At 43.3% G+C, this 144,179-nt stretch overlaps 3 protein-coding genes across 3 annotated transcripts; all 3 read left to right on the forward strand.

Moving 5' to 3' along the window:
- The first annotated feature begins 35,661 nt into the window (after positions 1-35,661).
- On the forward strand, positions 35,662-100,293 carry LOC121540470 (short transient receptor potential channel 3). The gene is made up of 12 exons (XM_041849370.1): positions 35,662-36,676; positions 37,117-37,167; positions 39,550-39,735; positions 52,438-52,602; positions 55,515-55,731; positions 70,970-71,203; positions 71,937-72,201; positions 73,328-73,523; positions 74,451-74,660; positions 98,735-98,818; positions 98,933-99,008; positions 99,348-100,293. The coding sequence occupies exons 1-12, from the start codon at positions 35,834-35,836 to the stop codon at positions 99,494-99,496; spliced, it is 2,676 nt and encodes an 891-aa protein (XP_041705304.1). The 5' UTR covers positions 35,662-35,833; the 3' UTR covers positions 99,497-100,293.
- Positions 100,294-111,723: 11,430 nt separating this feature from the next.
- On the forward strand, positions 111,724-116,692 carry LOC121540478 (glutathione S-transferase P). The gene is made up of 7 exons (XM_041849383.1): positions 111,724-111,804; positions 113,236-113,271; positions 114,319-114,425; positions 114,738-114,825; positions 115,256-115,359; positions 115,993-116,094; positions 116,298-116,692. Coding segments are annotated over exons 1-7 (627 nt in total). The 5' UTR covers positions 111,724-111,803; the 3' UTR covers positions 116,487-116,692.
- Positions 116,693-119,604: 2,912 nt separating this feature from the next.
- Positions 119,605-135,392, forward strand: LOC121546033 (protein farnesyltransferase/geranylgeranyltransferase type-1 subunit alpha-like). The gene is made up of 9 exons (XM_041857023.2): positions 119,605-119,803; positions 120,620-120,705; positions 120,897-121,011; positions 121,171-121,275; positions 121,602-121,728; positions 123,509-123,657; positions 125,316-125,378; positions 126,364-126,535; positions 134,657-135,392. The coding sequence occupies exons 1-9, from the start codon at positions 119,679-119,681 to the stop codon at positions 134,834-134,836; spliced, it is 1,122 nt and encodes a 373-aa protein (XP_041712957.1). The 5' UTR covers positions 119,605-119,678; the 3' UTR covers positions 134,837-135,392.
- The last annotated feature ends 8,787 nt before the right edge of the window (positions 135,393-144,179 follow it).

Below are 144,179 nucleotides of genomic sequence, written 5' to 3' on the forward strand. Positions count from 1 at the left end.
AGAGGTCTGCGCCCTTGCATTGATTACCGGGCACTTAATCAAACTACCATTCACTATAGTTACCCTCTACCCCTCATCTCCTCTGTTATCGAATCAATGCATGGGGTGCACTTCTTCACGAAATTTGATCTCAGGAGTGTGTACAACCTGGTGCGTGTACAGAAAGGGGTCGAGTGGAAGACAGCCTTTAGCACAACCACGGGGCATTATGAATACCTGGTGATGCCGTATGGGTTGATGAATGCTCCACCAGTCTTCCAGTCCTTTGTGAAAGAGATGTTTCGGGACATGCTTGGTCGCAGTGTGGTGATCTACATTGATGACATTCTGGTGTATTCCGCTATGCGCGCCGAGCATGTGTCCCTGGTTCGCAGAGTGCTGGGCCAACTGTTGGAGCAGGATCTAAATGCCAAGGCAGAAAAGTGTCTGTTCTTCAAACAGTCCATCTCCTTCCTCGGATACCACATCATCACCTCAGGTGTGGAGATGGAGGGAGACCGCATTTCAGCCGTGCGTAAATGTCCGACTCCAACCACGGTGAAGGAGGTGCAGCACTTCACTGGCTTTTCCAATTACTATCTGAGGTTTATCCGGGGCTTTGGCAAGGTCACAGTACCCATCACCTCTCTGTTGAAGGGTGGGCCATCCCGGCTCCGCTGGTCTGCTGAGGCTGACATGGCTTTCAGTAACCTGAGGGCTCTGTTCACCTCAAGCCCCGGTACTGGCCCATCCCGATCCATCATTGATGTTCGTAGTGGAGGTGGACACGTTCGAGGTAGGGGTAGGTGCTGTCCTATCCCAACACTCAGGTACACCACCCAAGCTCCGCCCCTGTGCCTTCTTCTCTAAGAAGCTCAGCCAGGCGGAGCAGAACTATGACGTTGGTGATCGGGAGCTGTTGGCTGTTGTCAGAGCCCTGACCGCATGGAGGCACTGGCTCGAGGGGGCGAAACACTCTTTCCTCATCTGGACTGACCACCGTAACCTGGAGTACATCCGGGCAGTGAGTAGGTTGAACCCTCGCCAGGCCAGGTGGGCCTTGTTCTTCACCCTGTTTGATTTCACACTGTCCTACATGCCAGGCACAAAGAACGTGAAGGCAGACACACTGTCACGGCTGTACGACACAGAGGAAAGGCCCATAGACAACACCCCCATACTCCCGGCTTCCTGCATTGTGGCGCCGGTATAGACGCGGACATAGAGCGGGCGTTACGCACAGAGCCATCTCCACCTCAGTGCTGCCCACGTCCACCTCTAGCGCACCGTGCGTCACCAGAAGGCCAACGCTGACCACCACTGCAGTGAGGCCCCGGTCTTTGTACCGGGTGATTGGGTCTGGCTCTTGACCCGGAACCTGCCCCTCCGCCTGCCCTGCCGGAAGCTGAGCCTGCGGTTTGTGGGGCCGTTCAAAGTCCTGAGGAGAGTAAACAAGGTTACGTATAGGTTACTACTCCCTCCTGATTACCGTATTAACCCCTCGTTTCACGTGTCTCTCCTCAGGCCGGTGGTGGCTGGTCCGCTCCAGGAGTCTGAGGTGCAGGAGGTCCCTCCGCCCTCTCTGGACATCGTGGGGGCCCCGGCGTCCTCCGTCCATACCTTGTGGAGTGGGAGGGGTACGGTCCGGAGGAGCGGTGCTGGGTCCTGGTGAGGGATGTCCTCGATCCCTCCCTGTTGCGGGATTTCCACCGTCGCCATCTGGCTCACCCTGCTCCGCGTCCTCCTGGCCGTCCCTGAGGCCGGTGTCGGCACGCTGCTGGAGCTGTGTGTCAAGGGGGGGGTACTGTCACGACTTCCTCCGAAGCTGCCTCCTCTCCTTGTTTGGGCAGGCTTCAGCGTTTGTCGTCACCCACCTTCTAGCCACTGCCACATGTCATCTCATCATTCCATTTGTATTGTCTTGTTTTTACACACACCTGGTTCATATCCCCTCATCAGTACCTGTATAAGTATTCCCTCTGCCCCCCATGTATTTGTGTGTGATTGTTTTTCATGTGGAGGTGACGATAGCTCGGTGGAGCTTTATGTATTGTATCGCCGGGATATTCACCAGTGTGCTTTGTCTTCTCCAGTGCGCCGTTATACCGCACTGTAGAGTTTTACGCTTGCTGCATACCGCTGTATTTGCCGAATAAACCGTTTATTCTGTGATTTACCCTCCTGCGCCTGACTCCGTCCAAATCAGCCACTACAATGACTGGGAATACATATATGCATCTGTTGGTCACAGATAACGTAAAATAAATTGGCCTCACAATGGGCCTCAGATACTCGTCACTGTATTTCTGTGCATTCAAATTGCCATCGATAAAATGCAATTGTGTTCGTTGTCCGTAGCTTATGAGGGAGCGTGCAATTGGCATGCTGACTACAGGAATGTCCACCAGAGATGTTGCCAGAGAATAGAATTTTCAGTTCTCTACCAAAAGCTGCCTCCAACGTAGTTTTAGAGAATTTAGCAGTATTTCCAACCGGCCTCACAACCGCAGACCACGTTTATGGCATTGTGTGGGCGAGCGGTTTGCTGATGTCAACGTTGTGAACAGAGTGCCCCATGGTGGCGGTGGTGTTAAGGAATGGGCAGGCATAAGCTACGGACAAGGAACACAATTGGATTTTATCAATGGCAATTTGAATGCACAAAAATACTGTGACGAGATCCTGAGGCCCATTTATTTTAAGGTATCTGTGACCAACAGATGCATATATATATTCCCAGTCATGTGAAATCCATAGATTAGGGCCTAATTAATTGATTTCAATTGACTGATTTCCTCATATGAACTATAACTCAGTAAGATCTTTGAAATTAAAAAATTTTGTTCAGTATAATTAGTGACCTTAATTAATCAATCAAGTACAAGGGAGAAGCGAAAACCCACAGGCACTCGGCCCTCCGTGGAATGAGTTTGACACCTGTGCTGTACACAATCACCCTCTCAGCTGCCATCAAAACAGCACTGTGTCACGCCCTGGCTCTGGGACTCTGTTATGTTGAGCCAGGGTGTGTTGTTTCTATGTGTTTTTGTGTGCTAGGTTGATTATCTAGTATTTTGTTTCTTTGTTGGCCGGTGTGGTTCTCAAGCAGAGGCAACGTGAATCAGCTGTTGCTTGTTGTCTCTGATTGGGAACCATACTTAGGCAGGGGTGGTGTGTTCATTAGGGCGATATGGGCGACGCACTGCCAAGCGGGAAAAGGAAGGGATTTTTTTTCTAATCAATTATATCACGGCAACAGTAGTTATCAGTGTTCTAATCTAGACGTCTGATCTGCCACTAAATGTCCAATCAGGCTAAAGTCAGGTTGAAAATCGCCCAGGAGTCTCTCATAGACTCTCATGTAAAATCTTTTTTATTTCAAATATCAGAGCTTTCAATACAATCTCTATGGGTTCCGGGAGGGCTTGCACTTACGCGCTTTCGTCATACGTAACATAAGTAACCATGAACATAACTAAGAAAAGAGCGGGTAGCAGCATCAATCAATTCACGTACTACTGTCAAGATGGCTAGCTTTGCGAGGCAAAGATTAAACTGAGGGCTCCACCAACCCTGGTATTTTTCTTGGACTTGTCAACTTTGTGGCACAATTAGATGAGGTGTTTGATGACCATCTTAAAAATGCTAAAGTTTTCAAGGGCACATCAAAGACCATTCAAAACGAGCTACTGGAGTGTATGCTAGCGGTCATGAGGGAACATATTGTGGAGGAGGTGAAGTCGGCGAACTTCGTAGCTATCCAAGCTGACGAGACCACGGACGTTTCTACACAGACACAGCTGGTGCTTGTGCTGAGGTACATAGATAGCAACCACAAAGTGCAGGAGCGCTTTTTTGAGTTCCTTCCCATCTCGGAATCAACCTCAGTCTCAATCGCCAGTGTGCTTTTGGAGAGACTGAACGGTCTTTTTGCCGACGACGAGAAAGTCAAACTCATTGCGCAAGCTTACGATGGAGCCAGTGTGATGAGGGGAGAGAAGGCTGGTGTGCAGCAAAAGGTGCATGAGCATTTCAAGAATGCCCATTACGTGCATTGCTATGCGCATCAGCTGAATTTGATCATGCAGCAAGCTAGAACAGTTTCAGTACAAGTAATGTAGCCTCTCTCTCTCTTTGTCCCTCCCTGTCTGTCTCTTTAACACACACGCCCAAATTAGTTCACAGTTGATGTTGTTTAAAATAGTTATTTTTCATTTTAATTTTTACAAATCTATACAATTGGCCAGAATATGGTTGTTCATATTTACAAATCTATACAATTGGCCAGAATATGGTTGTTCATTTTTACAAAGCCATACAGATAGCTGTGTTTACCTTTTCTAGAAATTATTTTCAAATTCTGTTTTCAGGCAAAATGTCTATCACTGTTCATTTTCACAAATCTATACAAGAGGGCAGAATATGGAAGTCTATAAAAATTTCTTATTACCAATAACTTGCATCAATGTTTTCAGTAGCCTCTATCAAAAGCTCCTGCTTGCTTGTTGTGAATTATGCTCAGGTGCACATATTTCCAATTCAACCATGAGGCCTTTTTGAAGCAAGTAATGTGTATATCAGTATTGACTTATATGCTGCCCCTGTCTTCATGTTGTTGCTGGACATATCTTTTTAAAAATGTGTGTAGGTCACCTAAATCATCAGAAAAATTGCCCCCCCTGAGAATTTTTTCAGGAGCCGCCACTGTACTTAGGTAGCCTGTTTTGCCACAGTGTTTGTGGGATCTTGTTCCGTTTGGTTTGTGTAACCGTAGGACTTCACGTTTCGTATAGTTGTTGTTTTGTTCGTGTGATCATTCAAATTAAAAGTATGTTCGCATTCCACGCTGCGCCTTGGTCCTCTGTGTATGACGATCGTGACAGAAGATCCCACCACAACTGGACCAAGCAGCGTGTCCAGGAGCCAACGCCAGAGAGGGCTCTAGCGGATATCCACCTCGACTGGGTCAAGCCGCGGGAGGAGGAGAGAGGCTGGACTTGGGAGCAGAGGAGCGAGAGTCTGGCGAAAGCCATGGAGGCCTGGCCCACGGGGAGGAGAGACGCTCAGAAATGTTTTAGGGGGGGGGGGCTCACGCCGTGGATGACGGGGCAGCAGGAGGCCGCCAGGTTACGGGAGTCACTGGTCACCAGGGAAAAGGAGGATGTAGAGGCACGGCGAAAGGTACTGGGGTGTGTTGCTAGTCCGGTCCGGCCCGTTCCTGATCCCCGCGTAGGGCCAGTGGTGTGTGTCCCCAGTACGGTCCGGCTTGTTCCTGTCCCTCGCACCGAGCCTGTGGTGCGCGTCGCCAGCCCGGTCCGGCATGTTCCTGCCCCTCGCACCAAGCCAATGGTGCGCGTCGTCAGCCCGGTCCGGCCTATTCCTGCTCCCCGCACCAAGCCAGTGGTGCGCTTCGTCAGCCCGGTTTGGCCCGTCCCTGCTCCCCGCACCAAGCCAATGGTGCGCGTCGTCAGCCCAGTCCGGCCCGTCCCTGCACCAAGCCTGTGGTGCGCGTCGTCAGCCCGGTTCGGCCCGTCCCTGCTCCCCGCACCAAGCCTGTGGTGCGCGTCGTCAGTCCGGCACAGCCCGTGCCTGGTCCGGCACCGGTCAGCTGCTCCACTCCGGAGCTAGAGCAATCCGCTCCACCAGTGTTCAGTCCAGCTCCGGCCAGCAGGGCCAGACCGGACCAGGGGCGCTTTGGGGGATTAGAGAGGGAGTGGGGGTCATGCCCGGAGCCGGAACCGCCTCCGAGGAGGAATGCCCACCCGGCCCTCCCCTGTTCGGTTTATGTTTGGCGCGGTCGCAGTCCGCGCCTTTGGGGGGTACTGTCACGCCCTGGCTCTGGGACTCTGTTATGTTGAGCCAGGGTGTGTTGTTTCTATGTGTTTTTGTGTGCTAGGTTGATTATCTAGTATTTTGTTTCTATGTTGGCCGGTGTGGTTCTCAATCAGAGGCAACGTGAATCAGCTGTTGCTTGTTGTCTCTGATTGGGAACCATACTTAGGTAGCCTGTTTTGCCACAGTGTTTGTGGGATCTTGTTCCGTTTGGTTTGTGTAACCGTAGGACTTCACATTTCGTATAGTTTGTTGTTTTGTTCGTGTGATCATTCAAATTAAAAGTATGTTCGCATTCCACGCTGCGCCTTGGTCCTCTGTGTATGACGATCGTGACACACTGTTTCTGTGTACTTCAATGTTTGCAACATTTCCTTCATTCTAAATGTAGCCCATGTTTCTATCCTCCTGGATTTGTGTTTTTCCAAAATGTATATCTAGTCCCTCTTGTGAATGCAGTTGAATGAACACAAGTAATAAGAAATGAGATAGCAAATGATAAAGAACATTTACATACACCATGTTGTGCTGTTGATGCCTTATTTGCATATTTCCCAGTGTGCCTTTGAATTTAATATCAGAGCTTACCTCCCATGACAGAGTTGGTTGTTGTAGTCTTCCTTTTACAAAATATTATTGATTTCTCTGGTAGTTCCAAAAGTCTTATCAAGACTAGGAATGTAACATCTATAAGATTATATTAATCTAACCTTTTGATACAAGGTGAAAATGTGAAGGTAGGAACGGGAGCTACTAAGACAAATACCAAGAAAAGCAGCATGGGGCTGGAATGGGCTTGAGAAGACTACCCAGAGCAGAATGCGATGGAGAGTCGTCGTCAGTGGCTTATGCTTCCTCAGTAGCGATGGGCATAACTTAAAGTAATTTGAAGATATTACATGTAAACATACAGCAGCACCAGGTCTTTCTATCCTGCAGCATTAGACCCTTTTGAAGAACAACATGTCTTAGTTAGTAGCCAAAACCAAGCAACCGGGTGATGCCTTGATAAAAGTCTTTAAGCAAGAGATATGCTCGTCTTTTTGTATATTCTTATGATTTCTTTCTCTTGGCTCATGTTTTGACCTATCATCTTCATGATTTGGAGGATTTATAGTTGTTTTTGCCCTCACTGAATAAGAACCCCCACATCTGAGACAAAACAAACATTTCATCCACACTGTCTGTCTTGTGTCACATGCTATGCTAATATGATTATGGCCAGCAATTCTGCGTCTGTTTTGGCTTTGAAGTATGACGCCGGCAGCTTCTGAAGATCAAAAGAGAGTGAGGGGGCTTTTATTGAAGCCAGACTGCTTTGATTCCCTGGCAAAACAATGGGTCAGTAAAAACTGATAAAAGTGGACAGGTGAACAAGGAGGTATTGTGATAGTATCACCTAGTTTACAGTGGGGGAAAAAAGTATTTAGTCAGCCACCAATTGTGCAAGTTCTCCCACTTAAAAAGATGAGAGAGGCCTGTAATTTTCATCATAGGTACACGTCAACTATGACAGACATATTGAGAAAAAAAAATCCAGAAAATCACATTGTAGGATTTGTAATGAATTTATTTGCAAATTATGGTGGAAAATAAGTATTTGGTCACCTACAAACAAGCAAGATTTCTGGCTCTCACAAACCTGTAACTTCTTCTTTAAGAGGCTCCTCTGTCCTCCACTCGTTACCTGTATTAATGGCACCTGTTTGAACTTGTTATCAGTATAAAAGACACCTGTCCACAACCTCAAACAGTCACACTCCAAACTACACTATGGCCAAGACCAAAGAGCTGTCAAAGGACACCAGAAACAAAATTGTAGACCTGCACCAGGCTGGGAAGACTGAATCTGCAATAGGTAAGCAGCTTGGTTTGAATAAATCAACTGTGGGAGCAATTATTAGGAAATGGAAGACATACAAGACCACTGATAATCTCCCTCGATCTGGGGCTCCACGCAAGATCTCACCCCGTGGGGTCAAGATGATCACAAGAACGGTGAGCAAAAATCCCAGAACCACACGGGGGGACCTAGTGAATGACCTGCAGAGAGCTGGGACCAAAGTAACAAAGCCTACCATCAGTAACACATTACGTCGCCAGGGACTCAAATCCTGCAGTGCCAGACGTGTCCCCCTGCTTAAGCCAGTACATGTCCAGGCCCGTCTGAAGTTTGCTAGAGTGCATTTGGATGATCCAGAAGAGGATTGGGAGAATGTCATATGGTCAGATGAAACCAAAATATAACTTTTTGGTAAAAACTCAACTCATCGTGTTTGGAGGACAAAGAATGCTGAGTTGCATCCAAAGAACACCATACCTACTGTGAAGCATGGGGGTGGAAACATCATGCTTTGGGGCTGTTTTTCTGCAAAGGGACCAGGACGACTGATCCGTGTAAAGGAAAGAATGAATGGGGCCATGTATCGTGAGATTTTGAGTGAAAACCTCCTTCCATCAGCAAGGGCATTGAAGATGAAACATGGCTGGGTCTTTCAGCATGACAATGATCCCAAACACACCGCCCGGGCAACGAAGGAGTGGCTTCGTATGAAGCATTTCAAGGTCCTGGAGTGGCCTAGCCAGTCTCCAGATCTCAACCCCATAGAAAATCTTTGGAGGGAGTTGAAAGTCTGTGTTGCCCAGCAACAGCCCCAAAACATCACTGCTCTAGAGGAGATCTGCATGGAGAAATGGGCCAAAATACCAGCAACAGTGTGTGAAAACCTTGTGAAGACTTACAGAAAACGTTTGACCTGTGTATTTGCCAACAAAGCGTATATAACAAAGTATTGAGAAACTTTTGTTATTGACCAAATACTTATTTTCCACTTATTTTCCATTAAGTGGGAGAACTTGCACAATTGGTGGCTGACTAAATACTTTTTTTCCCCACTGTATATTCACAGAGCTTAGAGGTAGCCACAGGCTTATCAGAGTATCCTCTGAAGTTCACATTTTAAATAAAGATACATTTACATAGACGGTAGGGGGCTTGCTCCCAAGTCTGTTTTAAGACCAACCCAAGCACGATCACATAAAATCTAGCTGGCATTGTGGAGGTACAGTCAATCAAGATCTATTCTTTGTTTGAAAGGATTGACTTTAGATGCAGTATAATGTTAGCTAGCTAGCTAAGATTAAGGGGAGACCACAGGATTTTAGCTAGCTAATATTAGCATTGCTAGCTATTTTTGACAAACTTTGCTAGCTAATGACAACATTGTCATCTGTCTAAAATAAATTTGACGACATGATAATGTTTCCTACTAAATATTTGACTACTTTAGCAATGTCATCGTATTTCCAGGCACTATAGTGTAATTTAGACGAAACAGTAGTTAGCCTCCGTCCAGAAAGACTGGGCTTATAACCACTTTAGGGCACCACTATGGCGCAGCCGGTAGAGGGCGGCTTGAGAACGTTCATAATAATGGCATGACGCGACCGAGTGACGGAGGTGCAACCTATAAATAGGCAGCAGTCTAAAGTTACCAAGGTAATTCAAGGCAGGATGGTGGCCGGTAAGTGGATTGCGAGTTACAGGCTGAACGTCTCTGTGTGTCATCGCAGCTTGTGTCTCCTGTGTCCTCTGGGCGTTTTCCAGTGGCAATGACAGAAGCTGAATGATATTATGATCAACATCTCCCCTCCCTCCTACCCCACCCTGCTTCCTGGTCAACATCTCCCCTCCCTCCTACCCCACCCTGCTTCCTGGTCAACATCTCCCCTCCCTTTTACCCCTCCCTGCTTCCTGGCTGCCTGACTATGACTAACTGTGGAGAAACTCTCAACATCTATTTCACCTTAAGTAAAAGAAGGTTCAGGAGGGTAGCTTAATTCCCTTCATTGATGTTTATTGCTGACACGTTTCGGAGCAAGCTCCTTTTGTCAAAGCACTTTTGCAACAGTGTCAGACTGCTTCACTCTTGCTCTCTTCACATTTCTCTCATAACCTCCTCAACATTCACATTCTTTTGAAAACCAGTTCTCTTGAGTTTCAGAGATAGGAATTATAGTAATGGATTGCATCTGTAAACGATTGTCAGATTGTATCAGTGAAGGGTGGACACACAGAAAAGTAATGATTGCCAATGGCAGCTGCAAATACCGAAGTCCAGAGTTTATACCGTTTACATAAATCAAACGCCCAAAGCGTCAAACTAAACTATTACAGAAAACATCCACCTTGCCATAAACACAGTGAATAGTAGCTCAACCGAGCTACACATTCTCTCACAACAAACAATCACTCACAAAGACAAGGGGAACAGAGGGAACACTTATACACATACTAATTAGGGGAATGAGCACCAGGTGTGTGTGATTGACAAGACATGACAAGTGGAGTGATGAGAATGGGATCGGCAGTAGCTAGTACTCCGGTGACAACGGACGCCGAAGCCTGCCCGAACCGGGGGGGGGGGCAGCCTCGGTGGAAGTCGTGACAGCAGCAAATCATTTGTAGCATATCACTACACAAGTTCGTAATACACTTATTTAGGGTTCAATGGACAGAGATAAAGCGCATTCGGAAAGTATTCAGACCCCTTGACTTTTTACAGCTATTTTCAGGTCTCTCCAGAGATGTTCGATCAGGTTCAAGTCCGGGCTCTGGCTGGGCCACTCAAGGACATTCAGAGACTTGTCCCGAAGCCACTCCTGCGTTGTCTTGGCTGTGTGCGTTGTTCTATTGGAAGGTGAACCTTTGCCCCAGTCTGAGGTCCTGAGCGCTCTGGAGCAGGTTTTCATCAAGGAGCTCTCTGTACTTTGCTCCGTTCATCTTTCACTCGATCCTGACTAGCCTCCCAGTCCCTGCCACTGAAAAACATCCCCACAGCATGATGCTGCCACCACCATGCTTCACCGTAGGGATGGTGCCAGGTTTCCTCCAGATGTGACGCTTGGCATTCAGGCCAAAGAGTTCAATCTTGGTTTCATCAGACCAGAGAATGGTTTTAGGTGCCTTTTGGCAAACTCCAAGCGGGCTGTCATGTGCCTTTTTACTGAGGAGTGGCTTCCGTCTGGCCATCCTCTGCAGAGATGGTTGTCCTTCTCCCATCTTCACAGAGGAACTCTGGAGCTCTGTCAGAGTGACCATCGGGTTCATGGTCACCTCCCTGACCAAGGCCCTTCTCCGCCGATTGCTCAGTTTGGTTGGGCGGCCAGCTCTAGGAAGAATCTTGGTGGTTCCAAACTTCTTCCATTTAAGAATGATGGCGACCACAGTGTTCTTGGGGACCTTCAATGCTGCAGAAATATTTTGGTACCCTTCCCAGATCTGTGCCTCGACACAGTCCTGTCTCGGAGCTCTACGGACAATTCCTTTGACCTCATGGCTTGGTTTTTGCTCTGACATGCACTGTCAACTGTGGGACCTTATATAGACAGGTGTGTGCCTTTTCATGTCCAATCAATTGAATTTACCACAGGTGGACTCCAATCAAGTTGTAGAAACATCTCAAGGATGAGCAATGGAAACAGGATGCATCTGAGCTCAATTTCGAGTCTCATAGCAAAGGGTCTGAATATTTATGTAAATCGGGTATTTCTGTTTTTGTAATATATTTTCAAAAATGTATAAAAACCTGTTTTCACTTTGTCATTATGGGGTATTGTGTGTAGATTGATGAGGAAAACAATTAATTTAATCCATTTTAGAATAAGGCTGTAACGTAACAAAATGTGGTAAAAGTATAGGGGTCTGAATACTTTCCGAATGCTGCGTTTATAACCAAGTGAGAAGGTGATACTTACCAGTTGTGAAGTCGTAAATACGAGTTGGGTGCATTCAACTGGGAAATACCATCCAACATGGAGGTCATTAGAAGGCTTTTGATTGTTTTGTTATTTTTTGCCCATTAAAAGTATATCCAGATCTGCTTTCACTTTCTAAATCAAAAGGAAGATGAACAGAATACATTTTGTATCAACAATTTTCTATTTTCTTCTTACCATAAACAACAACTGCTGAAGATGCTGCCATGCTTGCTGTCTTTTTTGTTGACAAGCGACATCAGAGAGGAGAAAGTGGGAAACAAGGAGCTCAGGGTGATAAAGGAGTTTCCCCACTAGTAATTACCAGTTAGACGGGAGTTCAAGTGGATTTTTCCCAGTCGAATGCGGTGTATACGAAATTACGAGATGTTGTGAACACCCCATCCTCTTGAGAACCAGACCCAACCTCTAGAGAACCAAATCCAACCGTTTGAAACCCACAGACCCAAACAAGGCATCTTCTCCATAAGCTAGGAGAAGGTTCTGTTGATCAGTGAAAAAAAGTCCTTAGTTCATTCAAAATCCCAGGCTCTGAGATAACAAGTGAAAACAGTTTTCCTTGATTTAGTTTACTTACTATGATATAAACAGACACCCGCTGCCTGTTAAAAGAACTGAAAACAACACACCAAATACATTTGATTGACAACTATGGTCCATTTGGTGGCCTGGGCTGGTCTGGGCTGGTCTGAACTGGTTTGGGCTGGTGCCTCTAGCACACCTCTCTGCCAGGTCTGTCCCCACCAGGTCTGTCCTTTCCTGTCACTCTCCACTGTGTCTGTCCAATTAAAAGAAAAACAAGATGTGGTCCCTTTGGGATACCTTTATCATTCTCACCATCATTTACTCCCAGTGTTTCCTCTCAGAAGTCAAAGGGAAATGAATCCATCCTCCACTAGACTACTGTGTTGCTAGGTAAGGATAGCATTAATAATTACCTTTGTGCCAGCCTTTTGATGAGACCAGGAACAAGAAGCTGGCACAAAGCTGCTTTAAAGCTGAGAAACGAACATCAGTATTCTTCCGCGGATACTGCATTCACCTCATTCACTGGAGTGAGACCCGGAGTGTGATCCAGGGTTTTGTGTTTCGAGACAGAGCCCCGGCGCATGCTTTACAAACTCCCAACTCCATTGATAAACCCTTCACAGTTCTCCACAGTAATCCACCAGTTCAGTTCAGAGGTCACTCATCCATTGTACTGTACACATTATGCTTTACAGAAGCTGCTTTACGCTAAAGAAGGGAGTATAAGCTGAGGCGTGCACAGTCTGGTGACCTCTGCATTCAATGATATCTGCTCCCAATTTTGATGATAGATATTGGTCATTCTCTAGAGACCTGAGAATATGTAATACCTTTGTTGAACCCTTTTCACACTATTTTGCCAACCCAAACCATACTGCGTATCCAGCCAGCACAGCACAACTTGTTTTGGCTCAGCTCTGTAGTGTTGAAAAGGTTTCTGTAAAGCACTGTAACATAACATAAACTCCTAGTGGAATGTTTTTGGTCAAACCTTTGCTAGGTGTTGACATTTCACAACATTGTCCAGCTGTCCAGTTAAGAGATGTGCCATGGGACACATTAGCATTGTCCAGCAGCATTGTTTATGAAAGCAATGAACATATTGACCCAACCGACTAATCTATTAACGTCCTCTGCAATGTTATTCACTCCAAAACCAGCCTTCCTCGGGCAACCACTTGAGACAAATTCACATTAGAGTTTCAGATAGATACACCCATCACCCAACACCAAGAGAGTGAATGCATGGAGAGAGAGGGTGAGGTTTGGAATCTTCCCCAACTTCCATCCAATAATCACTGAACAGAAATATAAACACAACATGTAAAGTGTTGGTCCCATGTTTCATGAGCTGAAATAAAATAGCCCCCAAATTTTCCATACGCACAAAAAGCTTATTTCTCTCAAATTGTGTGCACAAATTTGTTTACCAGATATTTTATTTCAGCTCATGAAACATGGGACCAACACTTTACACGTTGAATTGATATTTTTGTTCAGTGTAGTAAGGAACTCCCCACACCTGGTTGTCTAGGTCTTAATTGAAAGGAAGAACCAAAAACTTGCAGACACTAGGCCCTCCATGGAATGAGTTTGACACCCCTGGTGTACAGTGTGCTGTTTCAGGAATTTTTAGAGAAATACGCCACACACAGTTTCAAGTCACACACTGCCAGACCTGGGTTCAAATACTATTTAAAAAAACATACATTTTAAATACTTTATCTGTGCTTGATTGAGCTTGCTTGTCTTAAAGGACCAATACAATAGTCCCACAACCTCAAACCCCGCCTATCTGGATTTCCAGGCAGGCTGGAGCAAACGCTCAATGTAGTTGAACGATTTCAAATAGTAATTGAACCCAGGTCTTCACCCTGCCTCGCTCACCAAACAGCAGCGAACATACCACAGAGTTTTTTATCCCGTTGATATGAGCACAATTCAGCGTACAGTAAACAAACGACTCACTCTTCAAAATGGCCTCCTCAAGAGGTAGTCGATAACTAATTTACCTGGGCCATCTTTCCCTCAGAGTATGGAGAGAGCTACTCAATCAAGCTCATTACAAAGACAGCTTTCCTGACTGGGGACTTATAAAGCGAAAGGTGTTACTAATGTCAGTCCTTTTTAATTATGCTTCCTAATTCAATCTTAGAGGTTCCATGTAGAAGACTACATGCTGTTGAGCTGACTCGGCATATTGGAGGATTTCACTAAGGCAAGACAGGTTGAGAGCTTTTATTGAGGGCACGCCAGCACAACAACTTCCCTTTAGCCCACACTGACAGCATGCTAATTTACGCTAATGCCTACATCTACTTCATCATGATGGACTCTTTCAGACTGCTGAATGTTTTGAGCCACTACAAACAAACTGACCAACATGTTTTCTCGAAGCAATGCGTAACATTCTTCAACATTCTCATTTTAACATGACTTCCAATTAGGTTACAGTAGTTTGGGTGACATACTGTATGAGTACAATGTTTTTTTGATTGATTATTGGGTAAACAATTTGTACAGTTAACTATTTAAAAGTACATAGCTCCCTAGAGGATGACACATTAAAGCGATAGAAACTCGTATTTCCGATGTGGTCCTTCTAATAAGACCATGTTGATTCTAGAGCCTCCACCTTGACCTTACCTATCAACCTATCATATTGACCTTACCTATCAACCCATCATATTGACCTTACCTATCAACATATTATATTGACCTTACTTATCCACCTATCATATTGACCTTACCTATCAACATATTATATTGACCTTACCTATCAACATATCATATTGATCTTACCTATCAACCCATCATATTACCCGCTCGGTCTCTGGACAGGTACATTTCATACATGTGGCTAAAGCAGTGTTAGACAGATCAGCCAGGAGTAATGATCCTTTTAGCATTTCCCCAGCAGAATGGTCTCCAGAGGATGTCCACAGTAATTGAACTGGCCTTCAGTCTCATTAAAATAACCTTCTCTTTGGCAGGATGAATAAAAAATCAGAACGGTGGTGTGAGTGAAGACCATCAAAGAATGTTTATGGTGTTATTTACCTCTGGCATGTAGCTATCTAATCTAACCATAATTTCTGCATTTACAGTTATGGTGAGAGTGACAGAGGTCCTGCACCCGACTCAATTCAGATGGCAGAGAATTACCTCAAACTATGCTGCCTTCACTTGCTCATCGGAACTGGGAAATGTTTCAGCTATGAAGTCGTCCAACATGATTGTGTTCAAGCAGGCACATGCACAAATAGGGCTCTACCTGTGCAGAACACATGCCCCTTTGCCCTTCCAGTCTCTAAAGTGCCCTTTTGTTTTGGGTAAAAAAAAGGTATACCGTTTTTGTCGTTGTTGTTCTGAACCCACGGCCAACAAGTTCTCGTTAAATGTGGCCATCTAGTGCTTTTATGGAACTAATTCATCAAAGTCATAATTGCTCAACGGGTCTGTGACCGCGGTTGTGTTTTTCTTTTTTTCATTTGAGCACCTGCCCCTCAAAAGTTCTGTGCACGGCCCTGTGTTCAAGTGCTTTTGAAGTCAGAACGATTCTTCAACCAATTAGATTTTAGCTAGCTAGATACGTAGCTAAAACATTGCTTGCTAATAATGAAGTTAGCGAGCTTGCTTAACATTGACAATATGGTCAAACTAGCTACATTATCTGCATTGATACATTTGACGATGTCGACATTGATTTTGCTTAATCATCTTTTGCTTGAAAAGGTGAAAGGTCAGTGATGAAATGTCACAATTCAGAAACTGTGGTATCATCTCCAAATCTGACCTGGGAGGGTCGTTCAACTGGTTATTTAGTTGTGTCCTTGTATTTCCTACTTACGAGGAGCATTTCAAGGCACCATAAGACCTGAGTATTACAATAGGACGAGGCAACAGGTTTGTGTGTCGTGAAATGTTCCAAAGCTTTGTGGGAATATAAATTGTATATTATTTATGTCCTTACCAAACAATCCACTTTGCATTCAGGCCACATCCTGAACTCTTTCACTGCATCGATATCTTGAGATTAGCAGTAGCCTATGTATGCAATGCTGTACACAATGCTGTACACTGTACAGAACCCATAGGGTTCTAGTCAAAAGTAGTGCACCATTTAGGGAACATGGTGCCATTTAGGATGCTGTTTCAGATTTGAAAATGCATGAGTCATAGACAGTGAGGAACAAACCGTTGGAGACATGGGGCGGATGTAGATTAACTAGCTGTTTTCCTTTTGTTTCTTTGTTTGGTTGTTTATATACTGCTATGAGGAATTTCCAATTATGGTCCAGACAAAGTTCTGTTTCATGTGGGACAATACTAGCGCTGCCTGAAATATCATGAAATATTGAATTATTATTGAAAGACATTAACAGTGTATGTCCTTGCAGCATTTATGTTAAAGTCACAAAGAATGAACCTCTAGCTTCACATGTTCTTTTTAGCACAGCACAACATACTTGTTTCTAGGGGCAGGTGATTCAGTGCTCTGCTGTTTCTATCCCTAAAGAACACAGCACAACGTTTATTTAATGGTCAGTTTGACAGCTTTGAAACATACATCTACTTACAGTGCTGGTTCTAGCCTGCAGGCTCAGACTCAGAATAGGAATGTTTATTGAAGGACCATACAGCGACAGAAGTATTTATTTAGAAATCTTCTGAACCATTATTATTATGCATGGTGTCCATTCAAGTTATTGAGTGACTTACTGATTGACTTGTTGTACTAACTGAAATCATTTAGATTTGCGATAGTTAATAAGGTAATTACTTAAAGCTGGACTCAACAAAGAAGTTACTGCAATCAACTAACACAGTTTTCTTTCCCTCAGACATCATTGCACGCGCGATAGAAGAGCACAATATGTACTGCACTTTTTTTTTTACCATGTTGCGTGATGCTCCTCAGCTCAGCAGCAAAAACTATAACAGTGGTGGTGGTGCGGCCAGTGGTGCCGTTTCCCCCTACTGCAGATTCCATCTTTAAGCAATATATATATTTTTGTTTGTATAGATTTTGTGAATATTTCTGTATTATTTATTTTTGCTCTGGAAGTGTAGAGAACTGTAGGTTGTATAGATAATTAAATAAAATTGTAAATCCTAAATTGTAGGCGGCTGAACACCTCATATAGACAAAGCAATATAATAATAATAATATGCCTTATCTGCCACCCCAGTCCTTGAGAAAGATGTCTGTGTCTCCTCCACCTTGCTCTGTTGTAAATGCTGCTCTGCTGCTTTCCTCTCCTCTCCTGCATCTATCTGCATCAGTGTAGCGTCTGTCATGGCTGACAAAGAGACAAAACTGATTGTACACCCAACCAGCCGGGGCTGCCAGGGCTGATGTGCGATAAGACCATCAAGGCACGAGGCAGCCAGCCAGGCACATAGCCCACAAGCTCTCCCCAGGTCGACAATCGCAATTCAGCACTTTTGTACTCAGCTATAGGGGCCTAGCAGTGATTCCCAAACTGTTCTTACATAACAGTGTACAGCAACCCCTAATAAGCCTTATACTCACTGGGGTGGGAATAGTGAAAAAAGTTTGTTTGTTTAAGCCCCACTACATCCTTGGCAGTTTCTACTAACTCTCCCTGTACTTGAATTCATGTATCATTATCGTGGGGTGTTGTCTACCAACAAAGGGCTTTGGTGAGACTTCCTGTTGGCAGGAAATATATATGGTACCTCATAAGAGAGGTGCACTAGTGATGGTAGCTTTGCCTCCAGGCCATTATCCATACATGCAAAGTCAAGTTCATACAAAGCTATTTTGCATTGTTGTCACGAATGGCACCTCTAAACCTCTTGTTTCTACCAAGGCTAGGTAGGGGGCTCCTTGTTTCTACCAAGGCTATGTAGGGTGCTCCTTGTTTCTACCAAGGCTAGGTAGGGGGCTCCTTGTTTCTACCAAGGCTATGTAGGGGGCTCCTTGTTTCTACCAAGGCTATGTAGGGTGCTCCTTGTTTCTACCAAGGCTATGTATGGGGCTAATCTGTCAAACATACGGCCAGCAAAGGAGAACCAGGACTTTCACTCGCTCCTCACTGACAGACACACACTGTCACACACTGTACACTACAATTAATAACATTCACAAAGTTGAATTTAACTGTACACACCCATGGGTTTAAGATTCCATCATTACTGCATGAGCCCACTAGAGGGAGCCATATAATTTAACTTTGCAGCTTGATTGATTAATTTCAGACCAGGGACCTTAATGCCACAATCCTTAATTCATTTTTCAGCAAAACGGCAGCCACGTCAAGCGGTTCGCTATGAAGCTGAAGGATGGTGTAGGAGAATTGTTACCACTCTCCAATCATAGATGGAGAAACTGTATGTTAAAGTAACACATGCTTTGATTACATACATTGAGTTTACAAAATATTAGGAACACCTGCTTCCACGACATAGACTGACCAGGTGAAAGCTATTATCCCTTATTGATGTCACCTGTTAAATCCACTTCAATCAGTGTAAATGAAGGGGAGGAGACAGGTTAAAGAGGGATTTTTAAGCCTTGAGACAATTAAGACATGGATTGTGCATGTGTGCCATTCCAAAGGGCAATGGGAAAGACATACGATTTAAGTGCCTTTGAACAGGGTATGGTAGTAGGTGCCAGGCACACCGGTTTGTGTCAAGAACTGCAACACTGCTGGGGGTTTTCATGCTCAACAGTTTCCCGTGTGTATCAAGAATGGTCCACCACCCAGAGGACATCCTGCCAACTTGACAACTGTGGGAAGCATTGGAGTAAACTTGGGCCAGCATCCCTGTGGAACTCTTTCGACACCTTGTAGAGTCCATGCCCTGATGAATTGAGGCTGTTCTGAGGGCAAAAGAGGGTGAAACTTAATATTAGGAAGGTGTTCTTAATGTTTTGGACCTGTATGTTGAAGCTATCTATACATGGTTTGATTACAAAGATGTTGTTTACTAACACTGGCATGAAACACCCTTATCCTATAGCTTGGGTTATGATGGAGGTAAGACAGTAGTACTAAGCTAAGGAAGCATTTATAAGTGATTTTCCTCAAGAATCAATACATCATTCTTTTTAAATGACAAAAATGGCTGTTAATATCACAGATTGTACCTTCAAGGGTCAATGTCTGATATACAGTGGCTGTATGAGGGTTATTCTGTCAGATTTAGATTTCTTCATTTAAAGCAATCTTGGAGTTTGCAATCCTTTTAACTAGCCTTTAGGCAGCATAAACAATCATTCGTCAGCTCATGCATCATACATAATGGTATAGATAAGTGCATGTACAGGTAATTGCCAAAATAAAGGAAACTCGTGGGCCATTATTTTAGCTACCATGGCTATGCCCCCATAGGATGACAATACCCCCATCCACAGTGGTCACTGAATGGTTTGATGAGCATGAAAAAGATATAAACCAAATGCCATTGCTGTCTGCCACCAGATTCCAACCCAATTGAACACTAATGGGATATTCTGGAGTGGCGCCTGATACAGCATTTTCCACCACCATCAACACAACACCAAATGATGGAATTTCACGTGGAAGAATGGTGTCACATCCCTCCAATAGAGTTTCAGACACTTGTAGAATCTATGCCAAGGTGCATTGAAGCTGTTCTGGCTCGTGGTGGCCCAACACCCTATTAAGACACTTTATGTTGGTGTTTCCTTTATTTTGGCAGTTACCTGCATGCAGTGGTAGAATTCCCTGCTCTCAAGAACTTAACATGTTTATGGTATTACTACGTTATGATATCAAAGGTCTTGCGTTGGACAATTTGCATAATTTAATTGAGATTTGTGTCAGAACAGCCCCTTAGCTTTCAGGCTTATTAAATCTGTGATTGGGTATCTTTGCATCTGTAATGAGGTAGCCACACACACACACACACACACATACACACACACTTTCAAAAATACAGGGCTTCAAACATCTGAGACTGCCCATCTCCCTGTCTAACTATCAGCTCTGATTCAGCCAGATGGAGGGATCCAACTTATCAAACTTGACAACACACACTCTAAACAATCAGAGAAGATAAAGTATGGGCCTAGACCCAGGAATATCATTATCTGAAAGTAAAAGTACCATTACCCAGGCAAATGGAAGTCTGGGGAACCTATTTGCGTGTGTGTGTCCAGAAAGAGTTTGCTGGAGCTCTGTGTGTGTGTGTCTGTGTGTCCGTGTGTGAGGTCTTGTATGTGTGTGTTTCTCCAGAACTGGTTAGCTGGATCCCTCTGTTCTGTTCTGTTCATGGACTATGCATGATGATTAACTATCCATCCCTGTGCCCTCATCAGTACCCAGTGTGTGAATTATGCTGTGACATTCAGGGGGTCTCTATTTTTTTCACAGGACTTCCTATTTTTTATGGGCCTAATAGTAAAGACATGTATTTTAATGGTAAACATGTATTACCTTTTAATGTGGCCTGAACACAACCAGTCAAAAGTAGGCTACCTGCGTACTTTCGTCCACTCAAATAATTCCAGCAACCACACAGTGCACTGTGCACCTGACATTTTATGAAGGGAAAGAGACATCTGTTACAAAACACCAAAAAGTGGAACGACATTCGGCGATTGTCATTAGGCCTACACTCTTGTAGCCTGAATTAATTGATGTCTTGCTGACAAATTGACCTTTTTTGTTCAGGAAACCTGAAAAGGGGCTTAAATACGGGATGGAAACAGCCTACAGCTGTGTCTGTCCCAAGCTCAGCAGTCTGTCCCAAGCTCAGCAGTCTGTCCCAAGCTCAGCAGTCTGTCCCAAGCTCAGCAGCGCCGGAAACTGTGAGGTGGGCTGGAGCTAGTTGATACAATGTTGCAAGTTTGCTAGCAAAATTGCTCAAGACAGACAGAGAGAGCGAGGCAGACAGGCGTAGTAGAAAAATGAATGTGGTTGAAAGAACCTGAACCAACTGTCACTGGTTGGAATAAGCTTTTATTTTCCTATGTACCACTTTTGCAGGACAAAATTGAATTTTAAACAAATAGGAGAATGGTTAAATTGGAGACCCCCCCCCCAAAGTTAGATTTTTGTTGGATTTAGGGGAGCTCATGTCTCATTCAGGGGGACTGAGCCCCCCCTGGCCCCCTGTTATTCGCACCCTGAATACTACTCATGTCATGTGTACTTGGGTTGGCTGGCATTTGTCTGAATCAGTCGGGTCAGACATATGGAATGGAACAACTTACTCAAGTGTTCTGATTCAGGGAAATTCTGGGGTTTTGCTGTTCAAACGTCTTACAGTCATCACTTTATTACTAAACTCACCACAAACAAACTATAGTAACCATAGAGTATAGCTCAGTAACACAAATACTTGAAAATTGAGTAGGCTAAATGCTAGTCATACCGGTAGATAACCAACTTCATGGTGTATAGCAGGCTGGAGCCAACTCCAATCGAAATTCACTTCCAGAATTGAAAATAGCCCATTATGTTCTGTGAAGATAATATAAATTCACTTCCTGAAGATGACCAAATTGAAAAAAGGAATTGTCCCTGGTGTTAAGCTTAGTCACGTCAGAGCCAATGTGTTGCTTCGCTGACCACATTGCTATCATTGTATAATATAAGCACTAACCATAGAGTATTGCTCCCAGAGCCTTGGAAGACAGGACTGCAGTAGACAGAGGCCAAGCCATTAATAAACCCATTTACATGAATAACACAGCCCACATGGTAGAATCTACAGCTGCGGTCTGAGGCTTTGGCTGCGTACCAAATGGCACCCCTTTCCCCTTTATAGTGCACAACTTTTGATCAGAGCCCTGTGTGTGTGTGTGTGTGTGTGTGAACAATGTAAAATGCCCACAAGCAGTTACACTGACACTTTTCTGATAGCTAGAGGGAGACCTTGAGAAGTCAATACCATAAATATGTACCAGTTAATAGTTACACGCATTTTCCATTCTCTCCATTCACAGAAAACATAAATGGTATCATGTGCTTGTCATAACTCACTGTACAGAGACGGGGGGGTGAGACGGCGGTACCGACTTCAGACAAGTCTCGTGGGGCTTGTGGGTTTGTAGGCTAAACCGTACAGATGTTTTCGTGAGAAGACCGATTTTCGGGATGTCTCCTGGTCTGACAAACAGAGCTCTAGCTCTGCCTCTTTCCACCTCAGATGCGGAAGGCCGACATCAGTGGATGTAGTGGATTGAGACGCAGCCCATGCAAAAAAAAGATATCTCTTTCTGTCAATCGACTCTAGGGGGTTAAAATCTTTGTCTTTCTAATGTCTAATTCTCTTTTTGTCCTTAGAAGAGTTGTTTTTATTTAAAGCAGCAATCAGCAGTTGAAACAATAACAAAGCCTATCCCCGCCCCTGTTTCGGTAAAAAGCTGAGGGATGGGGCTGGAGAAATGTAACCGCTTTCAAATTCATAGAAAGAGCTATGGATGCAAGGACTGACCATCCATGATATCAAAATTAGTTTTAACCATGTTTTGAGGCTATAGTGCTTGTTTAAACTTACAAACATTGGAGTAAAACAAGCTTATATTTTGGGTTCTGATGGTTTATGACAGTTGAACTAAGCACATTCTTTGAGAATAAATGCGTACACATAATTAATTTATAAGTCCTTTAACTAGGTAGTCCCAGTTGAGGTCAGAAGACCTCTTTCCCAAGGGAGAATGACCGACCACATGAAGAGTGAGAGATCTGGTTAATAAAACGGTATAGACACTCAGACACCCAAGTGTACAGTACTATTAGCATGACCTATATTTACGTCTTGAGCTCACAGCTGCTAGTCCATAGAGAGGCTGTCTTCTTCTAACACTGTCAAACCCTGTCTGGATCATAAGAATACGAATAAATGCTATTAAATGTACTGATATAAATTGAATGCTAAATGCTAAAAGCTAATATTGCAAAAATTTGATTTCCATGGTTTTCTGTGTCAATTGTTTCCTAAATGATCATGTTAGATATTTAGACAGTCCTGAACGAGGTCAATTGATTGCCTTTTTCCCCAACATGTGATAACAATTTAGGCCTATACAACATTCGGCATGCAACACATTTCTCAATGTACTAATTTGGTATATATATATCATAACAGCTTTTCAGATGAAAAATCTAATTATCTGTCTCCATCTCCCAAACAGAATTACAAATATGATTGGTGTACCTACAGTAGAGGTTATCTGGAGGTCAGCACCACATGCAGCTAATGGGCCATTTTTAAAACTCAGCTAGCTACAAGACAACTGGAGAAATCTAATTCCAGCTAGAGAGTCAGGTTATGCTTCACTCTCCCCAGTCCCATATGTGTAACACATCTCAGAGTAGGAAAGGGCCGAGAGGAGAGAAAATGTATTCCCACTTTTACGGGTAAGAATACAAGTTATGCCTAAAAATTATTAAGCCCTTTAGTCCTTTCAATAAACCATTAGGAAGACCTTATTAAGAGCTGTCCTAACCTGTTAGAAGCTACCAGGTGCAAGCAGATGCCTTGCGTGAATCTGCCTGTGCCATGCCATAGAGTGGATAATGATTTGGAAACGATCAAGTTGTATCGACCAATCGCATCGCCCGTCTGTGTAACAGAGGTGGTTGTGAGCAAAAATACAAATGTGCCTTCTCTGCAAGATAATGGAAAGTATTCTTCTACTTGTTTTTCTTATTTTTTTGTGAACCACGCTCGTTTTATGATTGACCTTGCTTGAGACCTGAAGACTTGCATTAGCTACGCAAGCTAACGCCTAGGCTTTAGCTCAGCGGGCTAACACAGTATTGTGGTACATAGGAGACCAGGGTTAGAAACCCAGTGGGTCACACTGGCAGTATAAACTCTCATCAAGCAATTCCAGTCAATGGCGAAATAGGCACTCCGTTAACTCATCTGAATGGAGGGAGTTGACACTTGATTTAGGAATTGGCAGTCTCATTCAAGCTCATTTTGATATCACTAACCACCTTTGAACTTCCTGCTACAAATTTGACTCCTGCTTTGCACCAGTCTCTTTGATCTAAGACTTCCAAGATGCAACATAATGCTGGTACAAGTCCGTAACCCAACAGGCTGATCAAGCCTCTTTCTAATACAAAACACTTGTCAAAACACTACAGTTCACCTGTTCTCAATGAGAACTTGTTTTGAGGCAATCAAAACTCCACCAACTCTGTCATATCGAGCACAAGTCTTCAATGGTTGAAGACCAAGCACTCCCACCACGTCTTGGAGCCCCAAAAACAGATTGTTCTTTCTGACCGAGACGTCTTCCGCACTTCAATCACAGATGCACAGAGCTTCTTGTTCCAAGTGGGCCACACACAGCGATGGGTATTGATAGAGTAGCTGCACCATTCAATCCCTCTAGTGAACTCCTCCATTGCCTCGGCACATCACTCAATAGAGGTCTGGTTATGCTGCAGGCGGTCTCTCTGTTTATTGGCTAACAGCCCCTATTGTTAGAGGGAGCACAGAGGGATATGTGCTAATCATGTTAATGGAAACTAAAACCCAAAGGACAGCCTGGTAACTGGTTGGTTGGTTCTAGTGTTCACATGGTCTGGACAAACCTTGAGTTATCACACACACTGGGGACCTATGGAGCATACATGACTGTACATGTGAGAAGTTATATTTTGATTTAGGCTACTATAGCTCATATGATTGATAGATAATTATTGCTGGTACATTTTTACCAGCCACCCCACAGGAAATGAAAGCTGAGGGTAGGACAGCAAATACTTTCCATTAACTGCAGTGAGCTAAGTGATGCCGTACAACATCGTCATCTGTCTGAACCTATAGCTAGTCTCCAGTCTTCCGGTACCCATAGCACCTTCTGATACATCCTTTCATATTGTCCACAAACTTCAATCCAGTTGGCAGCATTGTGCCAAATGTGTGCCTACAGTGAGTCCTCTGCTTGTGCTGATGTACAAGGTGCCATGAATACCCTAAATCCTCTCTGCCAGGGAGGACAGGATGTCGAACTTCCTCTTCCTGCCCTAAAATGCCCTGGACTCCTCCGGTGCCCCGCTGTGTTCTTTGTCCTCATCAGAAGACACAACATAGAGGTTGATCTGGGAGTGGCAGCTCTCCATTGCCACATTCTCTTCTGCTACTCCTTCTTCTAAGCAACCTTCTAATGCATTATGACTACTGCTGTCCACCATCAAAATATGAACTGATTACCTGGCATTGGTATATTAGTGAGGCATGCGGTTGCATATTAATTCAAACCCAGTACTTTGATTTGAATCCCCTACATCTTTTAGCAGTCTGCACTATGCTGCTAAACTGGAAAAGTTGATGCAAGTGAATATCTCCTCTAACCCCTTGGGGTTTAATTGGAGTAAAGGAAATAGCTACGGTCGCTTTGTACCATATGGTCTGAATGGGCAGACAAATGCTGCTTAGATGAACAGGTGTGCTGAGTGAGCAATGCTGCAGTGCTGTTGTTGGTGAGCATGCTGTTGTAGTGAGCAGAATGTTCTGAAATGACCAGATGTGATTAAAGGAGCTGTCCATGGATCTGAAATGACCAGATGTGATGAACGCAGCTGTCCAGGGTCCTGAAATGACCAGATGTGGCGAGCGGAGCTGTCCAGGGTCCTGAAATGACCAGATGTGGTGAGCGGAGCTGTCCAGGGTTCTGAAATGACCAGTTGTGGTGAACGGAGCTGTCCAGGGTTATGAAATGACCAGTTGTGGTGAACGGAGCTGTCCAGGGTTCTAAATGACCAGTTGTGGTGAGGGGAGCTGTCCAAGGTTCTGAAATGACCAGTTGTGGTGAACAGAGCTGTCCAGGGTTATGAAATGACCAGTTGTGGTGAACGGCAGTAATTGGGTCTTACATCTAGTGTTTACTGTGTGCATATTTCATGAACAGTATGCCAAATGGTTAATTCATGTAACAGTACCTTGGGGGATATATGGTGTCGCCTCATTTTTGGGAATTCTGTATTCACAACTGCATGGACATTTTGATGTGTTGTAGCACATTTTAGCCATTATACAGTATGTAGCTAGGAATAGCCTAATGGGTTTAAATGCATTCATACTTTCATAAGCAATTCAAACCACTCTAGAAGTTATACAAGCAGATAAGATTGCTGTAAGAGTGCTGCACTAGTATTCAATCAGGTGGCTCTGTGATTTATAATCCAAATAAAGCAATAATGGAAAGCAAGCAAACATCTTTCCGTTCCAAGGTTTGGGTGATTTACTCAAGGCAAGCACTTCACCTGTTATGTATCCTAGTGGTGGTGGTGGCAGTGGTAATTATGAAGACGGTTCTTGATGAGCTTTCATTTGACTAGAATGGGCGGTCCACTACAACACCCCTTTTAGTTCACTTATGCAAACTAGCCCACTGTTGTACACCAGCCCGGGGAAATAACCGATGGTAGGCTACCTGCGGAGAACGCAAGCGTGCGTCCGGCTCCATTCCTAAACCTGAACAGACGTGCTGACTTCGAAGCTTTGCCGCAAAAAAGGAGACAGCAGAAAAAAGAGTGACTACTGGCCATATGTCAACGAAGGGCAGAAAGTATCACGAGAGAGTATCGTTCTCCGAAGAGGAGGATGAACAGTGTTGGAAAGAGGAAAACGGCTGTGTGGATGTACATTACCTAAAATCCGTCCAAACAGTCCGGGATTCGTCTGGATATTATGCTTATAATATGTGAGTAGACAAACCTATTTTCGGCGCCACTTAGGCTGTAGAACTCATTGGAGGCTAAATAAAGTGGGCAGGTGAATTTAGATATGCTACTGAATCTTTGTGTGAGTTAAAAACTTTCCATAAAACTGTTGATATTGAATGCATCATTATTTTAAGACACATGCTACTTTAAAGGGGCAGTTTTTTTTCTGCCTTTGGTGCAATGAAAAATCATAATTTCTCATGTATTTTTTGAAAATAACGTTTATTCAAATCTGTTGCACTGACATGTCATATAAAGTCCTCCAATACGAAGCCTTCAACTGGTAGCCTAGCTCAATTATGTTGTTTTGGGCCAAACCAAAATGTGAATTTTATTCATATCAAATGTAGCTGCATCTTTGGAGATTGGCAGCGTTTGTGACAATACTTGCGCCACCTTGTGGATATTTCAGTTCATGGTCAGAGTGAGAGAGTAGACAAGAGAGCATGATGCTGCTGTTCATTCTTTTTGATTGATAATGCATGAGCCGACAGGTAGCCTACATGTCTCCTACTTTTTGTATCATGTTGAGACTCACTCGGCGATGCAAAAATGCTGAAACAGCAGACATTCTATTTAATCTCATGTTCCCATGCAGCCTACTAAATAACTCGCATGATTCAGGTTGTATTATGTGCCTTTCCTGTTTTTAAACCCCTCTGTAATCATTTTACATTGTTTTTGATGAAAAAATATCCACTTACTTATTAATCCATTCCACACATAGATCACATTTGAGAAGGTACAACAACTCTGAGACAGCATGATTTCTTAGGCCTCAGTATCTATTGTCAACACTGATGATATCCACGGTTCTCTCATTTGCAGGCATCACTCATTTGCAGGCACTAGCTCCCTACTATATTTTGCTATGGCCAGACATCAGAGATGATCATCTAGACAGGAGTATGTCAATCTAATACACTCTGCTATGTTCATGTGTCTATAAATCCACTCCAGTCTTCAAAGGTTCTCCATATCTTACCCATTAATTAACATGTTATCATGTGTCACATGTGGTGACGTAAAGTGGCCTAATATGAGTGATTGCTCTTCTTTATACTATCTTATCCTGGTGATACTTGCTTTGGGCTAATATATTAAATGTAGCAGAGGGCTTATGGTAAGTAGTGCAGTGTTTAACATCATCCTAACTATGGACCAACACTCACTGTTTTGGGTGTTTTTTTATGATTAGCAGGCTGGTGCCACATTACATTGTCAGACTAAGCTGAAATGTATATTTAAAATTCTGTTTGAAAAGTCAGTAGAAATACTTTAAAATGAACCTGTCAAACAGTAGGCAGTCCCACAACCCTGCTGTGTTGGGGGTAGTAATAGCTCAGTTCTCGTGCGATGCCATTTGAATATTTACTTAGATATTCCTTAGGTGTACGTTGAGTTTGTGAATATAGGAAAAGTGGATATCTTGCATTTAAAATACCAATGCCATTTTATGCCTTTCCAATGGTATGCCTTGCCAACATGTGATTTGCTCTCTAGGTGTAGCAACCATAGACTGGTCCCAGATCTGTTTGTGCTCTTACCAACTCCATTGCTCATTGTCAAAGCAAATATGTTTGGCATGATAATGAGTGACAAGGAATTGGCATGATAGCACAAACAGACTGGCACTCAGGCTATGGAGACCACATAGAATTAGAATGAGTAGAATATATATATATATATTTCTTCAGTCCATGGATTGTTTTAGTGGTCCACCCATTATGGCAACACAATAGTGCCTTGCATGTGTAGAATAGTTGGAGAGGCACAGAATCCTAACAGTATTTTCAGCAGAAGATTCCCAATGACAGAGCATAAAAAAGTATTGTTCCACCTCGACCACCCAGGAATTAAAGGTCATGAATTCCTCCAGGCAGTGAAATTCGTCCTCTCAGAAGAAAATCTTTGCCCTTCCAAGAGCTGCCTTTATCGTATGTTCTTTAAGAAAGACAAAAACAAAACCTGAAGACCATGTCCTACTGCAAATGTTTTTACACATTGGATTGGGGTTCTAATTACGGTGCAAAGCAACTGTATTGTCAAACCAAATTATTTTGGTAGTTTGTTCCAGCGCCTTTCCTGCCAAAATGGTCAAAATTCTGACCTGGCATACTCTTTCTTTTGAAGGTATGTCAGACAAGCTACGGGATCAGTGATTTGCTAATGAATGTAATTAACAGACCTGAGAAAAATTAGTTATTTGAGTCCTGATCATGTGACCGAATATCACTCGAAGTCCCATTGCAGATTATCACAAAGTACTCTGCACTGTTAATTGTTTTTATGACACTTGTACCTGTCTTACCTGTACCAACATCCTCTGGAGTGGCATAGAAATAGTGTAGGGCAGGCCTACAATAGTAATTAGTACAATAATAAAGACCTGCGATAGACTACCAGCAGGAGCCAGGACATTGTCATGTTGTTGGATGGCGCTTTCTCTTGGTGTCCTGGATCAGTTGAAATGCCCCCGTCATCCTGTCATCTTGGCAGTATCAGAAGCAGAATGGGTAGAATTCAGACTTTTACCTCTTGACTGTGTGCTGCAGCTACTAGCTGACCACTCTGGCTGTTTTCTTCTGATTTGATGGTGCACCTGGAGTGCAGCCTGTAACTGAGTGTGGGGGAAATCCATAAAGTCATGAAAAATGTCTGCAGCCACAGTTAGGGCTGAGGTGTATGAGGAGGATGATGTATGGTGGTTAGAGATAGGGCTGAGGAGGATGATGTATGGTGGTGGCTGAGGAGGATGATGTATGGTGGTAGATGAGGAGGATGATGTGTGGTGGTGGATGAGGAGGATGATGTATGGTGGTGGATGAGGAGGATGATGTATGGTGGTTAGAGTTAGGGCTGAGGAGGATGATGTGTGGTGGTGGATGAGGAGGATGATGTATGGTGGTGGATGAGGAGGATGATGTGTGGTGGTTAGAGTTAGGGCTGAGGAGGATGATGTGTGGTGGTGGATGAGGAGGATGATGTGTGTTGGTGGAGGAGGAGGATGATGCATGGTGGTGGATGAGGAGGATGATGTATGGTGGTTAGAGTTAGGGCTGTGGAGGATGATGTGTGGTGGTGGATGAAGAGGAGGATGATGTGCTGGTGAATGAAGAGGATGATGTGTGCTGGTGGATGAGGAGGATGATGTATGGTGGTGGATGAGGAGGATGATGTATGGTGGTTAGAGTTAGGGCTGAGGAGGAGGATGTGTGGTGGTGGATGAGGAGGATGATGTATGGTGGTGGATGAGGAGGATGGTGTATGGTGGTGGATGAATAGGATGATGTATGGTGGTGGATGAGGAGGATGATGTATGGTGGTGTTAGAGTAGCTTGTGAAACTCAGCTATGGTACATAATGGAGTTTTTGTTTGATAGAAGTGTGAATTTGGTATTTCCTGTGGTTTTATTGACCAAATAGTACGGTGAAGGGAAGAAAGGCGACATAGGAGGAGTGTGAGTTAGAAGGGCAAGAAGGAGAAATATTGCTGAGGAGGAGTATGCATGGCTTGTAAAGATCAAGGCCTGTATTCACAACACGTCTCAGAGTAGAAGTAATGATCTAGGATGAAGTCCTCCCTGTCCATCCATATCATCTTATTCATTAAGATCTAAATGGCAACACTGATCCTACAGTAGATCAGCACACCTACTCTGAGACTATTTTTGAGTACAGGCCCATCTATAGTATAGAATGGTTATGAGAAGGAGAAGAAGTATTGGTATTATCCCCACAGTGCTGTTCCTAACAGCTTAGGTTTACTCACAGTCACAGCCCACAGATGTGGTTGTTATATATGGCCTGTCATTAACCTGTTGAATGGGAAAGTGTGGTCCTGGGATGAGTGGGCAGAGAGTTTGTGAGGAAGAGGCTTTGGTTGGACAGAGTTTAGAGGTATCATCCATCATTAGACCGAGGTTCCAATTCCACATTGGGAGAGTCTATTGATTCAACCAGGATAAAAGGGGTTCCTGTCAGTTCATGGTTGTTTTGTGTGGCCTCTCTAAGTGTGTAGGTTCCAGCACATTTGATTGTAACGTTGTCCAATCAATACTTTGCATGGAGACGGTGGCATGTTTTGAAGTAGTGAACTGGATAAGAGGTTTGGTGACTAGCTCCTTTCCTTTTTGAGGAAATGAAACATTGAGCCGTTCTCAGTAACTCTAGCTAAATGAGGAGTGAACAGTATTGACTGGTGCTCAGGAGCTATTGATAATTAGACATTTCATTTTTCATTTTATTTAAGGCCCATTGCAGTCCAAATTCAGTTTGATGGAACTATTACAGTAAGGTACTTCATTATTATCCATAAAGGATTTGATATTGAATAAAAATAGCTGCATTTTGCCTTTTTAATAAAAAAAAAATTCCAGTTTGGGCTTGAAATTCATTTTGGAAAGTGAATTTTGTGCAGCTAACCAGGCAGGCCAAGAGTCTTTGTGTTGAGAAAATGGATTTAATTTAGATAGCATCTGACTGGCTACTCACTAGCTTGTGATGAATAGGGCTGGTCAGTCCTTCCCCAAACCCACACTACAGCTTGCGAGCAACCTGAATTAAAAATACATCAAAATGTTCTGATTTGGTGTAGGATAAAGGAGAATGCATTTGCTTGCCTTATAGCACTACCCTCAGACCAAACTGACACATACCTCTTGGGTGAGCTACTGTCTGCCTTACCCCTTGGCATGCCTGCCAAATTTCGGGTCAAGGGTTGTGAACATATGTCCAATACGGCACCACCATTATAGCTAATGGACAGATAACCACCATTAGGCCCCATTATGGACCCTATTCGCATAGGACTTTTGGACTTACACCCTCACCCTGTTTAGAGTCCATTTTTGCTGCCACTTAGCCTCCGCCTCAAATGGATGCAATGGGAATGCAGTCCACACTATGATGTCCTGTCTAGTACTAGATCCTTCTCCTCCTCTATTTTGTTAACCTAAAGTGTGGTGTGCTACATGAATACAGTACATTGCTAGGGTAATGTCTATAAGAGTTAGCCATAAGGATAATGTCTATAAGAGTTAGCCATAAGGGTCATGTCTATAAGAGTTATCCATAAGGGTAATGTCTATAAGAATTAGCCATAACGGTAATGTCTATAAGAATTAGCCATAACGGTAACGTCTATAAGAATTAGCCATAACGCTAATGTCTATAAGAGTTAGCCATAAGGGTAATGTCTATAAGAGTTAGCCATAAGGGTAATGTCTATAAGAGTTAGCCATAAGGGTAATGCCTATAATAATTAGCCATAAGGGTAATTATGTGTAAAATTGTAACACAATTATCCTTAATGTTACACTATCGGTCAAAGGTTTTAGAACACCTACTCATTCAAGGGTTTTTCTTTATTTGTACTATTTTCTACATTGTAGAATAATAGTGAAGACATCAAAACTATGAAATAACACATATGGAATGATGTAGTAACCAAAAAAGTGTTAAACAAATTTTAGATTTTAGATTTTAGAATCTTCAAATAGCCACCCTTTGCCTTGATGACAGCTTTGCACACTCTTGGCATTCTCTCAACCAGCTTAATGAGGTAGTCACCTGGAATGCATTTCAATTAACAGGTGTGCCTTCTTAAAAGTTAATTTGTGGAATGTCTTTTCTTCTTAATGAGTTTGAGCCAATCATTTGTGTTGTGACAAGGTAGGGGGGTATACAGAAGATAACCCTATTTGTTAAAAGACCAAGTCCATATTATGGAAAGAACAGCTCAAATAAGCAAAGAGTAATGACTGTCCATCATTATTTTAAGACATGAAGGACGGTCAATATGGAACATTTCAAGAGGTGTTATGGTGTGGGGGTGCTTTGCTGGTGACACTGTCTGTGATATATCTAGAATTCAAGGCATACTTAACCATTATGGCTACCACAGCATTCTATAGCGATACGCCATCCCATCTGGTTTGGGCTTAGTGGGACTATCATTTGTTTTTCAACAGGACAATGACCCAATACACCTCCAGGCTGTGTAAGGGTGATTTGACCAAGAAGGAGAGTGATGGAGTGCTGCATCAGATGACCTGGCCTCCACAATCCCCCACCTCAACCAAATTGAGATGGTTTGAGATGAGTTGGACCGCAGAGTGAAGGAAAAGCAGCCAACAAGTGCTTAGCATATGTGGGAGCTCCTTCAAGACTGTTGGAAAAGCATTCCAGGTGAAGCTGGTTGAGAGAATGCCAAGAGTGTGCAAAGCTGTCATCAATGCAAAGGGTGGCTATTTGAAGAATCTCAAATATAAAATATATTTTGATTTGTTTAACACTTTTTTGGTTACTACATGATTCCATATGTGTTATTTCATTGTTTTAATGTCTTCACTATTATTCTACAATGTAGAAAATAGTCAAAATAAAGAAAAATCCTTGAATGAGTAGGTGTTCTAAAACTTTTGACCGGTAGTGAATATTCTCCGGAAATGTATTCAAATGTAAGAAATGTCCCTTGGGAGAAAGGAACTTTATTATAATATTTGAATGTGTAAGTAAGCCTTGTCCTAGGCTCCTGCCCTATGGGCCGTTCTGGCTATCTCCTGTTTCCGTAGCGTGAGGTAGCTTGATGTACAAGACAAATAGTGGTGCTTATATTTGTCCTGTTTCACTGCATGTACAAGTGGGTAATCTGTACAAGTGTGAGGTGTGAAATGGAAATGTGTTTTTTGTATATCCCACTTCCCCTGAGACACCCTCGGAGAGTGGGTTCACAGCCAGGGGATCAGACATTATTGACCGCGACCCCGGAGCAATTAGGGTTAAGTGCCTTGCTCAAGCGCAGATCGACAGATCTGGGATTCAAACTAGCAACCTTTTTGTTACTGGCCCAACACTCTAACCACTAGGCAACCTGCCGCCCAAGTACAACCCCTGGACAGGCTGCTTGTCTATCGCAGGGCTTTATTTGAATGTATGATCCTCCGATATTCTCCAATGTGGAAGAAAACCAATATCAGAGTGCAAATGTAACCCTATTCTTACTCTAATTAAGATGCTAAATTAGCTTATTAACCCAATCAATTTCTGGCAGCTGTTGTTCTATCAAGGCAAAGGGGAAATAGTATTTTTAATTCTAGGTGATCCCCTGGGTGTCCGAAGCATTTGGCTATATATAGAGGATGCAGTGTCCCCGCAAGCCTGCCAGCAAGTCATTGGGGTAGCAAGTCCTAAGAGTCTTCAGCTGTTCATGCCTGTAAAATGAATTTCCTGCTCAAGTGCAAATCTCAAGGACCATTAAGGGAGGAGAAATGTTACTCAGAGTGAGATCCCGAAGTGATGTTATTTAATTTACCATTTTTATTTTATTTTTGGAATAGAATAGTCAACCAAGGAGTACATTTTTGTTCACAGTACATTCCTATTGGTAGCCTATTTTACAAGCTGGGTCCATTTCTCTCTTTAATTTACTCCTACTTACATTTTTTCTCCTTTGATGAATTATCCTTGCCTGGCATTACTCAACAAACAAATATGAACAAATGAGCCTGAGCGGTTTGATATGGGAAGCGAGGCATTGCATTGATTGCTTTTTCATGGCTATTGACAAAGGTCACCAATGCAGGGTTAATTGAATTCCCATCACTTGTTTCTCTCTATTGAATTACGCTTTGTTTGCCCATGCATTGTACAGTATGCTGGCGCTTCATTTGGTTATTGTCTAGCTTAATTTGACGCCGGTTTGATTATAATGGATAGAACACCCAAATTACAAATGAACTTCCTTTCATGGATAATTATCAAGATGGACAAGCTATAGATCCTGCGTGTCAGCAAACCCACAGTAGCATACTCCAAATTAGCATGCCCCCCCACATTAAGGTGACACACTTCTTCAAGGAAAGTAAAATAAAAGTGTAACAGGTCTCTTGTGGAGACCACGCTCAAATAAGATGCCCTGCTTGAGTAGGATTCTGATGAAGATTAAATAGTTTATACAATGTTTGACATTTCCTTTCTGTTTTTAGAGGAGAAATGGTGGAAATGAGTTTCAGTACTATTCTTTCCATAGAGGTATGGAGAGGGGGAGATAGGGAGCCTACCTTGTGTGCCAAACTGACTAGCATTACCCATCTGCCAACCAAGGACAGTGGAATGACAGCCTGTCTGGATAGTTCTCTTATCTCTAGAGAAGTAGCAACAGCAGCTGTAATTGACTTGAAATTGGGTTTGATGTTTTTAATCAGAACTGGACTTGAGTTGAATTGAACTGGTCGGCTATAAAGGGAGAGGGAATGGAAAACGCATTTAATTAGTGGAATTGACTATTAATTGGTTACTAATTATACATTATTTGGTCCATTGAGGTGGGCAAGTTAAATAATAAATGCCATGTTCATTCCAATTTTATGGGCCAACTACTATTACTCAATTACTAATTGTGTACAAATACTTCCCAAATATCCTGGGTATTATTAAGCCACTATCAAAAACAAGTAATCCAACATGTGCTTTATGTCTATGGCTCTCATCTCTGGCAGGAGCAGTTGCTTGGTTTGAAACCTGGCACAGAAACCCATGATATGTTAGTGCAACCTGTAGTTGTATCACCCAGGCATCTGTTGTGTTTCATTAAAATGCTATTAACGCCAGAAGGATTTCTTCCACAGTCTGTGGGGCACCTTTCACTGAGACTGCTGGGGTGACTTGGTGCTGAGCTCTAATGAATACACTGCTGCCTCTCTCCACTCTGTTGTGAACGTAAGGGCATGGGGTGGTGGGATGACGTGGCTATGGGTCAACAAACTGTGCAGACACCAAACATGATGCCCTAGATAAGCCCTTATGCCAGAACGCAACATAATTCACAATGCAAGCATGCCTTGCAATCACTGGTCTCTTTGAATGGTGAAGGGTGGTTTTTAGACTTTGTAAAACAGGCCTACAACTGAAGTTGAATCTATTTATAGTTGAAGGACAAACCGTTTTGACTAGTAGAGTGTCTTTATTATCCCAGATGGGTAATGTTCTTTATAGCTGTTAGTCAATAAAACTTGGTGGTAAGTATGTTTGCAAAAGTCAGAGCTCTTCACAGAGGAAGTAACCATGATGTCGTTTTCTCCATCTCTGCAAGGAAAGCGGTGGCAGAACTCGAGCTCCCCACCCACCGGCGGATGACGGCGGCGCGGGAGAAGGGTCGTCGACCGGCGATGCGCGGGCCGGCCTTCATGTTCAACGACCGCACCACCAGCATGACCGCCGAGGAAGAGCGCTTTCTGGACGCCGCAGAGTACGGCAACATCCCTGTGGTCCGCAAGATGCTTGAGGACTCCACCACGCTCAATGTCAACTGCGTGGACTACATGGGCCAGAACGCATTGCAGCTGGCGGTGGGCAACGAGCACCTGGAGGTGACGGAACTGCTCCTGCGGAGGGATAACCTGGCGCGCATCGGTGACGCCCTACTCCTGGCTATCTCGAAAGGCTACGTCAGGATCGTGGAAGCCATCTTGGCCCATCCGTCCTTCCAGGCCAGCGAGCGGCTGACACGGAGTCCGTGCGAGCTGCAGGACGATGACTTCTACTCGTACGATGAAGACGGCACGCGCTTCTCGCCCGACATCACCCCCATCATTCTGTCTGCGCACTGCCAGAAGTACGAGGTGGTGCACATGCTGCTGCTGAAGGGCGCGCGCATCGAGCGGCCGCACGACTACTTCTGCAAGTGCGCAGAATGTGCCGAGAAACAGGGCAAAGACTCTTTCAGCCACTCGCGCTCGCGCATCAATGCCTACCGGGGCCTGGCTAGCCCGGCTTACCTGTCGCTGTCTAGCGAGGACCCGGTGCTCACCGCACTGGAGCTCAGCAACGAACTGACCAAGTTGGCCAACATCGAGAAGGAGTTCAAGGTAGGACACTTATGAGCTACTCCACTCAGGGTTGCAAACTTTCTGAAATGTTCCCAAATGCGTAGGTTTTTCAGAAATCTATTTCTAAGAACTTCTCTGAATTCTTAGGTTTTACAGAAATCCTAGGAATTTGGGGAAATTTCACAGAATTTTGCAAACCTTCTCCTACTCTGAAGCTAATGCTCACTCACTGTTGGTTTGTTCTGCATTTAGTTTGAAGGCGTGACCATGTTTGATCATTTTGAATGCTTTGGAATTCTGACATGGCATAGTACTAACTAAATTGATGATTGTTATCAGGCAAAGTCATGTACAATAGCAATGTGTTGATTCTGCTTAATTAACAATTTCAGCCTCATGTTTTCATTTAAAACCAATGTTGTGTCATGTAATGAATGAATCTTCAACCTGTATTTGTGTTATGCTGCTGTCCCCACCAGGATAAAAAGAGCCATAAAAAAGAAACCACGCAGCACAATTGCTTCTCCCTGGTAAATATGTTTAACTACATAAATTCATTTACGTTGATTAAAAAAGTGCCTAACCTCACACTGGCTAATTACTTGTTGTTACTTCAAGGGTAGTCTGTCTTTTAGCATTTCTGGCTGACTGTCAGATTGTGCATTAAGTTGCTGTTTAGACACAGCCGGCAGATAAACTTTGTGACAGAGATGTGAATTCCCAGAGCTGTTAATGGGAGAGAGGGAAACCAGTGGTGTTTCAAAAAACATACCTGCCCTCTCCTTTAAGAATTACTGCTTAGATTTTTTAATTATTTATTTCATTTGTATTGATTGTAAAAATGAGTTCACTGAACCATATTGCCACAAAAGCTTGTTATTAAGTTACCCACATTTACTAGAGCGTTTCATGCTGTTAAACCATTTTGAGCTTGGTATGATGCAACAAGCTACACTGAATGTGTTTTTAAATGAACATTTTAGGAGAGGACGCTTGTTTGATCCTGTCTCGTAAATAAAAACTTTTTCAGGTTTGTCTGATACAACACTGAACACAGAAGAAACCAAAAAGCTATTTCCGTAGAGAACACATTAAATTGCTCTCAATATGGGCCCTCATACAGGGCTTATTATGTTTTGTCCTGATACCTGTTTTCTTCAATCTATTCTCTGAGTTGTCCTTTTGCATCTCTCTGTGAGAGATGCAGTGAGATGATGGAAGTATATCGGGACATGTTCTAGTGAATCAAAGGCAGTACATTTTTCACTGCCTCTTACCACATGGTGCAATGCTTCACTTGAGAGTTTGGACACAATGTTCAGTTATGAGTAACTGAAAATGTAGGGTTTGGGCTTGTCAAACACAGTATTTAAAAGTGTCTTTGAACAGATGGTTTATGACAATCCATCACAATTAGAAAGAATGAAGCACTAGACATGAACAAAGTGGCAGATGCATGCTGAGCAACGTTGTTCCTTGGAAATTAAATCCAGACTAAATACTCTCAGTATAAGGACAAACAATCACATTTAAAAGCAAAAGACAAGACTTTAGCTCAATGCATCTTTAATTGTGTTCTTAGAGCAAGGTTTAAACAACAATGTGATTGATTTTATTTCACTCCAAGCTAAATTTGTTCTATATTATTTCCATTTCAATAATGAATGTACTTTGCTAAACTTAAGTAAAAGTGGTGATTCTGGAGTTATTCAATATATACTGTAAGTATGACCATAGGTAAAATGGACAGGCTACAGCTTTTCAGTGTGCTATAAGGACAACGTCAGCTGTACCAAAAGCATTCAAGACTACTGTTTCTTCATGCGACTGCATGCATTTGAAATGTGTTGTCAATACTTATTACTGTTTATGTATAATTTGTGTAAACATTATACAAGTTGTGTCCCCTCATTAGCAAGACTGCTTCTTCTTGATATTAGAATTATACCAATTCAACATGCATGGCTTCTTCCTCCCTTGTAGCTTGAGTATATATTACATTTATGTTGGATTGCTTTCCAACAAGTAGAGTGATCTAAACTAGGGATGGTTGACCAGAAGTTCAATTAACAGCTTAAATATGATACCAAGTAATACTGAGGTCAGTATCGTGAATATCGACTGTATACTTACTGTAAATTTGGAGAAAATTGTATTAAATACTTTTATAATACTGTGCTGAATACAGTCAATCTTGTCACCTGGCAAGTACAGTCATTTTATCAAAACACTGAGATGCCTTTTCACAAAGGACTATAGTATTAGAGGGCCCACAGGTTTGTTGGAGTTAATGTATGCCTTTTTGAGGAATGCTGAAATTACCAACATAACTGCATCCACAGGAATAAAATTGCAGATGCGCTCAGATAACAATTACATTACCTTACCTCCCCCTACAGTGACAGTAATCCTGTGAAAATAGGGCTTGGGTTAAAATACATTTCACATTGTAGGATTAACACCACATTTATATGAACATTTTAGTTTTGGGGGATTCATTTCCAAGCTATTGTAATCTTTATTATTATCCTGCCCAGTATTAAGATGTAAATGTATTTCAGATTTTCCTACTTAAGTAATAATACAATTGTATGTAATGTGGATATACAACACCGCTCTTGAGTTCAGCTGATGTCGAGGTCATTACACACAGATATCCCCATTGGGTCATCACTATTGAACCCATCACTTACTCAGAAATGCTAAAAGTGTTTTCAGAGAAAAATACGTTGTTTTTTCACTAATACTATATATATTTTATAACAGAATGTTTGCTGAAGAAATATCACTAAGTTTATATTCTGTTCGTGTCACGTTACCTTTGTAAATGAGATTTACGCCGACGAGCTTGCCCTTCCCTGTCTACGGTAGCTGACTTGACACTAACCTGTGTTTTCTCTCTCTCTGTCCAGAATGACTATCGCAAGCTGTCTATGCAGTGTAAGGACTTTGTAGTGGGAGTGCTGGACCTCTGTCGGGACACAGAGGAAGTGGAAGCCATTTTGAATGGAGATGTTACTGCCGAGAAGGAGGCGGGACAGGGCCTTCGCTCTCTCCTGAGCAGGGTCAAACTGGCCATCAAGTACGAGGTGAAAAAGGTTAGTAGCTAACAGTTTCCTTTATCTATCCTCAGGCCTGGACCTGTCGTTGACTTCTCAATACTTCAACAGGGATGAACTCTTCCCATGTAAACTCTCTCTGACTGGTGATCTCTTATTGATTGAATGGTGAACATATCCAGGGTGTCCTGTAGAAGTGAAGCGAACAAAAAACTAGCCATTTGCTTGGAATCACATCACACCGCAACACCTTTATAGGGCTTCATTTTCTAGCTGCAAAACAGCACTGCAATTCTTTCTTATCTCTCTGATCTCTCAATCTTGTAAGTTATTTCTAGTATCTAGAATATACAGTAATTCATTCAAAACGATTCCCAGAACATGCCTCTTTACATCAAAGTGCCTCCATTGCTACGTGCCTGTGTACCAGACCTGCATCCCTCTTCTACCCATCTCCACCTGCCCTGCCTACAATATTCACCTGCCAAACATTCATCCTAGCAAAAAACAATCACCCCTTCCAACTCAACACGGCTTCTTTTGTGACACTATCTACAGTATCCATCCATTTTGTGTCAACATTTTGGCACTACACTTTTTGTAACAGTCAGACATTTTCATTGCTTCAATTCTGGGTGCTTTTGTTTTTTGCCAGAACTACAATATGTTGTAGTGTAAACCACTGTGCTGTACCTCAAGGTTAAACTAATGACTAAACATAACCTTCCTGTTCAGAGTGTCTAGAAGTAACACAGCAATATGTCAACCAAGCTAAAATCAACATATTGAATGTATATGATTATAGTAGCAAGTAAATCCAGTGTATGACAGCACCGATTATCCAAAAGATACAATAAAAAATAAGTAATAAAGAACCAACGAAAAACACATGTAAAGTACCAGACAGCCAGCCAGTCACATGTATGTTATGTGTCAGCCAGACAGCCAGTCACATGTATGTTATGTGTCAGCCAGACAGCCAGTCACATGTATGTTATGTGTCAGCCAGACAGCCAGCCAGTCACATGTATGTTATGTGCCAGTCAGACAGCCAGCCAGTCACATGTATGTTATGTGTCAGCCAGACAGCCAGCCAGTCACATGTATGTTATGTGTCAGCCAGACAGCCAGTCACATGTATGTTATGTGTCAGCCAGACAGCCAGTCACATGTATGTTATGTGTCAGCCAGACAGCCAGTCACATGTATGTTATGTGTCAGCCAGACAGCCAGTCACATGTATGTTATGTGTCAGCCAGACAGCCAGCCAGTCACATGTATGTTATGTGCCAGTCAGCCAGCCAGCCAGTCACATGTATGTTATGTGTCAGCCAGCCATCCAGTCACATGTATGTTATGTGCCAGTCAGACAGCCAGCCAGTCACATGTATGTTATGTGTCAGCCAGCCAGCTTTCACATGTATGTTATGTGCCAGTCAGACAGTCAGTCAGTCACATGTATGTTATGTGTCAGCCAGACAGCCAGACAGTCACATGTATGTTATGTGCCAGTCAGCCAGCCAGCCAGTCACATGTATGTTATGTGCCAGTCAGACAGCCAGCCAGTCACATGTATGTTATGTGCCAGTCAGACAGCCAGCCAGTCACATGTATGTTATGTGCCAGTCAGCCAGCCAGCCAGTCACATGTATGTTATGTGTCAACCAGCCAGCCAGCCAGTCACATGTATGTTATGTGCCAGTCAGACAGCCAGTCACATGTATGTTATGTGTCAGCCAGACAGCCAGTCACATGTATGTTATGTGTCAGCCAGACAGCCAGCCAGTCAACTTCTTAGTACAGTATTATTAATCATAGGACTGGGTGAGCTTTGCCTACTCGGTGGGATTTCCTGCGCTCAAGGTCGTCCGGTGATGTGATGTTAATCAAGTTAACAGTTACAGGGCATGGATAAAAGTGCAGTGCTCCCTGCATAAAGGGGCCATCATACACTGCAATTTTAAAAGATTAGATTTTGACAATAATTAAAACCTCACTAAAGCCTTCTTCTTGCCATAATGTGTGAGGTTCATTGAGGTGTAAATGCCTGATGGAATTGAAACCGACATTAATGTGATTGATTAATTGGCAGCTGTGGCCACAATGGTAAAGGATGTTGTCTCCTCCTCCACCATGGTAAAGGAGGTTGTCTCCTCCTCCACCATGGTAAAGGATGTTGTCTCCTCCTCCATGGTAAAGGTTGTTGTCTCCTCCTCCTCCATGGTAAAGGATGTTGACTCCTCCTCCACGATGGTAAAGGATTTTGTCTCCTCCACCATGGTAAAGGAGATTGTCTCCTCCTTCATGTTAAAGGAGGTTGTCTCCTCCTCCTCCATGGTAAAGGATTTTGTCTCCACCATGGTAAAGGATGTTGTTTCCTCCTCCACCATGGCAAAGGAGATTGTCTCCTCCTCCACCATGGTAAAGGATGTTGTTTCCTCCTCCACCATGGCAAAGGAGATTGTCTCCTCCTCCACCATGGTAAAGGATGTTGTTTCCTCCTCCACCATGGCAAAGGAGATTGTCTCCTCCTCCACCATGGTAAAGGATGTTGTTTCCTCCTCCACCATGGTAAGGGAGGTTGTCTCCTCCTCCTCCATGGTAAAGGATGTTGTCTCCTCCTCCTCCATGGTAAAGGAGTTTGTCTCATCCTCCTCCATGGTAAAGGAGATTGTCTCCTCCTTCATGTTAAAGGAGGTTGTCTCCTCCATGTTAAAGGAGGTTGTCTCCTCCTCCTCCTCCATGGGAAAGGATGTTGTCTCCTCCTCCACCATGGTAAAGGATGTTGTCTCCTCCTCCACCATGGTAAAGGATGTCGTCTCCTTGCCACCAAGTGGTGGTTCAGATATCATGGTATGAAACTCAGAGGAGGCCTCAATCTGATTTGGCCCTGTACTGTTATTATAAAAAAAAGAAAAGGATAATAAAACATTAATACGGTTGAGTTTTTTTGTTGATATTATTGTTTTGTATCCTTTATTATACCAGGGAAGTCCCAATGAGATTTACATGTACTTTTCAAGTAAGCCTAGGGCCATATGTATCAAGTGTCTCAGAGTAAGAGTGCTGATCTGGGATCAGGACCCCATGTCCATGTAATCTTATTCAAAACTGACACTGAATCAGCACTCCTACTCTGAGAGGCTTGATACTTAAGGGCCCCGGCCAAGAAAGCATAATTTATTAAAGACATGCTCCAGAACTTTGGCGACTACTAAGTATTTTTTAAACCTCCCACTTTGGTCAATGTGTAGTTCATACATGCATAATCTATGAGCAGAATTAATGTCTTCCCTCAATTAACCACAAAATTCCTAGTTTAAAAACGACTGATTTTCTGGAAGCTGTGTTAAGCCATTTTCCCTACATTTCCCCCCACGTGGGCCAGCCCTGTAGCAATTCGAGTTCTAGCCAAGGAGCTTCAGCCCCTTACCATTTGAGTGACAGCTAGCAAGATGCACACACAGCCGAGCGAGTGAGCGCAATAACGTGGTGCACATATCTGCACATACACTACATGACCGAAAGTATGTAGACACCCGCTCGTCGAACATCTCATTCCAAAATTATGGGCATTAATATGGAGTCGGGCCCCCCTTTGCTGCTATAACAGCCTACACTCTTCTGGGAAGGCTTTCCACTAGATGTTGGAACATTGCTGCGGGGACTTGCTTCCATTCAGCCACAAGAGCATTAGTGAGGTCGGGCACTGATGTTGGGCGATTAGGCCTGGCTCGCAGTCGGCGTTCCAATTCATCCCAAAGGTGTTCGATGTGGTTGAGGTTAGTGCTCTGTACAGGCCAGTCAAGTTCTTCCACACCGATCTCGACAAACCATTTCTGGATGGACCTCGCTTTGTGCACGGGGGCATTGGCATGCTGAAACAGCAAAGGGCCTTCCCCAAACTGTTGCCACAAAGTTGGAAGTATAAAATCGTCTAGAATGTCATTCTATGCTGGCGCGTTAAGATTTATCTTCACTGGAACTAAGCGGCCGAGCCCGAACCATGAAAAACAGCCTCAGACCATTATTCCTCCTCCACCAAACTTTACAGTTGGCACTATGCATTGGGACAGGTAGCGTTCTCCTGGCGTCCGCCAAACCCAGATTCATCCATTGGACTGCCAGATGGTGAAGCGTGATTCATCACTCCAGAGAACGCGTTTCCACTGCTGCAGAGTCCAATGGCAATGAGCTTTACAATACTCCAGCCGACGCTTGGCATTGCGCATGGTGGTCTTAGGCTTGTGTGCGGCTGCTCGGCCATGGAAACCCATTTCATGAAGCTCCCGATGAACACTTTTTGTGTTGACATTGCATCCAGAGGCAGTTTGGAACTCGGTAGTGAGCGTTGCAACCCGAGAACAGACGATTTTTACACGGTACGCACTTCAGCACTAGATTGGCCCATTCTGTGAGCTTGTGTGGTCTACCACTTCGCGGCTGAGCCGTTGTTGCTCCTAGACGTTTCCACTTCACAATAACAGCACTTACAGTTGACCGGGGCAGCTCTAACAGGGCAGAAATCTGATGAACTGACTTGTTGGAAAGGTGGCAACCTATGACAGCGCCACGTTGAAAGTCACTGAGCTCTTCAGTAAGGCCATTCTACTGCCAATGTTTGTCTATGGAGATTGCATGGCTGTGTGCTCGATTTTATACACCTGTCAGCAATGGGTGTGGCTGAAATAGCCGAATCCACTAATTTGAAAGGGTTTCCATTAACTTTTGTATAGTGTATGTGATTTTCGGGGACCACTTTTGGCTCATGAGCGCTACTTTCCAGAACTACTGGCTAAAAAGCATACAAAAGTACCAGAGAATCTCTTTAAGCTACTGAGTGGAATTCCTATTTGGTGCTTAACACCAAATCAGAATGATAAGGAGGCATTTGAGGTAGTGCCAAATCCCATAATCAGTGTTGTGCATTTACAGTGTATCTCAGCCTCAGGCTGCCACTTGAGAAATACATTTTTGAGCAACACCCTCTCTCCCTATTGTCAATGGATCCAGCCTGAGGGAGAGCTTTGCTATTTCGCAAACCCCCAAATGACATTTTCCTCATCTGCAGCAGAGATGCGAACTGGAGCTGGTGCTCTTCACACTCTGAGGGGTAACACATGGAGTGGAATCCTGATTGTTTGTGCCACCTTTCCCCTCAGGAACATTGAGTCATCTGGATCCACCTCCCCAGGATGTGACCTAGCTGTGCCATGACCACAGATAGAATGCCCTGATTGACCTCTCCATGATGTGACCTAGCTGTGCCATGACATTTACATTTACATTTTAGTCATTTAGCAGACGCTCTTAACCAGAGCGACTTACAGGAGCAATTAGGGTTAAGTGCCTTGCTCAAGGGCACATTTACGTCATTTAGCAGGCGCTCTTATCCAGAGCGACTCACAAATTGGTGCATTTACCCTATAGCCAGTGGGATAACCACTTTACAATTTTTTTTGGGGGGGTAGAAGGATTACTTTATCCTATCCCAGGTATTCCTTAAAGAGGTGGGGTTTCAAATGTCTCCGGAAGGTGGTGAGTGACTCCGCTGTCCTGGCGTCGTGAGGGAGCTTGTTCCACCAGCGAACAGTTTTGACTGGGCTGAGCGGGAACTATGCTTCCGCAGAGGAAGGGGAGCTAGCAGGCCAGAGGTAGATGAACGCAATGCTCTCGTTTGGGTGTAGGGACTGATCAGAGCCCGAAGGTACAGAGGTGCCGTTCCCCTCGCTGCTCCATAGGCAAGCACCATGGTCTTGTAACGGATGCGAGCTTCAACTGGAAGCCAGTGGAGTGTGCGGAGGAGGGGGGGTGACGTGAGAGAACTTGGGAAGGTTGAACACCAGACGGGCTGCGGCATTCTGGATGAGTTGTAGGGGTTTAATGGCACAGGCAGGAGGCCAGCCAACAGCGAGTTGCAGTAATCCAGACGGGAGATGACAAGTGCCTGGATTAGGACCTGTGCCGCTTCCTGTGTAAGGCAGGGTCGTACTCTCCGAATGTTGTAGAGCATGAACCTGCAGGAGCGGGTCACCGCCTTGATGTTAGCGGAGAACGACAGGGTGTTGTCCAGGGTCACGCCAAGGCTCTTCGCACTCTGGGAGGAGGACACAACGGAGTTGTCAACCGTGATGGCGAGATCATGGAACGGGCAGTCCTTCCCCGGGAGGAAGAGCAGCTCCGTCTTGCCAGGGTTCAGCTTGAGGTGGTGATCCGTCATCCATACTGATATGTCTGCCAGACATGCAGAGATGCGATTCGCCACCTGGTTATCAGAAGGGGGAAATGACCACAGATAGAATGCCCTGATTGACCTCCCCAGGATGTGACCTAGCTGTGCCATGACCACAGATAGAATGCCCTGATTGACCTCTCCAGGATGTGACCCAGCTGTGCCATGACCACAGATATAATGCCCTGATTGACATCCCCAGGATGTGACCTAGCTTTGCCATGACCACAGATAGAATGCCCTGATTGACCTCTCCATGATGTGACCTAGCTGTGCCATGACCACAGATAGAATGCCCTGATTGACCTCTCCATTATGTGACCTAGCTGTGCCATGACCACAGATAGAATGCCCTGATTGACCTCTCCGGGATGTGACCTAGCTGTGCCATGACCACAGATAGAATGCCCTGATTGACCTCTCCATGGTGTGACCTAGCTGTGCCATGACCACAGATAGAATGCCCTGATTGACCTCTCCAGGATGTGACCTAGCTGTGCCATGACCACAGATAGAATGCCCTGATTGACATCCCCAGGATGTGACCTAGCTTTGCCATGACCACAGATAGAATGCCCTGATTGACCTCTCCAGGATGTGACCTAGCTGTGCCATGACCACAGATAGAATGCCCTGATTGACATCTCCAGGATGTGACCTAGCTGTGCCATGACCACAGATAGAATGCCCTGATTGACCTCTCCAGGATGTGACCTAGCTGTGCCATGACCACAGATAGAATGCCCTGATTGACCTCTTCAGGATGTGACCTAGCTGTGCCATGACCACAGATAGAATGCCCTGATTGACCTCTCCAGGATGTGACCTAGCTGTGCCATGACCACAGATAGAATGCCCTGATTGACATCTCCAGGATGTGACCTAGCTGTGCCATGACCACAGATAGAATGCCCTGATTGACCTCTCCATGATGTGACCTAGCTGTGCCACATGACCACAGATAGAATGCCCTGATTGACCTCCCCAGGATGTGACCTAGCTGTGCCATGACCACATATAGAATGCCCTGATTGACCTCTCCAGGATGTGACCTAGCTGTGCCATGACCACATATAGAATGCCCCGATTGACCTCTCCAGGATGTGACCTAGCTGTGCCATGACCGCAGATATAATGCTCTGATTTACCTCCCCAGGATTGAACACATACAGTGAGGGGAAAAAAGTATTTGATCCCCTGCTGATTTTGTACGTTTGCCCACGGACAAAGAAATGATCAGTCTATAATTTTAATGGTAGGTTTATTTGAACAGTGAGAGACAGAATAACAACAAAAAGATCCAGAAAAACGCATGTCAAAAATGTTATAAATTGATTTGCATTTTAGTGAGGGAAATAAGTATTTGACCCCCTCTCAATCAGAAAGATTTCTGGCTCCTAGGTGTCTTTTATACAGGTAACGAGCTGGGATTAGGAGTACACTCTTAAATGGAGCGCTCCTAATCTCAGCTTGTTACCTGTATAAAAGACACCTGTCCACAGAAACAATCAATCAAACAGATTCCAAACTCTCCACCATGGCCAAGACCAAAGAGCTCTCCAAGGATGTCAGGGACAAGATTGTAGACCTACACAAGGCTGGAATGGGCTACAAGACCATCGCCAAGCAGCTTGGTGAGAAGGTGACAACAGTTGGTGCGATTATTCACAAATGGAAGAAACACAAAATAACTGTCAATCTCCCTCGACCTGGGGCTCCATGCAAGATCTCACCTCGTGGAGTTGCAATGATCGTGAGAACGGTGAGGAATCAGCCCAGAACTACACGGGAGGATCTTGTCAATGATCTCAAGGCAGCTGGGACCATAGTCACCAAGAAAACAATTGGTAACACACTACGCCGTGAAGGACTGAAATCCTGCAGCGCCCACAAGGTCCCCCTGCTCGAGAAAGCACATATACAGGCCCATCTGAAGTTTGCCAATTAACATCTGAATTATTCAGAGGAGAACTGGGTGAAAGTGTTGTGGTCAGATGAGACCAAAATCGAGCTCTTTGGCATCAACTCAACTCGCCGTGTTTGGAGGAGGAGGAATGCTGCCTATGACCCCAAGAACACCATCCCCACCGTCAAACATGGAGGTGGAAACATTATGCTTTGGGGATGTTTTTCTGCTAAGGGGACAGGACAACTTCACCGCATCAAAGGGACGATGGACAGTGCCATGTACCATCAAATCTTGGGTGAGAACCTCCTTCCCTCAGCCAGGGCATTGAAAATGGGTTGTGGATGGGTATTCCAGCATGACAATGACCCAAAACACACGGCCAAGGCAACAAAGGAGTGGCTCAAGAAGAAGCACTTTAAGGTCCTGGAGTGGCCTAACCAGTCTCCAGACCTTAATCCCATAGAAAATCTGTGGAGGGAGCTGAAGATTCGAGTTGCCAAACGTCAGCCTCGAAACCTTAATGACTTGGAGAAGATCTGCAAAGAGGAGTGGGACAAAATCCCTCCTGAGATGTGTGCAAACCTGGTGGCCAACTACAAGAAACGTCTGACCTCTGTGATTGCTAACAAGGGTTTTGCCACCAAGTACTAAGTCATGTTTTGCACAGGGGTCAAATACTTATTTCCCTCATTAAAATGTAAATCAATTTATAAAATTTTTGACATGCGTTTTTCTGGATTTTTCTGTTGTTATTCTGTCTCTCACTGTTCAAATAAACCTACCATAAAAATTATAGACTGATCATGTCTTTGTCAGTGGGCAAACGTACAAAATCAGCAGGGGATCAAATACTTTTTTCCCTCACTGTAAAGATCTATTTTATCCAGGAAAATGTTGTTGTAGACTACAGATTATGTATTACTAATCTCTGTGACAGATGCCTTTGTACCACCACTGTGATTTTGGGGCTTAATCAAATGAAATTGTATTTGTATATGTCACATATTTGTCACACCTAATACAACAGTTCTATAGTTGTAAACTTTATTGTGAAATGGTTGCTTACGTGCCCTTCCCAACGAAGCAGAGTAAAAATTATTCCACATGTGTTATTTCATAGTTTTGATGTCTTCACTATTATTCTACAATGTAAAAAATAGTAAAAATAAAGAAAAACCCTGGAATTAGTAGGTGTGTCCATACTTTTGACTGGTAGTATATATAAATATATACATTTTATAAATGGTATAATTGCGTGATATGATTGCATTTTGCAACCATGCTCCCCCGTTGCCCCAAGATGAATGGTTTTGACCACTAAAGTCTTACTTCACTACAAGCTTTATTGCTTTGATTGGTGTAGCTAAACCACAAGTGTCTGTCCTATAATGATCAGGCACCTGCAAAAGAACATTCAAGGAACTTGTTTATCTATTTTGCTGTGCTGTTGTAACATTTGTATTGGTGTTTTGTGTCTGATGCACTCAGGGTGTCATTTCCGACATGCATCATGAGCAAAGTAATTGTAGCCTATCATTTCACTTCCCCTGTGAGAACCATGAGCACGGCTGACTTAGCTTTGCTGTAATGCAGCAGAAGCCTGCACGCAGCCTACCTACCAAAGGTTTCACTGTGTCCATTATAATGTAGAAAAACGCATGTCTCTTATGGAAGATACCAAAACTTTGGAGATAACAATATATGGTGAAGTCAAAGATACTGTTTTCCATCTGTGGTGAAGTCAAAGATACTGTTTTCCATATGTGGTGAAGTCAAAGATACTGGTTTCCATCTGTGGTGAAGTTAAAGATACTGGTTTCCATCTGTGGTGAAGTCAAATATACTGGTTTTCATCTGTGGTGAAGTCAAAGATACTTGTTTCCATCTGTGGTGAAGTCAAAGATACTGTTTTCCATCTATGGTGAAGTCAAAGATACTGGTTTCCATATGTGGTGAAGTCAAAGATACTGGTTTCCATATGTGGTGAAGTCAAAGATACTGGTTTCCATCTGTGGTGAAGTCAAAGATACTGGTTTCCATCTGTGGTGAAGTCAAAGATACTGGTTTCCATCTGTGGTGAAGTCAAAGATACTGTTTTCCATCTGTGGTGAAGTCAAAGATACTGGTTTTCATCTGTGGTGAAGTTAAAGATACTGGTTTCCATCTGTGGTGAAGTTTTCCCTATTATGCTAATGTCAACTCCAGCAGAACCAGCCTAGCCAGCTGGCTAATATTTCTCGATCACTCCACGTGGAAATCATTATGACGTTCTTTCCCTCCCCTAATTCGTGAATATGTATAAGTAGCCTGCGTCATTCTTCAGAGGTGGAACCTAAACAAGAATGACATCGAAATAGGGGCGGCATTTCCCTCTGATGGGCGCTTTTAAAGTAAAATGATGTGTATAAACCCTGGATTGCTTATGCTATGTAATGGCCAGTGAGAGACTTTGAAGCCACCGGTCAACCATATTGGTACTCCCCAGTAGGAGCAGTCCTCCATAGGAATTAATGAAATTCTACAGTATTTCACTAAAATCTTTCACGGACAAAATTATATGTATTACAGTAACATTATTACTCTCTAAAAATATATATTTTAAGGATTTATTTTTTATTTTTTTTATTTCAATTTTCAGTTCACTTAATATAATTTAAAAGTATGCATTTAAGGTGTCTATAATATAATATACTTGCCAAAAACGAATGTAGACATTAATAAATGTATTTCTATATCGTCCCAAATCTTTTTTTACAATGGAGGAGTACCAACATGGCTGCGTGGGGCTTATAAACAACCTGTCATCTAGGGTAATGCATATTACATTTACATTTTAGTCATTTAGCAGACGCTCTTATCCAGAGCGACTTACAGTTAGTGAGTGCATACATTATTTTTGTATTTTTCATACTGCCCCCCCCATTATAGTTAGCTTGTAAAATGGGATTCGCAAAGTTAGATAATGCATAAAATAAATTCAATCAAAAGGAAGTTGCATAGCAAGTTGAATCATTAGTTGGGGCCTTATAAAATTGTATTACATCATAATAAATAGCTTTTAAAAGCTTTTGAAAAACTGTAAGGCAATGTGACATCTTTCAGGATGACCCAAAGCACCATTAGAGCTTTTGAACACCTAGCTAGCTACCCCAGACAGACATTGAGTTTTGAACACCAACCCCTGACAGACATTGAGTTTCTACCTATTGACTTTTGCCCGGGTTTTCTCACATGAAGTGTATTAAAATGTCCTTATCCTGTTACTGCCAGGTTAATGTTCACCTCAACTCTTCTGCATCTCGTTCTTGTCCCAGGATTTTTTGTACACTGACAAATCATCCCAACGCCACACGGCTCTCCCTCTCCAAAGAATCGATAATAATAGACTCGCTGCTCCTTATTCATAGCCGTTCTGGCTTCGCCTCGATTGTTCATTCAACAGCATAATTAGTTGGCCATATTTTCCAATTTAGTCGTTGCTAACCTTGTAGCAAAAAGGGGGAGCCGAGGTAGCACAACCTTGACATTAAAAACCCAAAGGCACAGAGGTGTGTTATTCATTAACCTAGTGGGTTCCATTCAGAACACATTGCACACTTGAGGATGGAACTTGTTTCTTGCTACAGGTGGCAATGCATCTCTCTCTGACCCAGAATTCATGTGTCTGTATCTCAAACCAATCAATGAACTTGACCAAGTTATTCTCAAAGTACTTGGGAGCAACAGCTTGATGGTCAATCCCATTTAAATCCCAGTTTGAGGGTCAATCCCAGGAAACGGCCCCCACTCCCGTCCATTTTTATTTTCTTCAATTGGAATTTCATGTCTGTTTGTTCCCATTTCAGAATGAACATGGGAACCCAAACTTTTTACACTCCTTTGATACTGGTTAATGTTCTTATCTTGTAGTATTTGGTCTTTACAGAGCAAATAACCAAACATTTGCTATTATAAAATGATTGTGGATTGACTGGGCTGGCAGACAGTGTCAAGAAAACCCACAGAGAGAACTGTTCAGTTCATTAATGGCTCAGTGGCTTTTGATTGAAAACTTCCATTACTCAGACAGGGAACACCACCTACCCAAATCTCCCCACACCAGCCACCGCTGACGAGAGCGTAATTCATTTCCCCAGATTTGATCAAGCCTGTTAATGTGATTAAATTAGACTCTCTCTCTCTCGCTCCCACACCCACACACACACACAGACACACACAGACACACACACACACACACACACACACACACACACACACACACACACACACACACACACACACATACACAAACTATAGGCCCACTCAAAATGCAAATGACCAACCAATGACTGGTGCCTCCACTCAGCAGTCCCCTTTTGTCTGGTGTCCACCTGGTGCCTACAGAATAGATTCAGAACTGGGTTTTCATCCTCATTGTCCAGACTAAACGGAGTGGCAGTGTAGAGGATGAACCAGCTCTGCCACTCAACCTCTTTGCTTCCCTAGACTGCTTCCCCATTGTATTAGCTCTATTATAAATACAGTATATAGCTCATCCCTGCTTCCCCAGGATGCTTCCCGATTGCATTAACTTTCCTGTTTTCTCTCTCCTCCCCCACAGTTCGTGGCCCACCCCAACTGCCAGCAACAGCTGCTGACGATCTGGTATGAGAACCTGTCTGGCCTGAGGGAGCAGACTATCGCTGTGAAGTGCCTGGTGGTGGTGGCTGTGGCCCTGGGTCTGCCCATGCTGGCTGTGGGTTACTGGTTCGCCCCTTGCAGTCGGGTAAGAGTACCACGTCCACTGACATACCCACTGAGTGTCGCTTACCAGCCTGAAACACTTTGGTCAGAATTCCAATGTAGTTGTAGTCAGAGAAATGTTGATGGAGTCTGTTTGTTTATAAACTGCACAAATGCTTGTATGTACGTGCACGCTGAGATGTTGAACTGTTGCACCCTCTATAACCACTCTGGTTATTATTTGACCCTGCTGGTCATCTATGAACGTTTGAACATCTTGAAGAATGATCTGGCCTTGTAGCTGAAATGTACAATAGGTACATGTGTTATTGTTTTTGTTTTGAGAAAATGAGCATGGTGGAGAAAAAACCACAGTACATACTCTGCTGTTCCATCGTGCGTGAAATGATGTACAATGATGTCAGAGGTGTTCGTTGTTTGCCGTAACGTCTTTGTTGTAATATCGCAAACGGACGTGGCAGTTTCACCGCTATAATCTCCACCCGACACAGCCAGAAGAGGACTGGCCACCCCTCAGAGCCTGGTTCCTCTAGGTTTCTTCCTAGGTTCCTGCCTTTCTAGGGAGTTTTCCCTAACCACTGCCTCTGCACAGTGCTCTTTGGGGGTTTAGGCTGGGTATCTGTATTGCACTTTGTGACAACTGCTGATGTAAAAAGGGCTTTATAAAATAAATGTGTTTGATGTTAATTTGATTGATTGATGATTGTTTTGCAATGTGACAAGTAATATCTGCCAAGAGAGTATAGATAGAAGTCTGGCATGTGAGTCTACCCACCGCCATCATTCCTGCCACTCAAAACCTCTCAGGTAGATCAACTGGAGCATAACCAGGCTGTAGATTTCAAAGTGAAATACGGAGGCTGTGTTGGGACAAAATTAACCAGTTGTGTTCCCTTTCAGTTATCTCAACTCAAACCAGAGCATATGACGAGTATTGTTTCTAGCCCATAGAATTACATATAAAATAGTAATTATATATGTGTCCATTACTCAAACATCCTCTTGAAGTAAAACAGATATTTACAGTCACCTGTGATTAAAGTAAATAAGTCTAGGAGTGTGAGGGTAAATAAGTATAGGAGTGTGAGGGTAAAAAAGTATAGGAGTGTGAGGATAAGTAGTCTAGGAGTGTGAGGGTAAATAGTCTAGGAGTGTGAGGGTAAATACGTCTAAGAATGTGAGGGTAAGTAGTCTAGGAGTGTGAGGGTAAGTAGTCTAGGAGTGTGAGGGTAAGTAGTCTAGGAGTGTGAGGCTAAATAGTCTAGGAGTGTGAGGGTAAGTAGTCTAGGAGTGTGAGGCTAAATAGTCTAGGAGTGTGAGGGTAAGTAGTCTAGGAGTGTGAGGGTGAATAGTCTAGGAGTGTGAGGGTAAGTAGTCTAGGAGTGTGAGGCTAAATAGTCTAGGAGTGTGATGGTAAGTAGTCTAGAAGTGTGAGGGTGAATAGTCTAGGAGTGTGAGGGTAAGTAGTCTAGGAGTGTGAGGCTAAATAGTCTAGGAGTGTGAGGGTAAGTAGTCTAGGAGTGTGAGGCTAAATAGTCTAGGAGTGTGAGGGTAAGTAGTCTAGGAGTGTGAGGGTGAATAGTCTAGGAGTGTGAGGGTAAGTAGTCTAGGAGTGTGAGGCTAAATAGTCTAGGAGTGTGATGGTAAGTAGTCTAGGAGTGTGAGGGTGAATAGTCTAGGAGTGTGATGGTAAGTAGTCTAGGAGTGTGAGGCTAAATAGTCTAGGAGTGTGATGGTAAGTAGTCTAGGAGTGTGAGGGTGAATAGTCTAGGAGTGTGAGGGTAAGTAGTCTAGGAGTGTGAGGCTAAATAGTCTAGGAGTGTGATGGTAAGTAGTCTAGGAGTGTGAGGGTGAATAGTCTAGGAGTGTGAGGGTAAGTAGTCTAGGAGTGTGAGGGTGAATAGTCTAGGAGTGTGAGGGTATGTAGTCTAGGAGTGTGAGGCTAAATAGTCTAGGAGTATGAGGGTGAATAGTCTAGGAGTGTGAGGGTGAATAGTCTAGGAGGGTGTAGCATGCTTGTTTGTTTATATTCACTTACCCTGCCCTACCCAGGTGGTTTATAGATAAGTCTTAAGTTTCAGTAGTATAACGAGAGTCTCTCGCAACGCTCCAATGAAATGTAAGTGTTACATTTTCTATCTTTAGGGATGTTGTTTACCCTCTCATAAAGCCAAGGCTAAGAATGTGTGTTTTAATCATTGAGGGCTTTAAGAGGAATGGAGAGAAGCAGAGCGACTGCTGGGCATCTTTATGGGTTAGTGGTGTGGGCGGGCACAATGCCAGTCTGGGTTGTTGACATCATTACTATTGCTGGCATCATTTGTATTTAGGGGTGGCACCTTGAGAACACTTCGATTTGTTTTTCAGGAGGGGCCAATTGGTGGGAATAAAAATGTGATTAGGACTAGTAGTAGCTTTTCAGTTGTATAGATCATGAACGAAACCAAATAAAGTTTAAATCAATTGATACGACCACCTAAACTGAATTGATTTGTGATTGTTGTAAAGTTACTCCAGACTTCACAACAAACTCATTTCATCTGAGGGGTATATTACAAAGCAGTTTCAAGGAGTTAGCCAACTAACTTTGATAAACAAGCAGAAATAACTGTTTTTCTGGTTCATTAAGAAAGCTAAATGTACATGTATGTGTTTTTGGTTGTTGAGAAAATTTGACCAAGCCCATTTCAAGGATGTGTAGGCAAATTAGCTGGCTAACTCCTTGATCGTGCTTTGTAGTATAGGTTGAGGTGGTTGCACCATAGTTACTCCAGAGACTTCTTATTGGCTGAATTATGCCTGTGCATCCCACCAATCCCACCTTAAGGTTTTACTTGCTATGATGTGGTTGTTTTACCTCCCTAAGTTGAATGCACTGGTTGTAAGTCATTATTGATGGGAGCATCTGCTAAATGACCTTCTTATTTCCTGTAGCTGGGCAATGTCCTGCGCAGCCCCTTCATGAAGTTTGTGACCCATGCCTCCTCCTTCATTATCTTCCTGTGCCTGCTGTTGTTCAACGCATCGGACCGCTTCGAGGGCATCAGCACCATGCCAAACGTGACCGTCACTGACCACCCCATGCAGATCTACCGGGTCAAGACCACTGAATTCAGCTGGACTGAGATCCTCATCATGGTCTGGGTCACAGGTGAGAGAGGATTTATTTGTTTAACATGTTAAGGACATTCATCAGAGTCATGTTTCAGGGTGCAAAAAGATCACTTAAATATTTTGTCTTGCCCATTCACCCTCTGAATGGCACACACACAATCCATGTCTCAATTGTCTCAAAGCTTAAAAATCATTATTTAACGTGTCTCCTCCCCTTCATCTACACTGATTGAAGTAGATTTAACAAGTGACATCAATAAGGGATCATAGCTTTCTCCTGGATTCACCTGGTCAGTCTATGTGGAACAAGCTCCCCCACAATGCCAGGACGCCAGGACAGCAGAGTCACTGACCACCTTCCGGAGACACTTGAAACCCCACCTCTTTAAGGAATACCTGTAATAGTATAACAGTAATAGTTCTACCCCCCCCATAAATAATAATAATAATAATAATAATAATAATAATAATAATAATAATAATAATAATAATAATAATAATAATAATAATAATAATAATAATAATAATAATAATAATAATAATAATAATAATAATAATAATAATAATAATAATAATAATAAAAATACAATCATAATAGGGTGGTTGTCCCACTGGCTATCCTTAGTTGAATGCACCAATTTGTAAGTTGCTCTGGATAAGAGCGTCTGCTAAATTACTTAAATGTAAATGTCATGGAAACAGCCGGTGTTCCTAATGTTTTGTACACTCAGTGTATATTTCCCAGGTATCCCTTGAAAGCAGTGCCAAGTGTTACTGAGTGGACTATCCTGGTTAGATTCAAGTGTTACTGAGTGGACTATCCTGGTTAGATAAATGTAAATGTAAATGTATTCACATTGAATGAAACATATATTGTTTTATGTACTGTGCTCTATTTAGAACAGTAATCTCTTTTCAATGTGCTCTGAAGGACCTAGCAAAAACAGCAGCTGTATGGAACAGTGGTCAGGAGATTATCTTGGCCTTTTCACAATTATACTGATATACAGTATATGGTATAGTTACAGACAGTAATGAGCTTTTTAAAATAAAAAGTGAAAGGTTTAAGTTCACTTTCCATAGCTTCCCTGGTCAGTTTTACTTAATGCTTAGCAGCCAGACTGACCTAAACTGGAACGAGCAGTTGACAGTGCGTACTTGCGAGTGAGAGAATCAGGTAACTCTCTGGGGAGGGGGAAATCTGATGAGATTTTGGTGAGGAGCAGTCTTCAGTCCTCCTGCTGCTCCTGCAAGATTGAAATACTAATTACGGTGACACATCTGTAAATTGACCCTCTCCTTCCTCTCCTCTACACAGCAGTCTCCATTCTGTTCTCAGCATGGGGAGGTTTCCAGGGTTGTGTTCATTTGGCATCAAATGGAGAAAATGGACTGATACAGGGAGGAACTACAAAACATTAAAAAATGGGTTTCCGTTGCATTCCCTAATGAACACGATCTTCATATCGAGCCTGGTCGAGTTTGACGCAATTGCAGATGCATCCCGTTTGGTCGGCAGGTAGCTTAGTGGGTAAGAGCGTTGTGCCAGTAACCGAAAGGTCGCTGGTTCTAATCCCCGAGCCGACTAGGTGAAAAATCTGTCGATGTGCCCTTAAGCAAGGCACTTAACCCTAATTGCTCCTGTAAGTCGCTCTGGATAAGAGCGTCTGCTAAATGACGTAAATGTAAAAAAAAATGGTCGGATAGGGCAGAAACCAGAAAGTGATTATAATGAGTCACTACCGGCCTTTTGACATGACCCAAGAGGTCCTCTGACCTTCATTCACCAAACAACTAAATGCAGGATCAAAGGTCTCTAAGGAGAGAACATTTCATCAATTTTCTCTCCCCCTTTGACAGATTGAGTTAACGAATCGATGCAGTGACTATAACTATGTTCCATCTTCTGAATTTTAAAAAGCTATATTTTTTTGTTTAAATGTTTTTTTTAATCTTATTTGTTTGGTGTTTTTTTGGGGTGTAGATCAGCTTTAATATTGCAGATAGATTGTAACTTCCATCAATGTAATTGTCAGCATCACTTCCAATCCCCCATATGTTTTTTCTTCTCGCAAATATATATATATATATATATATATATATATATATACAGTGAGGAGAACAAGTATTTGATACACTGCCGATTTCGCAGGTTTTCCTACTTACAAAGCATGTAGAGGACTGTGAGAGACGGAATCTAAAACAAAAATCCAGAAAATCACATTGTATGATTTTTAAGTAATTAATTTACATTTTATTGCATGACATAAGTATTTGATACATCAGAAAAGCAGAACTTAATATTTGGTACAGAAACCTTTGTTTGCAATTACAGAGATCATACGTTTCCTGTAGGTCTTGACCAGGTTTGCACACACTGCAGCAGGGATTTTGGCCCACTCCTCCATACAGACCTTCTCCAGATCCTTCAGGTTTCGGTGCTGTCGCTGGGCAATACGGACTTTCAGCTCCCTCCAAAGATTTTCTATTGGGTTCAGGTCTGGAGACTGGCTAGGCCACTCCAGGACCTTGAGATGCTTCTTACGGAGCCACTCCTTAGTTGCCCTGGCTGTGTGTTTCGGGTCGTTGTCATGCTGGAAGACCCAGCCACGACCCATCTTCAATGCTCTTACTGAGGGAAGGAGGTTGTTGGCCAAGATCTCGCGATACATGGCCCCATCCATCCTCCCCTCAATACGGTGCAGTTGTCCTGTACCCTTTGCAGAAAAGCATCCCCAAAGAATGATGTTTCCACCTCCATGCTTCATGGTTGGGATGGTGTTCTTGGGGTTGTACTCATCATTCTTCTTCCTCCAAACACGGCGAGTGGAGTTTAGACCAAAAAGCTCTATTTTTGTCTAATCAGACCACATGACCTTCTCCCATTCCTCCTCTGGATCATCCAGATGGTCATTGGCAAACTTCAGACGGGCCTGGACATGCGCTGGCTTGAGCAGGGGGACCTTGCGTGTGCTGCAGGATTTTAATCCATGACGGCGTAGTGTGTTACTAATGGTTTTCTTTGAGACTGTGGTCCCAGCTCTCTTTAGGTCATTGACCAGGTCCTGCCGTGTAGTTCTGGGCTGATCCCTCACCTTCCTCATAATCATTGATGCCCCACGAGGTGAGATCTTGCATGGAGCCCCAGACCGAGGGTGATTGACCGTCATCTTGAACTTCTTCCATTTTCTAATAATTGCGCCAACAGTTGTTGCCTTCTCACCAAGCTGCTTGCCTATTGTCCTGTAGCCCATCCCAGCCTTGTGCAGGTCTACAATTTTATCCCTGATGTTCTTACACAGCTCTCTGGTCTTGGCCATTGTGGAGAGGTTGGATTCTGTTTGATTGAGTGTGTGGACAGGTGTCTTTTATACAGGTAATGAGTTCAAACAGGTGCAGTTAATACAGGTAATGAGTGGAGAACAGGAGGGCTTCTTAAATAAAAACTAACAGGTCTGTGAGAGCCGGAATATATATATACACATATACATACATACACGTACATATACACATACATACATATAAATACATATACATATCCTTTAAAAAAATATATTTCCCTTTATTACTTTCCAACCCCACAACCCCTTCCCTAATTGGAGTAAACTAGTGAACAACAACGCTTAGGCCTCTACTTCCAGCTTATACATACTAAATACATTTTATGGTAGTCAATTTTACAATAATTGTATTTTGTTTGTTTTTACTCCTGAACTTCCTCTACCCTCAACCTCTCCGATCATTTTCATGATGTCCATCCGGTTTGCTTCTACAGTTGAAGTCGGAAGTTTACATACACCTTAGCCAAATACATTTAAACTCAGTTTTTCACAATTCCTGACATTTAATCCTAGTAAGAATTCCCTGTCTTAGGTCAGTTAGGATCACCACTTTATTTTAAGAATGTGAAATGTCAGAATAATAGTAGAAAATGATTTATTTCAGCTTTTATTTCTTTCATCACGTTCCCAGTGGTTCAGAAGTTTACATACACGCAATTAGTATTTTGTAGCATTGCCTTTAAATTGTTTAACTTGGGTCAAACATTTCGGATAGCCTTCCACAAGCTTCCCACAATAAGTTGGGTGAATTTTGGCCCATTCCTCCTGATAGAGCTGGTTTAACTGAGTCAGGTTTGTAGGCCTCCTTGCTCGCACACGCTTTTTCAGTTCTGCCCACACATTTTCTATAGGATTGAGGTCAGGGCTTTGTGATGGCCACTCCAATACCTTGACTTTGTTGTCCTGAAGCCATTTTGCTACAACTTTGGAAGTATGCTTGGGGTCGTTGTCCATTTGGAAGACCCATTTGCGACCAAGCTTTAACTTCCTGACTGATATCTTGAGATGTTGCTTCAATATATCCACATAATTTTCATTCCTCATGATGACATCTATTTTGTGAAGTGCACCAGTCCCTCCTGCAGCAAAGCACCACCACAGCATGATGCTGCCACCCCCTTTGCTGTTGTTCTGGGATTGATTTGCACTTTTCGCACCAAAGTACGTTCATCTCTAGGAGATAGAACGCGTCTCCTTCCTGAGCGGTACCTTCAGGCGTTTGGAAATTGCTCCCAAGGATGAACCAGACTTGTGGAGGTCTACACATTTTTTTCTGAGGTATTGGCTGATTTATTTTGATTTTCCCATGATGTCAAGCAAAGAGGCACTGAGTTTGAAGATAGGCCTTGAAATACATCCACAGGTACACCTCCAATTGACTCAAATTATGTCAATTAGCCTATCAGAAGTTTCTAAAGCCATGACATCATTTTCTGGAATTTTCCAAGCTGTTTAAAGGCACAGTCAACTTAGTGTATGTAAACTTCTGACCCACTGGAATTGTGATACAGTGAATTATAAGTGAAATAATCTGTCTGTAAACAATTGTTGGAAAAATTACTTGTGTCATGCACAAAATAGATGTCCTAAACAACTTGCCAAAACTATAGTTTGTTAACAAGAAATTTGTGGAGTGGTTGAAAAACTAGTTTTAATGACTCCAACCTAAGTGTACGTAAACTTTCGATTTCAACTGTATATGCCATATCTTTCTAACTGTGCTCTTTCACAAAATACTATGACTTTTCAGATCACCCAGTAGTGCTATCTGCAGGGTTAGCTCCAGGTAAATATTGCAATCCTTCAGCCATTCCTGGACCTGTGTCCAAAAACAAGCTACAAATGGGCAGTACCAAAACAAATGATCTAATGATTCTGTCTCTTCGCAGCAAAATCTGCAGAGCTGGGAAGATTGTATCTCCCATATAAATAACATTCTATTGGTAGCAAGAATTTTGTATAATAATTTCAATTGAAAAATTATACGTTTTGAATCCAGTGTCGTTTTGCATATCAGTTCATAAACACTATGCCATGGAATCGGTACGTCAAAAATCTCTTCCCAACTATTTTGCAATCTATATGGGACGACTGTCAATCCTTTGGTCCTTAAATGAAACTGGTATACTTTTTTATTTATCACAATTTTCTTTAACCAATTATATTCTTTAATGCAGGGCCGACAGACAAGTTCTTACTTTTTCCTCTTCCATTTTTGCGGTAATGCTACAATTATTTGGTTGTAATTTTGGGTAGAGCAGACATTTCCATTTGTTTTTGTTAGCTTCATGTGTGAAATAACTCCACCAGTCCTACCTATGATATCATTTACGATTATACCTTTTTTAAACAATACTTTTTTTTATCAATTAGTATATTTGAGTTTAACCACAATATTTGTTGCATTATTTGTTCTGTCATTTCTGGAGGATTAAATTGAAATTGCAACCAACTTTCTATGGCTTGTTTTAGAAATAGTGATATTTGGGAGATTATTTCCTTTTCAAATAACTGAAAGTGAGAGGTTGTAATCTGAATAAAGGGAAAAAGGCCTTTCTTGAACATGGGGTGAGACAATCTTCCTAATTTGCTAGAGAACCAGTTCGGATTTAAGTATAACTTTTGTATGACTGAAGCTTTTAGTGATAGGTCTAATGCTTTAATATTTAATCATTTCTGTCTTCCGAATTCATATTCATTATATAAATAGGTCCATTAATGTTGTCTGGCTTGCCATTCCAAATAAAATGGAATATTTTTTCTCATATAATTTAAAAAACTGTTCGCTAGGCGTAGGCAAGACCATAAGCAAATAGGTAAACTGGGATAATACTAAAGAGTTAATCAGGGGGATTTTTCCACAAATAGACAGGTATTTACCTTTCCATGGTAGCAAGATCTTATCTATTTTTGCTAACTTTCTATTAACATTTATTGGAGTGAGATGATTTATTTCATTTGGGATATGTATTCCGAGTATATCCACATCACCATCAGACCATTTTATTGGTAAACTACATGATAATGTAAAGATTGTGTTTTTTAGTGATGCAATACGTAATATAGTACATTTATCATAATTTGGTTGTAATCCAGAGAGGTTAGAAAATGTATCTAGATCCTCTATGAGGTTGTGGATTTAAAAGAAAACATGAATCATCAGCGTACAATGACACCTTTGTTTTTAAGCCCTGGTTTTCTAATCCCTTGATATGATTGCTGGATCTGATTTTAATAGCTAACATTTCGATGGCCATAATAAATAGATATGCCGATAGTGGACAACCCCGTTTTACTCCTCTTGACAGTTTAAAACTATCTGAGAAATAGCCATTATTTACTATTTTACACCTAGGGTTTACTATACATGATTTTAACCCATTTTATAAGAGATTCTCCAAAATTGAAATGCTCCAGGCATTTATATATAAACTCCAGTCGTACTTTATCAAATGCCTTTTCGAAGTCTGCTATGAATAGCAGGCCTGGTTTCCCAGATTTTTCATAGTGTTCTATTGTTTCCAGTACTTGCCTTACATTATCTCCAATGTATCGTCCATGTAAAAACTTGTCTGATAAGAATTAATAATGTTTGGATTCTTTTGAATTCTATGCGCCATACATTTTGCTAGAATTTTTGGATCACAACACTGAAGTGTAAGGGGCCTCCAATTTTTTTAATGGATTAGATCTTTATATTTCCCACTTGTATCCTGTTTCAGTAATAATGAAATCAGACCTTCTTCTTGAGTGTCTGATAATCTACCATTTACATAGGAGTGGTTAAAACATGCTAATAACGGTCCTCTGAGTATATCAAAAAAGGTTTGGTATACCTCGACTGGTATGCCATCCAACCCTGGAGTTTTCCCGGACTTAAAGTCTTTAATTGCATCCAGAAGTTCCTCCTCTGTAATTTCACCTTCACATGAGTCAATAGAAAAAAAATCCCTACAATTAGCTTCAGTTAGAGGAGATGGAGGCAACTGAAATGAAAACATATGCTTAAAGTACTTTGCTTCCTCCTTCAAAATATAATTTGGTGAATCATGGGTGACTCCGTCATTTGTAACCAGTTGTAGTACATTCTTTTTGGTAGCATTTCTATGTTGAAGATTAAAAAATAATTTGGTGTATTTTTCGAGTTTGCTTTATCTTTATAATATATTACACTTGATCTTTCTTGAATAAGTTTATTTTTGTTTTTCCTCAAAATGTATTCTGAGCCTCTATGTTACAGTTTTTATTGCTATCTATCTGTTCTGTTAGACCTTCTATTTCCTTTGTTAGTATGGACTCTTTTGACCTAAATTATTATATTATATATATATATATTAATTGCTTTTGTTTTTGAGATGAGTACTGAATTGCATGGCCTCCAAAGGCACATTTAAAAGTGTCCCAAACAATAAGGGGATTTTCTGTACCTATGTTATGTTGGAAAAAATCAGTTATAAATTCCTCTGTCCTAGTTAACTTGTTTTTATCATCCAATAGGCTTTGATTTAATTTACAATATACTCGCCCACGTGGAAATTCAGTAAGAGTAATGTATATGCCAATTATATGATGGTCCGACCGCAATCTGTCCCCTATCAACACTTTTTAAACTTTTGGTGCCAATGAAAATGACATAAGAAAGAAGTCAAGACAACTAGCTTGACTGAGTCTCCGCCATGTATATCTCACTAGGTCAGGATATTTAAGCCTCCATATATCTACTAGTTCTAATGTATCCATGACATTCATGATTTCCTTAAGAGCATGAGGGTGATAATTTGTAATGTGATTTCTTTTACGGTCCATTGAGCTATTTAAAACTGTATTATAATCTCCCACCATAATAATAGAGTCTTGTATTGCTTGGAGGGTTGATCATTTATTATATATATTGTCAAAGTGTGGATCATCATTATTTGATCTGTAAAGGTTAATGAACATATCTGTTTATGGTCCAATAACATATTGTCACAGTTTCGGCCGAGACTGCTCCTCCTCCTGGTTCGGGCAGGCTTCGGCGTTCGCCGTCCCCGGAGTACTAGCTGCCACCGTTGTATGTTTCGGGGTGTGATTGCTTTAGTCTGTCTTGTACACCTGTGTCTGTTTTTGTTCTGATTACGTGTCCTATAAGTTCCCTGTTTTGTATTAGTTAGATTGTGTGTTGTTGTTTGCCTGTCGTGCGGAGCTGCGTGTTTGCGCTCTGTTAGTTTTGTTTATTGTTTTACGCATGTTGCGTAATTCCCTCGCCTCCGTTTGTTTTCGAGGTCGTGTATTGTTTTGTTGCACTTTGGACTAGTAAAGTATTTTTGGACGAATCCTCTGTGTCCTGCGCCTGACTCCTCCACCACATCCACATCGGTTCTTTTGACAGAACAACACACCTAACCATGGAGTCAGCAGGAGCAGCGGCGGCACCCAAGTCGCTGGAAGAGCGGATCAGCTATCAAGACACCATGATCCGGCAACTTGGGGCCGCCATGGACGTGGTGTCCAACACTCTGCGCCGGTTGGTGACTGGAGAGGTGCCTACGCCTTCTTACTCCATCCCATCACCAACGGCCAGTCCTCCTCTCTCAGCACCGGAACCCAGTGGCATTCGGCTCTCGCTCCCGAGGGCATATGACGGTTCTGCAGCCGGGTGTCAGGGGTTCCTCCTGCAGGTGGAACTCTACCTGGCTACCATACACCCAGCGCCCTCGGGATACGAGAGCGTCTCCGCCCTCATCTCCTGTCTATCCGGCAAGGCGTTGGAGTGGGCCAACGCCGAATGGAGGGGAATAGACGCCGCTACCATCACCTACGCGGAGTTCTCCCGCCGCTTCAGGGCTGTCTTCGATCACCCACCTGAAGGGAAAGCGGCGGGGAGCGTCTGTTCCACCTCCGACAGGGGAAGAGGAGCGCACAGGAGTTCGCACTGGAGTTCCGGACGCTAGCGGCGGATGCGGGGTGGAATGAGAGGGCCCTCATCGACCATTACCGGTGCAGCCTACGAGAGGACGTTCGTCGTGAGCTGGCCTGCAGGGACACCAACCTATCATTCGACCAGTTGGTGGACATCTCCATACGTCTCGACACCCTGCTGGCTACCCGCGGACGTCCCGAGTGGGGGCCGACCATTCCACCCTCCAGCACCTCCCGAGCCGATTCCCATGGAGCTCGGGGGTGCTGGCGCTAGAGAGAGAGAGGAGAGAGAACCCGAGGGGGGCCACCCCTGCACCAACTGTGGCCGTGGAGGACACACCGCGGCCAGGTGCTGGGGAGGGTCTCCTGGGAGGGGGGACAACAGGTCACGCACTGGGGAGTCATTTCAGGTGAGTAGGCGCCCACTTACCCAGAGCTTTCTGTTGGTCACATGAGTATTCCTGTGAGATTTCCACAGGTGGCACCTCATTCCCAGCATAAGGCGCTAGTAGATTCAGGCGCAGCTGGGAATTTTATTGATCGGGCATTTTGTTATAGGTTTGGAATTCCCCTTCGGCCGGTAGAAGCCCCCTTTCCTGTCCACGCCTTAGACAGCCGGCCGTTGGGGTCGGGGCTGATCAGAGAAGTCACAGCACCACTTACTATGACGACGCAGGGGGGTCATGAGGAGATCATTCAGTTTTATCTGATTGACTCTCCTGCGTACCCCGTGGTGTTGGGGCTTCCCTGGTTAAGCACCCATGATCCTACCATTGCGTGGCAACAGAGGGCTCTTATGGAGTGGTCTGCCCAGTGTGTAGGGAGATGTCTAGGTGTTTCCTTAGGGGCGACCTCGGTTGAGAGTCCGAACCAAGTGCCCGCAATGCGCATTCCCCCTGAGTATGAGGACTTAGCACTTGTGTTCAGCAAGACGAGGGCAGCACGGCTACCACCTCATAGACAGGCGGACTGTGCGATAAATCTCCAAACAGGAGCGGCTCTTCCGCGGAGCCGTGTGTATCCCCTGTCTCAAGAGAAGACAGCGGCTATGGAGACTTACATAGCCGAGTCCTTGGCACAGGGATACATACGGTCCTCCACTTCCCCGGTTTCCTCGAGTTTCTTCTTTGTGAAGAAGAAGGACGGGGGTTTGCGCCCGTGTATTGATTACCGTAGTCTCAATCAGATCACGGTTAAGTACAGTTACCCTCTTCCACTGATTGCGACTATGACGGAGTCATTACGCGGAGCGCAGTTCTTCACAAAGTTGGATCTCAGGAGCGCGTAAAATCTGGTGCGCATTAGGGAGGGGGATGAATGGAAAACGGCATTTAGTACCACCTCGGGTCATTACGAGTATCTCGTCATGCCATACGGGCTAATGAATGCTCCTTCAGTCTTCCAATCCTTTGTTGACGAGATTTTCCGGGACATGCATGGGCAGGGTGTGGTAGTGTACATCGACGACATCCTAGTGTACTCTTCTACACGAGCCGAGCATGTAGCCCTGGTGCGCCGAGTGTTGAGAAGACTGTTGGAGCATGACTTGTATGTCAAGGCAGAGAAATGCCTGTTCTTCCAGGAGTCCGTCTCCTTTTTGGGTTATCGGTTGTCCGCGTCTGGTGTGGAGATAGAGGTAGACCGTGTGTCGGCCGTGCGTAATTGGCAAACTCCAACCACTGTAAAAGAGGTGCAGCAGTTCTTGGGTTTTGCTAATTACTACCGGAGGTTTATTCGGGGCTTTGGACAGGTTGCAGCGCCCATTACGTCCCTGTTAAAGGGGGGTCCGGTTCGTCTGCAGTGGTCAGCTGAGGCGGACAGGGCATTTGTCAAACTGAAGAACCTGTTCACCTCGGCCCCGGTGCTGGCGCATCCGGATCCCTCTTTACCATTCCAAGTAGAGGTAGACGCGTCCGAGACCGGTATTGGGGCAGTCCTGTCACAACGGTCCGGCACGCCACCTAAGCTCCGCCCCTGTGCGTTCTACTCTAAGAAACTCAGCTCGGCGGAGCGCAATTATGACGTTGGGGACAGGGAGCTGTTAGCTGTAGTCCAGGCCCTAAAGGTGTGGAGGCATTGGCTTGAGGGGGCTCAACACCCTTTCCTCATTCTGACCGATCACCGTAACCTGGAGTACATCCGGGCAGCTAGGAGATTGAACCCTCGTCAGGCTAGGTGGAACATGTTCCTGACCCGGTTTGTTTTTAAGATCACATACATCCCAGGGTCCCAGAACGGTAAGGCAGACGCCCTGTCCCGGCGGTATGACACAGAGGAGAGGTCCATTGAGCCCACTTCCATACTGCCGGAGTCTTGTCTGGTGGCTCCGGTGGTATGGGAGGTCGATCACGAAATCGAGCGGGCACTGCGTGCCGACCCTACTCCCCCGAGTGTCCTGTGGGGCGGAAGTACGTTCCGCTCGAGGTTCGTGATCGTCTTATTTATTGGGCTCATACATCACCCTCCTCTGGACATCCAGGTATTGGCCGGACAGTGCACTGCCTTAGCGTGAAATACTGGTGGCCAACGTTAGCTAAGGATGTGAGGGTTTATGTCTCCTCCTGCTCGGTGTGCGCCCAGTGTAAGGCGCCTAGACATTTGCCCAGGGGTAAGTTACATCCCCTGCCCGTTCCACAACGACCATGGTCCCACCTCTCGGTGGATTTTGTGACCGACCTACCCCCCTTCCCAGGGGAATACCACCATTTTGGTCGTTGTGGATCGGTTTTCCAAGGCCTGTCGTCTCCTCCCAATGCCGGGTCTCCCTACTGCCCTACAGACCGCCGAGGCCCTATTTACCCACGTGTTCCGGCACTATGGGGTCCCCGAGGATATTGTGTCTGACGAGGTCCCCAGTTTACCTCCAGAGTCTGGGGGCGTTCATGGAACGCTTTGGGGGTCTCGGTGAGCCTTACCTCGGGGTACCACCCAGAGAGCAATGGGCAGGTTGAACGAGTCAACCAGGATGTGGGTAGGTTTTTGAGGTCCTATTGCCGGGACCGGCCGGAGGAGTGGTCCAGGTATATCCCCTGGGCCGAGATGGCCCAGAACTCTCTCCGCCACTCCTCCACCGGTTTAACACCTTTCCAGTGTGTTTTAGGGTATCAGCCGGTCCTGGCACCGTGGCGCGAGAGCCAGATCGAGGCCCCTGCGGTGGACGAGTGGATTCGGCGCTCGGAGGAGACGTGGGACGCTGCCCATGTCCATCTGCAGCGGGCCATCCGTCAACAAAAGGCGGCGCCGATCGCCACCGCAGTGAGGGACCGGTGTACGCACCGGGAGATCGAGTCTGGCTCTCGACTCGAAACCTGCCCCTCCGCCTGCCCTGCCGGAAGCTGGGTCGGCGGTTTGTGGGGCCCTTCAAAGTCCTGAGAAGATTGAACGAGGTGTGTTACAGGTTACAACTGCCTATTGAATACAAAAATATTAACCCCTCGTTCCATGTGTCTCTTCTCAGGCCGGTGGTAGCTGGCCCACTCCAAGAAGATGAGATAGGAGAGACCCCTCCGCCCCCTTTGGACATCGAGGGGGCCCCAGCGTACAGGGTCCGGACCATCTTGGACTCGAGGCGCCGGATGAGTGGTCTCCAGTATCTCGTGGAGTGGGAGGGGTACGGTCCGGAGGAACGGTGCTGGGTGCCTAGGAGGGACATCCTCGATCCATCCCTCCTGACTGAGTTCCACCGTGGGCATCCCACGCGCCCGGATCCGCGTCCTCCTGGCCGTCCCCGAGGCCGGGGTCGGCGCACGGCTGGAGCCGCGCGTCAAGGGGGGGGTACTGTCACGGTTTCGGCCGAGACTGCTCCTCCTCCTGGTTCGGGCAGGCTTCGGCGTTCGCCGTCCCCGGAGTACTAGCTGCCACCATTGTATGTTTCGGGGTGTGATTGCTTTAGTCTGTCTTGTACACCTGTGTCTGTTTTTGTTCTGATTACGTGTCCTATAAGTTCCCTGTTTTGTATTAGTTAGATTGTGTGTTGTTGTTTGCCTGTCGTGCGGAGCTGCGTGTTTGCGCTCTGTTAGTTTTGTTTATTGTTTTACGCATGTTGCGTAATTCCCTCGCCTCTGTTTGTTTTCGAGGTCGTGTATTGTTTTGTTGCACTTTGGACTAGTAAAGTCTTTTTGGACAAATCCTCTGTGTCCTGCGCCTGACTCCTCCACCACATCCACATCGGTTCTTTTGACACATATTTAAAATCATCCATCTACCTTGCGGATCTGTTTGGACAATTTGTACATTTGGATCAAAATTAATGTTAATTAATATCATCACCCCTTTTGAGTTTCTTTGCCCCCCCCCCCCAGTCCTTTTTCCACACAACTAGAATTGTTGAATGAGTTTCCTGTAAACAATAGATATTATATTCCTTCTCTTTGAGCCATGTAAATATTGTTCTTCTTTTGTTATTATCTGCTAAGCCATTACAATTATAACTGGCTATACCTATTTCACCACTTACCATAATGAGATACAAGTTTCAAATCTATTATCATAATATATATTTGTAAATTTACCAATAAAAAATACCATAGTGATTGAGTGTCCATATAGCTGTACCATGATATTTGCATTGCTACTAAGTAACCCTCCAATTGTTCTCCACTATTCCCCCTGCTAAAGCCCCTCCCCATCCCAAGTTGGGTTGTCATCCCAGCGATCGGCATACCACCCCCGTCCCCCCGGATACCTAGGCCCCCCGAGAGGCCAGGACCCATCCTTCGAAAACAGCACACAGTGCCACCCACAAAACAGAAGCAGGTCAACCGCCAAAAGCATTTCCAATGCTCTCAGCTCAATATATATGTAGCTATTAAAAATATATATCTATTCAAATATCTTGCATATCTTAATTTCCATCATTATCAATTAATATGCGTAATACTGTCGGCAGTTCATGCGAAGGATTGTTACCTATAACCCGGATTGCCATTGTATTACATTACATTTTTGTCAATCAATTATTATTTTAGCAAACAATTATTGTGGTTAATCCTATATTCTCCCTAACATCCTTACCCCCTAGCAACAGATGTGGGATACACACACACACACGCACATACTCTAACACACTCAACCTCTTTCCTCCACAATCAACCATAAGCTCAGATGCTCAACGGTTGTTACATCCCAGAGCCCAACTCAAGAATGGACCTGATTTACGAATGCATATACAGTTACAGCTGATTGAGAAAGCATGCAAGACTGAGCAAAAATTGACACAAATTTGAGATTTAATTAACCTATTTCAAGTGCTAGGTGATGGAGATCAGATCCACCCTCTTCCCCTGAGACACAAACACTCTGGTCCCCCGTTGTAACCATTTTCCCCAAGCATCTCCGTGCAGTCAGACCTTTGATTATTTTGTGCCACCAGGGCCTAAATAATATGCCCCCTCTCTGATTGTCCGAGTGTGACCCCCTCCCCATGAGTTACTGCAGCCAGTGTTGCCAGCACTGCCACTACCTGGGTGGGGGTACCCCACCGGAATCCCCACCGGCTAGGTACAAGGTCGTCAAGGTTCTCATTAGCAGCTTTGAGAATTTCCCTGTATATTATGGTCTCCCATCAGGGGGGTCTGGCTTTGTAGGACCAACCCTGCCAGGCAGCTACGTTAGAGGTTTTAATCTGTAGTGATTCAATGAATGGCTTCAAAGGAACAGCTAGATTCAGACAGTTGATTTAATAAACAAACTAACCAATTTTCAGGCCCTGAAGGTGGTTCCATTAGATAGACATTAGGTGGTTACTAAATCAACACACTTCAGTCTCACTATTGCCAGCCGATTCAATGACACTGTGGTCATGTTCATTAGGGCACGACATAGCAAAATGTTTTGCAACAGAAAACAAAAATGAGTGTTTCTCAGACTGTCCCTCCTCGTTTCAGACCTTTTTCTTTTGTTTCGTACCTAGTAAACACAACCCATGTCCTCTTGTTTCTGTTTCCTCTGCAGGGATGTTTCTCTCAGTTTCAGAACATTTTAATCTGTTTGGTGCCTAATGAACACAACCCACGTCTTTGTTGCCTTTTACAGGGATGATGTGGTCTGAGTGTAAGGAGCTGTGGACCGAGGGGCCAAGGGAATACATCCAGCAGCTGTGGAACGTTCTGGACTTCGGCATGCTCTCAATCTTCATCGCCGCTTTCACCGCCCGGTTCTTCGCCTTCCTCCAAGCCACCAGAGCCCAGCAGTACGTCAACGAAAAGGTCCACGCTACTGATCTCTCCCTAGTGACCCTACCCCCGGAGGTCAAATACTTCACCTACGGTGAGAGAAGAGCTTCTGTATTGATTATGTTCCTCATGTCAGGATGCAGAATGAATACACCCATGACACAGTTAAGACAAGTAGGCATCTTCCACACATCTACAAATACCACCACAAACTCATTATACCTAACCACATGCCCTGCAAGACGTGTAACGGTGTTATCAATGATTATGCTTAAGGCAATACTACAGGCGCGCTAATCTCAAGAATCATTAGAGAATTAACGCAGGTCTATCACCAATCATACTAAGCTCTAATTATCTAATGGTGCACGGTGACACATTTAAGTGCAACATTATCAATCTGGTACACTGTACACACTCTAGTATATCGTTAGAACATGCAAAAGGTCAACAAAAGGCCGGCATTTAAAATCACATAAATGCCTGTTTTAATTTGACATTGAGAGCATAAGTGGCCTATGCAAATAGTAGTATTTTATAGTCCTGTTTCATTTAGTTTTACCTGATATTTACTGAGAAATTAGGAGGTTTATAGGTGCTTGTGTTGATGAATCCCAAAGAAACAAAATACAAATTTTAGGGGAATTATTATGTAATGACCATTTACTGTGTTATTTCAAAGCCTGCGAAGACCTAGTTAGTCTGTAAAACAAAGTGTAACCCAACCATTGTGTAGAACAATCATATAGCGCCATGCATTAAGCACATTGTACATGTTGCTGTGAGTGATATGAAAACAACTGACTGTTACACCTTCCTCCACGTAGCGAGGGACAAATGGCTGCCATCAGACCCCCAGCTGATCTCAGAAGGACTATACGCCATCGCCGTGGTGCTGAGCTTCACACGCATCGCTTACATCCTGCCGGCTAACGAGAGCTTCGGACCGCTCCAGATCTCCCTGGGCCGCACTGTCAAAGACATCTTCAAGTTCATGGTCCTGTTCATCATGGTCTTCCTGGCGTTCATGATCGGCATGTTTATCCTCTATTCCTACTACTTGGGTGCGAAGGTCAACCCGGCATTCACCACGTGAGTGATTATAGCAGACACTGTGACCACTTGAGGACACTTATTAGAAAAGACATATGGGGAGACACTTATGGGGACAGTCTCATTCAACTTGTGTAAGAGAATGTTAATTGATGAGATCTGGAGTCAGTAACAGGAACTGCTTCGTACACAGTCAGTAGGGAGGCTTTGTACACATTCAACCTTACTGTTTTGTCCCCAAAGCCCCTGAATTGAATACACTCCTAAAATATGAGAATACGATTGATACACATCTACTGCCATGAACCTATCTACATAAAACATTTAAAAGTTCTCCATTCATGTAGGGAGCTCTTTTCTTCCTCTGAGTCCAATCAAGCAGTGCTAGCCCATTCAGTCTATCAACTCAGTCAGTATAGTGCAGTATGAAGTAGGAAATGGCCCACCTTGGACTCCATTTCTAAGAGTGCCTCAAAACGGAATTGTGACAGCTCAGAAAAAATGGCTTATTTCACAATGGAGTGGATTCCCTCCAAGGTTACTCTTTCCAAACGTGAGAAAATGAAATCCTTCCCATTGTTATGGTTATTCTTTTCCTCAATTGTCCATATTGTATTTTATTAGCCAAGCTGGCTTGGCATAAATGGAACACACACTTACAAATGGAACACACACTCACATATCTAACATTGCCAAGATTCCCAATGGTCATTTCTGACCTTAACAAGGACATCAGTGGAATTCGTATAACACAAACTATCAAATACAGTGACATCACCTGAAAAAATAAGAATAATTTCATGGCCACAATTCCCATGAAGCTATCCTTCAATCTTGTTGTTCATTTTCCTCAAAGTCACTTTGGCAACCAGAATACTATATCCCAGGATGATGCCTCACTTTAGTATCAAGCAAGACATGCTAAGATATTTGCTTCATTCCCCACACATCATATAGCTACATGTCTCCCCTTATAAGTTAGGCTACACATGAAGTGACTTCATAATCACATCACTTTATTTAAAGTAGCACTTTGTTATCGCCTGTCACTTGGGCCAAAGCCAAATGTAGTTTGTGGTCTCACTAGGGCACAGCCACAAACTAGAAACCCTTAGATCTAATCAGTCTGTTCTGTGACATTCCGCTTCCTTCCTTGTCACCACAGGGTGGAGGAGAGCTTCAAGACTCTGTTCTGGTCTATATTTGGGCTGTCTGAGGTGTCTTCCGTGGTGCTCAAGTACAACCACAAGTTCATCGAGAACATCGGCTATGTGCTCTACGGAATCTACAACGTGACCATGGTGGTGGTGTTGCTCAACATGCTGATCGCCATGATCAACAGCTCCTATCAAGAGATCGAGGTGAGTCACTGGTGTAGGGTGAAGTTACCCCAGCCTAGACGCTTATCTTGGGTCAGTTTAGCATTTTCCCCACTTAATGGTTAGGATTGGGGGAGGGGAAGCAGATCCTAGATCTATACCTAGGGGAAAACTTCAACCTGGGGGTGTGTTAGTGGCATCTGTACACCCACCATTTCATTTGGTTATAATTATAGGGATAGTGTATTTTGGGGTAATCTGTTTGTTTTTGCTGTGGTTTTTATATAATGCTGTATGCAGCACAGTATACCCTAAGCACCTATGCTCTGTTGTCTCTAACTGTGAAACATCAGGGGGCCGGCTATGAATAGCTCTGAAATCAATCATTTCAAGATTATCCTTGTTATGGGAATATTTTTTGCTATTTCCTACTTGCCTCATATGACCACAGTACAGCCGTGCTAAAGCCACAATGAATCACCCCCCTCATGTATTATTGTTTTAATCAATTATTTGGAGATGATCCATGTTATGTGTTGTGAGAATTTCCTTTGGTAATCCGCAACACAAGCTACAAGAGGTGACATGAGGCCTCTGCTGTAATTTCCTATCAGAGATAACAATAGCTTGTGACTTTTCGATGGCAGTATTAGGCTAATACTGTTGTCTCTCATAGATTAGACCTACAGCAAATGAAGTATTTGTATTTGTATTTATTATGGATCCCCATTAGCAGCAGCTACTCTTCCTGGGGTCTGGCAAAATTAAGGCAGTTATAAAATTGTAAAAACATTACAATAAATTCATAACATCCAATGAGAGAGACAGAAGTGAACAGGTTATCATTAGTTCAAATAGGTTTCTGATAATGGTGTTTGTAACACTTACTGAGCTAGCCTCACTAAGTCAATCTCTTGACTTCCAGGGGGTGTTCACTCAGAGAGTGAAATAACTCTGTTTATCTCTCAGGATGACGCGGACGTGGAGTGGAAGTTTGCACGCTCCAAACTGTGGCTGTCCTACTTTGACAACGGCAAGACGCTGCCTCCTCCCTTCAGCATCGTTCCCACTCCCAAGTCCTTCTACCACCTCATTAGGTGGATAGTTGGCATGCTGCATTGCCGACGACGGAGCCTGAAGAAGGACGTCGAGCTGGGGATGGACAGTTCGAAGTCCAGGGTATGGATGGATGGGTGTATTTATGGATGGAATGAATAAATGGATGGATTCATTCATTCATCTATTGATTAATTTGTCCGTTCGTTCATTCATTTATCTCTCTCTCTCTCTCTCTCTCTCTCTCTCTCTCTCTCTCTCTCTCTCTCTCTCTCTCTCTCTCTCTCTCTCTCTCTCTCTCTCTCTCTCTCTCTCTCTCTCTCTCTCTCTCTCTCTCTCTCTCTCTCTCTCTCTCTCTCTCTCTCTCTCTCTCTCTCTCTCTCTCTCTCTCTCTCTCTCTCTCTCTCTCTCTCTCTCTCTCTCTCTCATTGCAATGTTTACACACAAATCCGCTCCAGCTGGAGACAACATTTAATGCAGAGATCTCTGTTTATAGGGGTTATGGTTTGTACATTATGATTTCTCAGTGCTGTCTCTGGATGGTCATAATTTGCACTCACCTCTTAATGACCCTAGAGAGGATCAATGACATTTGCATTATGTCTGTGGCTCGCCATATTTACATTGCAAATAAATATGAACACTATCCACCTAAAGAGAAGGCTCTTTATTGTATGCATTGGAGTCTGGGATACTAGTCTAGTAAGAGAACATGGACTATTACTCAAGCCCTACTTAAAAGATGATGACATCCAATTTATATGTATGGATTCTTGAAATCCCCTTTAAGACAGGTTTGATGCCTGTCTCTAATCTAATCCTTGGAAGATATCATCTGTTTAAAACTTCAATCAGCAGGCCCCCTATGGCACACAATAACAGTATCAAGATGATGATTAATATGTGGCTGGGGTCTCTCTCTCTCTGCCTCTCTCTGTCTCTCTCTCTCTCTCTGTCGCTCTCTGTTTCTCTGTCTCTCTCTCTCTGCCTCGCTCTGTCTCTCTCTCTGTCTCTCGCTCTGTCAATCTCTCTGTCTCTCAAATCAATTCAAAGGGCTCTATTGGCCTGGGAAACATATGTTTACATTGCCAAAGCAAGTGAAATAGATAATAAACAAAAGTGAAATAAACAATACAAAATTAACAGTAAACTTTACACTCACAAAAGTTACAAAGGAATAGAGACATTTCAAATGTGTTGGAACGATGTGCAAATAGTTAAAGTAAAAAGGGAAAATAAATCAACATAAATATGGGTTGTATTTACAATGGTGTTTGTTCTTCACTGGTTGCCCTTTTCTTGTGGCAACAGGTCACAAATCTTGCTACTGTGATGGAAAACTGTGGTATTTCAATAGATATGGGAGTTTATCAAAATTGGATTTGTTTTCAAATTATTTGTGGGTCTGTGTAATCTGAGGGAAATTTGTGTCTCTAATATAGTCATACATTTGGCAGGAGGTTAGGAAGTGCAGCTCAGTTTCCACCTCATTTTGTGGGCAGTGTGCACATAGCCTGTCTTCTCTTGAGAGCCAGGTCTGCCTACGGCGGCCTCTCTCAATAGCAAGGCTATACTCACTGAGTCTGTACATAGTCAAAGCTTTCCTTAATTTTGGGTCAGTCACAGTGGTCAGGTATTCTGCCACTGTGTACTCTCTGTTTAGTGTCAAATAGCATTCTAGGTTGCTCTGTTTTTTTGTGAATTCTTTCCAATGTGTCAAGTAATTATCTTTTTGTTTTCTCATGATTTGGTTGGGTCGAATTGTGTTCCTGTCCTGGGGCTCTGTTTGTGAACAGAGCCACAGGACCAGCATACTTAGGGGACTCTTCTCCAGGTTAATCTCTCTGTAGGTGATGGCTTTATTATGGATGGTTTGGGAATCGCTACCTTTTAGGTGGTTGTAGAATTTAACGGCTCTTTTCTGGATTTGGATAATTAGCGGGTATCGGGTATCGGCCTAATTCTGCTCTGCATGCATTATTTGGTGTTTTATGTTGTACACGGAGGGTATTTTTTGCAGAATTCTGCATGCAGAGTCTCAATTTGGTGTTTGTCCCATTTTGTGAATTCTTGGTTGGTGAGCGGACACCAGACCTCACGACCATAAAGGGCAATGGGTTCTATAACTGATTAAATTATTTTTAGCCAGATCCTAATTGGTATGTTGAATTTGATGTTCCTTTTGATGGCGTAGGAGGCTCTTCTTGCCTTGTCTCTTAGATCGTTCACAGCTTTGTGGAAGTTACCTGTGGTGCTAATGTTTAGGCTGAGGGACGTATCGTTTTTGTGTGCTCTAGGGCAAAGGTGTCTAGATGGAATTTGTATTTGTAGTCATGGCAACTGGACCTTTTTTGGAACACCATTATTTTTGTCTTACTGAGATTTACTGTCAGGGTCCAGGTCTGACAGAATCTGTGCAGAAGATCTAGGTGCTGCTGTAGGCCCTCCTTGGTTGGGGACAGAAGCACCAGATCATCAGCAAACAGTAGACATTTGACTTCAGATTCTAGTAGAGTGAGGCTGTGTGCTGCAGACTGTTCTAGTGCCCTTGCCAATTCGTTGATATATATGTGTTGAGGGTGGGGCTCAAGCTGCATCCCTGTCTCACCCCAATGCCCTGTTGAAATAAATGTGTGTGTTTTTTGCCAATTTTAACCGCACACTTGTTGTTTGTGTACAGTGCCTTGCAAAAGTATTCAGCCCCCTTGGCGTTTTTCCTATTTTGTTGCATTACAACCTGTCTTTTAAATTGATTTTTATTTGGATTTCATGTAATGAACGTACACAAAATAGTCCAAATTGGTGAAGTGAAACGAAAATAATAACTTGTTTCAAAACTTTGTAAAAAATTAATAACGGAAAAATGGTGCGTGCATATGTATTCACCCCCTTTGCTATGAAGCCCCTAACTAAGATCTGGTGCAACCAATTACCTTCAGAAGCCACATAATTAGTTAAATAAAGTTCACCTGTGTGCAATCTAAGTGTCACATGATCTCAGTATATATACACCTGTTCTGAAAGGCCCCAGAGTCTGCAACACCACTAAGCAAGGGGCACCACCAAGCAAGTGGCACCATGAAAAATGTGTGCACTCACTAACTGTAAGTCGCTCTGGATAAGAGCATCTGCTAAATGACTAAAATGTAAATGAAAACCAAGGAGCTCTCCAAACAGGTCAGGGACAAAGTTGTGGAGAAGTACAGATCAGGGTTGGGTTATAAAAAAATATTTGAAACTTTGAACATCCCACGGAGCACCATTCAATTCATTATTCAAAAATGGAAAGAATATGGCACCACAACAAACCTGCCAAGAGAGAGCTGCCCACCAAAACTCATGGACCAGGCAAGGAGGACATTAATCAGAGAGGCAACAAAGAGACCAAAGATAACCCTGAAGGAGCTGCAAAGCTCCACAGCGGAGATTGGAGTATCTGTCCATAGGACCACTTTAAGCGGTACACTCCACAGAGCTGGGCTTTACGGAAGAGTGGCCAGAAAAAAGCCATTGCTTAAAGAAAAAAATAAGCAAACACATTTGGTGTTTGCCACAAGGCATGTGGGAGACTCCCCAAATATATGGAAGAAAGTACTCTGGTCAGATGATACTAAAATTGAGCTTTTTGGCCATCAAGGAAAACGCTATGTCTGGCGCAAACCCAACACCTCTCATCACCCCGAGAACACCATGTTTTTCATCGGCAGGGACTGGGAAACTGGTCAGAATTGAAGGAATGATGGATGGCGCTAAATACAGGGAAATTCTTGAGGGAAACCTGTTTCAGTCTTCCAGAGATTTGAGACTGGGAAGGAGGTTCACCTTCCAGCAGGACAATGACCCCAAGCATATTGCTAAAGCAACACTCGAGTGGTTTAAGGGGAAACATTTAAATGTCTTGGAATAGCCTAGTCAAAGCCCAGACCTCAATCCAATTGAGAATCTGTAGTATGACTTAAAGATTGCTGTACACCAGCGGAACCCATCCAACTTGAAGGAGCTGGAGCAGTTTTGCCTTGAAGAATGGGCAAAAATCCCAGTGGCTAGATGTGCCAAGCTTATAGAGACATACCCCAAGAGACTTGCAGCTGTAATTGCTGCAAAAGGTGGCTCTACAAAGGGTGAATAGTTCTGCATGCTCAAGTTTTCAGTTTCTTTGTATTACTTCTTGTTTGTTTCACAATAAAAAATATTTTGCATTTTCAAAGTGGTAGGCATGTTGTGTAAATCAAAGGCCCAAAAAAAAATCCATTTTCATTCCAGGTTGTAAGGTAACAAAATTGGAAAAATGCCAAGGGGCGGTGAATACTTTCACAAGCCACTGTACATGGATTTGATAATGTTGTATGTTTTTCCCCCAACACCGCTTTCCATCAATTTGTATAGCAGACCCTCATGCCAAATTGAGTCAAAAGCTTTTTTGAAATCAACAAAATATGAGAAGAATTTGCCTTTGTTTTGGTTTGTTTCTTTGTCAATTAGGGTGTGCAGGGTGAATACGTTGTCTGTTGTACGGTAATTTGGTAAAAAGCCAATTTTACATTTGCTAAGTACATTGTTTTCACTAAGGAAATGTATGAGTCTGCTGTTAATGATAATGCAGAGGATTTTCCCAAGGTTGCTGTTGACGCATATCCCACGGTAGTTATTGGGGTCAAATGTGTCTCCACTTTTGTGGATTGGGGTGATCCGTCCTTGGTTCCAAATATTGGTGAAGATGCCAGAGCTGTGGATGATGTTAAAAAGTTTAAGCATAGCCAATTGGAATTTGTGGTCTGTATATTTGATCATTTCATTTAGGATACCATCAACACCACAGGCCTTTTTGGGTTGGAGGGTTTGTATTTTGTCCTGTAGTTCATTCAATGTAATTGGAGAATCAAGTGGGTTCTGGTAGTCTTTAATAGTTGATTCTACGATTTGTATTTGATCATGTATATGTTTTTGCTGTTTGTTCTTTGTTATAGAGCCAAAAAGATTAGCTAATTGGTTTATCCATACATCTCAGTTTTGGATAGATAACTCTTCGTGTTGTTGTTTGTTAACTGTGTTCCAATTTTCCCAGAAGTGGTTAGATTCTATGGATTCTTCAGTTCAATTGAGCTGATTTCTCACGTGCTGTTCCTTCTTTTTCCATAGTATATTTCTGTATTGTTATAGTGACTCACCATAGTGAAGGCATAGGCTCAGGTTTTCTGGGTCTCTATGTTTTTGGTTGGATAGGTTTCTCATTTTCTTTGTTAGGGTTTTGCATTCTTCATCAAACCATTTGTCATTGTTGTTAATTTTCTTAGGTTGTCCCAGTCATAGCTTGTTCTTTTCAGAGTTCACAGTTGGCTTGAACTCACTGAAGTCTCAGATTTCCCAGTTCCGAGTTTCCAGTTGTTTTGAACGCGGCAGAAGTCATGCTGGATTGACAGCATGGCCAATGTATTCAACCTTTTCTGGCCCATGGCATGTGAATGGTCCTCTGTAGCTCAGCTGGTAGAGCACGGCGCTTGTAACGCCAAGGTAGTGGGTTCGATCCCCGGGACCACCCATACACACAAAAAATAAAATAATGTATGCACACATGACTGTAAGTCGCTTTGGATAAAAGCGTCTGCTAAATGGCATATTATTATTATATCCTTTTAAGCTTGGAAAAGAGACCCTTAAACCCAGACTTGGACCACACATCCACTCCACTGAATAGCAGGTTAGTGATTGCTTTGTAACGCTTGCAGTTAGCCACTGATTCCTTCCAAACCACTCATTGTTGAATTTGCGATTTCCAACTTGTTGTGTAATGTTTATGACCAATGGTTGATGAGCACCGATACGTTTTATCTATAATTGCTCTTCATAATTTCTCTTCATATGATAAGGATTGAAAAGGATTTGCCAGTAGATTGTCGACTTGATTCATGATGATGACTGCTATCTTGCTAGCTAAGATTTTGAAAGTATGATGTTGACATGATCTTTCCAATCAAAGCTACGGTAGATATAACGTGATTTGAAGTAATTTTTAACTGTGGCCAATGACCTTGAGCCTTCTTGGATGGGAAGTTCTAATGTAACTCTATGGCAGCACCCAGGGGGCTTGAATTTTGAAGCTCTCTCCGTAGATTTTGCAGTGACATAGTGTCCCCATGAGTGAAATAACACTGAGCCAATCACGGCGCAACTAGAGAACATTACCAACCCCTACGCTCCGTATTTTCCGCTGGCTGCCCCACCACCACAGAAAGCACTGAGCTAGGCTGAAACACCTGCATTTTGGAGCTGCCTTACTCAAGAAAGCAAAAAATAGACTTTATTAACTCAATGATTCTTTTTTTATTATTATTGTTTGCAAACTGATATCTGACACTAATTAATGCCAAAATAACATGCAAAACAGGCTCTGCCCCACCTGCCCTGAATGACGGGTCGCCACTGATCTGTGGGAACATGGCGGCTCTCAACACCTGACAAAAGAAAGAGTTGGCCACTACTATCCGAGAGAAATTACCTCTGCCCTCGACTTGCAATTAAAACCGATAAATGAATTTCTTGCCTTGCTGACTTCTAAAGTGGATACCTACTCAAATAAAGTGTAAAGATTGGAGACAGCGGCCAATGTGACAGAGGGGCGACTCCATGACAGAGGGGCGACTCCATGAGAAATTACCTCTGCCCTCGACTTGCAATTAAAACCGATAAATGAATTTCTTGCCTTGCTGACTTCTAAAGTGGATACCTACTCAACTAAAGTGTAAAGATTGGAGACAGCGGCCAATGTGACAGAGGGGCGACTCCATGACCTGGAAACCCAACTTCTACTTCTTCTTCTTTGGTATATTGGCGATCACACAATTGAATGTGCATCCTACCACCCACTATGCGGGATGGAAACAGGATTCCCCAAAAAACAGTACAAACCACCAAAAAACTACCAGAAATAAATCAAACAACTTTTCTGTAAAACATTTTTAACTGAACTGATCCCTACACAGGTTCAAGGGGAACCTAGGAGGGTGTGTCTTCCAGCGCCAGTACCCCTTGCAAGTCTTCAGAACGTATATCTTCGTCAATGTGGACTATTCTGAAGCTGTGCACCAGAAGAGGAAATAATTTATCCCAGCCATGAAAGCAGACAGAGCATGTGGGGACATTGCTTGCATCTGCTATGACAGGCTCATTGTCCACCCTCCCTCCCAAAAGCCTGGAAGGGATGAGAGAGCCAAGCCTATGGGTTCGTAGCTTCATCCCCGCAGCACACAATTACACACACCAACTGATGAATGGACTGCTGAATGTTTTTTTTTTCTCCCTTGCTTTGTTTGCTCTTTTACATATTATATGTCTATCTCTGATAAGATACCCAGGAAAGTGATGAAAATAGCCCATAATAATATATGTAGCCTTAGAAATAAGGTTCATGAAATCAACTTGCTAACATCAGATAACATTCATATGTTAGCCATTTCTGAGACTTACTTAGATAATTCATTTGATGATACAGCAGTAGCAATAGAAGGATATAACATCTATAGAAGGATATAACATCTATAGAAGAGACAGAAATGCTTATGGGGGAGGTGTTGCTGTATATATTCAGAGCCATATCCCTGTAAGGCATAGATAAGATCTTATGTCAAGTGTTATTGAAGTGTTGTGGTTGTAGCTTCACTTGGCACATCTAATGCCTTTTCTTTTGGGGTGTTGCTATAGAGGCACCTGAACCAGTGCCTGTAATCTGGTTCAGGTTATTAATCAACCTACCAGGCTGTTTGCAAACACTACAGGAACAAGATCATCCACATGTATCGATCACATTTTTACTAATACTGTAGAACTTTGTTCTAAAGCTGTATCCATACCCACTGGATGCAGTGATCACAATATAGTGGCTATATCCAGGAAAGCCGAAGTTCCAAAAGCTGGGCCTAAAAAGATTTTGCTGTGACTCTGATGTGGATGATGTAAAACATATTTGTTGGTCTGATGTGATTAATAAGGAGCATCCAGACGCTGCATTTGATGAATTTATGAAATTGCTTCATCTAATTATTGATAAACATGCACTTGTTAAGAAACAGACTGTTAGAACGGTTAAGGCTCCATGGATTGATGAGGAATTGAAAAACTGTATGGTTGAAAGAGATGGGGCAAATGGAGTGGTTAATAAGTCTGGCTGCATATCTGACTGGCTGACTTACTGCACATTGAGAAATGATGTGACTAAACTCAACAAAAAGAAGAAGAAACGGTATTATGAAGCCAATATCAATGATATAAAGAAAAACTTTGGAGTACTTTAAATGAAATTATGTGCAGGAAGACAAATTCAACTCCATCTTTCATCGAATCAGATGTCTTATTCATCACAAAACCATTTGATGTTGCCAAATATTTTTATGATTACTTCATTGGCAAAGTGGGCAAACTTGGGCAGGAAATGGCAACAACGAACAGTGAGCCATAATATTCATGCATAAAAAAAAGAAAGAAATAAAAGCATTGTAAGTTTAAATTTTGTAAAGTTAGTGTGGGAGAGGTGGAAAGATTATTGTTATCAATCAATAATGACAAACCTCCTGGCATTAACAACTTAGATGGAAAGCTACTGAGGATGGTAGCTGACTCTATAGCCACTCCTATCTGTCATATATTACATCTGAGCCTAGAGGAATGTCTTTGTCCTCAGGCCTGGAGGGAAGCCAAAGTAATTCCGCTACCCAAGAGTGGTAAAGCGGCCTTTACTGGTTCTAACAGCAGACCTATAAGCTTGCTGCCAGCTCTTAGCTGCCAGCTCTTGTTTGACCAAATACAATGCTATTTATTTATAAACAAATGAACAACAGACTTTCAGCATGCTTATAGAGAAGGGCACTCAACATGTACTGCACTGACACAAATGACTGATGATTGGTTGAAAGAAATTGATAATAAAAAGATTGTGGGAGATTTCAGTGCATCCTTTGATATTATTGACCATAACCTGTTGTTGAAAAAAACGTATGTGTTATGGCTTTTCAACCTCTGCCATATCGTGGATTCAGAGCTATCTATCTAATAGAACTCAAAGGGTTTTCTTTAATGGAAGCTTCTCTAATGTCAAACATGTAAAGTGTGGTGTACCGCAGGGCAGCTCTCCAGGCCCTCTACTCTTTTCTATGTTGACCAATGACCTGCCACTGGCATTAAACAAAGCATGTGTGTCCATGTATGCTTATGATTCAACCATATACGCATCAGCAACCACAGCTAATTAAGTCACTGAAACCCTTAACAAAGAGTTTCAGTCTGTTTTGGAATGGGTGGCCAGTAATAAACTGGTCCTGAACATCTCTAAAACTAAGAGCATTGTATTTGGTACAAATCATTCCCTAAATTCTAGACCTCAGCTGAATCTGGTAATGAATGGTGTGGCTGTTGAGGAGTTTAAATTACTTGGCGTTACCTTAGATTGTAAACTGTCATGGTCAAAACATATACAGTTGAAGTCGGAAGTTTACATACATCTTAGCCAAATACATTTAAACTCAGTTTTTCACAATTCCTGACATTTAATCCTAGTAAAAATTCCCTGTTTTAGGTCAGTTAGGATCACCACTTTATTTTAAGATGTGAAATGTCAGAATAATAGTAGAGAGAATTATTTATTTCAGCTTTTATTTCTTTCATCACATTCCCAGTGGGTCAGAAGTTTACATACACTCAATTAGTATTTGGTAGCATTGCCTTTAAATTGTTTAACTTTGGTAAAACGTTTCGGGTAGCCTTCCACAAGCTTCCCACAATAAGTTGGGCGAATTTTGGCCCATTCCTCCTGACAGAGCTGGTGTAACTGAGTCAGGTTTGTAGGCCTCCTTGCTCACACACGCTTTTTCAGTTCTGCCCACACATTTTCTATAGGATTGAGGTCAGGGCTTTGTGATGGCCACTCCAATACCTTGACTTTGTTGTCCTTAAGCCATTTTGCCACCACTTTGGAAGTATGCTTGGGGTCATTGTCCATTTGGAAGACCCATTTGCGACCAAGCTTTAACTTCCTGACTGATGTCTTGAGATGTTGCTTCAATATATCCACATAATTTTCCTTCCTCATGATGCCATCTATTTTGTGAAGTGCACCAGTCCCTCCTGCAGCAAAGCACCCCACAGCATGATGCTGCCACCCCCGTGCTTCACAGTTGGGATGGTGTTCTTTGGCTTGCAAGCATTCCCCTTTTTCCTCCAAACATAAAAATGGTCATTATGGCCAAACAGTTCTATTTTTGTTTAATCAGACCAGAGGACATTTCTCCAAAAAGTACGATCTTTGTCCCCATGTGCAGTTGCAAAACGTAGTCTGGCTTTTTTATGGTGGTTTTGGAGCAGTAGCTTCTTCCTTGCTGAGCGGGCCTATCAGGTTATGTCGGTATAGGACTCGTTTTACTGTGGATATATATACTTTTGTACCTGTTTCCTCCAGCGTCTTCATAAGGTCCTTTGCTGTTGTTCTGGGATTGATTTGCACTTTTTGCACCAAATCACGTTCATCTCTAGGAGACAGAACGCATTTCCTTCCTGAGCGGTATGATGGCTGCGTGGTCCCATTGTGTTTATACTTGCGTACTATTGTTTGTACAGGTGAACGTGGTACCTTCAGGCATTTGGAAATTGCTCCCAAGGATGAACCAGACTTGTGGAGGTCTACCATTATTTTTCTGAGGCCTTGGCTGATTTCTTTTGATTTTCCCATGATGTCAAGCAAAGAGGCACTGAGTTTGAAGATAGGCCTTGAAATACATCCACAGGTACACCTACAATTGACTCAAATGATGTCAATTAGCCTATCAGAAACTTCTAAAGCCATGACATAATTTTCTGGAATTTTCCAAGCTGTTTAAAGGCACAGTCAACTTAGTGTATGTAAACTTCTGACCCACTGGAATTGTGATACAGTGAATTATAAGTGAAATAATCTGTCTGTAAACAATTGTTGGAAAAATTACATGTGTCATGCACAAAGTAGATGTCCTAACCGACTTGCCAAAACTATAGTTTGTTAACAAGAAATGTGTGGAGTGGTTGAAAAATGAGTTTTAATGACGCCAACCTAAGTGTATGTAAACTTCTGACTTCAACTGTAGATTCAATGGTTGTAAAGATGGGGAGAGGTCTGTCCGTAATAAAGAGATGCTCTGCTTTTTTGACCCCACACTCCAAAAAGCAAGTCCTGTCTTATCTTGATTATTGTCCAGTGCTGCAAGAAAATACCTAGTTAAGCTGCAGCTGTCCCAGAACAGAGTGGCACGTCTTGTTCTTCATTGTAGTCAGAGGGCTAATATAAATACTGTGCATGCCAGTCTCTCTTGGTTAAGAGTTGAGGAGAGACTGACTGCATCACTTCTTCTTTTTATAAGAAACATTAAATTGTTTGCATAGTCAACTTACACACAGCTCTGACACACACACTTACCCCACCAGACATGCCACTAGGGGTCTTTTCACAGTCCCCAAATTGTCACGATCGTCTAGAAGAGAGGACCAAGGCGCAGCGTTGAAGGTGAACATATTTATATTTATTAATGAGTATGATCACACGATCAAAACAACAGACGAAAACGTGATGTCTACGGTTGAACACCAACCAAATAAGAACAAGAAACCACAAACACAAAGTGAAAGACAGACAGTTTAAATATGGCTCCCAATCAGAGACAACCAGCTGACACTCGTTGCCTCTGATTGGGAGTCACTCAGGCCAACATAGAAATACAACATATAGACTATCCACACCCTGGCTCAACATATAGAGTCCCAGAGCCAGGGTGTGACAGTACCCCCCCCTAAAGGCGCGGACTGCGACCGCGCCTAAACGTACACAAACCAGGGGAGGGCTGGGTGGGCATTCCTCCTCGGAGGCGGTTCCGGTTCCGGGCTTGACCACCACCCTTCCACCATCCCCCCGTGGCGCCCCTGGTCCGGTCTGGCCCCGCTGGCTGGAGCTGGACCGGACATCGTTGAAGCGGACCGCTTAGGCGCCGGTGTGGAGCAGCTGACCGGTACCTTACCAGGCACCGGTGACCCAGGCACGGGTTGTGCGGGACTGACAACGCGCACCCCTGGCTTGGTGCGTGGAGTAGGAACGGGCCGGACCGGGCTGACGATGCGCACCCCTGGCTTGGTGCGTGGAGTAGGAACGGGCCGGACCAGGCTGACGATGCGCACCCCTGGCTTGGTGCGTGGAGTAGGAACGGGCCGGACCGGGCTGACGATGCGCACCCCTGGCTTGGTGCGTGGAGTAGGAACGGGCCGGACCGGGCTGACGATGCGCACCCCTGGCTTGGTGCGTGGAGCAGGAACGGGCCGGACCGGGCTGACGATGCGCACCCCTGGCTTGGTGCGTGGGTAGGAACGGGCCGGACCGAAGCTGACGATACGCACCCCTGGCTTGGTGCGTGGAGTAGGAACGGGCCGGACCGGGCTGACGATGCGCACCCCTGACTTGGTGCGGGGAGCAGGAACAGACCGGCCCGTCCTGGGGACACACACCACTGGCCCTACACCGGGATCTGGAACGGGCCGGACCGGACTGGCAACACACGCCAGTACCTCTCGCCGTGCCTCTACATCCTCCATCCCCTCTTCGACCAGTGGCCCCCGTAACCTGGCGGCCTCCTCTGGCAACCCGCTGGGCCGCTCTATCGCGGCCTCCTGCTGGTCCGACGTCGTGAGCCCCCCCCCTAAAAAATTTCTGGGAGTCTCTCTTCCCCGTGGGCCAGGCCTCGATAATTCTCGCCCAACTCTCGCTCTTCTGCTTCCAATCTCCGCCATTCAGTTCCTCATTCGGCTCGACCCAGTCGAAGCTCTGCCTCCACTGTTGCCAAGTCCACCCACTCTGCTCCTCACTAGGCTGCTTGGTCCAGTTCTGGTGGTTTCTTCTGTCACGATCGTCTAGAAGAGAGGACCAAGGCGCAGCGTTGAAGGTGAACATATTTATATTTATTAATGAGTATGATCACACGATCAAAACAACAGACGAAAACGTGATGTCTACGGTTGAACACCAACCAAATAAGAACAAGAAACCACAAACACAAAGTGAAAGACAGACAGTTTAAATATGGCTCCCAATCAGAGACAACCAGCTGACACTCGTTGCCTCTGATTGGGAGTCACTCAGGCCAACATAGAAATAAAACATATAGACTATCCACACCCTGGCTCAACATATAGAGTCCCAGAGCCAGGGTGTGACACAAATCCAAAACAAATTCAAGAAAGCGTATTGTATTATATAGAGCCATTATTGCATGGGACTCCGTTGAACAGCAAACCTGGTTTCAAAATACAGTTAAAGCAACACCTCACAGCACAATGCATTCCCCTATCTGACCTAAATAGTTTGAGTGTATGTATTGATATGTAGGCTATGTGAGCCTTTTGTAAAAAAAAAAATGTATTTATGTAGTTCTGTTCTTGAGCTGTATGTAATGTTTCATGTTTTGTGTGGACCCCAGGAAGAGTAGCTGCTGCTTTTGCAACAGCTAATGGGGATCCTATTAAAATACCAAAATACTGTCATCCTTATACACACTGTTCTTCAGTATACTATTTTTGTCTGCACACACTTGAAACATGAAAATCCTTTACAATTCTTACATTTCAGTGGTTTGGAAGCTCTTAAAGCATATCTTACATAACCATAACATGTGTAGGTATTTTCTTTTATCAAAAAACAGGACTGGCAGACTTTCTTGGCAACCCAACTTCCTTCATGAGCAATCTTTTCTATGAACTGTTTGAGTGGGAGAAGCTATGTCCCATGACGCTGATAAACATTTCACACTGTACGGTCCTCTCTGGAACGGATCTTGGCGTATGATTGTATGAATCCACAGTTTTGAAGTCAAACAGCAAATTGTTCACCTCGCAGTGGAATCGGGGACTCTGACCTATGTAGAGAAGAGGATCAGCATCTACCCAGATCTGAGTGCCGAACTGTTGAAACAGAGGGCGACCTACAACGAGGTGAGATCCCAGCTACGCAAGCTAAACCTGAGATGCGGCTTCATCCACCCGGCAAATCTCATCTTGACCTTCCAGAATATAACACAGAAGTTTTCCACTGCCAAGGAGGCTCAATACTTATTTGATAAGCACATCAAGCCCAACACACAAGGGGACGAGGTGACAGAATTTGGCTAACCCCAATTTGACTAGCTTAATATTCAGGTATGCTATCCACGCACAATCATGCAGACTAGCCTATGGCTGTGATGCTGCCCACAGCATAAGACAATGATGAGGACACCCACTCAATTGGGTAAAAGGAACACTATTATTATTGCTGAACATTGGACTTGGTTATTATTATTTTTCCTATGTTCCAGGACAATTAAGACATTGATGACCCCAGGCCAATTAATGAACAATGGACAATATATTGAAGTGCCATACAGACGGGTTGCTTCCTTGTGGGGCTACAGCTCATTGCATCCCTATGGACTAAACTGTTTATGATAGATGGCCAGTCCCATATGGGCTTCCACACAATTCATTTTTTCTAGTTTTTTCTTCTTCCTATGTTTAAGGTCAATTAGACCATATTGGTCATAATAATAAGGATGTTTGACTGTTTAGACTTGCATTTCTATTGCTATATTTAGCCTACTTTTTTTTATTTAATTTCTCTTATGTTTCTCTTCATTACCCACCCTAATTTATGGTTCACAGGGAGGGTCTTCTGGGTGGGGAATGACCAATTGGTGGGTTTCCCTGTGGGTCCTGCTTTTTGTTTTACATCCATGGGTGTATTAACACTAAAGATAATAATTACATCATTAATATGTAATTTTTACAATGGCAACGCTAGCTATTATCTCTTGGAATTTGAAAGCCCTAAACTCACATATTAAACGTTCCAGCTGTGTTGATATCCTAGCAAGAAACCATGTTGATATAGCAATGCTCCAAGAAACCCACCTGTTTCAAAAGGACTCGCATAGAATAGAGAACCATTTGTACAAACTGGCTGCTTTTTCATCAGACCCAAACAAAACTAAAGGTGTAATCATAATGATACATAAGAAAATCAAAACTACCATCTTGGGTAAAAGCAAAGACCAGGAAAGCAGAATCACTTTCCTTAAATGTATCCATAATGGAAAGAAAAATTGCCTTTATTAATGTGTATGCTCCAAATTCATATGATCCTAGGTTTTTTTATTCTCTGAACAGCGTATTGTTAGAATGAACTTAATTCCATCTGGTTATTGGGGCAGTCATGAATGCCATTTTGGACATGCAGGATAAATCTAATAAGACCAATTACAATCCACACGCAACCAAGGCTCTCGAGCATATACTCTCTGATTATAACCTCATTAATGCCTGGCAAGCACATAATTCTAAATCAAAAGAGTACACTTTCTATTCAAACAGGCATAAATCATTCTCACAACTCGATGATTTTATACTATTATCTACATCTCTATTTTCTTTAATGAAGAAAATAGAAATTCGACATATGAGCTTGTCTGACCACCACGCTTACTACTGCCAATATAACATTTCAGAATCTCCTAAAAGAGCCACAAGATGGCGTTTCAACATTTCATTACTACAAAATCCTACATTATTTGATCAATTTGAACTAAATGAATTCATAATGATCAATAAAAAAATTAGCAATGACTCCCATTCTTTGGAATGCCATCACCCTTTAAAAAAAATAATGCACCTGCATTTGCATCCGGGTGAATAGTTATGCACGCTCAAGTGTTCTGTTTTTTTGTCATATTTCTTGTTTGTTTCACCCCCAAAAATATTTTGCATCTTCAAAGTGGTAGGCATGTTGTGTAAATCAAATGATACAAACCCACAAAAAATATATTTTAATTCCAGGTTGTAAGGCAACAAAATAGGAAAAATGCCAAAGGGGGTGAATACTTTCACAAGCCACTGTAGCAACTATTAAATCTGAAAGAGGGGAATTACTACCAGAACCCAAATTAATCATTCAGATTATTCTATAAAGAACTGTACACCTCTGATTGTAAATCCACACCAAGCCACCTCGCTGGGAGCCCAAATGACTCTTAATTAACTCAAAAATACATTGGATATAGCATGAATAAAGGCAAATCACCTGGATGGGACGGTATTCCTTCTGAGGTCTATTTAAAATATACAATTCCACTATTGCTCAAAATGATTAATACAGCCGTTCACAATGGTTCATTTCGGAGAGATGCGAATACGGCACCTATTCCGCTTTTATTAAAAAAAGGTAAGAATGCCACCCAGTGTTCTCACTATCACCCCCTATCTTTTATAAACACAGATATTAAACCGTTTTCAAAATGATGTCGTCTCATCTTGAAACGTACAGTACTTACCCAAATTGATCCACACGGACCAAAGCGGGTTTGTTCAAAAACTATAATCCTCAGATAACTTCTGTCGATTATTACAAATCTAAGATGCTTCATCAGAAACCACAGCTCCTTGGGCTAAATTATCTCTCGATGCAGAAAAAGCTTTTGATAGACTGAATGGTCATATCGCTGGTCAGTCTTGGAACATAAGGGAATTGGCTCCAATTTCATTAATATGATTAAAATACTATATGCCAATCCCTCAGCCATAGTTACAGTGGGGGAAAAAAGTATTTAGTCAGCCACCAATTGTGCATGTTCTCCCACTTAAAAAGATGAGAGAGGCCTGTAATTTTCATCATAGGTACACGTCAACTATGACAGACAAAATGAGAAAAAAAATCCAGAAAATCACATTGTAGGATTTTTTATGAATTTATTTGCAAATTATGGTGGAAAATAAGTATTTGGTCAATAACAAAAGTTTCTCAATACTTTGTTATATACCGTTTGTTGGCAATGACACAGGTCAAACGTTTTCTGTAAGTCTTCACAAGGTTTTCACACACTGTTGCTGGTATTTTGGCCCATTCCTCCATGCAGATCTCCTCTAGAGCAGTGATGTTTTGGGGCTGTCGCTGGGCAACACAGACTTTCAACTCCCTCCAAAGATTTTCTATGGGGTTGAGATCTGGAGACCAGCTAGGCCACTCCAGGACCTTGAAATGCTTCTTACGAAGCCACTCCTTCGTTGCCCGGGCGGTGTGTTTGGGATCATTGTCATGCTGAAAGACCCAGCCACGTTTCATCTTCAATGCCCTTGCTGATGGAAGGAGGTTTTCACTCAAAATCTCACGATACATGGCCCATTCATTCTTTCCTTTACACGGATCAGTCGTCCTGGTCCCTATACAGAAAAACAGCCCCAAAGCATGATGTTTCCACCCCCATGATTCACAGTAGGTATGGTGTTCTTTGGATGCAACTCAGCATTCTTTGTCCTCCAAACACGACGAGTTGAGTTTTTACCAAAAAGTTCTATTTTGGTTTCATCTGACCATATGACATTCTCCCAATCCTCTTCTGGATCATCCAAATGCACTCTAGCAAACTTCAGACGGGCCTGGACATGTACTGGCTTAAGCAGGGGGACACGTCTGGCACTGCAGGATTTGAGTCCCTGGCGGCGTAGTGTGTTACTGATGATAGGCTTTGTTACTTTGGTCTCTGCAGGTCATACACTAGGACCCCCGTGTGGTTCTGGGATTTTTGCTCACCGTTCTTGTGATCATTTTGACCCCACGGGGTGAGATCTTGCGTGGAGTCCCAGATCGAGGGAGATTTTCAGTGGTCTTGTATGTCTTCCATTTCCTAATAATTGCTCCCACAGTTGATTTCTTCAAACCAAGCTGCTTACCTATTGCAGATTCAGTCTTCCCAGCCTGGTGCAGGTCTACAATTTTGTTTCTGGTGTCCTTTGACAGCTCTTTGGTCTTGGCCATAGTGGAGTTTGGAGTGTGACTGTTTGAGGTTGTGGACAGGTGTCTTTTATACTGATAACAAGTTCAAACAGGTGCCATTAATACAGGTAACGAGTGGAGGACAGAGGAGCCTCTTAAAGAATAAGTTACAGGTCTGTCACAGCCAGAAATCTTGCTTGTTTGTAGGTGACCAAATACTTATTTTCCACCATAATTTGCAAATAAATTCATAAAAAATCCTACAATGTGATTTTCTGGATATTTTTTTCTCAATTTGTCTGTCATAGTTGACGTGTACCTATGATGAAAATTACAGGCCTCTCTCATGTTTTTAAGTGGGAGAACTTGCACAATTGGTGGCTGACTAAATACTTTTTTCCCCCACTGTATTACAGGCAATATCTGCTCTGCTCCATCCGCCTCTGCTATTCTTATTATCCATGGAACCTTTGGCCCAGGCAATTCGTCAATCAAAGGAAATAACACCAATTTCCCTAAAATCTACTGATCACTTAATCTCATTATATGCAGACAATATTTTATCATATCTAGACAATGTACCTCAATCGCTCCCAAATGCACTGAAGATCATAGATAAATTCAGCTTCATCTCAAGTTATAAAATTAATCTAATCAAATCAGCCCTACTGCCTCTCAAGACCCCGGTGGAGGACTCCATCTCTACTAATGGAATCCCAATCGTTTCCCATTTTAAATATTTGGGCATAGATATACAGTATTTCCTTCTTTAGATAAAACCATTGCCAGAAACTTTAACAGAATGCTAAATCAATTAAATCCGACCTCAGTAGATGGAATAGTATCCCAGTTGCTTAAACCGGCAGAATATCTAATGTCCAAATAAATACACAGAACAAAAATATAAACACAACATGCAACAATTTCAAAGATTTTACTGAGTTTCAGTTCATATAAGTGTCACGCCCTGACATTGAGATCTCTAGTTGAGTTGGTCAGGGTGTGAAATCTAGTTTATATATTTCTATTGTGGTTCCCAATCAGAGGCAGCTGTCGGTCGTTGTCTCTGATTGGGGATCATACTTAGGCAGCCATGTTGCCTACCTTAGTTGTGGGATCTTGTTTCTGTTTCTCTTGTTTGATGTTTAGCATCTTGAACTTCACGTTCTGTTGGATTTTGTTATTTTGTCGGTGTTTATTAAAATAAACGACTATGTACGCATACCACGCTGCACCTTGGTCCGATCCTTTACACAACCAACGTGACAGAAGATCCCACCACCAACGGACCAAGCAGCGTGGCCAGGAGGAGCAGACATGCTGGACACAGGTGGGGAAAACATTCTGGACATGGGAGGAGATATTGGCCGGTAAGGGACTCTGGGCGAAGGAAGAAGCCCAGGCAGGAGAGAAAAAATGGCGACTCAAAAGATCCTGATCTTTTGGGGGGGCACGGGGGTGGTTGGCGGAGCAGCAGGAGGCCCTGGAAGGGCTGATTGTGGAGAGGGAGATAGCGATAAAAGAAGCCACTATGATAGATGCCCTCCAAGACCTGCAGCTCAGTACTCTGAGAGAGGAGACCACCGCCTTACGGGAGCTGTTAGTTAAGAGGGAGCAGATGCTCTCTCTTCAGAAGGAGGCGCTGCAGGAGGCTCACAGGGAGAAGGAGTCAGTGGATGCACGGAGAGAGGAGCTGGCCAGGCAACAGGAGGAGCTGAGAGAGGAGTTAACCCTCCAGCAGCAAAGAGCTCGGTCCTTAGAGCAGAGGCTGGCGGAGCCAGGTTTAGCAGAGCCAACTCCCCGCACTCGCTTTGAGGAGCGTGTGACCGTTCAGGCACCAGGCTATGCGCCGGCTTTACGCACTGTGCCGTCAGTGCGCCTTCACAGACCGGTACGGCCCGTGCCTGCTCCTCGCACCAAACCAGTGGTGCGTGTTCCATGCCTGGTACGGCCCGTGCCTGCTCCTCGCACCAAACCAGTGGTGCGTGTCTCCAGCCCGGTGCGCCCCGTACCTGCTTCTCGCACCAAACCAGTGGTGTGTGTCTCCAGCCCGGTGCGCCTCGTACCTGCTCCTCGCACCAAACCAGTGGTGCGTGTCTCCAGTCCGGTACGGCCCGTACCTGCTCCTCGCACCAAACCAGTGGTGCGTGTCCCCAGCCTGGTACGGCCCGTGCCTGTCCACAGCCCAGTGTGTCATGGGCCAGCGCCCCGCACTTGCCGGGCTCCAGTGATGATCCATGGCACGAAGCCTCCATTGATGATCCATGGCACGAAGCCTCCATTGATGATCCATGGCACGAAGCCTCCAGTGATGATCCATGGCACGAAGCCTTCAGTGCCAGAGCAGTCCGCTCCACCGGTGCCTAGTCCAGCTCCGGTCAGCTGCTTCACTCCTGTGCCAGAGCAGTCCGCTCCACCGGAGCCTAGTCCAGCTCCGGTCAGCTGCTCCACTCCAGTGCCAGAGCAGTCCGCTCCACCGGTGCCTAGTCCAGCTCCGGTCAGCTGCTTCACTCCAGTGCCAGAGCAGTTCGCTCCACTGGTGCCTAATCCAGCTCCGGTTATCTGCTCCCTACCAGAGCCGGGGCAGTCCGCTCCACCGGTGCCGAGTCCGGGTCCGGTCGTCTACTCTTCCCTCATGCCGGAGCCATCCGCTCCACAGGGGTCCAAGCCGGAGCTAGACGTCAACCCCTCTCCAGGGTCGGGGTCTCCCACACCAGGGTCCAGACAGGACTAGGCACATTGCAGGAGGACTGTTGGGCTGGGACCAGACGTCAGCCCCTCTCCAGGGTCGAGGGCTCCCACACCAGGGTCCAGACAGGGCTTGGTGCATTGTGGGAGGACTGAGAGGGGGAGCATCGCGCCGGGGTCCAGATCGGACCGGGCTTGCAAAGGGGAGGCAGGATGGGAGAAGAGTTTACTGCCTACGTCACAGCCGGAGCCGGAGCCGCCACCGAGGCTAGATGCCCACCCGGACCCTCCCCTAATGAGTCAGGTTTTTGCGGCCGGAGTCCGCAACTGGGGTGGGGGGGATAGGTAATGTCACGCCCTGACATTGAGATCTCTAGTTGAGTTGGTCAGGGTGTGAAATCTAGTTTATATATTTCTATGTTGGCTGGGTGTGGTTCCCAATCAGAGGCAGCTGTCGGTCGTTGTCTCTGATTGGGGATCATACTTAGGCAGCCATGTTGCCTACCTTAGTTGTGGGATCTTGTTTCTGTTTGGCTTGTTTGATGTTTAGGCTCTTGAACTTCACGTTCTGTTGGATTTTGTTATTTTGTCGGTGTTTATTAAAATAAACAACTATGTACGCATACCACGCTGCACCTTGGTCCGATCCTTTACACAACGAACGAGACAATAAGAAAATCAGTCAATTGAAATCAATTCATTAGGCCCTAATCTATGGATTTCACATGACTGGGAATACAGATATGCATCTGTTAGTCACAGATACCTTTGAAAAAAGGTAGATCTGAAAACCAGTCAGTATCTGGTGTGACCACCATTTGTCTCATGCAGCGCGAGACATCTCCTTTGCATAGAGTTGTTCAGGCTGTTGATTGTGGCCTGTGGAATGTTGTCCCACTCCTCTTTAATGGCTGTGCGAAGTTGCTGGATATTGGCGGGACCTGGAACACGCTGTCGTACACGTCGATCCAGAGCATCCCAAACATGCTCAATGGGTGACATGTATGCGGTGGTTGAATGGCAAGACAATGGGCCTCAGGATCTCCTCACAGTGTCTCTGTGCGTTGAAATTGCCATTGATCAAAATCAATTGTGTTCATTGTCCATAGCTGATGCCTGCCCATACCATAACCCAACCGCCACCATGGGGCACTCTGTTCACAACGTTGACATTAGCAAACCGCTCGCCCACACGACGCCATACACACTGTCTGCCATCTGCCCGGTACAGTTGAAACTGGGATTCACCCATGAAGAGCACACTTCTCCAGGGTGCCAGTGGCCATTGAAGGTGAGTATTTGCACACTGAAGTCAGTTAAGACGCCGAACTGCAGTCAGGTCAAGACCCTGGTGAGGATGACAAGCGCGCAGATGAGCTTCCCTGAGACGGTTTCTGACAGTTTGTGCAGAAATTCTTTGGTTGTGCAAACTCAGTTTCATCAGCTGTCCGGGTGGCTGGTGTCAGACAATCCCGCAGGAGTAGAAGCCAGATGTGGAGGTCCTGGGCTGGCATGGTTACATTACGGTTGTGAGGCCGGTTTGACGTACTGCTAAATTCTCAAAAACTACGTTGGAGGTGGCTTATGGGAGAGAAATTAACATTACATTATCTGGCAACAACTCTGGTGGACATTCCTGTAGTCAGCAGGCAAATTGTACGCTCCCTCAAAACTTGAGACATCAAGGACAAAACTGCACATTTTAGAGTGGACTTTTATTATCCCCAGTACAAGGTGCACCTGTGTAATGATCATGCTGTTTAATCAGCTTCTTGATATGCCACACCTGTCAGGGGGATGGATTATCTTGGCAAAGTAGAAATGCTCACTAACAGGGATGTAAATAAATTTGTGCTCATAATTTGAGAGATATAAGCTTTTTATACGTATGGAACTTTTCAGGGATTTTTTTATTTCAGCTCATGAAACATGGGACCAACCCATGGCTCCCCCTTCTGGGTATTGGGATAAAATTCATAGTGCAGTTAAAAAATGTATATGACAAGGTAAACGATCCCGGATAAAATGTATACATTTACAAAGAGGTAAGAGGACTATCCATACCAAACTTTAAATTGTATTTTCAGGCACTAGCATTTCGCCCATTCCTAAATTGGTTTAGACATGATTCTTCTGCCCTCTGGCTGAGTATAGAGAGAAATATGGTGTATCTTATTGCCCTGGAATAGGTGGTATTCACTGAAAGATCCCTTAAACAAGGTAATATGGTGTCTCCTATTGCCCTGGAAGAGGTTGTATTCACTGATATATCCCTTAAACAATGTAAACTATCCTATTATTGCTCACACAATTTCTATTTGGCGCAAAATTGAAAAACAATGTAACTGGGAATCAAAATGGCATGCCCATACTCCAATATTTCACAATAATGCCTTGCGATTTGGAGGGTGGCCTTTTGCATCCCCCCAAATGTGAAATCCGTACCCTTACCGATATCATGGACATTAAAGGTATGAGAACATTTCAAGATTTAAAAGATACATGCACATTACCAGGCAACTCCTTTTTTCTATATTTACAACTTAGATCAGCTATGCTGGCCTATGGATTCCCTTGGGAAACCCAACTACCGAACCATCTAATGATGGGATTTATAAATAAATTATCTGGGCTCCCGAAAGGACTGATCTCTATAATATATTGTCACGTTCGTTGAATGACGGGTCAGACCAAGGCGCAGCGTGATATGCGTACATGTTTATTAACTTATCGACAAAACAACAACCGAAACGTGACGTCCAAGGTAGAACACACAACATACCTTACAAGGAACAAGATCCCACAACTAGACAGTGCCAATAGGCTGCCTAAGTATGGTCCCCAATCAGAGACAACGAGCGACAGCTGCCTCTGATTGGGAACCACACCGGCCAACATAGATCCACACATACTAGAACACAAACATAGAAAACGCACAACAAGGAAAATACACACCCTGACTCAACATATAAGCGTCCCCTGAGTCAGGGCGTGACAGATATAAATAACTTTTGGAAAGCTCATATTCTGAGCTAGCCATTAAAAAAGTATGGTCTACAGATCTAATTGAATTTGAACAACCCTTTAACTGAAACAGAATCTGGAAAAATATGACCTTGGCATCCCGTAATCCGAACCATAAACGTATACATTTTAAGTTTGTTCACTGTATTTAACACCAAGGAAACGTTAGCCCCAACTCCCAACTCTTCACTGTGTCCCCTAAATCAGGTAGGCACATTCCTTCATATGATGTTGGAGTGCCCTGCAGTTAAATGCTTCTGGGGCAAATAAATCAAATAAAAATTGAAGTGCATGAATTTAAATATTCAATGCAATCCATATATTATGTTACTTAACGATGATAGCCTCTTGAATATCTCAATCAATCAGATAAGATTACTGCTGGCAGGCAGCACTGCTGCGAAAAGGATGTTGACTCTAAGATGGTAATCACCTCACTCTCTCCCATTTAATCAGTGGATACAGTTACTATTATAAGTTATAACATTAGAATTATCGATAGCGAGAATGAATGGTGCTAGTCAAGGAGCAATTGAGGCCTGGACAAATATATTGGACCTAGCTATCTGGGTGGCCGGCTAAACTAAATAAAAAGTTGATCACAAAATTATTATTTTCATAATGGTTGATTGAGTATCCAGATAAAACATCCAAATGTGTGTGTGTTTGTGCTTGTCTGTGTTTGCAGCTCAATCTCTTCACCCAGTCCAACCCGCGCATTGCAGAGTCACACAGTTTTAACAGCATCCTGAATCAACCCACTCGCTATCAGGTAAGGTGACCTCTCCATCAGTCTAAAATATCATATTCATATCATAAAATAATCATATTATTAACATAATAGCATATAGGCCTACATTTTTGACATTTTCCTTTCTTGTTACAGCAAATCATGAAAAGACTCATCAAACGCTACGTGTTGAAAGCACAAGTGGACAAAGAAAACGACGAGGTCAATGAAGGTAATCTTACATCTTAACTTTTACTTTGAAGTACCTCATCTGAAATTGTCTTTGAGAATCTGTTGCAGTGTTGTTACACAATACCACAAATAAAAAATTCTCTGGGGGAGGAAGAGGTCTGCAAACTGGGCGAATTACACAGGGTTCTCATTGGCGTTTGAAGCTAAAATAAACCGTGCTAACTGCATTGTGCACTTAAAAAGATATTGAATTATGGAGGGTAGATCAGTTTAACATTGTCATGCAGTGAATATTGCATTTGAAAACACTTAAACTGAATTCTTCAATACAAACCACTTGAACATAAATTACATTATTTCTCCACACATTACTTTGCAGGTGAGCTGAAAGAAATCAAGCAGGACATCTCCAGTCTACGGTACGAACTCCTGGAAGACAAGTCTCGGGCTACAGAGGAGCTGTCCTTTCTTATCCAGAAACTGAGTGAGAAACTGAAGCTAGGCCCTACAACACGCTTCTACGAGTGACCCCACCGCCACCCCACAGGACAAGCAAAGCAGCCAACATCCCAGCATTTCTCCACATACTCCACAGCACCCCCTGGCCAGGTTGTTTGGTAAAAGAGAATGTCTTCTCTCTGCAGTTTGCATGAAGTTAGTTTAAACAGACAAGATCAGCACAAGTAAAGGCAACAGCATAAAGGATTGTTGCCTCACTATTTTGGTGTAGGGAGAAGTTGCCCTTAGACTCTGATCTTGGGTCAGTTAAGCGTTTCCCCACTAATGGTTATGATTATGATTGATCTGTACCTAGGGGAAACTTCACCCCAGAGCCACTATTTTTCATTAAGACAAAAATAGGGTTAGTGTTATTGATATTTATATATCATAACTTATTAACATCTTTTAAGTAAAACATAGTGGCGTAATCTCTTTCATAAGACATACTTTAGACAATGGTTGTTTAATACTGGTTTTATCTGATTCTTTCTCTCGTTACAGATTTATAACCAAACAGTAGGATTATTTGCAACATTTCCTCATAAATTCTCTCATAAAATAATCAGTCATTGATTAATGTCATTATTATGTTTTTTCCTGAAATCCACCTAGTTGCAAAGCACCTTTTATTTTCTACATAAACACTGGTCTTGTTGCTCTAGTGCTATGGCTATTTTGGGGTTCTTCCATTTCGTGTTTTGAAGTTGTGTCCAGCCCTGGTCCTGGAGAGTGCACATCAGAATACAGTAAACAGTACAGGGGAATAGCCAAAGATCTACATTGCATTCGGAAATTATGCAGACCCCTTGACTTTTTTCACATTTTGTTACGTTACAGCCTTATTTTAAAATTGATAAAATCGTGTTTTTCCCTCATCAATCTACACACAATACCCCATAATGACAAAGCAAAAACTGTTTTTTAGACTTTTTTGCAAAAGATAAAATACAAATTTCTTATTTACATAAGTATTCAGACCCTTTGCTATGAGACTCGAAATTGAGCTCAGCTGCATCCTGTTTCCATTGATCATCCTTGAGATGTTTCAACAACTTGATTGGAGTCCACCTGTGGTAAATTCAATTGATTGGACATGATTTGGAAAGGCACACACCTGTCTATATAAGGTCCACACAGTTGACAGTGCATGTCAGAGCAAGAACCAAGCCATGAGGTTGAAGGAATTGTCCGTAGAGCGCCGGGACAGGATTGTGTCAAGGCACAGATCTGGGGAAGGGTACCAAAAGATTGCTGCAGCATTTAAGGTCCCTAAGAACCCAACGGCCTCTATCATTCTTCAATGGAAGAAGTTTGGAACCATCAAGACTCTGGCCACCAGGCCAAACTGAGCAATCGGGGGAGAAGTGCATTGGTCAGGGAGGTGACCAAGAACCCGATGGTCACTTGACAGAACTCCAGTGTTCCTGTGTGGAGATGGGAGAATCTTCCAGAAGAACAACCATCTCTGCAGCACTCCACCAGTCAGGCCTTTATGGTAGAGTGGCCAGACGGAAGCCACTCCTCAGTAAAAGGCACAACAGCCCGCTTGGTGTTTGCCAAAAGACACCTAAAGGACTCTCAGACCATGAGAAACAAGATTCTCTGGTCTGATGAAACCAAGATTGAACTCTTTGGCATGAATGCCAAGCGTCACGTCTGGAGGAAACCTGGCACCATCCCTACGGTGAAGCATGGTGGTGGCAGCATAATGATGTCGGGATGTTTTTCAGCGGCAGGGACTGGGAGACTAGTCAGGATCGAGGGAAAGATGAACGGAGCAAAGTACAGAGACATCCTTGATGAAACCTGCTCCAGAGTGCTCAGGACCTCAGACTGGGGCGAAGGTTCACCTTCCAACAGGACAACGACTCTAAGCACACAGCCAAGACAACGCAGGAGTGGCTTCGGGACAAGTCTCTGAATGTCCTTGAGTGGCCCAGCCAGAGCCCGGACTTCAACCCGATCGAACATCTCTGGAGAGACCTGAAAAGAGCTGTGCAGCAACGCTCCCCCTCCAAGCTGACAGAGTTTGAGAGGATCTGCAGAGAAGAATGGGAGAAACTCCCCAAATACAGGTGTGCCAAGCTTGTAGCATCGTACCCAAGAAGACTCGAGGCTGTAATCGCTGCCAAAGGTGCTTCAACAAAGTACTGAGTAAAGGGTCTGAATACTTATGTAAATGTGATATTTCATTTTTTTTTTTTATTTAACTTTGCAAAAAAATATTATGAAAACTGTTTTTGCTTTGTCATTATGGGGTATTGTGTGTAGATTGATGAGGGAAAAAACTATTTAATCCATTTTAGAATAAGGCTGCAATGTAACAAAATGTGGAAAAAGTAAAGGGGTCTGAATACTTTCCGAATACACTGTACATAAACTCTGGATTGCTGATGATGAAAGGCTTTGAAGCCACCGGTCAGCCATATTGGTACTCCCCAGTAGAAGCAGTCCTCCATAGGAATGAATGGAATTCTACAGTATTTCAAATACATGTTTCAAGGACAAAATTACATGCATTTAAGTATTGTTTTGTTGTAGTGGGGACAGTAACATTATACTTTAAATGTTTTTATATTTATTCGTATTTTTATGTTTCAAATATAATTTGAATGTATGCATTAAGGTGTCTGTAATAGAATAATCGTGGCAAAAACAAATGTAGACATTAAAAAATGCATTTCTATAGCTTCCAAAATATTTGTTACAATGGTGTGGGAGTGCCAAGATGGAGGCATTGGACATAACATAAAGCCTGCAACACCTTCGTAAGTTGTACATTAAGATTCAGAAATGCTTATGTCAACAACCACAGGGTTGTCACTGCATACTATATCTACTAGGTACTGTGTTAGGTATGTCATTAGAGCATACCCTTACAACAAAGGACAACAATGTACCTGAACTCAATCCAAGCATTTGTAATAGATCCTTAAGAACTAGGTAAAGATCATGTAACAGCAATCTGACATTATCAAAGATCATGTAACAGCCATCTAACATTATCAAAGATCATGTAACAGCCATCTAACATTATCAAAGATCATGTAACCGCCATCTGACATTATCAACGATCATGTAACATCCATCTAACATTATGAAAGATCATGTAACAGCCATCTGACATTAGCAAAGATCATGTAACAGCTATATAACATTATCAAAGATAATGTAACAGCCATCTAACATTATCAAAATGTTATGATATACAGTAGTTGTCATTCCATCATCATAAATGGGACTTGGTTAAGCATTCCTCTCAGGTCAAATGTGGTGAATTCTATATAACACATGCTTATATTCTATGATATAACACATACTTTTATGTGGGTCTCATCATTCCTTTTAAATTACTCGTACTGCATTTATGCCAAATGCACCATACAATACTATGTCCAATACATTACCACCTTATTGATAGAGGTCCTTGTGTGGGTAAACCTATTTTCTCTGTGTAGCCCTGATGTGAAATTGTGGATAGAAAGTGGAAAAATGTCCTCTTTGGGACCAGGTTTGGTTTACACTTAAGCATTTATTGGTATAATAAACAGCTTTAGATTTCCTTAATGATCTATGCAGGATATTACATTCCTTTTGTCTGATATCTATATTGTAATTATACTAGGGAACAGAAACATGCATTTGATTATATATTGTATTTCATAGGAAGTCTTTCCATAGGATGTTCTTAGACACTGTAAATAATGTTTGTTCTAGCTCAATAACCATAACATTTCAGTCATGGTGGAAATGTTCTCTTTTTAATTATCTCTTTTTAATTATCTCTTTTTAATTATCTATTTTTGAGTAGAACAGAAATAGTTGAAAACTAATATTTGTATGCATATGAAAATCCATAGCTGCTGTGTTATAAAAAAGGCTTGAGATAAGCAATGGAAAACCTCATACAATATATCTCATAATACAATACCTAATATTATCAGAAACCTCTCCACTAATTTTGGATAGATGCACCAACTATTTATTGGGGACAAGCTTGCGTTATAATTGTTTTGGTTACAGTAGGGTATTCTTTACATTTAAGCTATGTATTTTCATATATCCATATGTATGACTTTATTTTGATGGCTATAATTACATAATTGTACAATGAGATGATCTAGGAACTATATGGGGATGCATATTTTTAACCTGTTTTCTATATAAAATGCCTTTGGAAAAATGCAGAGTTGGATTGATTTTGTTGTATAACATTCAGTAAATGTAAGACCAAGGTATTAAGTAGCAAACCCCAGATTTGGGACCAGACAAGCACTCCCTAGAGAGTATAGTGAACATAAGCACTATGTTAAATGACAGCCTTAGGAGTCAAAATACACTCTCCTCCTCTTTTGGCACATAATGCAAGTTATTATGAGAAAATAAACATTGTGTAATATAAATCCAACATGAAATGTAATACTAAGATATTAGGTAGCAAAGCCCTTATACAGAGATACACCTGGTAGTGCAGAGTCACCATGAGGGAAAAAGTAAAGACACTTACTGTACAGTATGTTCCCTGGCAACCAGTCAGATCCAGTAGCAGCTGGTCTTTCTCAGCTAGAGGGCAGTAGTGCGCTATAGAAGATTGGGATTTCTGATACTTATGCTGCATTTGTAAGCAAGTGGGAAGTAGGAATTTACTACATACGACTGGAAAAATCCACTTGAATGGCCCTCCAACTGGTAATTACTAGTGGGATACTCGTCCTCATCCTGAGCGCCCACTTGCTGACCTCTGACGTCACCTAGGAAATGACCTCGATTACAGCATTTTAAGCAGTTAAATACAACTACAAAACATTATTTATAAAAAGCAATTTATTAATATTGTTTTTGAACACTATAATTTATTTACAAGCATGATAGCTGTACTTTTAGTTTACGCAGCTTGTTGCCCATTAGCCAATCTGCGTTTCTTAACAAGTTCAAAGCATGTGAATGCATCCTACTGGTATTTACGACTTAACTGGTAAATTCCCACCTCCCACTTGGTTACGAACACAGCATTAGGACACACTTGCAGATAAAGCAAACTACACTGAGGCTTCCCTCAGACTGTTTAGGCTGTATTTTCAGGATAGTTGTATGTTTACTCTTATCCAGAGCGACTTACAGTTAGTGCATTCATCTTAAAATGGCTAGGTGGGACAGCCACATATAACAGTCATACTGTAGTAAGTACATTTTTATTCAATAAAGTAGCTATCAGCAAAGTCAGAGCTAGGAAGGGGTGAAGTGCAAGTGTTTGTTCACAAAAAGCTTCTTATTTTTTTATCGGTGGGGGGTCGGGGTGAGGAGGGAGTGTGAGGGGCCACTTTGGGATGATTTAAGATACTGTTTGAAGAGGTAGGGTTTCAGATGTTTTCGGAAGATGGGCAGAGACTCTGCTGTCCTAGCTTCAAGGGGAAGCTGGTTCCACCATTGGGGTGCTAGGACAGAGAAGCGCTTGGACTGGGCTGAGCGGGCGTTGCCCTCCCGTAGGGGTGGGAGGGCCAAGAGACCAGAGGTGGCAGAACGGAGTGCTCGGGGTGGTGTGTATGGTTTGTGCATAGCCTGAAGGTAAGGAGGGACAGTTCCTCTTGCTTTTCCGTAGGTAAGCTCCATGGTCTTGTAGTGGATGTGATGTTCGACTGGAAGCCAGTGGAGTGTGCGGAGGAACAGGGTGACATGGGAGAACTTGGGAAGGTTGAAAAACAGGTGGGCTGAAGCGTTCTGGATAAATTGCAGGGGTTTGGTGGAACAAGCAGGGAGCCAACTGCGAGTTTCAGTAGTCCAGACTGGATTAGGAACTGTCCCGCTTCCTGTGTGAGGTAGGGTCGTACTCTACAGATGTTGTAGAGCATGAACCTGCAGGAGCGAGTCACTGCTTTGATGTTTGCAGAGAATGACAGGGTGTTGTCCAGGGTCACGCCAAGGTTCTTTGCACTCTGGGAGGGGGACACCGTGGAGTTGTCAACCGTGATGGAGAGGTCTTTGAGCAGGCAGGCCTTCCCCCGGAAGGAAGAGCAGCTCCGTCTTGTCGAGGATGAGCTTGAGGTGGTGGGCCGACATCCAAGCTGAGATATCAGCCAGGCACGCAGAGATGCGTGTCGCCACCTGGGTGTCAGAAGGGGGGAAGGAGAAAAGTAGAGTGTAGTGTCATCCACATAGCAATGATGGGAGAGACCGTGTGAGGATATGACAGAGCCGAGTGACTTGGTGTATAGAGAGAAGAGGAGAGGGCCTAGAACCGAGCCCTGGGGGACACCAGTAGTGGGAGTATGTGGTGCAGACACATGGTGTAGATTTTAAAACTCTGTGGTTGTAGTTTCACATCAATATACAATGACAATGTCTACAAGGGAAGAAAATGAAGAAGAAGTGGAACAGATTCAGGAGTTTTAATGTGGTTAACACATCCAATACAGCATAAATATTCTGCAAGCTGATAACTCTGAAACACACCTGTCCTGAAAATACAGTGTAGGCAATTTGAATGAAACATCAGTGCAGTTTTTGCAATTGATTGAATTGTGGCCTAAGAATCCCTTATTGTATGTAATTGACATAATTGCTCAACCAAAGTATTACCGTGACCTTTCACCAAAGTATTACTGTGACCTTTCACCAAAGTATTACTGTGACCTTTCACCAAAGTAATTGAATAAGCTGTATGTCAGTAAATGTCGCTTGTATTCAAGAATATTATCAGATACCTGTACATATATCATCAGATACAAGATATCCCTAGTCGACCTGTGAATGACTCAGCCAAAAGAGTAGTACATTTGACTACTACTACTGCAGTTGCTTTCTGGCAAGCGTAACTGTTGCATAGTTCAACATCACGCACCTCCAATGCATAAACCTGAACCAATCGTGTTTTTGCTTGTGCCACTCCCCAGGAAGCAAAGCATGAGTAATTATGATCTGTTTGTGCTGTAAAGCCAACTCCTATGGTCATTGCCAAACCAGTTTGGCAAGACAGCACAAACAGATCTGTCAATAAGCAAAGCACTCTCTAAAGTGAAGCGAACATAGCACTGTGTAAAATGACACCCTCCATTGTAATACATAACCAACTCTCCAGCATTTGTACAATATGAACATGCAAGTCAAAATGACAAACATACACATTCAATAGATTTATGCAGTTGCTGCTGGATATGCTGAAGTAGGCAACTGACAATAAAGAAAATAACCTTTGCACTGTGGACCACTATATGCAGTGTGGAGAGACATTATTTTCTCTTTTCTTTCTTACTAATCATTTTTTTCTTTTTAGTGTCTTTCACACTCACATATTTTCTGGTACGAGGTATGTTGACGTGATCAATGTTCCGCTATAATTTAAGGCACTTTTCAGTTTTGAGAATGGGCAGCTATTGAAGTCCAAAATACTGTAGTCAACCTTTAACCTGGTTGTCAGTCTGTTTCTGCTCTCTTGCCAACTCCTTATGGAATTGTCATGTCAAACTTGGCTATTGAAGTAGACTTTTTAACCTTTTCTTTGAAACAACACAAACAACTATTGATGTAGAGTTTGCATAAACAGAAAATGTTATTTTGCCCTAAACTCTCTTCGTAGCCTTGGTGTAAGAACCAGACATCCTGGTACGCTGGAAGTAGGCCCTACTATGTTTTCATTTGGTAGAGATTGTTTGTCTGTGCTATAACAGGTTGTGCTGAGGTCATCCGAGTGATGCTCAAAGACCAAGGGGAAGAGTTTGACGAGAAGGTTGTCACCATGGAGATGTGGATGGAGGGCACTCTCAAAGCCAGCTGTGTGAGTCTATGACTACTACCACGGTAACCAGTGGTACCATAGTCAAGTCATGTTATTACATTTCACCTCACTTTTACAGTACATGCAGACAAACATGTCTTCATTAATTCAGTTGTATCTGAGAAGGGAGTAACCTTCAAAAAAGATTAACCTTCAAAAGTGTAATAAATGTGTATCCTTATGATGTGTGCTCTTAATATTAATCAATTGAAATAAATGTTGCTGTTTTACACAAGGTCTCTAGGACCAGCTTATAATTATATATTTTTTTGTATTGGAAAACAGTAATTTTGACAGTGAGTTTTATTAGCACTATGGGTTCACTATTCACTGTAAAAATGCTGCAAAACTGCTTGCAAAAATGCTGCAACACCCCGAGGGCTTGTTCAACTTCTCCTGATTCTGGGGATTGGCTGAATGTTTACTGAAACACCCTTGACATTGTTCTCCTAACAAGGCAGTTTAGATAGCAACGTAGCAAACATGACACTGGCATCCCGGGCTTCTAAGCAACAACACCCATGTGGGCCTTACAGAGAGAGCCCTTAACAAGCTCCATAGGGGGAAGAGGATAGATGCAAGATCAGCCAAACGGATTCTGACAAACATATCAATACAAAACACAGCTACTACAAATACTGTCTCATAACTCATGCTCATAAGTTTTTGTGAATGCACTTATGTATTCATAGAAGGTGTTACCAAAAGGTCATCTCAGAATCATGAATTTGAATCATGACTTTTAGATGCTAGGTGATTGAGGAAGTGATTAATCACAATTTAGATTTTTGAACTAGGATTAGTGCCCAATGCAGCCGTTTTTTTATATCAATATCAAATCATTTCTGGGTAACAATTTAAGTACCTTACTGTGATAGTTTTCCATTAAAATTGACCAAAATAGCTTTTTAGCAAAAAACTATTTCTCAAGCGACAATTTTGCTTGGACGGTCTAGGAATTGTCTGAGTGGGGAGGGGGAAACTTAAAACTATCTGTTATTAGCAGAGAGGTTTGGAACTCTCTTTGTTATTGGTTTATTAACCAATTTACCGCCTAGTGATGTCACCAGGCAAACTGACACTCCCGCCCATGCAAATAGGCTGATTAGAAAGTCCTGTGTAGATTGCATTTTCAACCAGCATCTATCAGGAAATAACCCAATAAAGAATTATCACACTTTCAGTGTTAATTTTATCAGCTGTTGTATAATATGATACAAAATACGGGGAAAAAATAATTTTGACTGCACTGGGCCTTTAATCATGTTCCTTTGATTTTCGTTTACAGTTGTTTGGTCAGCTCCCTAAATTTGAAGACTGTGGCCTCACTCTGTACCAGATCAATGTGATAAGGAGGCATCTCACACGGAAACTTGGTAGGTGGAGGAAAAACAGAAAAACCTGTTTGCAACATAATGAGATTCATATTGACTCACCCATTTTGTGTAATATGTCTTGCTCAATATCTGTATCATAGTTTAGTGAACTAAAGTAGCAGTATAGAAGTAGTAGAGTAGGACTAAAGTATTGAATATAGGAAAACTAGCTACTTACCTACTGTAACCACAATGCAAGTTTGATTGAATTGAGCCCCAAATGTATTAATAATGATATTTGGTTCCCTAGGACTCCGGTAAAGAGGGGTACCTTAAAGTACTCATGCCCTTTGTGAAAACCCTGTGCAGAAATCAAGGAAGCTTTCTGGTTGGCAACAAGATACATGTATTTCTGTTATCAAATTATCATCAAAGATGTCAGCTGGCATAGACTGTACATCGTGGTAGGGGGTAGGGAGGCACTAGAGTAGCTCAATTGGGAGCATGGCGCTTGTAACGCCAGGGTAGTGAGTTCGATCCCCGGGACCACCCATACGTAAAAATGTATGCACACATGACTGTAAGCCGCTTTGGATAAAAGCGTCTGCTAAATGGCATAATATTATATTATTATAGAGGTTGTTTTATAGACTTCTGATAGACTGTACATGGTGGTGGGGGGTAGGGAGGGACTAAGAGTTGTTTTATATACTTCTGATAGACTGTACATGGTTGTAACGGGTAGGGAGGGACTAGGGGTTGTTTTATAGACTTCTGATAGACTGTACATGGTGGTGGGGGGTAGGGAGGGACTAGGGGTTGTTTTATAGACTTCTGATAGACTGTACATGGGGGTAGGGAGGGACTAGGGGTTGTTTTATAGACTTCTGATAGACTGTACATGGTGGTAGGGGGTAGGGAGGGACTAGGGGTTGTTTTATAGACTTCTGATAGACTGTACATGGTGGTGGGGGGTAGGGAGGGACTATGGGTTGTTTTATAGACTTCTGATGGACTGTACATGGGGGTAGGGAGGGACTAGGGGTTGTTTTATAGACTTCTGATAGACTGTACATGGTGGTGGGGGGTAGGGGTTGTTTTATAGACTTATGATTGACTGTACATGGTGATGGTGGGTAGGGAGGGACTAGGGGTTGTTTTATAGACTTCTGATAGACTGTACATGGGGTTAGGGAGGGACTAGGGGTTGTTTTATAGACTTCTGATAGACTGTACATGGCGGTAGGGAGGGACTAGGGGTTGTTTTATAGACTTCTGATAGACTGTACATGGTGGTAGGGAGGGACTAGGGTTGTTTTATAGACTTCTGATAGACTGTACATGGTGGTAGGGAGGGACTAGGGTTGTTTTATAGACTTCTGATAGACTGTACGTGGTGGTAGGGAGGGACTAGGGGTTGTTTTATAGACTTCTGATAGACTGTACATGGTGGTAGGGAGGGACTAGGGGTTGTTTTATAGACTTATGATAGACTGTACATGGTGATGGTGGGTAGGGAGGGACTAGGGGTTGTTTTATAGACTTATGATAGACTGTACATGGTGATGGTGGGTAGGGAGGGACTAGGGGTTGTTTTATAGACTTCTGATAGACTGTACATGGTGGTGGGGGGTAGGGAGGGACTAGGGGTTGTTTTGGACCGGGACCTCTCATGTACTCATGGTCTCTTCCTCTTTCTTGCAGATGTCCTTAGCCTACTACACCCTCATGCTCCTGCTGATCCACCACCAAGTCCTCAGCCCCCCTTGCCTTGATGCCTTCCAGAAGTACCTGAGGAGGCTGTGTGCCCGACCCAACCTGCACGCTTACCTCGAAAGTGAGGACTTCAAGAACAGACCCATCATTCCTGGGAAGAGAGCCTACAGTCCATTTGGCCCTAGTCCTCTTACCTTACCTCAATATTATGTGGTCCTCTGTAGCTCAGCTGGTAGAGCACGGCGCTTGTAACGCCAAGGTAGTGGGTTCGATCCCCGGGACCACCCGTACACACAAAAAAAATATATGTATGCACGCATGACTGTAAGTCGCTTTGGATAAAAGCGTCTGCTAAATGGCATATTATTATATTATACAATATCCAATATGCCTCAATATTATTAAAGCATGTATACATTCAACCAGAATGGATCACCCTGCATTGTAATTTGGCTGTATATTGAGTACTGTGTGTCTTGGAGTTCCTCTTACTTAATATTTTAAAGATAATCTCCTTTTCCTTTTAGAATAAGTGATGCTGGATCCTATTGACACCTGTAGAGACAATTGACTGAAATGCTGTCTCAAGTATTGCATTACAAACAGCAGCTCAACTTACACACTGTAAGAGCCAGTTATGGTTGTTGTCAGGTGTCAAATGAAAAAAGAGTGTGAGAGACTGTATAGGTAGGATGATCAGGTTTGGTATTTGCAGTCCTATATAATGAGCATTTAATTTACTACAATAAGAACATAGGTCTATTCTTTGGATGTAGACTCAATGACTTGAGGGAAGGTGTGTGTTTTTTTGTTTATGTCTCTGGAAGATTCTTTGTGCAAATATGGGGTCTACTGCAGACAACTCATTAAAAGAGACACATTGGGCCTAGGAAATGCCAACGTTATGAAGCACAATTTTACAACATGCTGTGGCTTGGCCTAATTCCAGCATGTATGGACAGTTGAACTGAAGCATGGTCATCGTGGACCAGGCCTCGGATAAGGTATTTATTGGATGCTCACATGAGAATCTTGATATGACTTCAAGATACAGTAGGGAAGAGCAGTGCAGGATGACTCTGGCTGGCTACAAAAGCTTTTAATCCAGACTTTGATTATATTTTACCAAGTCATAGAAACTAGTCTGACCATTGCAATTCCAACTATTTTGATAATAAGCACAGCCTTGCCTTGTATACTATAGTGACAATGGGACTTCTTTGGACTTGAAAGCAACCCTTGAGACTACACTTGGGAATGAGTTTTACTTTTGTATCAGGTTATCATTATTGATATAAGCTATAGCACTTTGGGATCCTTTCACCAACAAAAAAAGAACCTTTACTAGTCATTCAAGGCAACAGTGTAACTAACTTCAATGGTGTAAGTCAGTATGACTTTGCAGAAAGTGACAGATGTGGGCGTGTAGTTGGGAGTTTAAAAAGGGACAACCCCCATTCAATTTTCAGAGCCACCTTGAAGTAAATCAGAGCCACCTTGAAGTAAATCACTGCGACACCTGCATCACAAAAGTAAGTAGCTTTAAACAACAATTGAAAATATAGCTACGTTATAATAAATAAAGCGACGTGCAATAGATGGCTAGGATTTCAGGATTTATACAGCGCACGGTCAGATGTTTGTCCTAAATCGGTCGTGCACGCGGGCGAGCTATTTGCCATTGAATTATGTTAACTTTAACTAGCCTACCTTGCCATTTAATTCATTTTGCAACTAGAACTGATCCTCGACGGTCAACTAAAAATAGGACCAATAGCTAACGTTAGCTAGTTGGAAGGTATTCTAATTTCTTGGCTAAAAACCTGGTTTATGTAGCAAACTGCACAACCGATTGCCCTCCCACCAAGTTATGCATGGTGGTTGACAGTTGGAATGTTTTTACTTTCAGAATTCATTTCAAGTTTCGTACTCGAGTATGTGTATCCTTGAGTTGGTTGAAGTGCTGTCAGACTGACTGGGTGAACTTGAGCGTCCTGGCTAGCTAGACCAGGGGTGTATTCATTAGTCTGATACCGTTGCAAACGTTAAACGTTTTGCAACGAAAACTAGTTTCTATTGGCCAAATTCAGGTAGGTCCCCCGTTTAGTTCCATTTGCTCTGGTTGCTTCCGTTTGTTTCCTAGAGTAAACGGTTTGCAACAGACAACGTTTTGCAACGGAATCTGACTAATGAATACACCCCTGACATGACCCGGGTGCTTGATGTGCTAAAACGCCATGGACGCCAGACTGGCCACACTGCGAGATTTGTTTGCCAACAAAAACAATAATTTATTCAAATATTCCAAGGTGCATGGGATTTTCACATGCAAATAGCACTTACAACTTGGCCTATACTTAAGCAAAAAGGCACCTTGGGGGTTTGTGGTATATGGCCAATATACCTGGGCTAAGGGCTGTTCTTTAGCCCTGATAAATTGGCAATATAACACAAACCCCTGAGGTGCCTTATTCCTATTATAAACTGGTTACCAACGTAATTGGAGCAGTAAAAATAAACGTTTTGTCATACCTGTGGTATATGGTCTGATATGCCACTGCTGCCAGCCAATCAGCATTCAGGGCTCGAACATCCAAGTTTATATTATAAACCACGAGTATGACAAAACATTTTTATTTTTACTGCTCTAATTAAGTTGGTAGCCAGTTTATAATAGCATTAAGGCACCTCAGGGGTTTGTGGTATATTGCCAATTTGTCACGGCTAAGTGCTGTGTCCAGGCACTCCGCGTTGCGTCTTGCTTAAGAACAACCTTTAGCCGTGGTATATTGGCCATATACTAAAGTCTCTTTTTTGGTTTTAAAAAGTTTCATTTACGGGGCACAAAACCGTCTACTTTGTCTGAATCCATGTAATAAAAGTTGAAATTTGTCAGAAATATTTTAATCAAAGTCTAGTTTCTTGTAATGAATTGACACATGTTTTGTATCTCCTCTTGCCAGTGGGTCCCTACACAATCACTTACTTTGGAGTCCGAGGTATGTGGAGCCAGTTAATCCTATTCGACATCACACACAGAGCCTGGTTGTTTTGAAGTAATAATAGCCGACCATTGGAGAGTGCATGGTTGTTCATGCATTCCCTGTTATAATAAGCTTTGATAATATAGCTAGCTATTATCAAATATTTTCTGCATTTCGACCGTCTCTAAACAAAATGTTGTAGGCTATGTATAGTGATGGAGTAAGATTGTTTGAAGTCAAAGACAAAAGCCTTGCACCTGTTACTGCTCACATTCATGAAATGTGAACTTATTTAGTGTCATATCCAAAGACCTTATCTCCGTCATTCATTACCCAGAAGCTTCTACTGTAGCAGCTTGAATCAATACTCAATATTGTGTTTCTAAGGGTTTTATAACATAAACTGGAGGTGAAGTCATTCCAGGTAATCTTAACACCATGTGTGATCTTTCACATAGATGATATGATCTGGATTTCACCCACCTTGCAGCCTCACCCATCCCTTTTGATTGTTATCACAGAAAATACTTGGACTACTAGTTTGGCTCAGCTGGCCCCCATGATCACCGTTCATACACTTAAACAGTCTGTGTTCCTTCTGTGTCTGCAGCTTAAATTATTCCTGGTGCTTTAGCAATGAGAAGGGATGGCTTTCTGTCAGGAGGAGCATGTGACCCAGATTAATGTGGGGTGAACAATCAGGTCATGGGACTTGAACCCCAAAAATATTTTGGACTTGAATAATCAAGAATGGTCGTATAAATAATCCCAGAGAGAAGGTAGCCATTTTATTTCTGGATAGAAGCTGCCTTTTTATAGACCTACTACTGTACATCAACAAGAAAGCAAACTTTGCTCCCTTCATATTTTATTTCACCTTACAATCTTACCTGTTTATTATTTAAACAATTTATCTAGTCTGGAAGCATATATTTACCCAACACTAGTGCTATTTATAACTCGTTAGATCTGTGCCAAAACCTATTATGATGCCAAAGTGTCTTATGATTGAGAGCTGTTTTTGTTTTGGTTGACCTGTTCTAACTGTCTCGTGTACCACAGGGCGCTGTGGCGCTGTGAGGATCATGATGGCCGACCAAGGCCAGGAGTGGAAGGAGATCCTGGTGGACTTTGCTGACTGGATGAAAGGAGATTTGAAAGCCACTTGTGTGAGTGGGGAATGGATCATTCCTTTGTTACCATCTTTCATTTGTCAACCTGTTCAGATTAGCCAGGGATGATGGTCTGTTAATAATAGCTGGAATGTGTTTTTGAAGGACGATCGGTTTGTTTAGTGTACACTGTTTGTTTTTGAATACCTGTACATTCCATTATTCATATTGATGTAAAGACATATTACCTCATTAACTCTGTTACCATCAATGTAGAGTTGATTCATCTACAATAAATATGTAAACCCTATGTCCTTATTAGTTGTTACAATCTATAATAAATAACATAACTTTATTTTTTGGTTTTAGGTATTTGGTCAGTTGCCCAAGTTTGAAGATGGAGGATTGGTCCTGCACCAGTCAAATGCCATTCTGAGGCACTTGGGCCGCAATCATGGTAATTGCTCTCAATTGTAATGTCATATACACGGAGTATACAAAACATTAAGAACACCTGCTGTTTCCATGACATAGGCTGACCAGGTGAAAGCTATGATCTCTTATCGATGTCGCTTGTTAAATCCACTTCAATCAGGATTTTTAAGCCTTGAGACAACTGAGACATGGATTGTGTGTGTGCCATTCGGAGGGTGAATGGGCAATAAAAAGGATTTAAGTGCCTTTGAACAGAGTATGGTAGTAGGTCCCAGGCGCAGCGGTTTGTGTCAAGAATTGAAGCTGTTCTGAGGGCAAAAGGGGGGAGGTGTTCCTGATGTTTGGTATACTCAGTGTATTTACATTGTTTTCCTCACTCCATTTATGCTTTATAATCTATCAAATATTAGCTTGAAATGTTATTTATACTTTCACCTAACTCGAACACACAGATGCCTATGGGAAAGATGGCAAGGAGGCCGCCCTCATTGACATGATGTCTGATGGCGTTGAGGACCTTCGTCTTAAATATGGAAAAATGATTTACCAGGAATACGTAAGTATTCACCAAGGCTGAAGGGTACAGTTCATAAAAAATGTTTAACCTGTACTACTGCAGTGTAGTAAAAAAACATTTGGTTCAATGTGTGTGAGAGTGTTTTTTATGTAGCTAACAGGATTTCCGATAGGGAAATGTGGCACCTGACAACGTGACCGGGAAGATTTTAATTTACTGGGCATTTGAGAAATCTATTGGACCCAGGTGCATTGGGTGCATAACCAGTAGGGCGTCTGCCCATAGTGCTCAGAATGACAGAAATCACATTTAGATTGTGGTAATGCATGAAGCAAAAATAACATGCTAAACAAGCAAAAAAAAAACCTGACTGAATGACTGGTCGCCACTGAATAGGATACATGATGACTAACAAAAAATACACACAGGCTAATTTAATTCAAAAAGTATTCTAATTAATCTATAGACCGATAAGCATTACGGTGAAATGTATTTCCATCAATGAATAAAAAGCATAATGTTGCAATGTTCGTATTTTTTTCTCCCTTACATTTTGGCAGGCAACAGTTGCATTATCGGCTTTTCATTTGCTAGCTAACAGAAACCCTGGTAGCTTAATAGGTAAACATTTATGAAGTGTCATTATGATTAAACGCATTCTCTTTTTGGTAGGATACTGGTAAAGACTCATATATCAAAGGCCTTCCTAACCACCTCGACAAGTTTGAAGCTGTGATGGCCAAAAACAAGACTGGTTTTCTCGTTGGTGACAAGGTAACCAATCCTGCAATGCACCCAAACAGAGGGCTATTGAATTATGGAGTAATTTACCAAAATGTATTAATTAAATGTTTTAGTTCTCTTGTAATCTCAGTACCGTCTGTTACCTCACAGACCTAGAATGAGTAGAACATGCATCGCCATTCAAGTTAATGATGCCATCATGAGTCTCTTTCTATGTTCCCTATCCTACATAGCCTTCGTTTGCCGACTACAGTCTGTTTGAAGTGCTGCTCAACCACCTGGTGCTCTGCTCCAGTTGCCTGGATACCTTCCCCTCCCTGAAGAGCTTTGTCGAGAAGATGTCTGCCCGTCCTAAAATCAATGCCTTCCTGGACTCTGATGCCTACAAAAAACTGCCCATTAATGGCAATGGCAAACAGTGAATCTCCTGAACAAAGGATGCTAGATTCCATCCATTTACCTTTGCTGTAACCTGAACAGTTTTGGATAATAGCTATTTTTTTATACGCCCATCTTACACATTAGCCCACAATAAACGTGTTAACTCTATGTACAATTATGTTAGATACTAATGAGTTGATTAATTGTAATTTGTGTGTAAAATAAATAAAGGCCTTTTTGAGAAGTATCCAGTGATTATTTGTATACACATTTATCACTTTTCTTCTCTGCAGTTCTGTGAATATTATGATGACCAGCCATAAAGCAGAAAGGTACATACAGGATTGGGATACCTAGTCAGTTGCACAACTGAATGCACTCAACCTAAATGTGTCTTCCACATTTAACCCAACCCCTCAGAATCAGCAAGGTGCCTTAATCAACGTCATGGGCGAGTAGTTGTTGTCGGGGCAGAACGGCAGATTTTTTTCCACCTTGCCGGCTCGGGGATTCGAACCAGCAACCTTTCAGTTACTAGCCCAACGCTCTGAACCACTAGGGTACATGCCGTCTCTCTCCTGCGCTGGGGGATTTCTCTCCTCGGTGGAAATCCTCTCTTTGGTTACATTCAGTAGATGATCAGAAAGGGGCACTACTCTCCTTGGTCTTTGGGCAGTTATGGATAGATGGATGAGTGGCAGTGATGGGATAATTTCTTGCTAAAAGGTGTCATCATTCAGATGAAAAGTCAAAACGATTTCTGAATCTCTTGTTTTAAGATCCAAAAGACTGGTCGCGTTCCCATGCTCACCAATGGTTGCGTGCCACGTCATCGACTGACAGATTGCTATATCAAATTATGTGGTTATCCAGGTATTGTAAGAAATGGCATGTGTCAGCAACGCCTGGGCAGAAGAACGCGTCCACTTTGTCCAGTCCACATTAACCCAGTGCAGGGAATCAAATACATGTTAGTGCCCAATGTATATTGAACAAAAATATAAAGGCAACATGTAACAATTAACGATTTTTTACTGAGTTACAGTTCATATAAGGAAATCAGTCAATTGAAATAAATTCATTAGGCCCTAATCTATGGATTTCACATGACTGGGCAGGGGCACAGCCATTAGTGGGCCTGGGAGGGCATAGGCCCACTAATTTGGGAGCCAGGCCCAGCCAATCAGAATGAGTTTTTCCCCACAAAAGGGCTTTATTACAGACGGAAATACTCCCTTTCATCAGCTGTCCAGGTGGCTGGTCTCAGACAATCCCCCAGGTGAAGAAGCCGGATGTGGAGGTCCTGGGCTGGCATGGTTACACGTGGTCTGCATTTGTAAGGCCGGTTGGACGTACTGCCATATTCTCTAAAACATTGGAAGTGGCTTATGGTAGAGAAATTAACATTACATTATCTGGCAACAGCTCTGGTAGACATTCCTGCAGTCAGCATGCCAATTGAACGCTCCCTCAAAACTTGAGACAACTGTGGCATTGTGTTGTGTGACAAAACTGCACATTTTAGGTAATTGTGTTTTGGGTCATTGTCATGCTGGAATACCCATCCACAACCCATTTTCAATGCCCTGGCTGAGGGAAGGAGGTTCTCACCCAATATTTGACGGTACATGGCCCTGTCCATCGTCCCTTTGATGCGGTGAAGTTGTCCTGTCCCCTCACAGAAAAACACCCCCAAGGCATAATGTTTCCACCTCCATGTTTGACGGTGGGGATGGTGTTCTTGGGGTCATAGGCAGCATTCCTCCTCCTCCAAACACGGCGAGTTGAGTTGATGCCAAAGAGCTCCATTTTGGTCTCATCTGACCACAACACTTTCACCCAGTTCTCCTCTGAATCATTCAGATGTTCATTGGCAAACTTCAGACGGGCATGTATATGTGCTTTCTTGAGCAGGGGGACCTTGCGGGCGCTGCAGGATTTCAGTCCTTCACGGCGTAGTGTGTTACCAATTGTTTTCTTGGTGACTATGGTCCCAGCTGCCTTGAGATCATTGACAAGATCCTCCCGTGTAGTTCTGGGCTGATTCCTCACCGTTCTCATGATCATTGCAACTCCACGAGGTGAGATCTTGCATGGAGCCCCAGGCCGAGGGAGATTGACAGTTATTTTGTGTTTCTTCCATTTGTGAATAATCGCACCAACTGTTGTCACCTTCTCACCAAACTGCTTGGCGATGGTCTTGTAGCCCATTCCAGCCTTGTGTAGGTCTACAATCGTGTCCCTGACATCCTTGGAGAGCTCTTTGGTCTTGGCCATGGTGGAGAGTTTAGAATCTGATTGATTGATTGCTTCTGTGGACAGGTGTCTTTTATACAGGTAACAAACTGAGATTAGGAGCACTCCCTTTAAGAGTGTGCTCCTAATCTCAGCTCTTGGTTCTTTGTTGATCAGTCAGTCGGCAGTCGCCTGCAATGTCGAACAAGCCCTCTGTCTTTGGTAAACCTGTGTGCATATGCCACATTCGAAACAACTGGGAACTCCGACATCAATTCGAAATCTCCGACTTCAGTGCGTTCGAGACAACAGGGAACTGAAAAAAGCGAGCTCCGACTGGGAAAAATAGTTTTGTAAGGTCATCCATCTCGGAATTCCAAGTCGGGAGCTCGGACTTCCGACCTGAACATCACTGACGTCTACAGGAAGTTGGTGGCACCTTAATGTGGAATGGTATCAAACATATGGTTTCCAGGTGTTTGATGCTATTCTATTTGCTCCGTTCCGGCCATTATTATGAACCCTTCTCCACTCAGCAGCCTCCTGTGCTGACGTCAACTCGGAATTCCAACTCGGGAACTCAGGGCTCTTTCTAGATCTCCGACTTTCCGACCTGAAGATCACTGACGTTTTGATTTGACCTCATTTTTCAGAGTTCCCAGTTGTTTTGAACGAGGCACCAGTTGTCTTGAAAGCACCAATACTTACAAAACACACCATTTTGAAAACCATGTATTTGGTAATGAGCTAACAGATAGCTGACATAAACACTCAACGTTTAAAAACGTTCCTTATTGATATTTCTACTTATTATTATTTATCAACCATTGCTATCGACCCCTACGCGGATTTTACATGCACTGTTCCATGTAAAACGGTTATCCGAGTTGCACAAAACAGAGGAAATGACGTCCATGAGTGCAACAACACAGACGTCCGACGTTGTAAATAAGGCAGTACTCATTCAGCCTGCAACCGAAAGACCATCTTATTAAAGAATGTCAGGAATTGAAGAAACTTCACATGTATCATCAGAATTTCAGGATGAGAGGAGGAGCGAGGAAGGGGTCGAAGAGGAGCCCGAGATTGACTATGAAAACCCGTTCTGTTATGTGTTTTACAGGTAGGCTAACTAGCTAGTTAGGCTAGCTAGCTAGAACAGTGATTGCATGTTGTGGTTAGTGATGGCAAATTTTTGCCATGCATTCATCATAAGTGGAAGATGCATAAAGACTAGTTCACATTGCTATCAGGGTGTAGATAGTCAAATATTATTCTATGTGGAGCAATATGGCAATTTCTCCCAACTCCCCGAGCCGGTGTGAGTTAGCTAACTAGCTTGCTCGCCTTGAAAGGGAGATCCGATTGATCTGTAATTGATAGTCAACTTAATTATAGCTGGGTGTTAGTGTTTTATATTTTTGCATTGATTTAAAAGGGATACCTGAACAATTGTGATAGCCGCATTGGCTGAGAGAACAGTTGCCCCATTCACTAATGTCCCTCTATCTTTACCCCTCTCTCTCTTGCTCTCCCCCTCTCTTCTCCCCGCTCCCCCCTCTCTTCTCCCCTCCCTCTCTTCTCCCCTCTCTCTCCCTCTCCCCTCTCCCCCACTCTCCCCCTCCCCTCTCCCCCACTCTCCCCCTCCCCTCTCCCCTCTCTCTCCCACTCCCACCCTCCCCTCTCCCCTCTCTCTCCCTTCCTTCTCCCCTCTCTCTCCCTTCCTTCTCCCCTCTCTCTCCCTTCCTTCTCCCCTCTCTCTCCCTTCCTTCTCTCCTCTCTCTCCCTTCCTTCTCTCCTCTCTCTCCCTTCCTTCTCCCCTCTCTCTCCCTTCCTTCTCCCCTCTCTCTCCCTTCCTTCTCTCCTCTCTCTCCCTCCCTTCTCCCCTCTCTCTCCCCCTCTCGCTCTCTCTCTCTCTCCCTGCTCCACTCATATACAGAGACAGGAAAGAATGGGCTGATTTAGAACCTGTTCCGCAAGATGATGGTCCCAATCCTGTAGTGAAGATTGCCTACTCTGACAAGTGTAAGATATTAAACATATAATTTAGAACCAGACATCCATATTGTTTTATGTATATTGTCTCATGCATTTAGCCTACCAAATGTCCATTTGAGTAGTTATGATTCATGTAAAAATTATTTCACTTTGCATCAGAAACTTTTCATTTCACACATAACCAATGCAAACAAACATGTCACTTTTGTATCCAATAGTCACAGATGTGTATGACTATTTCCGAGCGTTATTGAAGAATGATGAAAAAAGCGACAGGGCATTTGCACTGACGGCTGAAGCCATTGAACTGAATGCTGCAAATTACACTGTATGGTAAGCAGATGTTATTATGATTTAAGAACACAACAACAGTAGAATATCAATAGTTTTATTTGGTTTGAACCTCTCTTCTTCGAAAGTGACAAGTACAAGACCATAAAGAAAGGGTGTACTTTTTCTCTCTCCGTTTTCTGTGTGTATGTGTGTGTGAAGGCACTACCGGCGAGTGTTACTTCAGGCCCTGGAGAAGGACCTGAGAGAGGAGATGAGGTACATTACAGCCATCATCGAGGACCAGCCCAAAAACTACCAAGTCTGGTGAGCTCTGCCAATCTAGATTTTAGTGTCACTTAACCAGTATCACGATCTGACAATTCTCGATTTTCCATGGCAAAAAGCAATCACGAAGCAGACTAACACTATGGTCCTTTAAGAACCCACTTTATGTAAAATATGGTGTGCTATACTTTGGAAAATAAACAAATGTGACTGGATGACAACATCAGGCTGTTTGTCTCCAACATTTGCTTTTGAGCATATATATACATTTTCATTCTCAACAAGTTGAACAATAAACAACTTCTTCTGTTCTACTTGTGTAGAACCATAGAATCTGTGTCAAATTCGTCTTCTCCTTATCCTAGGCACCATAGACGTATGGTGGTGGAGTGGCTGAACGACCCCTCGGAAGAACTGGAGTTCATTTCAGAGATCCTAAGTCAGGACGCTAAGAACTACCACGCCTGGCAGCACAGACAGTGGGTCCTCAAGGTAGGAGCCTCAACAACTAGGCTTGCGTTTGTAACCCATGGTGAATTGTTAGCTAGTTAGCTGTGTGCGTGTGTGCTAGTAACAGCCATCGTGCAAGTGACATCTCCTGCCCTGAGACATAGAATTACTGTTGTCCCTGACCAAGTGACATCTCCTGCCCTGAGACATAGAATTACTGTTGTCCCTGACCAAGTGACGTCTCCTGCCCTGAGACATATAATTACTGTTGTCCCTGACCAAGTGACGTCTCCTGCCCTGAGACATAGAATTACTGTTGTCGTGGACCAAGTGACATCTCCTGCCCTGAGACATAGAATTACTGTTGTCCCGGACCAAGTGACATCTCCTGCCCTGAGACATAGAATGACTGTTGTCCCAGACCAAGTGACATCTCCTGCCCTGAGACATAGAATGACTGTTGTCCCGGACCAAGTAAATCTCCTGCCCTGAGACATAGACTTACTGTTGTCCCAGACCAAGTGACATCTCCTGCCCTGAGACATAGAATTACTGTTGTCCCGGACCAAGTAAATCTCCTGCCCTGAGACATGGAATTACTGTTGTCCCGGACAAAGTGACATCTCCTGCCCTGAGACATAGAATTACTGTTGTCCCAGACCTTGGCTTTTCTGGGTCAGTGGTATTGACTGTGCTTATTGAGCAGGAAGTGTTGCTGTGCAGAGTGTCTCTGGATAAGCCCAGTTTGGGATATGGACTAGACCTACTCTGTTACACATTCACAATCACATAACTTCTTATGAAATGGAGAGTATATGGCTGCCTATAGAGTATGTAAATAACAATCTATTGCTAGTGGAAAAGGACAAATAACAATCTATTGCTAGTGGAAAGGGACAAATAACAATCTATTGCTATCAGAAAGGGTGGCGCCAAAGATCTCCTGTCTTTTTGTCTCTGATTGGAAGGATAAGCTGACACTTCTGCTAGATGAGCAAAGCGATGAACCCAGTTTCGGTTGTCCCTTTCCTTTCATTCTCTCACTCCACTTATTACAGTAGTGTTTCATGATTTACAGTCAAACTGCAAAAGCATTGTGAATGTAGCCAACCGAAGACTCAATGGCCCAATTTTGAATATGTTTTCAGCTCCAGATTTGTGGTAAGGAAACCAAGTGGTTTGATTTGCATAATTTATTTTGGCATGTCTATGCAAATGAAGTAACATTTGCATTCTGCCACCGAACAGACCTGCTGCGGCTCTCTGAAATGGCTGCATTATATGCCTGTGCAGTTTTATTGTCCTACAGTTATGTGTGATTGAATTTATGTATAGTCTTGGAAAGTATCTAGTAGCGGATGGATCAGAAGTATGTCTCTAGGATATCAGAAGAAGGGAGATTTCTGAACAAGAAAATCCTTTATGTGCAGTGCATATTATGAAAAAAAAATAAAAAAAATGAATGCATTCACTAACTGTAAGTTGCTCTGGATAAGAGCGTCTGCTAAAATGTAAAACATTTAAAATATTAATCACAAATCAGAGTGGTCACGTGCCATTGGAATACTGTATAGCAAGGACAATGGTGTGTTTGTCTCTCTGTCAGTACTAAATACGTGTATGGAGTGTGTCTTGACTAAATACTGTAAGTGTGTATGAAGTGTGTGTCTGGACAAAATACTGTGTATATGGAGTGTATGTCTGGACTAAATGCTGTAAGTGTGTCTGGATTAAATACTGTAAATGTGTATGAAGTGTGTGTCTGGACTAAAGTGAGTGTATGGAGTGTGTCTGGACTAAATAATTGTATATTGCTCTCCAGGAGTACAAGCTGTGGGACAGTGAGCTGGAGTATGTGGAGCAGTTGTTGGAGGACGATGTGAGGAACAACTCGGCGTGGAACCAGAGGCACTACGTCATCTCCCACACCACAGGCTACTCAGACCCAGCCATACTCAACAGAGAAGTACAGTACGTGCCTGCTCTCCCTACATGCCGTATCTCATGTCAGCCCCACACCTTACCACTATTGAGTAGAAGCTGAAAATGGGAAAGGCTTGGTCCAGAAACAACCTCCTAGCCCCTAGCCACTAGACACTTCATCCTCCTAGCCCTTAGACACTTCAACCTCCTAGCCCCTACCCACTAGACACTAAACCTCCTAGCCTCTAGCCCCTAGACACTTCATCCTCCTAGCCCCTAGCCACTAGACACTTCAACCTCCTAGCCCCTACCCACTAGACACTAAACCTCCTAGCCCCTAGACACTTCATCCTCCTAGCCCCTACCCACTAGACACTAAACCTCCTAGCCCCTAGACACTTCATCCTCCTAGCCCCTATAATAATAATATAATATGCCATTTAGCAGACGCTTTTATCCAATGCGACTTAGTCATGTGTGCATACATTTTTGTGTATGGGTGGTCCCGGGGATCGAACCCACTACCTTGGCGTTACAAGCGCCGTGCTCTACCAGCTGAGCTACAGAGGACCACACTTCAACCTCCTAGCCCCTAGCCACTAGACACTTCAACCTCCTAGCCCCTAGCCCCTAGACACTAAACCTCCTAGCCCCTAGACACTTCATCCTCCTAGCCCCTACCCACTAGACACTAAACCTCCTAGCCCCTAGCCCCTAGACACTAAACCTCCTAGCCCCTAGACACTTCATCCTCCTAGCCCCTACCCACTAGACACTAAACCTCCTAGCCCCTAGCCACTAGACACTTCATCCCCCTAGCCCCTAGCCACTAGACACTTCAACCTCCTAGCCCCTAGCCACTAGACACTTCAACCTCCTTGCCCCTAGACACTTCATCCTCCTAGCCCCTACCCACTAGACACTAAACCTCCTAGCCCCTAGCCACTAGACACTTCATCCTCCTAGCCCCTAGCCACTAGACACTTCAACCTCCTAGCCCCTAGCCACTAGACACTTCAACCTCCTAGCCCCTAGACACTTCAACCTCCTAGCCCCTAGCCCCTAGACACTTCAACCTCCTAGCCCCTAGCCCCTAGACACTTCAACCCCCTAGCCACTAGACACTTCATCCTCCTAGCCCCTAGACACTAAACCTCCTAGCCCCTAGCCACTAGACACTTCATCCTCCTAGCCCCTAGCCACTAGACACTTCAGCCTCCTAGCCCCTAGCCACTAGACCAGGGTTGCCCAACCCTGATCCTGGAGAGCTACCCTCCTGTAGGTTTTTGCTCCAACCCCAGGTGTTACTAACCTAATTCATCTTATCAACCTGCTAATTATTAGAATCAGGTGTGCTAGATTAGGGTTGGAGCAAAAACCTACAGGACGGTAGCTCTCCAGGAACAGGGTTGGGCAGTCCTGCACTAGACACTTCATCCTCCTAGCCCCTACCCACTGGACACTTCATATATCTGAAAGGATGTGATCAGTATGAGCATCATTATAGTAGCTCCACCTTGCCCTCTGATAGGCTAGATGGGTCTTCCGGCATTACACCTATCAAATCCTTTTGGATCTCCTTGGGTAAGACATTAGGGATTCTGTTTGAATATGGGGTAGGGCTTGTTTCTGGACTGGGTAGAGATTTCCAGTGTGCTACATCAGACACATATCTGATAAATGTGTTCTCCTTTGTCTTTTTTAAGGTACAGTCTCAAACAGATCAAGAAGGCTCCCCACAATGAAAGTGTGTGGAACTATTTGAAAGGGTAGGTGTCATACAGGATTCATTCAGTAGGGAATTAAATAATACTAAAAGGGACACTTAGGGATTTAGCAGATTTTTATGTCTCTGCATCAAGTATGAAGGAAGTTGGAGGTCGTTTCGCGAGCCAATGCTAACTAGTGTTAGCGCATTGACTGGAAGTCTATGGCGTCTACTAGCATGCTAGCAGTTACCATAGACTTCCAGTCATTGTGCTAACGCTAGTTAGCAATTGTGCTAACGCTAGTTAGCAACTTCCTTCAAACAGGGACATAAAAATGGTATCCACGAGTTCATCTGACTCTGGCAAAGTACTGTAGATAAAGGGCTTCATTGCCAAAATCCTTAAGTATTCCTTTTAAAGGTTCAATGCAGACATCTTTTATCTCAATATCAAATCATTTCTGGGTAAAATTGAGTACCTTAGTGTGATTTGTTTTGCATTAAAATGGTCAAAAAGAAACAAAAATAGATTCTTATCTAAAAGCAATTTCTCAAGCAAGAATTTTGCTAGGACTGTCTGGGAGTGGTCTGAGTGGGGAGGGGAATACTGAAAACTAGCTGTTATTGGTTTGGAACTCTCGTTCTTATTGGTCTATTAACTAATTTACCGCCTGATGATATAACCAGGCAGGCCAAAACTCCATCCCACCAAAACAGGCTGACATTTCAGCCGGTCTTTTCAAACAGCTACTACACTAATAGGGCATTATCAACATTTTCACAATTTCACACTATTATTCCAACCTCATAGTGTGGAAATATATATAAAACACAGGTAAATCAAGTTTTTGACTGCACTGGGCCTTTAATTTGTGAGTCTACAACATTATGGCTAGTAATACTAGTGCACTTATCTTGCAGTTTATATCCTCCACCAGCAGATGTCAGAAGTCACCATGTTTAGTGTAGGAGCTCTGAATTGGGATACTGCTTCTGTAGAGTTGCCAAAGCTTTTCACACCCCTCGCCGCCTCCTTTTCCCCCCAGGATTCTGCAGGACCGGGGCTTGTCATCCCACCCGGGTCTCCTGGAGCAGATCCTGGAGCTCAAGGAGACCCACTGCTCGCCCTACTTACTGGGCTTCCTGGTGGACATCTACGAGGACTCCCTGGAGAACACCTCAGGAGATCAGGGCGAGGTCCTTAGCAAGGCCCTGGAGGTGAGCAGCACTGGGACCTATCTGACTTAAAGGGATAGCTCAGCACTGGGACGTATCTGACTTAAAGGGATAGCTCAGCACTGGGACGTATCTGACTTAAAGGGTATGTTCAGTACATGTACCAAGTGTATGGGAAAATAGGCACAATCTAATTTCACATTTGGGATTACTTTATAGTAGTGATATGCATATCAAATTGTATTTGTTACATGCGCCGAATACAACAGGTGTAGACCTTCCTGTGAAATGCTTATGTACAAGCCCTTAACTAACAATTTCAGTTAAGACAAATAAGAGTTCAGAAAATATTTACTAAATTAACTAAAGTAAAAAAAAAAATAATAATAACACAATAAAATAAGAATAACAAGGCTTTATACAGGGGTACTGGTACCGAGTCAATGTGTGGGGGTACAGGTATAAACAACTATAAACTAATTTTAGAGACAGATGGTGGCAGAAGTAGGATTTGGTTGTGCACTCAGGTGAAAGGAGTCTTTAGATCACTGTTTCTCAATCCATTTCCTGGAGGACCCGAAGGGAGTGCACATTGTTATTGTAGCCCAGCAGTAGCACACTTGATTCAACTAAACACCAAGCTTTGATGAGTTGAAATGTGCAAGTACTCGGCCCGAACAGAAATGTGCACATCTCATCTTAGGGATCCCCCAGAATGCATTGTGAAACTGGTGTAGATGCTGAAGAACTTGGCAACAATGTGCAGAGAATGGAAATGGAGTGTTCTACCATAGCCGAGACATCTCCTTCCTTAGTACACGTCCAGTATAAAACATTGACTCTGAGTCAATCAGTGTAGAACAGCCCTCGCACCAACAGTTCAAGGCTGAGGAAAAGGGTAATTCAGTAGGAATTATTCAATGAGTCCGCGTGTCGGATTTGATAACTCTTTCTCCTATCACGCCTGATTTTTTGCGTGCTCTTCCAAGCCTCCAATGTCTACCTGGCAGTTTGAATGACAGCTCGTATGTTGCCTCTGTTGGGTAACTACAGTGAGGGGAAAAAAGTATTTGATCCCCTGCTGATTTTGTACGTTTGCCCACTGACAAAGAAATGATCAGTCTATAATTTTAATGGTAGGTTTATTTGAACAGTGAGAGACAGAATAACAACAAAGAAATCCAGAAAAACGCATGTCAAAAATGTTATAAATTGATTTGCATTTTAATGAGGGAAATAAGTATTTGACCCCTCTGCAAAACATTACTTAGTACTTGGTGGCAAAACCCTTGTTGGCAATCACAGATGTCAGACGTTTCTTGTAGTTGGCCACCAGGTTTGCACACATCTCAGGAGGGATTTTGTCCCACTCCTCTTTGCAGATCTTCTCCAAGTCATTAAGGTTTGGAGCCTGACGTTTGGCAACTCGACCCTTCAGCTCCCTCCACAGATTTTCCATGGGATTAAGGTCTGGAGACTGGCTAGGCCACTCCAGGACCTTAATGTGCTTCATCTTGAGCCACTCCTTTGTTGCCTTGGCCGTGTGTTTTGGGTCATTGTCATGCTGGAATACCCATCCACGACCCATTTTCAATGCCTTGGCTGAGGGAATGAGGTTCTCACCCAAGATTTGACGGTACATGGCCCCGTCCATCGTCCATTTGATGCGGTGAAGTTGTCCTGTCCCCTTAGCAGAAAAACACCCCCAAAGCATAATGTTTCCACCTCCATGTTTGACAGTGGGGATGGTGTTCTTGGGGTCATAGGCAGCATTCCTCCTCCTCCAAACACGGCGAGTTGAGTTGATGCCAAAGAGCTCGATTTTGGTCTCATCTGACCACAACACTTTCACCCAGTTCTCCTCTGAATCATTCAGATGTTCATTGGCAAACTTCAGACGGTCCTGTATATGTGCTTTCTTGAACAGAGGGACCTTGCGGGCGCTGCAGGATTTCAGTCCTTCACGGCGTAGTGTGTTACCAATTGTTTTCTTGGTGACTATGGTCCCAGTTGCCTTGAGATCATTGACAAGATCCTCCCGTGTAGTTCTGGGCTGATTCCTCACCCTTCTCATGATCATTGCAACTCCACGAGGTGAGATCTTGCATGGAGCCCCAGGCCGAGGGAGATTGATAGTTATTTTGTGTTTCTTCCATTTGCGAATAATCGCACCAACTGTTGTCACCTTCTCACCAAGCTGCTTGGCGATGGTCTTGTAGCCCATTCCAGCCTTGTCTAGGTCTACAATCTTGTCCCTGACATGCTTGGTGAGCTCTTTGGTCTTGGCCATGGTGGAGAGTTTGGAATCTGATTGATTGATTGCTTCTGTGGACAGGTGTCTTTTATACAGGTAACAAACTGAGATTAGGAGCACTCCCTTTAAGAGTGTGCTCCTAATCTCAGCTCATTACCTGTATAAAAGACACCTGGGAGCCAGAAATCTTTCTGATTGAGAGGGGGTAAAATACTTATTTCCCTCATTAAAATGCAAATCAATTTATAACATTTTTGACATGCGTTTTTCTGGATTTTTTTGTTGTTATTCTGTCCCTCACTGTTCAAATAAACCTACCATTAAAATTATAGACTGATCATGTCTTTGTCAGTGGGCAAACGTAAAAAATCAGCAGGGGATCAAATACTTTTTTCCCCTCACTGTAAATGCTTGGGTGTGTGTGTCAGAGTTATTTAGGTTTCTTGGGAAGTGTTTTTCTTCTTCTGCTGCTGTTTTCAATGGGCATTGGCTCATTCAGAAAAGTCACTGCAGGAGCTCTGATACTTATTTCAGTTTCGGCTACTCGGAAATGCATGCAGCAGGAAGGGATTGCTTTCAATTGGTTGTTGAGAATGTGATTTGTATTTTTCCTCTATTTACTTAAAGAATTGATGTTTCTCAATGCTAGTGCAACCGTGGAAGGTGTAAATGTACAGGTAACTGCCAAAATAATGGAAACATTTGAGTAAATGAGGGATACAAAGTATATTGAAAGCAGGTGCTTCCACACAGGTGTGGTTTCTGAGTTAATTAAGCAATTAGCATCCCATCATGCTAAGGGTCATGTATAAGAATGCTGGGCAGGCCATTATTTTTGACATATAGGATGACAGTGCTCCCATCCACAGGGCACGAGTGGTCACTGAATGGTTTGATGAGCATGAAAACTATGTAAACCAAATGCCATGGCCATTTCAGTCACCAGATCTCAACCCAATTGAACACTTATGGGAGATTCTGGAGCGGCGCCTGAGAGCGTTTGTCACCACCGTCAACAAAACACCAAATTATGGAATTTCTCGTGGAAGAATGGTGTCGCATCCCTCCAATAGAGTTCCACACACTTGTAGAATCTATGCCAAGGTGCATTGAAGCTGTTCTGGCTCGTGGTGGCCCAACGCCCTATTAAGACAATTTATGTTGGTGTTTCCTTAATTTTGGCAGTTACCTGTATGTTGAGTAGCCACTAGCCTACTAATTCACTAGCAGTACTCCTACCATGGCTGTGTTAGCGGTGGTAATGGATAGAATATACATAATGACCAGGTAATTTGATTTGCACATACGCAAACAAGCAAGTGTTTTTTTATTTACATTTTTGTTTTTATAGGGGGTAGATCACCTTTAATATTGCAGATACTGTAGATTGTAGTTTCCATCAATGTAATTGTCTGCATCATTTCCAATCCCCCATATATTATTTTTGTAGATACACTAGCGGTCAAAAGTTTTAGAACACCTAATCATTCAAGGGTTTTTGTTTATTTTTACTATTTTCTACTTTGTAGAATAATAGTGAAGACATCAAAACTATGAAATAACACATGGAATCATGTAGTAACCAAAAAAGTGTTAAACAAATCAAAATATATTTTATATTTGAGATTCTTCAAATAGCCAACCTTTGCCTTGCTTTGCACACTCTTGGCATTATCTCAACCAGCTTCATTAGGTAGTCACCTGGAATGCATTTCAATTAACAGGTGTGGCTTCTTAAAAGTTAATTTGTGGAATTCCTTTCCTTCTTAATGTGTTTGAGCCAATCAGTTGTATTGTGACATGGTAGGGGGGTATACAGAAATAGCCCTATTTGGTGAAAGACCAAGTCCATATTATGGCAAGAACAGCTCAAATAAGCAAAGAGAAACGACAGTCCAACATTAATTTTAGACATGAAGGTTAGTCAATACGGAAAATTCAAGAACTTTGAAAGTTTCTTCAAGTGCAGTCGCAAAAACCACCATGCGCTATGATGAAACTGGCTCTCATGAGGACCGCCATAGGAATGGAAGACCCAGAGTTACCTCTGCTGCAGAGGAGAAGTGCATTAGAGTTACCAGCCTTAGAAATTGCAGCCCAAATAAATGCTTCAGAGTTCAAGTAACAGACACATCTCAACATCAACTGTTCAGAGGAGACTGTGTGAATCAGGCCTTCATGGTCGAATTGCTGCAAAGAAACCACTACTGAAGGACACCAATAAGAAGAAGAGACTTGCTTGGCCCAAGAAACACGAGCAATCGACATTAGACCGGTGGAAATGTGTCCTTTGGTCTGGAGTCCAAATTTGAGATTTTTGGTTCCAACTGCCGTGTCTTTGTGAGACGCGGTGTGAGTGAACGGATGTGTATTTCCCACCGTAAAGCATGGAGGTGTTATGGTGTGGGGGTGCTTTGCTGGTGATGCTGTCTGTGATTTTATTTAGAATTCAAGGCACACTTAACCAGCATGGCTACCACAGCATTATGCAGCGATACGCTATCCCATCTGGTTTGGGCTTAGTGGGACTGTCATTTGTTTTTCAACAGGACAATGATCCAACACACCTCCAGGCTGTGTAAAGGCTATTTTACCAAGAAGGGGAGTGATGGAGTGCTGCATCAGATGACCTGGCCTCCACAATCCCCCGACCTCAACCAAATTGAGATCGTGTGGGATGAGTCGGACCGCAGAGTGAAGGAAAAGCAGCCAACAAGTGCTCAGCATATGTGGGAACTCCTTCAAGACTGTTGGAAAAGCATTCCAGGTGAAGTTGGTTGAGAGAATACCAAGAGTGTGCAAAGCTGTCATCAAGGCAAAGGGTGGCTATTTGAAGAATCTGATTTGTTTAACACGTTTTTGGTTACTACATGATTCCATGTGTTATTCCATAGTTTGGATGTCTTCACTATTATTCTACAATGTAGAAAATAGTAAAAATAAAGAAAAACCCTTGAATGAGTAGGTGTCCAAACTTTTGACCGGTACTGTAATAATTTTAAAAAACACATTTCCTTCATAATTCATAAAGGTCATGTAAACTGACTGATTTGATCTTTATATAACAAAACGTATAAGATCTCCTAAGCCTGTGTAAACCTCAGACCTTATTTTCGACGTTTTATCCCAAAACCATTTTCTTTCCCCATAGGAATGGCTGACCGGTAGTGTAGATAGAGTGCATTCGGAAAGTATTCAGACCCCTTGACTTTTTCCACATTTTGTTATGTTACAGCCTTATTCTAAAATGGATTAAGTAGTTTTTTTCCCCTCATCAATCAGACATGTACTGTCAACTATGGGACCTTATATAGACAGGTGGCTGCCTTTCCAAATCATGTCCAATCAATTGAATTTACCACAGGTGGACTCCAATCAAGTTGTAGAAACCTCTCAAGGATGATCAATGGAAACAGGATGCACCCAAGCTCAATTTCTAGTCTCATAGCAAAGGATCTGAATACTTATGTAAATAAGGTAACTCCAAGCGGACTGCACATGACATCATCTCTGGTCTGATGAAACCAAGATTTAACTCTTTGGCCTGAATGCCAAGCGTCATGTCTGGAGGAAACCTGGCACCATCCCTACGGTGAAGCATGATGGTGGCAGCATCATGCTGTGGGGATGTTTTTCAGAAGCAGGGACTGGGAGACTAGTCAGGATCGAGGGAAAGATGAACGGAGCAAAGTACAGAAACATTGTTGATGAAAACCTGCTCCAGAGCGCTCAGGACATCAGACTGGGGCGAAGGTTCACCTTTCAAAAGGACAACATGGCTTCAGGACAAGTCTCTGAATGTCCTTGAGTGGCCCAGCCAGAGCCCGGACTTGAACCCGATCTAACATCTCTGGAGAGACCTGAAAATAGCTGTGCAGAGACGCTCCCCATCCAACCTGACAGAGCTTGAGAAGATCTGCAGAGAAGAATGGGAGAAACTCCCCAAATACAGGTGTGCCAAGCTTGTAGCGTCATACCCAAGAAGACACGAGGCTGTAATTCCTGCCAAAGGTGCTTCAACAAAGGACTGAGTAAAGGGTCTGAATACTTATGTCAATGTCATATTTCATTTTTTTTCTTTATTAATTTGCCAACATTTCTAAACCTGTTTTTGCTTTGTCATTATGGGGTATTGTGTGTAGATGGATGAACAATTTAATCCATTTTAGAATAAGTCTGTAATGTAACAAAGTGGAAAAAGTCAAGGAGTCTGAATACTTTCCAAATGCACTGTATAACATATATAAAATTAGCTTCACAGCTTCATGAATTAGCTTCACAGCTATTTTGCAATCTATATGGCACTGATATACTTTTTTATTTATCACAATTTTCTTTAACCAATTTTGATCTTTAATGCAGAGCCGACGACAAGTTCCTTACTTTTCCCCCCTTCACTTGCCTCTTCCATTTTTGTGGTAATGCTGCAATTAGTTGGTTGTAATTTTTGTAAGAGCAGACATTTCCATATGTTTTTGTTAGCTGCATGTGTGACAACTCCACCAGTCCTATTTATGATATAATTTTAAAAGATTATACGTTTTATTTTATTCCAAAAATAATGTTTTTTTCATCAAATAGTATATTTGCGTTTAACCATATTTTTTTCTATTTTTTGTTCTGTCTTTTCTGGTGGATTAAATTGAAATTGCAACCAACTTTTTTATTTTTTTTAAAGCAATATTTAAAATAACTGAAAGTGAGAGGTTGTATTCAGAATAAAGGGAAAACGTCCATTCTTGTTCAAGGGGTGAGACATTCTTACTAATCTGCTATAGAACCAGTTCGGATTTAAGTATAACTTTCGTATGACTGAAGCCTTTAGTGAGAGGTCTAATGATTTTAATATTTAATCATTTCTGCCCTCCGAATTCATATTCATTATATAAATAGGCCTGTTTAATTTTGTCTGGCTTGCCGTTCCAAATAAAAATGAGTATTTTTTTTGCTCATATAATTTAAAAAACAAGTCGCTAGGTGTAGGCAAGGCCATAAGCAAATAGGTAAACTGAGATATGGCTAAAGAGTTAATCAGGGGGATTTTTCCACAAATAGGTATTTTCCTTTCCATGGTAGTAAGATCTTTTCTGGTTTTGCTAACTTTCTATTAAAATGTACTGTAGTGAGATCATTTCTTTCTTTCAGGATATGAATACCGAGTATGTCCACATCACAGTCAGACCATTTTATTGGTAAACACACGGTAATGTAAAAGTTATTTTTTTAGTGGTAAGTGGATAAGTAATACTTATCATAATTTGGTTGTAATCCAGAGAGGTTAGAAAAAGTATCTAGATCCTCTATGAGGCTGTGGAGGGATCCACATTTGTGGATTTAAAAAAATACATGAATCATCAGCGTACAATGACACCTTTGTTTTTAAGCCCTGGATTTCTAGCCCCTTGATATTATTGTTGTATCTGATTCTAATAGCTAACATTTCGATAGCCATAATAAATAGATATGCCGATTTGTTGACAGTTTAATACTTTGAGAAGTAGCCATTATTTAATATTTTACACCTAGGGTTATTATACATAACTGTAACCCGTTGTATAAGAGATTCTCAAAAATTGAAATATTCCAGGCATTTATAAATACATTCCAGTCGTATTTATCAAAAGCTTTAACAAGCAAGTGTTAGCAAATCAGCACAAGGTTAAAAACACATAGGTTGCAAGGCAGTGCAAAAAAACCGGAGAATTGGCATTTATGAGCAACAAAGTTAACATTCTGGTTACACCCCACACAGCATTATCTTACCACATCAGTTCTTTCTGCTGTGTTGCGTAAATGGATCCCTAGTTCACTCGGTCCATCTCTCGTGCCTTGCCCCTTCAACCCTTTAATCTTGCTATAACTCTAACCCTCTCCCTCTGTCTCTCTCTATCGTCCTGTTCTCCCCTCAGCTCTGTGAGCTCCTGGCCCAGGAGAAGGACACCATCCGGAGGGAGTACTGGAGCTACGTGGGCCGCTCCCTGCAGACAAAATACTGCTCCAGTGACCCCTCTACCACCAGCAGCGCCCCAGGAACTGACCGAGGATCAGCCTCAGCCTCCGTTCACCAGGAGACCACCTGCAGTAGCTAAGAGAAGAAGACATAGAACCCAATGGGAGTCGAGGGAGCAACTGCTTTTATTCAGCCTGAGTTTGTTTGGCAATAGCGCAGCATTACCACATTGGTAAAATACAAAGAGAAGTAACTAAATAGACTTGTAGCTTACTGTGAAAGAGGTAGCTCACTGCAGATAAGTATTATGACTTAGGGTTGGAGCTTCCCCGGATTTCCAGATATGAATGCCTGCTGCCATTGTCATGTATTAAAGTTTAAAGCCATAGGTGAGCTAGTTTGGATGTTGATGACTTGAGTGTGTGGTAACCAAGAGTCTTATTACTGTGAATGTTGGCTTTCAGATCATACTGTATCTAGAGAAATTATGCTTCTTTTGGATTTCTTCTGCTGTGCAGTACAGTAACACTGTAGCTAAGAAGACGTTGCTTCTTGCCTAAAAGCCCTTAACAAATCTCTGTGTAGATATATATTGCTGTCGTTGCCAAAACACTGTATAACCAAACTCGGCATTGCTGTAGGCTACAGAATATTTTGTATGCTATAACTAATTATATGGTTATTCTAAACTGGAATTTCTTCCCTTGTCTGTTTTCTCTCTCGATTACGTGCCTCTCATTCTAACATGTACCCACTTTTCAACATTTTTTTCTAGTGAGTCATTTTTGTCAGCTCTACTGGGCATAATAGGACTGTGTGTTTGAGTTCAGACAGTAATTGTCTCATCTGGATTCCATCCCACTAACGAGCGAGCGAAATGAATAAAACGCATCCGCTCATTGAACAACCATTTCACCGTATTAGCAGTTAGCCGCTGAGCTAAACTACATTTACCAGGGATTTTTTTGGCTGATGTAGAAATTATACATCGAAAGCACGACCCAATTGCAATGGCTTTCCCCGTATGTTGAAACTAGAAAACCTTGACTGCAATTTATATCTGATAGGTTAGGTTATCATCTTAAATCACGGCACTAAAAGAGTCTAATCACAATGAAACGGAGCAGTGTGAGGCAAGCTTCCGGGGCATTCTAGTTGATTGATTCTGGAGCAATTCCATTGCATCCATCGCTGCAGCTCCAAAAGCTATAAAAGGACCATTGGATCAGAGTCCTTGGATAGCTGGGAGTGAGAGTTCCCTTCATGGGACTGTTTCACTGGGCCAGCTCTGAAATGGTTAACTGCAGACGGATCCATTCCGTAATACGATCCAAGGTTATGAAGTCCCATACTAGGAATGAAACCATAACATGTGTTCTGTAAGTGCAACATTAACTTTCAAGTATATCTGCATTGTAAATTGGTATGTATTTCAATGCAGACATTTTTAAAATAACAAGTTATTTAGTCAGGATCAATATGGATCACTTATGACAAGTCTTCCAGTACAATGCATTATGACTATATCATAATGCATTACACCGGTTGGCTTCAAAATGCTACCCACATCAGTTGTCGATTCGGCGTAATTCCTCCCAGTCACATCCGTATTTAAGGGGCATTAATAAATTGGGCAGAATGTAATCAGACCTCATAAATGCTGGACTGTCCAGAGAGAGGCCAGCCAGACGGCCTAGCGTCCATTAGCAAACGCCACACTCATTAGCAGGATTATAGGCCTAGCGTCCGTTAGCACACGCCACACTCATTAGCAGGATTATAGGCCTAGCGTCCGTTAGCACACGCCACACTCATTAGCAGGATTATAGGCCTAGCGTCCGTTAGCACACGCCACGCTCATTAGCAGGATTATAGGCCTAGCGTCCGTTAGCACACACCACGCTCATTAGCAGGATTATAGGCCTAGCATCAGTTAGCACACGCTACGCTCATGAGCCGGATTATAGGCCTAGCGTACGTTAGCACATGCCATGCTCATTAGCAGGATTATAGGCCTAGCGTACGTTAGCACACGCCATGCTCATTAGCAGGATTATAGGCCTAGCGTACGTTAGCACACGCCATGCTCATTAGCAGGATTAGCAAGATTGGGGAAGTGGACAATTTCTCCCTGGAGATCATTCTTGAAAAGCTCCAATTTCTTCTGGAAAGCCCAGACTGCTGTTATCATATCACGCATGCACTGTGTTGTCCCGTCCCTGCAGCTTAACATTCAGTTGATTAAGGTGTGATGTAATGTCTGTCAAAAATGCAACTGTTTCCATCTTCTCATCATCTTCCAAAAGCTCAGAAAACTGAGTTGCCTTGTCACTCTTTTGCTCTGATAAGAAAGCTTTGATTTCCTCCTGAATGGCCCAAAAGCGTTCCAAAACCCTACTTTTGCTGAGCCATCTGACATTGTTGTGCAGTAGTAAGTCATCAAAACTGGCATTGGCCTCTGTCAGAATGCCTCATAGCAGGTGGTGTTTTAAGGATGATGTTGCTCTCAAAAAGGTGATCAGTTTCATCATCGTTGTCATGACCTCAGAATACTATTTTCCCAGACTGGCACACAGGAAAGATTGATGGATGATGCAGTGATATGATGTCAGGTCAGGGTGGTCCTCTTTCAAACATGCAACCAGTCCCCTCCCTCTTCCTATCATGGCTGGAGCTCTATCTGTGGTGATGGAGACCACTGACTTCAGATCTATCCCCAGTTTTGTCAGCATCCCTTTGATGGCCTCATGGATATCCTCTCCCTGTGTGTGCTTCTAGATTTGTTAAGCCCAACAGCTCCTCACAGAATTCCTTCTTTGTTTCGTTATAAAATCTGACAAACACCAGAAGCTTGGCATTATCAGTGTTATCTGTTGATTCATCCACAGCTAATGAAATGCATGGTGCATTCTGAATGACCTCATCAAGTTGTGAAGTTAAATCTTCAGCTAACATTTCAGTTCTCCTCATTGCTGTGAATCTGACAGTGGGATCTGTTAGATCTTTTCCCTGAGCTCATATTTTTGTTTACCTTCAAGGAAGGTGTCAGCAACTTCACACATGCATCCTTTTACAAACTCACCATCTGAAAATGTTTTTTTGTGTTTCCCTAAAACCTAAGCTATCCTCAGTGAACACTCCATTGCACGTTGTTGGGCTGTCAGGGAATTGACAAGGACTTTGCTGGACCTCTCATATTGGGATTTGAGTTGGTTAATCTTGTTTGTTCTCACCTCCGTGTTCATGGGATACGTCTGATCGGATTTACTATGCCTGGTGTCATAATGGCACTTAACATTGGCACTTTTCAAGAGAGCTACGGACTCACTGCATACAGTGGGGGAAAAAAGAATTTAGTCATTTACATTTTAGTCATTTAGCAGACGCTCTTATCCAGAGCGACTTACAGTTAATGAATACCTTTTATTTTATTTTATATATATATATATTTTTTTTTATACTGTTGCAAACGCCATGCTCTATCAACTGAGCTACATCCCTGCCGGCCATTCCCTCCCCTACCCTGGACAACGCTGGGCCGATTGTGCGCCGCCCATGAGTCTCCCGTTCGCGGCTGCGACAGAGCCTGGATTCGAACCAGGATCTCTAGTGGCACAGTTAGCACTGCGATGCAGTGCCTTAGACCACTGCGCCACTCAGGAGTACCAGCCACCAATTGTGCAAGTTCTCCCACTTAAAAAGATGAGAGAGGCCTGTAATTTTCATCATAGGTACACGTCAAATATGACAGACAAATTGAGAATTTTTTTTCCAGAAAATCACATTGTAGGATTTTTAATGAATTTATTTGCAAATTATGGTGGAAAATAAGTATTTGGTCACCTACAAACAAGCAAGATTTCTGGCTCTCATAGACCTGTGACTTCTTCTTTAAGAGGCTCCTCTGTCCTCCACTCGTTACCTGTATTAATGGCACCTGTTTGAACTTGTTATCAGTATAAAAGACACCTGTCCACAACCTCAAACAGTCACACTCCAAACTCCACTATGGCCAAGACCAAAGAGCTGTCAAAGGACACCAGAAACAAAATTGTAGACCTGCACCAGGCTGGGAAGACTGAATCTGCAATAGGTAAGCAGCTTGGTTTGAAGAAATCAACTGTGGGAGCAATTATTAGGAAATGGAAGACATACAAGACCACTGATAATCTCCCTTGATCTGGGGCTCCACGCAAGATCTCACCCCGTGGGGTCAAAATGATCACAAGAACGGTGAGCAAAAATCCCAGAACCACACCTAGTGAATGACCTGCAGAGAGCTGGGACCAAAGTAACAAAGCCTACCATCAGTAACACACTACGCCGCCAGGGACTCAAATCCTGCAGTGCAAGACGTGTCCCCCTGCTTAAACCAGTACATGTCCAGGCCCGTCTGAAGTTTGCTAGAGTGCATTTGGATGATCCAGAAGAGGATTGGGAGAATGTCATATGGTCAGATGAAACCAAAATAGAACTTTTTGGTAAAAACTCAACTCGTCGTGTTTGGAGGACAAAGAATGCTGAGTTGCATCCAAAGAACACCATACCTACTGTGAAGCATGGGGGTGGAAACATCATGCTTTGGGGGCTGTTTTTCTGCAAAGGGACCAGGATGACTGATCCGTGTAAAGGAAAGAATGAATGGGGCCATGTATCGTGAGATTTTGAGTGAAAACCTCCTTCCATCAGCAAGGGCATAGAAGATGAAACGTGGCTGGGTCTTTCAGCATGACAATGATCCCAAACACACCGCCTGGGCAACGAAGGAGTGGCTTCGTAAGAAGCATTTCAAGGTCCTGGAGTGGCCTAGCCAGTCTCCAGATCTCAACCCCATAGAAAATCTTTGGAGGGAGTTGAAAGTCTGTGTTGCCCAGCGACAGCCCCAAAACATCACTGCTCTAGAGGAGATCTGCATGGAGAAATGGGCCAAAATACCAGCAACAGTGTGTGAAAACCTTGTGAAGACTTACAGAAAACGTTTGACCTGTGTCATTGCCAACAAAGGGTATATAACAAAGTATTGAGAAACTTTTGTTATTGACCAAATACTTATTTTCCACCATAATTTGCAAATAAATTCATTAAAAATCCTACAATGTGATTTTCTGGATATTTTTTTCTCAATTTGTCTGTCATAGTTGACGTGTACCTATGATGAAAATTACAGGCCTCTCATCTTTATAAGTGGGAGAACTTGCACAATTGGTGGCTGACTAAATACCATTTTCCCCCACTGTATCAGGCACATTGGTTTTGTGCTAGTTGCGGGGAGAATGAGTAAATACTGTTCAGTCCACTCGTCTTTGAAGATATGGTTTCAAGCCATATTAACAAAGATACTGGTAACTAAGCTCCTTCTATCTGTGATATTAACAGTTGAACTGTGGTCAAATCTTTCTGTTTCTTTCTGCCTGCTTGTCCCAAGCTTCCGCAGAGGTTATTTGGATTAATGTGATTGGGTAAGACGCAGCCTCTTGTTTTTGCATGTAACCACGCGATTGGATTAGATGGGGCATTTGTAGAGGTGGGCGTTGCTTCGAAAGAGAGAGCGAGAAAGAGAGGTTGCTGAGTTAAAGCTGCACCCGATATATTTTTTTAAAGCAGTCTAAAAATAATTGATTTATATCCGGATTGACCGTTCTCTGGGTCCGGACCCGGACCGCGGTCCGCCAGTTGAGTTTGGCTGGCCTACACTTTCTAGATCTGAACTTCTAATGCTAGTGGGATGGGTGTGGCTTCATGACAATGATCAAGAGCAGCTGCTCACCGATTTGACATCTCCAATGCAGTTACACCTCCAAAACATCAGCTATGCGGGTGTAGGCTATCGCCGGTTAATGCTTGATCTGATTGAATCTAGGCCTTAGTTTTAGATATCGAAAAGCTTTATATAAAAACAAAGGGCTCTATTCAATCTGTAAAGCTAAAGCATTACAGATTCTGTGATAGAAATGTAAAGGTAGCCTAATTTCCGATTGAACCGACATATGCAGCGTTTACCGTGAATGCATTCTCCGCTAAAGCGGGAAATTGACTTAAAATTTCAATCATGCTGTAAAGATCTACTTCCGTGATGCCCCCTAAGAGCTCTATTAAATCCGTAGCGCTGAAGGCCTGCGATATACTTAAACCCTTTTCAGTATTTCTGTAGCCATCAATTGAGCCATTGCGGTGGTGAGAACACCAGCATCAAATTGACAATGAAAACAATGCGGATAATTGAGGGGAAGGGGAAAATAAAAAGTATACTTTTATTAAAGTATAGGATTTGTTTTATTAGACAGTGTTGCTGCTTTTGGATTCCTGAGTTTACAACTCATAATTTATCAGCAAGCTCAGGAAGCAAGCTCAGTACTGTGACTCTGTGATCTTCATAAGTTATTGAGGGAAATGCCAAGCACATGAAAACAAATGGGGTAGAAAGGCATTGGAGGTGTGTGGGAAAATACTGTTAGATACACTCCCTTCCCCTACAGCTATCCAGAACTAATCAGATGCTGAGCCCCTGTCAGGAACAGAGGTCGGTCTCACATGTACGCACCCACGCAGGGTTGTGTGATAAGATAAAGTAAGCAGTGACTCTGGACTCCAACCAAACACACCGTCAACTATGACCCCGTCCACCATCTGTCACACCCTGGCTCTGGGACTCTATATGTTGAGCCAGGGTGTGTTCATTCTGTTGTGTTTATTTCTATGTTGGCTAGAGTGACTCCCAATCAGAGGCAACGAGTGTCAGCTGTCGTTGGTTGTCTCTGATTGGGAGCCATATTTAAATTGTCTGTTTTCCCTTTGTGTTTGTGGGTTCTTGTTCCGTGTTGGTCATTGTTACCGTGGACTTCACGAGTCGTTTCTTGTTTTGTTTATTGTTGTCTATTATCACTAAAGATAATAAAGTTAACCATGTTCGTTCATCACGCTGCGCCTTGGTCTATTCAATACGACGATCGTGACAGAAGAACCCACCATACAAGGACCAAGCAGCGTGTCCAGGGGCAGATCTTGGACTGGACATGGGAGGAAGCGCCGGGAAAGGAGATGGAGAGGTTGGCGATGGCCCAGGTGGGCAAAGTGTGGTCCTGGGAGGACATGCTCGGGGGAAAAGGGCCATGGGCTAGGATTAAGGCCCTGGCGAGAGAGGAGCAGCAGCGTCAGCAGTGTCAACGTCAGACAGGCGAGAGGCAACCCCAGAATTTTTAGGGGGGGGGGCACACGGCATGGACGACGGGGCTGACGGAGGCAGAAAAGGGGCGGATTCAGAAGGCCACCAGGTTACGGGGGTCACTGGTCAAAGTAGGGAAGGAAGGTGTAGAGGCACGGCGAGAGGTACTGGGGTGTGTTACCAGTCCGGTCCGGCCCGTTCCAGATCCCGAGGTAGAGCCAGTGGTGTGTGTCCCCAGTACGGTCCGGCCTGTTCCGGCCCCTCGCACCAAGTGTACGGTGTGCGTCGCCAGCCCAGTCCGGCCTGTCCCTGCTCCACGCACCAAGCCTACGGTGTGCGTCGCCAGCTCAGCCCGGCCTGTCCCTGCTCCACGCACCAAGCCTACGGTGTGCGTCGCCAGCCCAGCCCGGCCTGTCCCTGCTCCACGCACCAAGCCTACGGGGTGCGTCGCCAGCCCAGCCCGGCCTGTCCCTGCTCCACGCACCAAGCCTACGGTGTGCGTCGCCAGCCCGGTCCGGCCTGTCCCTGCTCCACGCACCAAGCCTACGGTGTGCGTCGCCAGCCCAGTCCGGCCTGTCCCTGCTCTACGCACCAAGCCTACGGTGTGCGTCGCCAGCCCAGTCCGGCCTGTCCCTGCTCCACGCACCAAGCCTACGGTGTGCGTCGCCAGCCCGGTCCGGCCTGTCCCTGCTCCACGCACCAAGCCTACGATGTGCGTCGCCAGCCCAGCCCGGCCTGTCCCTGCTCCACGCACCAAGCCTACGGGGTGCGTCGCCAGCCCAGCCCGGCCTGTCCCTGCTCCACGCACCAAGCCTACGGGGTGCGTCGTCAGCCCAGCCCGGCCTGTCCCTGCTCCACGCACCAAGCCTACGGTGTGCGTCGTCAGCCTGGTAAGGCCCGTTCCTCCTCCACGCACCAAGCCAGGGGTGCGAGTCGTCAGCCTGGTAAGGCCCGTTCCTCCTCCACGCACCAAGCCAGGGGTGCGCGTCGTCAGCCTGGTAAGGCCCGTTCCTCCTCCACGCACCAAGCCAGGGGTGCGCGTCGTCAGTCCAGCACAACCCGTGCCTGGGTCACCGGTGCCTGGTAAGGTCCCGGTCAACTGCTCCACTACGGAGCTGAAGCTAACCGCTCCTGCTAAGTCCAGTTCAGCTCCAGCCAGCGGGGCCAGACTGGACCAGGGGCGCTATGGGGGGTTTATTGGAGGGTGGTGGGCAAGGCCGGAGCCAGAACCGCCGCCGAGGAGGTATGCCCACCCAGCCCTCCCCTGTTTTGTTCAAGTTGAGGCGCGGTCGCAGTCCGCGCCTTTAGGGGGGGGTACTGTCACACCCTGGCTCTGGGACTCTATATGTTGAGCCAGGGTGTGTTCATTCTGTTGTGTTTATTTCTATGTTGGCTAGAGTGACTCCCAATCAGAGGCAACGAGTGTCAGCTATCGTTGGTTGTCTCTGATTGGGAGCCATATTTAAATTGTCTGTTTTCCCTTTGTGTTTGTGGGTTCTTGTTCCGTGTTGGTCATTGTTACCGTGGACTTCACGAGTCGTTTCTTGTTTTGTTTATTGTTGTCTATTATCACTAAAGATAATAAAGTTAACCATGTTCGTTCATCACGCTGCGCCTTGGTCTATTCAATACGACGATCGTGACACCATCACCCAATCAGTTAGAAGCAGCAATGGGCCCAGTTCCATTTCACACGAAAATGTTACAATTGGCGACAGATTTTCATGCAAATATTCAAAGATCTGCATAGAGAAAATATGCACATTTTCCCACCAGTGGTGTGACCTGTTGCGGATAAAAATCAGTGCGTGATGACAACTTTCGCATAAGTTTTCCTGTACAGAATAAACATCTAAAGTTCAATGAGTTTTCATCGCATTTTCAACACTACCGATAGTTTTGTCACAAACACTGTTGCGTTAAATAGCAAATGTGCCTACTCTGGTCTTGGCACCTGCCCTCTAGCCAACAGCTCGCAGATCCATGTTACCAGAATAAGAACCTCACTGTTTTTTGGAAAGGAGCATCGTGATCACCGTGCACTTTAACCACCCTGTGAAATTCATCAGAACTTATTTAATCTCTCTGCATTTATACCATCTAATCAAAACTTCCAGGTTCCATCACAGCTGTCATGATTATATTTTGTTTTATATGGTATTACTTTACTCACATACAAACTGTGGATGGAAATTTGGTTACAGACACACATTTTCTTTCTGTGATTCCTCCCCTCAGACCTTCTTCTCCAATGCGTTTTGGGAAGGGGAGGACAGAGGATGCAATGAATCGAGGAAAGATGAATTAAGAAAGAGACAAC

The sequence above is a fragment of the Coregonus clupeaformis genome, chromosome 3, assembly GCF_020615455.1.
Source record: "Coregonus clupeaformis isolate EN_2021a chromosome 3, ASM2061545v1, whole genome shotgun sequence".
Taxonomy (NCBI): Eukaryota; Metazoa; Chordata; class Actinopteri; order Salmoniformes; family Salmonidae; genus Coregonus; species Coregonus clupeaformis.

Excerpts from the sequence above, each read along its gene's own strand:
- LOC121540470 (XM_041849370.1), top strand. The coding sequence starts at position 35,834 with ATGTTTGCAAAAGTCAGAGCTCTTCACAGAGGAAGTAACCATGATGTC. Across the intron at positions 73,524-74,450 it reads GCTCCTATCAAGAGATCGAG|GATGACGCGGACGTGGAGTG; the intron begins GTGAGTCACTGG and ends TTTATCTCTCAG. Across the intron at positions 74,661-98,734 it reads TGGACAGTTCGAAGTCCAGG|CTCAATCTCTTCACCCAGTC; the intron begins GTATGGATGGAT and ends CTGTGTTTGCAG.
- LOC121540478 (XM_041849383.1), top strand. Across the intron at positions 114,426-114,737 it reads GAGATTTGAAAGCCACTTGT|GTATTTGGTCAGTTGCCCAA; the intron begins GTGAGTGGGGAA and ends TTTTGGTTTTAG. Across the intron at positions 115,360-115,992 it reads AAATGATTTACCAGGAATAC|GATACTGGTAAAGACTCATA; the intron begins GTAAGTATTCAC and ends TCTTTTTGGTAG.
- LOC121546033 (XM_041857023.2), top strand. The coding sequence starts at position 119,679 with ATGTCAGGAATTGAAGAAACTTCACATGTATCATCAGAATTTCAGGAT. Across the intron at positions 121,012-121,170 it reads GCTGCAAATTACACTGTATG|GCACTACCGGCGAGTGTTAC; the intron begins GTAAGCAGATGT and ends GTGTGTGTGAAG. Across the intron at positions 125,379-126,363 it reads GTGTGGAACTATTTGAAAGG|GATTCTGCAGGACCGGGGCT; the intron begins GTAGGTGTCATA and ends TTTTCCCCCCAG.